This window comes from Protopterus annectens, chromosome 8.part1 (assembly GCF_019279795.1).
Source record: "Protopterus annectens isolate FY-2018-M chromosome 8.part1, PAN1.0, whole genome shotgun sequence".
NCBI classification, from domain to species: domain Eukaryota; kingdom Metazoa; phylum Chordata; order Ceratodontiformes; family Protopteridae; genus Protopterus; species Protopterus annectens.
Genome location: NC_056742.1, coordinates 110,370,135 through 110,514,313, shown reverse-complemented (window position 1 = coordinate 110,514,313; position 144,179 = coordinate 110,370,135).

The following is a 144,179-nucleotide window of genomic DNA, read 5'->3' as shown; positions in this document are numbered from 1 at the left end:
TCATCAATGGTGCAGAGAAAGCCAACACACTGTAGCTATGCTTCTAAATGCCCTTGGGCAGATAGCCTACTACCTATCTGTGAACCTCTAAAGTGCAGGCCATCACAGAAATAATATGTGAATAAACAGAGCTTTCATATCACAATATACAGTGAGAAATCACCATGTAGTCAGAAAACAGTTAAGTACAGCAAGAAAATGCAGAACACTGACAATCACTCCAAAAGCCTATCTTGGAAGCTAGAAGACTTATATCAGTTTAAGGCTTTCTATTGCTTACCAGTAGGTTACCTACAGGAAAGAAGAAACAAGCACAGATGGGAAACATGCATGCAGCAATACCATATTGGCTTGCATGTGTCAGCCTTAGGCTTTCGAATACTGGCCAAGGGTCTTGGCGCCCCCATGGTGCCTTTTTTAGGCAAGGCTCCAAGGTGCTACTCAACGGCAAGAGTTGTAATCACAAAATGCACGCATTCACAGCACTCCTCAGTATGGACAACGTCAACATCTGTGCAGTATCTGAAACCTGTTTTAAGGCTCCTGAGAGCACACCAGCACTACAGGACTGCAACCCATACCACACATTTCAGCCACAGAATATAGACTGACACAGACATGGAGGGGGTGTATCCATATTCATCAGGGATACCTAGACCTCCAGGTTAGTGGGGCAGCATAATACCTCTGAGATCATCCATGTGCAGCTAACATCAGCCACAACTGCAGTGCAAACTGTGGCCTGCTACAGATCACCCTCCATGACCCAGGACCACCACTCCACCTACCTAGAGACAGTGGAAAACATGACAGTCCTACCGAACACCCTGGTATTGGTCGATTTCAAATACCCTACCATTAACTGGGAAACTTACTGGAGTACTCACTTCCAGGCCCAGCGCTTCCTGGAATTTATCACCTCAAATGCCGTATGTCAGATGGTAAACTCCCTAAACAGAAGTGGAAACATACTAGAAGTGGTAATCACCAACATGGGCGGCAGGTGCACCACAGCAGAGGTAAACCAGTCACTGGTTAGGTCTGACCATGAACTATTCACTGATAATTTCCACACCCAACCATCTCCCACACCCAAGGAAACCACAGTGAAAACCTTTCCTACAGCTAACTTCACACTACTAAAGACAGAGGTGGGAGGTTTCACAGCCCCCACGCTAAGGGAAAACACTACTCAAGATACAGAAAGATTTACAAATGCACTCTATAAGCACCTACAAGGATGTATGGATTGTGCTATTACTGGTAAACCAAGACTCGCTCCTCCAAGACAAGGACAGCAGTCTGGTGGACCCCTGCAATAAACAGGCTATACAACAGAAGTAGGACAGTAGTCCAGAAAAACAGTAAATCCCAAGAAGGACAGACATCCGTAACCAGTATTAGTAAGAAACTTAGGTCCCTCATGAAATCATCCGAGGCTAACGTCAACAGGAAAATAGGCAAGGATTCGAAAGATAACCACAAAGCCTTATTTGGCTATGTCAAGGATCTAAGTGGTAACACACAGATTTGCACTATGCTGGTGCAATATAGCACAAAATACACTGAACCTACAAATATCGCCAACATCCTTGCAGATACATTCAGTGTAAACTTCACCCCCTAAAGAGCCCACTACAATACCCGAAAAGTACAGTATCCCAGACATCAGAGACACACAGGTGGAAATAGCTCTCTCAAATGGCAAAACATATCATCAATGGAGGCAGATGGTATCCCAGACTACGTCTTGCAAACACTACAAGATGAACTAACCCCCAACCTAATTAAGCTTTTCAACCTCAGCCTCTACACAGGCTACATGCCCATACAATGGCACATAGCAACAGTTATTCCACTCCACCAAGGTGGAAACACAACTGACCATGGTAACTACCACCCCATAAGCCTGACTAGCCTGTTCTGCAAAGCTATGGTGTGCATCCACATGGCACTCATTAACAAAGACATTCGTAGCCTCCAAACACTTGACCCAACCCAGGTCAGCTTGGCTGAGTGCAGATCATGCCTACTGAACCTGTTTGATGTCTTGCAGACAGTCACCAAGGCATTAGATGAGGGGAGAGGTGGTTCACACTTACTACCTGGACCTCGCCAAGGCTTTTGACACCATTCCCCACTCAGGTATTATTGATAAACTCACCAGCCTGTACATAAACCCATACATCACAGGATGGGTTGCCAACAGGCTTACACACAGAACCCACATGGTAAGACTAACAGCCTCCAGGTCCAACTCTTAACCAGTCACAAATAGGATACCACAGGACTCAGTCCTGGGACCCTTACTGTTGGGCATATACTTCTCAGAGGTACAGGCAAACAAAGGTGGACTACGGCAGACCATGTTTGGCAATGACTGCAAACTGGGAGTCATAATTGACAGTCCAGCTGACACAGATATCCTTCAAAGGGCCTCACAGAGACCGACGCAGGGTGTCAAAGTCATGGCCTCAAGCTAAGTGCCACAAACTGCATGGTCATTCCATTTGGGAAAAACTAAACACCCACATATTAACACATAAGTGGCAGCCACCTTAATACAGACGAGGTAATAGTGGATCTGGGGATTAAGGTAGATAGTGTTCTCTCCTTTGACAATCATATCTCCAAAGTAGTTAGGACATCCTTCTATGTAGGCCATCTGATTACTAAAGGGTTCGCATCTAGACATACTGAGGTTATAGTGCCCCTTTACTCGTCACTCATCGGTCCCATCACAGAGAATAATAACCCATTTGGGATGTACCCCAGAAGACACTTCCGACAGCTGGAAGGACCACAAACGTACCTCGCCAAGAGGATTACTGGCCTCAAACATATGTCCTATGCAACCAGACTGAATAAACTCCTGCTTTACTCAGTGGCATCTTATTTACTCAGAGATTATCTCTGCTGGCCTACAAAGCCATGTCCAACTCAGGCTTAATGGATATGCTCCACCTATGGGAATCCATGTCACAGTGAGCCACACGCTGTAGTGAGTTAAACCTTGCCACAACAATAACTATAACATGCTGGAGGGACAGTTTCCTGTCACAGAAACTACTCATGCTTTGGAACAACATTCCTAATTACATTATACAGTGCCCCTCACTAACACTCTTCAAGAGAAACCTTGAAGAGTGGATGGGGAACAGTAGATACACCCCAGGGAACCCGCCACTGGCTCTGCTCCACAGAGGAGCAGTTAATTAATCAATGGGGTGGCAAAGCTGACACATTTTGGCTAGGCTTATGAATGCCCTCGGGCAGTTAGTCAAATACCTACCTATGAACCTGTGAACCTATACATACAGTATCAGCACATGCTAATAGCTTAATTTACTGTTCAGGTGTTGACTTACCTTGTGCCAATAGCAGTTATGTGTGCAATAGTTGAGGGCTGCCTATATTGGATGCACACAGTAGACTGCCTATACATGACAATTTACAGGTAGTCTTGTGTGTGCCATCCATTTTTACTGTGTGTGCAGGTGGAAAAAGGTGTCAGTCCCTAGGTGCCCACACTGTCAGTATGTATGCTATATGTTCCCTCCTTGCCAAGGCATAGGCATACTGGGCACACTCTGTCTGCCTACTGGGGCTGGCTCAGGGTGTTCATGGTCTGAGTACCTCTGTGCCTGTGGGGCCCTTGGCAATGGTGGTGGGCTGTGAGGGCCTTCACCATTCTGTCCCTGCTGCAGCTGATTCCGCAGGATCATATTGTGTAGCATGGCACATACTATGAAGATGTGGGCACATGTGCCTGGAGAGTACTGCAAAGCTCCACCAGATATGTCCAAGCAACAGAACCGTGATTTAAGCACCCCAAAAACACACTCTATGATGATTCTGGTTTGTGCGTGTGCCTCATTATGGCGTTCTTGCATGGGTGTGTGTGCATTTCTGATGGGAGTCATCATCCATGGTTCCAGTGCATAGCCAGCATCCACCACCAGGTGGTCATATGGGATGTTCCCCCTGGAAAATACCTGATACAGCTGTTAGGCATGCCAGATATGGGAGTCATGATAGCTTCCAGGGCTGCCAGCACACACATCCATGATAATGCCCTGGGCATTGCACACGACCTGGCAGTTGATGGAGAGGTATCCCTTGCAGTTTATGTAGTGCCTACCCTGCTCACTGGGTGGCAACTTGATGTGTATGTGCGTGCAGTCTATTGCACCCAGTACCTCCGGGTATTCTGCTACATGGTGGAAGAGACGTATATTGCTGGCCAACTCCTCCTGTGTTTGGGGGAAGTATATGTGCTCATTGGCATGTGGTAACATGGCATCCAGGAACTGGTGAAGTACCCTGGATGCTGATGCTTGTGAGATCCCCATGATATCCCCAGTTGGCCTTTGAAAGGTACCTGTGGCTAGTATTCTCAGGCTTACACATACCTTTGTATCCACTGGGATGGGTTCCCCTCTGTTTGTTCTGGCTCTGAGGTGTGGCCGGCACAGCTCCACCAGTTGCTGTAGGGTGTCCCTGTCCACCCTGTAAAGCTCTGCTATCTCCAGATCATGTAGCCCCTGGTAGGTTACCCTGGGTCTGAACACTCTTCTCCTCCTCTGGTGCCTGAGGTGGTTGTCAGCATCATCCTCCACACTACCTTCAGTCTCCAACTCATGCTGGTGGATCAAAGCTATGGCAGCCCCTAACATGTACATATTAAAAGTTCCCCATATGTATACACCAATGGTGCAGAGTGTATGGGAATACACAAGTGTGTGTGAGATGCTTTCACACTTTATACTATTGTGCTATGGATGCTGCTGATATCATTGGCTGTGTATAAGCAATTCCAGCTGCAGGGTATCTTAATTATGGGTTTTACAGTGAGTACTGCAAGTGTGGGGCCTGTAGTGCGGAGTTATGCTTGCCTACCTTGATTAATCTGTTGCCCTTTAGTTCACTTTTAAACCTGGATCCCCTCCCATTGTCAGGCATGCATCCACCTGCCAGCTTTCCTGTTTTGTACTTTCCCTACCCAGTCATGTGTTGTAAAATGTGTTTTGAAGTTGATATAATGCAATTCTGCTTTGTTCTGCTGTGACACTTTACTGTTTTCTTTGCAGTACAGCCCCTCCCCTTTCCTGTTCTGCAGGTAGCTGCTTGCAGCCTTGTTAGTTGTTGTCAATGGTTCACTGTAGGTTCCTAGGTGTTAATTAGTCATTTGTACTCCAATTTCTCTGCTGCAGCATTTCTTTATTTTTTCCTTTATCCTTCCTGTTTCAGCTCCAGTGCTCGCCGCACAAACCCATTTACCAAGTTTAATAATGTTTTAGTCTCTGTTCACATACAAACTCAGTTACCTTGTGTGCTCTCAGCTAAGCAAAGCTAAACCCAGTTCAACACACCCCTTTCCTGCAGCTTTGCTTAGCTACGGGCAAACCGGGTTAGCGATGCTCCAATGTGGTTACAGCAAAGGTGACACACCCCTCTCTTGATGTCATCTTTATCTCATGGGCACACCTCGGCGTTATAATGCTATGCTATGAGGTGCATCCTTACACCAGCAGGGAATCTGTGATTCACTATAACTCCTCTCATTTGCATGGAATTGCCTACTAATTCCTAGATACCGCGCATAACACTGACACAGCCCCTTAGCAACCCTTGCAACATGGTGTGGTGTAACATGCCTGCCATTGACTATTATGGGGAAATCATGATATGTGTTGCATTGCAGTTTTATTCTATGTTTTTCTGTTTTCCTTGCGATCCTGTGTGTGCACTGCTGCCCTATGCTTAAACTTTGCGATAGTACAAAAATAAAATTAAATGTTATTTTTATATTTTGTTCATTTTTTTTATGCCAATGGCTATATATTTAGCCATTGGCATATATTAACAATATAATAAGTGTGTTTGGCCAGCTGTCGTGGCTCAGATTTTATGTTTGCAATAATGTAAACTGTTTTTTTTACAGTTTACATTTCTGCATGCTTACACTATGCCTGTACCGCTTCCTGGATCGCTAAATACCTTCATTTGCATGCTGCATTGCTGCAAATGGGGTAATTAGCATATAGAGGCCGGGAGCTGTGCTGGCGTAGCATACACAGGTAGTGCACATGGAAACAGCTCGTACCTAGATCACTCGCTAGCCATATTTGGTGTTGGAATGCCAATGCTACACCTGCACCTGGCGCAAGCTTCATGAATCCCGGGGGTAGATATCTTTCAGGAGTGTCTGACACAGATAAATAACTGGTGCCAGAACCATGGCTTAAAATTCAATGCAAGAAATGCATAATTATGCTCTTTGGGAAGATGACCACCCCTGCAAATTACAGCCTTGATAACACTCTCCAAAAAGTAGACCCAGTGGTAAGGGATTTGAGAACTCAGGTTGTTGACAATAACCTGAACATTGATCACCATGTGTCCATGGTAGTTAGAAAATCCTTCTATGTGACACAACTTATAAGTAAGAGCATGGCTCCAGATATAAAGAGATCATAGTCCACTATACTCAGCCCTTATTAGAATAATAAATGAGTACAATGCACCCATTAGCATGTACCTGACTAGGCGTTTGCAACAACTGGAGTGACCACAGAGGTTCCTCGCTAAAAGAATACAGGTCGTAAATAATATGTCCTATGTGGACCATCTTAAAGCTTTGTCCCTGTACTTGGTCTCCTATAGACTACTGAGGGGCAGTCTATGCCTTACCTACAAGGTATTGTCCAATCCAGCCATGATGGACCTGATACAAATTCACAAAACAAACAGCACTAGAATTACCCGATCTAAGGATCTAAACCTCGTCTGTGACATAAACAAAACACGTTGAAGGGAAAGGTATGTGTCTCAGAAATTATCCATTCTCTGGAACAGACTCTACATTCATGTGAAACAGAGCTCTTTGTGAAGACTATTGAAATGCAGTTTTGGCCAATTGATGGGAAATGCTATCCTACAGGCCAGGTGCAGGCGTAGCATTCTCCCTTTCTTACCCCACTGACTCAAAACTCTTCCCTTAGGCTTGCAGGTTTTATATATTTGTAGAACTGCTGCCCCTACATCTTTTTCTTTCCTTCCACCTGTACTCCAATTCACTTACATTTCTCTGTCTACTATCCCTACTGCTTAGGCCTTTACCTTCTACCCATCCCCAAACTTTCCTTACCAAGTCAGCTCTCCACTGATAGTTTTTCTTTGGGCTCTCTCCTTCAGAGGCTCTACCTGCTCCGTTCACCCTACGGGCTCACTCTGCTCCCCTACCCTACCCCCAAATCCCACCCACCCCAGTACATCTACCTTTATAGTCACCTGAATCTCCTCCCCATTTCCCCTCAGCCTATCCCATCTCTTTGCTCCTCCCCCTCCTAGCTGCAGTTCAATTAAGCACCCCTCCCCCTCTCTATTCCCTTACCTGACTGCGCTCTCACATATACTTCTCTACCTTAAATCTCCAAACTCTCCCCACTTACTCTACCTCCTCTTCTAAAGTCTATCCTACTCTATTCATCCATGTCTCTTCCACATCATCTCACCTCTTTTACATGTATTCTCCTTCTAATAACTCTCTATAATGTAACCTCCTATTCCTCTACCAAACTACCCTCCTCTTTCCCCCTCCCCTCCTCCTCCACTCTCTCCCTTCCCCACCCTTTGACATTCCACTTTTATTTAATATCCCCTTCCCTACTTCAACCTAATCCATTTCACTATTTTAAACTAAAACTCCATACAGTTTATTTAAAACCTCCAGCTATCAAATCTAAATTACATCTCCCTCTAACTTTATGTCTCAATCCAAAGTCTCTCCTCCTCTCTCCCTTTTCTTGGCTTGCTCTAGCAGGAGACATCCACCCCAACCCTGGGCCAACACCTAGTAACAATCTCTCTCCCACTACCTCCTCTGTTAGAAACAGCCATAAATACCTTAAGTTCATTACCATTAATACCCAGAGTATAAATAACAAAATAACAAACTTCCATGCTTGGCTAAATCACACTGCACCTGACATAGTAGTAGTAACAGAAACCTGGCTAAAGCCACAAACTACTAACTCTGAGATTATACCACCTGGCTTCCAAGCTCTTTGATTTGATCACCAAAACAAAAAAGGAGGTGGTGTAGCCTTAATCTACAACTGCCTGCCGAATCTCTGCCCTTACCAGAATCCCATTCCTCAGTTTAATAATGCCGAACTAATCATAGGAATCCTCAAAATTAACAACTTTAAAAGTATCTGTATTATAGCCATCTATATTCGCCCTAGTGACAACACTTCCAATCTAGAGAATATTCTCTTATGGGCCTCAAACAACATCAAACTTGAGACTTACATTCTAGGTGATGTCAACATCGACTGGAATAAAATTAATAACAATATTCCCACCCTGTCTATCAATCTTTATAATTTTACTCAACTAATAAACAACATTACCAGACCTAACAAAAATAACCCCCCAGGGTCCATCCTGGACTGGATCTTAGTCAGCCACCCTAATAACATCTCTGACTCTGGTATACTACCTGATTCAATAAGTGATCATCTTCCAGCCTTTATTAACCGAGCTACCCAACAGCTCCCTCACCAACACCAATATGCCCACACTCGTAACCTGACTAATTTTAACCCTTCTATATTCTCTGAAACCCTTAAACTAACAAATTGGGATACACTAAAAACTCTTCCTCTAGATGAAGCGTTAGAAGTCTTCAATACTACCTTCCTTAAAATCCTAAACTCCCAAGCCCCACCTCAAACAAAATGAATAAAATACAACTCTGCCCCTTGGCTAACTGAGAACACTAAAACGCTCTTGCTACAAAGAGACAAAACATGGAAACTCTACAATAAAAATAAACACCCAGCTTCATTCCTTCAATTTAAGTAACTCCGCAATCTCACCAAAAACCTTATCACAAAAGATAAAAAATCGTACTACACCAAACTACAGTCTACCCTCTCAAATAATCCCAAAATATTCTGGAATTCCATCAACTCCCTCTTACACCTAGGTACTAAATCCAATCCCTGTCCAGACAACAATAAGACTGACACAGAAATTGCAACCCTTTTTAACTCCTTCTTTACCAGCTCCATAGCCAAACTGACCAAATCCTTCTCCAATTCCACCCCCTGCCCTACCCCTAAGCCTTCTTCCCCTTCCTCTCCCCACTCCTGCTCCCCTAACCCCCCTCCCACTTTTTATCTAAAACCTGTGTCAACCACCTGTATCAAAAAACTTCTTTCCAAACTCAAGCCATGCTCCAATGCCCCCGACAATATCCCATCACTCTTTCTCAAGCTTGCAGCAGATGGCATCGCCATACCCATCAGCATTCTCATCAATAGATCCATCCAGGAATCTTATGTTCCCAAACTATGGTGAGCTGCCTACATTCTGCCCCTTCATAAAGGAGGCAAAAATAATAGCATTTCTAATTTCCGCCCAATAGCCATTCTTTCCCCAATTTCAAAAGTCCTTGAAAAATGTATCCACCTGCAACTCATGCCCCACCTCCTAAATAACCATCTCCTCACCCCTACTCAACACGGTTTCCATCCTGGCCACAGTACCATTACTGCTCTCCTCTCTTTCTTAGACATTGTCAACCATGCCCGTGATTCTGGAGATATTGTCTCCACTGTCCTTCTTGACCTTTCCAAGGCATTCGACATGGTATCCCACACACTCCTTCTTAACCATCTTTCTAACCTCAATCTCTCCCTCAATTCTCTTTCTTGGTTCAAAAGTTATCTCTCAGATAGATCCCAAGCTGTGAAATGGCAAACGGGTACCTCTACCTTCCTACCTACCCCTACCGGAGTTCCTCAGGGTTCTATTCTCGGACCTATGCTCTTTAATGTCTTCATCAATGATTTTCACTCTGCAATTCCTCATTCTCAAATTGTGCAATATGCAGATGACTCCACTTTAATCTGCTCAGCCTCTAGCCTTCCCGAGCTCCAGGCCAAAACCCAATTGGCCTTCACAACTACAGAGAATTGGATGCTTCAAAACCATCTCTCCCTTAATGCCAATAAATCTGTCAAAGGAAAAATATACTTTCAAAATGATCAAAACACGGTAGGTTCAGGTTAAAGCACTTTAATCTTGCAGCAAGGAGACAAAAATGTGCTAATACAGAGTTTGTCTAACTAGAATCAGGAAATGCTAACATTTTTATACATTTTCTAATAAGACATTGCCTACCAAGCTGACGTAGTGAATCACAAGTTTTGTCATCATCATTTAGTAATAATTGTTTTTACAATATTCTGCTGGTACTATCAATTTTTATGAGAAACTTCCTAAGAAAAACAACGTGGCCTTGGTTACCACCGGTTAGACATATGCAATGTTACCATTCAAGGTACTATGGCTAATTCGAGCACAAAGCAAGTGTAGATTGCAATTCATTTCTCTAACAGTCCTTTGTCTATGTTATCTCTAAACTTCTGCAGCTGCACATGTTCTCATGCTTCGAACAGAGCTGATTGTTTAAAATCATTACATTTACAGAATATAGCATTGTTCATTCATTTTTCCTGACCTAGCAGATAATCACCTGCTTCTCAAGTACATTTCCAAAAGGCATAAACATGAATATTGCTGTGCTAGCAATTACTAGGTCAGAGGGCATCTTGCAAGTTTCAGAAAGCACACTGCAGTTTCAAAAAGCATCTTTTCAGCCTCATATAAACTCAACTGTATATAAAACAGTGCATATAAAATAGAATGAAAAACGTGTTAACTTATTTAGTTTCTAATTAGCATTAAGCATACACACATTAATACACATTTTTCTGACATTTCCCCCCCTGTTAATACTTTTTAATTCTATTTTCAAAATAATAAACAGTTTGCTTCTTTTCCTAACCTCTTCCATTCAGGATTTGCAGTTAAGAAAGTCATTCAGTTTAAACTTATGAAAGTGTTTCACATTCTAACAATTCTTCAATTTCAGTACTTTGATACAAAGTCTCAGAAACTGATATATCTATAAATTCTTTGATTAACTTTTTCATGCAGGGGATACCACAACAAATACATGCTCCTAATAGGAGTAATCCCACACAAATGGCAATCAGGATGTTCATTAGGATGGAACCCCACCCCCCAAACAAATTCTGGAAAAAGTCTGTCAGAGGGTTTGGGCCTGGTTTGGTCATGGCCGACACTTGCTGTATCACCTCAAGGTGGTCGTTTATCTCATGTTGATGATCTGGTATATACGCACAGCACTCTTCTTTGATTAAAGTGCACGTACCACCTCTCACCGCTAGAGTGAAGTCAAGAGCCATTCGGTTTTGGAGCACTACAGATCTCATAGCATTCAGTTCATCAGTTATCAATTCAAGAGCAGAAAAAGTTGCATTACTCATTACTTCGAGAAGTTTAGACAGTTTTTGCAGCTCCCAAATTGATTTCACTGAGCCATATGCAGGTAATATGCCTGCCCACGATATAACAGCATCACTCAAGTCCATGTGCGTCAGTTTGGTACCCACAGTATGATGGTCTTTCCAGCCTGCCTCGATCTGTCCCACTGGATTTTCAGGCTTTCTGACAGCTTTCTTGGCCACATCTCGGGTATTTTGAATATTTCCCTGAGGCAAAACTCCAGTGTGTCATATGGCCAGGACCAGGTACCCCAAAAAACAACTGCCGGACCAATTTTCAGGTAACCATTTATATGCTTTCTTACCACACACAAAATAACAATCCTCTACCTTCGTAGTTACTTTGTTACGAAATGGCTGCCCTGCATGAAACATTTTCCTGTCTATTACAGATAGTTGTTTAAAAAGTACAGGATTACATTGCACTTGATCAATAGTCTTATGCATGGACTCAAGAAATGAGTCATAATTTGAACTACAAGTTCCACCCATTTTGTTTGCTTTGGTATAACATTTGTAATGTACAGTCACATTGCACTTGCTCCAACCCACTTGAATTGTGTCATTCTTATTAAAACATACAATTCCCTTTTGTGTCACAGACAAATACAGTGCTACCTTATCATATGCTTTAATAGCTACGGTGTCATAAACCAAATTTTCCCAGGTCTCATTGACCCCTAGGGGGACTGCAGTCATTAATAACCCCCCGTATGCTGTTGGTATGGCTGTGCAAATCCAGCAGTTCGAAACATTAAAAGTCTCAGCATACACACATGTAATTGCCTGATAAGTGTTAAAGTTTGGGTGCCAGTCTATGTTCGGCTCATCATGTTTAATCAGTTCAACTTTTGTGGCAGGAAAAAGGAAAGGCCACAACAAAAAGAACAATGTTATCAGTATAGCTACCAGAATAATCATGCAAGTTTTCTGAGGTTGTTCTGTATCTCTGTTTGCTCCATACCTGGTCATTAAGGTTTTTGTCCAGTTCAAAGTTCTTAACCAGTTTACAGTGTGTCAAATGAATCCAGGATGCTCGCTCCGCGATCTTGACTGCAGTGGGTGTTGACAGTAGTAACTGGTACAGCCCTTCCCACTTCAGAGAACGCCAGTTTTTTCTCTTCACCACCTTCACCCAGACCCATGCGCCTGGGGCTACTGCTGCTTCCGATGATCTTGTTTGCTCTTTATCTGAAGCAGAATTTAACTGCAAAAGTTTGTTATTCAAAAATCACCTCATATACCCTGCAAGTGAACTGTCAGCCTCCTGCTCTGCAGGCATGAGAGGTTTCCATTGAGGTGTATAATATGCCCTCCCAAACAGAACTTCAAAAGGAGTTAACCCTTTTGCATTTGGAACAGTTCTCATGCTCAACAGTGCCAGAGGTAAACAGTGCACCCAGTTCTTTTGTGTCTCACTAATTAATTTTCTAAGCTTGTTTTTCAAAACCCCATTATGCCTCTCTACTAATCCTGCAGATTGGGGGTGATATGCACAATGATTTTTCAGAGATATCCCGAAATAACGGCTAAGTTGTTGTATAGTTTGATTTACAAAGTGTGTGCCATTGTCACTATAAATCTTTTCCGGTATGCCAAATCTAGGAATAATTTCTTTAACAAGGACTTTTGTAACAGTAGCTGCATCTGGATTGTTAGTTGGAAAAGCTTCCACCCATTTGGAAAACATATATATAATGACAAGGCAGTACTTCTTATTTTCGCATTTGTTCAGTTCTATAAAATCCATACAAATGGTATGGAATGGATACGGCGGTATAGGGAAACTTCCTTGCTTAGGTTTCAATGCCCCTTGTGCATGATGCTTGTTACAAACATGGCATGCTGCACAAAAATTTTTTGTGTAGTTTGTAAATCCATACGTCGTAAACACTCGATTCACTAACTGTACCATCCCCCTGTTGAGACATGGCAATGCCCATGGCTCAACAAAGCTGCATATCTAAACAAGTTAGATGGTAAAATCGGTTTGTTTTCTTTGGAGATGTACAGTCCCTTCTCAAGGATTGCTCCTCGTTTTATCCACTTCTGTTTTTCTACATTTGTAGTAAGTGTCTGCATTGTTTTTAACATTTCTAAGTCTAAAATCTCAGATGGTTGTAATTCCTCACTTGAAAGAAAAACTTTTGAAGCTGAAGCTGCTTGTTTTGCAGCTGTATCAGCCTTCGCATTATCTTTTGAAATTTTATCCTGTTGCTTGGTATGAGCTACGCATTTGCAAATAGCTACTTTCTGAGGTAACTGAATAGAGTCTAACAAGTCTAAAATAAATTGCGCATGGTTAATTGGTTTACCAGTAGATGTTATCATTCCTCTATTTTTCCACTGCTGCGCAAACACATGTGCAGTAGAAAAAGCCCTTGTCAAGGCAATCAATTCTGCTGCTTGTGCAGATAAGTTGTGTGGTAAAGACTTTGCTTCTAAAATCTCGGTATCAGAAACTACTGCATACCCCACTAGGTTCTGTCCTGTAGGACCCCTCCTGCACGAGCCGTCTACATAGTATGTCACCTCAGCATCATCCAAGGGAACATCTGTAAGGTCTTTTCTAGGTCGTGTCTTTTGCTCAATCTCCTGCAGGCAGCAGTGTGGTTTGCCATCTGCAGGGGTTGGAAGCAAGGTTGATGGATTCAAAGTTGTGCATCGTTCAATTGTCATATGAGGTTGGCTCAACAATATAGTCATACAGGAAAGATGTCTAGCAGGAGAAAGATATGCCACTTTTTCTTGCAGTAAAATAATCGCGACTGCATGAGGCACTCTCAATATGAGAGGGTGGAACAATACTACTGAGGCTGAAGCCTGCACTGCCATTGCAGCTGCGACTACTGCTTGTACACAGTGGGGCAAGGATCATGCCACTGGGTCTAGCTGTGATAAATAGTAAGCTATGGGGCGTTATTTGTCCCCATGCTGTTGTGTTAACACTGATGTCATATAACCTTGCTTACAGTCTACAGTTTGGAAAAATCGCTTATGATAGTTTGGTAATCCTAAAACTAAGGAAGAAGCTATCAGTTGTTTCAGTTTGCAGAAAGCTGATTCTGCTTCTGGTGTCCACTGTAATAAATCTTGTGCTGCCATCGGCTTTTTGAATATCAAGTTAGTCAGCGGAGCAGATTCCAAAGCATAGTTTGGAATCCAACTCCGACAAAAATTAGTAATACCCAGGAAGGACATAATTTCCTTCTTGCTGGTTGGTTTAGGTGCTTGTAATATTGCTGTTTTTCTGTCTTCATCTAATATTCTGCCTTCTTTGGATATTACATATCCCAGGTATTTGACCTGTTTTTTCCAAAGTTGCAGTTTGTTTTTGTTTACCTTGTGCCCTTGAGTGGCTAAAAATTGTAATAATGCTATGGTATCCTCTCTGCATTCTTGCTTGGTGGGGGCTGCCAGCAGAATGTCATCTACATAAAGTAAAATCTGACTACCTTTCGGTGGGATAAATCCCTCCAGGTTACTTGCCATTTCTTGTATGAATATTGTTGGACTTTCACAATATCCCTGTGGTAGTCTCGTATATGTATACCGTTTCCCCTGAAATATAAATGCAAACCAATGTTGGCTGTCTGGGTGTATCGGTATTGAGAAAAATGCATTGCTAATATCTACCACAGAAAAATACTTCTGTTGAGGTTTCAAATCATTCAATAAAGTGTGTGGATCTGGCACCGTAGGTGCCCTGGGTATAACTGTGTCATTTACAGCTTGTAAATCTTGGACCATATGCCATTCTCCATTTGCTTTCCTAACAGGAAATAAGGGTGTATTACACGGTGAATCAGGAGATTCTATTAAGACTCCTTCCTTAAGTAAGGCTGCTACTATAGGTTTGATTCCTATTTCTGCATCCTTTCTTAAGGGATACTGTCTCTTTTGAGGTCTAAATGCTGATTTTGGTGTGATAGTAACTGGTCCTGCCGTACGAATAAGTCCTACATCTGATTTCCCTGTTGACCAGAAAGTCTCTGGTATGTCTTGTAAGGCTTTTTCCTCTTCCTCTAGTAAGAGTGCTACTCAGATATCCTCACTTGCCTGTGAGTGCACAGCTGGGTGTGTCTGTGTTATCCAATTTAATTTCTGCTTTTGTACTCCTTGTTCAGAGAGTTCTAACTCTGTCTGTTTTTCCCACCTTGTGACTTTTTCTCCTAGGTCTGCCCACTTCAAATTTCTATCTTTAGTTAAACTTACATGTGGTAATCAATTATATTTGTAAAGTGCTAGGAATTCCTGGGGCAATGAATAGCTTACTACACTGTTTCCTTCTGTGTCCCAGTACAAATTTCGTAATACTAACCTATTAGCATGGTTTCTAAATAGTTCTTGCTCATATTCTTTATCAGGTCCTGGTCTGTTACAGTAATATAGAGTGCAATGCAACAAATGCTGTTTATCAGTGTCAAGGGAGGGGGATTTACTGATGGCTACGTTCATCAGTTCTTCGGTTACTGCCCCTGGACCAGTCGTAACTAAGTCCTGGCTGTGCCAATAAAATGTTTCACCCTCGGTCGCACTACAAAAGTATCCATTTGTCGCTGTGTTTCCATACCCTGCATAGTTGGAACTACGGCTATGCCAAATATCTGCATTAGGTCGCTGCCCAAGAGATTCACTGGGCATTTTGCAGAAACAACAATTTTGCTTTTCTGGGTCATCCCTGAAACTGGGTCAGTTATCGCTATGTTGTGGGAGAGTGGCTCCCGATACAGCTGTCCATTAGCTGCTTTCACTAATTTGTAGTCTAGTAATTCTGAATTTTCTGGTAGTTTGGAGGGATGTATTAGGGTCCGTGAAGCCCATGAGTAACACAGGAATTTGACTTCCCTCCTCTCTACCAGAAGTGTAACTTCCGGTTTTGTGTCTGCTAAGTAGAGCTCTAAGCTCAATAATGCTAAGTCCAAAATTTCATTTTCTTCATTATCTATGAATTCATGTACATCCTCTATTTCTTCTGTCACATCCTCTACCCTTGCTACCACATTTGCATTTGTCTTTTCTTGTTTATTCCTATCTAGTGATTCTTGACTATCATATAGTCATTCCTCACCCTCCTTATCTTCTGTGGTTACCTTTTTATTTTGCCTGCAATCCCTTGCCAAATGTCCCTTTTTCCCGCATTTGAAACATTCACCACTTTTCTTTCTTTCTTCAAAGTCTTTTGATCGCTTATCAGATTGTTTGTTTCCCTGGGCATTTTTCTTACCCTTCTTCCCAGTTTGTACTACAAAGACTTTTGATCTGTCTTCTACTGTAAATACTTGAGTTTTCTTTTTCTTTTTGCTATTAAAATGCCTTTCAGCATGTCTTGCATATTCAAGTAATGACTGTAATCTACTTGTACGGTGATCTACCATGTGCTTTGTAATAAAGCTGCTAATGGGCGCAATACTGCCTTTTAAAAATGCATTCTTTAGCTGTTGCTCATATGGGGAATCATGTGTTTGATCTTCAGGTACCTGCATTCCACAATGGTTATTGAAACATTCTAATAATCCGGCATACTATCTATCAACAGTTTCACCTTCTTGTTGTATGCATTGATTAATGCACATCCAATCAGCCCTAGGCTTCCATTTCTCAGAGATTCGGTCTGTCAGACCTTTCACTCTGTTATCCAGTTCTGCGTTACTATGTGGGAGTGGTCTAAACTCTGCGTCACGAGGATTCCAGTTGCCACTGATCATGTGCCAATCTGAACCTACGATTTGTCTAACTACTTTCTCTACTTCTTCTCCATTCAAATGGTAACTTAACCTCATGCCTTGTAAGTCTTCTAAGAATTTTCTAAAATTAATGTTTGGATGGGGAATTCCCTCTGTGGCTTTCCGGATGTCTTCCGGTGTCCACGGTCTATATACTAGAAGAGTTGGATCCTGTCCTGCCTGTCCTGCCTGCGGATTTGGTATTTCTATGAGTCGACATATCTCTTCCTCACTCATAGCTCGTGAATTTCTATTTATTTCATATAATTCAATATCCCCTCTCAAGTTGCGTGTTCAAGACCTGGTCTCGATAGGATCCCTGACAGACTGTTTTGATTTTGCAGGAACAGCTGGGTATAGCGGAGGTGGATCAGCTTGTCCACTCGCTTCATATTCTGGTAAGGGAAGCAGAGGGGGTGGAGGAGGGGCTGTTGCTATTACCAAGTTATTATCTTCTTTATCTAAGAACATTGCTTTTGAATTTTTAATCTTTTGTTCCCTGCGGTTTGCTTCCTCAAGCCACCTGTGTGCCTGAGGGACTCCTAATTGTCGTTGCTTTTTTAGCTGACCTTTCGCGTCTATTTTAAGTTGTCTAACGAGTTTAATAAGTGAAGATTTATCTAAATTACCATCACATTTGTATTTATCAACCCATTTTGTATAATACTTAACATTATCGGCACGCTGTAATTGCATGTATTTCGCGTCTTCGGTTAGGGGCGGGTCTCGGGAACTTTTCATGCACTGATTTCCCATGTTGCCTTAGCTAAGTTAGAAATTGTTACGTAACCCTTCTTATCACATGGTACCACGATTTTACACCTTTTCGCAGTTTATCTAGAATAACTGCCTACCTATTCTGTTTCCCTGATCTATGACAAGACAGCAATCTTTTTGTCCCAGATCTGCACATGCAAATCTCCCTGACAAAACAATACTGTAACAAGTCCCTGATCTAAAACAGAAAAAAGGTAAATTCCTCCTTACCTGACCCTCCGTGAGTTGATCCACCGGAACGTTGACTCGTCCTCCAATCCCAGATCAGAAACAGTGGCTGGCCTCTTTCGAACGACAATTCAGTCGGAGGTCTTTCAGGACAGAAGAGCCGATGTGGCCATTTCTCCATACGGGTACATGCCACCGGGCCCAATTCTGACCTGGGCCTAGAGTGAGAGGTACTTTCTGGTCCGAAGGACCAAAACTGTCAAAGGAAAAATATACTTGAAAAATGATCAAAACATGGTAGGTTCAGGTTAAGGCACTTTAATCTTGCAGCAAGGAGACAAAAACATACTAATACAGAGTTTGTCTAACTAGAATCAGGAAATGCTAACATTTTTATACACTTTCTAATAAGACATTGCCTACCAAGCTGACGTAGTGAATCACAAGTTTTGTCATCATCATTTAGTAATAATTGTTTTTACAATATTCTGCTGGTACTATCAATTTTTGTGAGAAACTTCCTAAGAAAAACAATGTGGCCTTGGTTACCACCGATTAGATATATGCAATGTTACCATTCAAGGTACTATGGCTAATTCGAGCACAAAGCAAGTATAGATTGCAGTTCATTTCTCTAACAGTCCTTTGTCTATGTTATCTCTAAACTTCTGCAGCTGCACATGTTCTCATACTTCGAACAGAGCTGATTGTTTAAAATCATTACATTTACAGAATATAGCATTGTTCATTCATTTTTCCTGACCTAGAAGATAATCACCTGCTTCTCAAGTACATTTCCAAAAGGCATAAACATGAATATTGCTGTGCTAGCAATTACTAGGTCAGAGGGCATCTTGCAAGTTTCAGAAAGCACACTGCAGTTTCAAAAAGCATCTTTTCAGTCTCATATAAACTCAACTGTATATAAAACAGTGCATATAAAATAGAATGAAAAACGTGTTAACTTATTTAGTTTCTAATTAGCATTAAGCATACACACATTAATACATATTTTTCTGACAAAATCCCATATCATTCTCTTCTCCCCCCTCAAAAGTACTCCCTCTTGATAAGCCATCCTTCAAGATCACCAGCCTCTCCCACTCCTCAATAGAAGCTGTTAGTTGTGCCAAATTACTTGGTGTTACCATTGATGAACACCTGAAATTTAATACTCATATTCAACTAAACATAAAAAAAAAAAAACATCAGAAGCTTGGAATGCTTTACAGAAATGCTAACTTTCTATCATTAGCTACAAGACAAACACTCGCCTCTACCTTCCTTCTCCCTTCTCTATTGTATGGTGCTCCTCTTCTAACCAACCTCACAGCTTCTATCTCCTCAAAACTTGAAAGTTGCTACTACAAAATTGCCAAATTTGCTACTAACTCTACTCATTCCACACACCATTGCATCTCCCTCCATAGTCTTCAATGGCTAGAACTCCCTAATCATCTTGAATACCTCCAACTTACTACTGCACACAAACTAATTTTTAAACCCACTGCTTGCCCTGCACTATCTAATATCTTGCCCTTCTACACTGCTCTCAGGCCCCTAAGATCAGGCCACCAAAATCTTCTTTCAGAACATAAACCTAAATGACCCCCTGGCTACCTTCTACTTTCTTATACTATAGCAAAAAAATGGAACTTGCTTCCTCCCCTACTAAGAGTCACTACAAGCCATGAACAATTCAAATCTCTTCTCCATTCTCACCTCTCCCAAAACTGGAAATGTAATTGTATACTTCCTACCTAGATCCTATTACATCCCATTTTCAATATTCCCCCTCCTGTCCCTCTTCTTCCAACACTTTCCTCAGCTCCCCACCCTCTAATTCTTTGTCTCCTTTTCCCCCTGTTTAAACTCTATGTAAATTCCTTTTATATCCTCACCTCCCCACTGCCTATATGCCTATTCTTGCAACTGTATCTTTTACCATTTCCATAAGATGTATCTTTCAACTCAAACATAAAATGAATCTTTGTCTAACTGTTCTTTTTTATCCTCCTCCTGGCATCTCTTCTCCTTTAAATTCTTTGCACCTCCTTTTCCCTACACTTCTCCTCTGATTTACTTCATGTACATTTCATATCTATGTATATTTTTTTCTTCTATGCTAACAATACAATTGTATAAAAAATGTATTTTTACTTGTTTGTAAATTGTTAAGTGTGCAATGTTTTAGGAATATGGAGCTTTAAGTGTGCAATGTGTTTGTAATATGAAGCTTTTCTCCCAGGGCCTCCACTGAAAACGGGCTTTCGGGCCCAGTGGACTTCCCCGGTTATCAAACTGAAAATAAATAAATAATAAATAACAAATTCACATCTGGCTTGTCGCCTGTGGACTTATGGATGCTGCAATTTGTAGATGTCCTAAACCCCAGGCATACACCAATGGTATTCTAGCCCATGGACATTGATAACTGGGAAAACTGGGGCATGAGTGGCTAAGCTTAAAAAGGCTCTAGGGCCATTAGTTTAGTAACTTGTATGATTCTATGATCCATTTACCATTACATTTATTGTTGAGTGAATTTTAGATAAAATGCCTTTCCTTGTGTTCTGCTTCTTCCTACCACTGTCCATCTCATCCAAGTGCTCACAACCTCTTCACCATAAAAATGCATTACAACACCATTTACCCTAAAGTCAGAGCCTGAGCTAGCATTAGGAGACCTTTACAGCTGCCTAGGGCACATTGCTGACTGAGGGATGTGCTTGGCCAAACCAAAATGCTCTCCTACAATGCTACCTACTCAGAAGTATGAGATTTTATACAGGGAGATGCACAGGAGATTGCTCCAGTAGCATCAGCCCAGAAGATGTCAACATATCCAGAAAAATCAGCACTAGATTCTGCATGTCACATCTGCACAGGAAATTTGATTTGTTTGCAGAACAGAGGGGTCAAGAGTCTGGGACCACAGAGCTTTTTTTTTTTTTTCACAGATTTGCTTCAGTGAACAGGATATTAATTTTTTGACAAACAGATTACCAATGAACGTTTTTTTAGATCAGTATGTAGGCATGCATGTGCATGTTTGTATGTATGCATATGTGTGTGTGTGTGTGTACATATATATATATATATATATATATATATATATATATATATATATATATATATATATATATATATATATATATATATATATATATATGTGTGTGTGTGTGTATGTGTGTGTGTGTGTGTGTGTGTGTGTACGAGTGTGTGTGTGTATTTGTTCCCCTTCGTGTCTCCAGTTTATTTGTTCAACTTGTTTTCTGTCTTATAGCACCTGACCTTGGGTTATAGTATGTGGGGAGACAGCATAGCTTCTTGGTGACTGTGTATGGTATCTTCAAGTACTGTGGTTCTTTCCAACTCCCCAAAACAGGCTGGCATACTGGCTATTTGAAACTGTACATATAAACAGCATTTACTCTTGACCTTGTGGATCATTTTGTGCTATAAAAAATGTTTAAAAAGAAGCAGATTACTCAACTGGTTAAAATAAATTAATCAGAAATTAAAATCATGGTTGAACTATTTGCTATCATATCTGCTGACATTCACTTTTACTTTGTTTTCTGAACTTGCAGTAATTCATTTTATTTTGACTTATGTTTGGAGATTTATTTTCCTATATCCTCACTGTAGCTATTTACATTTATTTATGCTCTGTGACATTATTATTTTAAGGATTATGACTGAGTCATTTATTATGACCACTTTTACATTTCTTCACTTTAATGAAATCCTTTTAGACACATCTGTTGAAGCTATGATTGGTAGCATGGTTAAATTTTTTGTTGAAGATTGATCTTTTAATGAAACAGCATTAGAGTTTCCTCACAGTTTAAATTTCAAGAGCTGTTTTGTATTATTTATTTATTTACTGATGTATATACTGCTTAGTAATATGGTACTTAAGCAACTCAACTGACTGTTGACACAGTGTGTTTATTTTTTCCTAGACATGCGGTTTACATATTATCAACTTTACACTTTCTTATGACTTCATTTTTAGCTTCTTTACCTAATAAACATACACTAAAACTGGGTTATCAGACTCTGTGTGCACATGTGCCCGTGTGTGTGTGTGCCCGTGTATGTGTGCGCACGTGTGTGTGTGCGTGCGCGCGTGTGTGTGTGTGTGTGTGTGTGTGTGTGTGTGTGTGTGTGTGTGTGTGTGTGTGTGTGCGCATGTTTATTCCCCCCTTTCAGTCCCTAGGATGGTGTATGGAGACGGAACTGCAGACACTGTTCCCCCTTCTAGTCCCCTGACAGAGTGTAGCAAACTGCAGTTCAGGGATTTATCTGCAGAAACAAAAACATTTCAGATAAATCACTGGGGATTACTATTTAGTCAGTAGAGTGCCATAGTTATTTTGATTGAGAAAATACATATTTTTTTATTCACTTTTGGTTAACTGACTTGCTCAAAGTCACACAGTGGGTAAATATTAACTGGAAACGCTCAGACCCTATCCCCTTCACTACAGGAAGCAGCTCATGACACATTTAGAGCTAACCCACTGTCCTACCTGCCAGACCTTCCTCCATATCTTCATTTTCTGATAACTGGTGAGGATAACATTCAGTTAATAATGCTAGTCCCTTGAGTTTCATAGTTGTTGCTCACAAAATTAATTTCAAGTTGATTAGTGTTATATAGCACTTCAGGATCTGGCTATTAAAAGATTGCTTCCTGTAGAAATACAGGGTTTAAATCCTTCCACCTCAGTTTGATTACTACATGCCTTTTAGCAAATCACTCAGAGAGTGGTCCTAGGTCATTCCTGAAAAGGGACACTTTATAAAGTGAGTTTACATGTTTAGCTAATAGATAAAATTAAATGGTTTTTAAATTTTGGCTTTGTCCAGAATTTATGAGCAAAAAAAATTTTTTTTTGATTCCTTGTAAAAAAAAAAATCTGCTTTCTTGCAAATTGTTCTGGATTGCAGCCATTAAATCATGGCAGGAATTAGTTTCATTACTTTGCATCTTTTAAAAATGTTTTTGAATACAAAGTTTTTATTCTTGCTGCTTTCTAAGCATATAAGAGAATCATTTACAATCTGTTCATAATTTTGTAGGTCCTTGTGTCTTAAGTAGCTGAGAGGGCAGAGGGGGACTGCAGTGAGTTCCACTGTATGGTTTTGATAGCGAGCTGATACATTTCTGGCCCACTGTTTATGAATACATTCATTCACTTGTTCTTAAGCAGATATCATGGTGTCCAGTCATTCAAGTTGCTGTAATTGATGGTTTTGTGTGTGTGGGTGTGAGCGTGTATAAATACTTGATTCCTGCTTCCCTCGGTAGTTATGGTGTAAAGGAAGGAACTGATTGGAGTAAATCATCTCAGCCATTGTCTTTGTCTTTGCTTGTCAATCATTAATTTCTTTGTTTTGTTGACTGTTGTCAGTGTATTTATTATTTGTGAATAAACTAGACAGCATGAAGTCTATGAGATTATTGTTAATATTTTAACTGTAAATATATTTTTAATTAACCTTGATTTTTTGCAGGCACATGGGTATGAATTGCACTGTGTTAGGCTCCAACACTGGTGCTTAGAGCTAACGAGTACAGCTATGAATTTTTTATGTAGTGCAGAGTTAGACTCCCGCAGCCTTCATTTCTGTACTGTGTGACTCGATCAAGTCACTTCACCAGGCAGTGCTCTTGGGCTGCTCCTGAAAAGGGACACTTGCATCCAGTGGGCTGTCCCAAGCTGTTAGCCAATGTGTTGCACATTTTTTAACTGAATTCCTGCATCCTTTACACAGACACTAATTATTGCTTCACTAATGGGTTGTCAGACACATTTTCAATAATTGTGAATTTCAAGTGAAAACAATGTTTACTTTTACTCATGCAAAGTCTGTTTTCAGTGAGAAACTGTTTTGTTCAGCAATGGTTGTTAGCACTTTCTGTAAATCCAAATCTCTGTAAAATACTGTTTATGTAAAAATAGAAATAATATGTGCACTGACAGTTTTGAACAGCGTTTATTGTAAATGAGGGAGACAGCCAAGTAATAGGATACTGGATTGGCTGGGGGAGGGGGTTAGCCCATTACCCTGCCTAGGCCCCATTTGGTTATGATCCAGTTCTGCCTAAAGTCATTATACTCTCTACAAATTCCTCTTCACTCTCCCCTTCAGTACTACTACAAGCCCCTGTACACTCCTCCCCTCCACTATCCTAGACACTCTTCATCTCATTCTATACATACACAATTCTGCCACTACAACTGGCATCCATCTACCATTAAATAGCCCCCAAACCTTGCCACATTCCTCATAAAGTTCACCCATACTAATTCTGTTACTCTTACATGACAACACTGAGTCAAATCGAGGCCCAAACACCTTGTCCTACTTACTATTAATGCAGAAAAAAAAGTATTCAAAATAAAACAGGTAACTAAGCTGTATTATCTCTATTCACAGTCCCCAAAGCATTGCTATCACAGAATCCTGACTTAAGCTGGAAGATCCCTCCTTACAATACTTCTTCCCAGGTTATGATTACATTTCTTGATGCCATGCTACAATTAAGACAAGTAGGAAGTACTATATTTCTTTTCAAGTTAGACATCAACATACGACTCCTTGCTCAAAGTAATGCCTCCTCAGATTCTTTTCCAAATTGTGTGCTAACACAAATGCATTCTCCATTTAGAGCTCCAATTCTTCTACCTGTTCTCTATCTCTCTCCTCCTGCTTCAATACAAAATCTTAATAATGTACTCAAGGAATTAACCTCCTCTGTACAGAGAATCAAAAATCATATTTTTCTTGGCGCTTCACACAACTGTATACCTCTAAATTTCTCAAAGTACTTAATCTGACACAGCTTGTCTCTGAATCCACCAGAATGAGTCCTTCATCATCACGTCACTCACTACTTGATCTAATAATCACAGACAATTCCTCACTTATTTCTCATATCTATCCACTCTCCGAGACTAAGTGATCAGTGTTCTACAAGCTTCAACATCTACACTGATTTCTAAATGTCTCCTCCAAAACTTATTACATTTCTCCATAAATCTTAAGTAAGCATTACCTAACTAAAATATATCTATCCCCTCTCTCAAATTGGACCCTATACTTCTCTTTAGATCTTAACAATGCTGCTCATCTCTTTATCCAACTAGTCTGTAATCTACAAGACTTATTCTTCCCTGTGATCACAAGACCGTACAAGCCCAAGAAAAACATCTGGCTCACTAACAAACTCAAAAGCCTCCTATCTCTCAGAGACAAAGTATGATACTCCTGGAAGTCTGACCCACCTCCTTCTACCAACACTACAGCCTCCACAGAAACCTGTCCAAACAAGCAATTAGATGTTATAAGAGCCATCATATGAGAACACATCAATCAAACCTTTTTCAGTCTCCTAAACAATCCTGGGCAGCAGTCAACCAGTCAACAGGTCGTAAAACTCCTCCCATTTCTTAATCTTCCTGCACTTCACTCTCATCTTCAGACTTTAGAACTCACCCCCCCCCTTCCATCAGTCAACATACTACACTCCCTCACTCAACATCTCCCTCACCCCCCATACTCCCTTCTTCTACTTTAAAACTATCATAACCAAATATATTGTACATCTCCTTGAAAACCTAAAACTTGACTCACCTGCAGAGACAGACACCCTCCCTGCAGTATTTTTCCACTGCAACCATACAACACAGTCAATTCAACATGATCTGCGAAAATATTTCCTCTCCCTCATTAACTTTCTCAGTAGCAAAAAACTATTACTTAACTCCTCAAAAACTAAAAGCATGCTCTTCAGAACCTCCACTAAAAAGCAAAAGAACCTCAACTCACTTCTCATTCTTGAGCACCTTAACAATGCCACTGAGCACTTAACACCTACAGATTCCTAAGAGTCTGGATTGCTGCCTCACTTAATATTCACTATCACCTGAGGTCTGGATCAAGACTGTTTTTCCTCTTCCTGACCTCTAATATACTGTCTTATACTAGCCAAAGCCAACTGGCTGCCAGTTCAGCAATGAGCCAATCTACTCCTTAGCTCCTAACTTTTTCGGCTCCTTAAAGAAAACTGCTGACCTTCTCTTACCTCTGTCTTATTTATCTCTTGTAAGCACCTAAAGTCAGATTTTAGTGCTCTAACCACTTCCTTTCTATCCTTGTACCCAGTCTCTAGAAGGATCTTCCCTCAAATCGTAAAGACCTCTGTAGCTACTTCTCCTGTCAGGCAAAACTTGAAGAGCATTTCACAGCACAAACTGCTTGTAAATGCTCTGCTTCATGTCACATAACCTAGTCTCTCTAATCTCCAACATATACTGCCTAGCAGTTTCACTACAGCATCTCTTCTCTAACTTCAAACGTGTCTCTACTCTAACTGATATCAATATTGCATATAGTGGTTTCTTTTGACTACTTTCTTAAATCATTTTTTCTATTATATATTAACTATTCCTTTGTTTTTAGTGTGTTCATTTATTGAATAAATTATTTTTATTTTTTCCACTTGATGTGTGTTCACATTCTGGGCTGACACTGAAACCGGTCCAATGGGATCAGTGTTCTACCCCAAATGATATAAATATTAAGAACTTGTATAGAGAAAGAATAGCTTGGAGAAATGAGGGAATATCAAGACCACTACTGAGCATAGACTTAACTTAAGCCTCCAGTGTCAATCTCTCTCATTCCAGTAGTTTTCCATTAGTAAGGTTTGTAAGGGTACAGTCTATAGAAGCAAACTGGAAAATAAACAATAAATAATGACCCACAAATCCTTAAAAGGTCATTACTTGTCACTTTGTTTGGAGAACTAGATGTACTAACAGCTTCTACTTTGCACATTTGGGGTTTAATCATGCCCTTCCAATTACAAAACCAAGGTACTGTAGCTTGGCTATCCCTAACTTACATTTGAGAGCAGTAACAGTTAGCCCAGTCTACCTTAGGGAATCTTACATGTATTGGACATTGGGGAGTTGTGGATCCCATTTCTCCAAGTAGATGTGTACATTGTCCAAACAGGCCATAGCAAAGGAATTCTGATGTCTCAGCACATGGTCCCTTAATAGTTGACCTGTGGCTAGAGGGGAAGATGGTATACTGAAATAACCCATTCTCTATTTCAAAGACAGGTTTCAACTTAACATTTTTGGTTAAGAGCTTCACCGGTATTCCTTCATGACATCCAGGGTGGTTAAAAGCTAGCCTTTGATAGCTGCCTATCAACTTTTCTATCCAAGCCATAGGGTAGCTTCATATTTGGAGATACTATTAAGTCTACTGAGGTCATTACAAAATTGGATAGTGGCATCTGGTTTTAGGACCAGCAGAATAGGACTGTTCTAAATACTGCTCAGTACTCAATACTTCAATTACACCCCATTTCTTTTGTATCTCCACTAAGAGTTTTTTATTTTTGGATTTTGAAACCTTACATTAAAATTTTCACTAGTAATTGTCTCTATTTGGTGTTTAGTAAGAGTTCTTCTTCAAGGCAGATTTGGAAAGATATCTCTGTTCTTTATGAAGAAATTTGGAATTTCTTGCCTCTGCAGTTTAGAAAGGATATCATTAACTATCACCTGAGGTCTGGACCAAGACTGTTTTTCCACTTCATGACCTCTAGTATTGGATACTACACCTGCCATATTCACTTGTGCCTTCCCCATGGACTTCAAAACATTCATGTCATAAATTATACTCTATACCCCTCTTCACAATCTGTCTTACTTCATATTCCACTTTGTTTATCCTCTAGATTACCTCATGGTGATTCTGCCATTTGGTCAGGAACATAGTTTCTATAATAACAACCAGAACAAAGACTTGGATTCCTATTTGAAATTCCCTATTTTGGACATCCCTAGTGTAGATTCCTGACTGGCTAGCTTGTGCTCCCTCAATATGTTCTTGTACAACTGGCATTATGTCATTCATCCATTTCTTCCTGAAAATTGATGTTAGGATCTAAAATGCTTTAAAAGACTGATTCCTCATCTTCCCATGTCTCTTTGACTATATGTAATAGTTCTTTGGGGTGTCTAGCATACAATAGTTTAACAGGGCTAAATCCAGTAGAGGCCCATGGAGCATTCCAGACTGAAAACATAAGATATTACAAAAGCTGGTCTTATTTTTTCCTATCATTTTCTATAACATTTCTCAGAACTAATTTCTACATACTGCAAAATTATTCCACAAGACCATGAGTTTGAGGTAAATAAATGATAAACAGATATCCTTAATTGTTTTACCTGAAAGCTCTGGCAAAGATGTTGCATGATTTTAGGCATAAAATGCATGCCTTGATCTGTCAGTGTTTCCTTTGGAATGCCTACCCAGGAAAATAGTAACACAAGTTCCTTTTCTATGGTCTTGGAGTAAGGGGTTCCCCAGAAACTCTGGTAGTGCAGTCTAACACCATCAGGATTTATTGGTGTCCAGTCTGTACCTGATTAGTGGTCTCTTAATATCCACACAACTCTTTCAAAAGGAACTCCAGATGTGGACATTGGTATTAATTGGTTCCTAAAACCCAGGAAAGGGCTGTGTTTTGCCACTCTGGACAACTGGCACAATAGTTCTCAATTTCCTTAATGCTATACAACCAACAGACTGTTGTCAGAATCCTTGTTTTCATGTTTTAATTTTATCCATGCCTAAATGGATACCTAACACATGGATGTGGGCCATTTACATGACCATACTTCTAAATAGCTTAGGCACCAGCAACTTCCATGTAATTTCTTCTCTCCCTCTCTTTTGCTATCCTATGTACCAGTTCATTTTACAGCTCAAAACAGAGGCAGACTAAGGGAGCCATTACAGTGAAATCTTCCTTCACCACACTGGATGGATATGTTCTCTCTCTAGCACAGCTACACCATCTTGGTCTTCTTAAGGCTCACTCAACCCGCCTGGAGGCCAGACAGCATGAAACTCTCCTCTTTATACTTTATATAACCATCCATTCCATCATGAGATCTTTACAAATAGGACAGTCTGAGTCTAACCATAATTTTACAATCTTACAATATGTTTTAGTTCAACCAATTGTACACTTACTGTTTTGTTCCTAGAAAAAAGTCTAGTCGTGAAATTTAAGGTATTGAGTCTCAGGGGGACTCCCACTTTTAATTAAAAAAAAAAACAACAACTTTTTTATGGTTTACCTTTACAAAGGCAAAACACACTCATGCGATTGCTCATATGAGCGAATCATAACTCTGAAAAACAAAACCGCGACAGTTTCCAATGTTTGAAAATCAGCAAATTGAAATGCAGATTCGCTGATGTAATGAAGCGCCCCCCCCACTTTAATATTCTAACTCCGAGATCACACTACAGTGGGGAAAGGGATCATTTTCCAATCCCCACTATAGTGCAATCTGCCCCAAAATGCCTAATCTGTCACTGTGCATTCGCTCATTGCACATTTGAACCTTTTTGTGTTCTTTCAAACATTTGCTGTTCACCCATGTGCAAAACACACACTTGAAGGTAAATCTTTTTTTATACCTTTTCAAAGTCTTTAGAGTTTAAAGTAGTCACGTCCATAACAGTAAGGAGGGGTTCCCTCATGACCTGAGCTTCCAAATTATGAACCCTGGTAGTCCCATCCATCTTCACTGGGTATCCTCTTGAATGTGACCAGAAAGGCTTTAACATCTTCTTCATTATTTAGAGGCTTAAGGAGAAAAACGGTTCAGAAATAAGCCATTGCTTTAGCTACTGTTACCATATCCTCAGTAGCAGTAGCTATTGTCCGCAGCAGCTGTACATCTTGTGGCCATCTTGCTAAAAATATCCCACTATGGACCTCTGATACACCTCATAGAGTGATGAATGGCCTAAGAAACCAGAGTATAATGGCATTAGTGATTAATATAGCAAACAATTTCCTTTACTCACTGTGGGAATTATACTTGTTGTGCTTGGTACTGAATAATTCATTTTATAATTTAGTTATGTTTTAGTTAACTCTGTTTAAAATGTGAGATTCAGCTTCATTTTGCTAACAGTGATATGTCCCGATTGCTTAATTGTGGCAAATCTTTTATTTTGTTTTAGGTTTTGCTGTTTTATTTTAAGATTTTTTTCATTCATGTATAAATGAATCTCATTTCTGTGGAATGGACTTAGGTCAACAGTGTTTTACAAGGACAATATGCTTATATTTTGTATGCGTACAATATTTCTTGCTCTGGCATGAGTGAGAAAAACATTGTTTGTGGCTTATTTCATTTTTTATTTTGTTTTACATTTTATTTTAAAATTAAATGTAGATTTGGGGCTGGGGATTGTTTTATGAAAGCTATGATACTATGACGTTGTGTATTTGTGTTTTAGATTTGCAATAGGATAACTTTAACTTTAGCTTTGTGTGAGTAGCATAAATATAATTCTACTATGAAAAATTAACAGTACATTTCATGGAACACACCAACACGAATATAACTTAATAAAAACTACATTGCATTTAAAGCAATGGAGAAGTTCATAGAAAATGTTTTTTGCACATAACACTGTGGCTTTTCTATATATCACCTCTGCAGCACACAACGTATAGGGAAGTGAGAAGAATAAACATATGAGTAAGCTTCAGTCTCAGGCACACAGCTCTATCACTCTAAAAGGAGCAAGGAAGTGAATTCTGAACTGTCATCTGTCAAGAAAAGGCAATATCCATAGAAATATAATGGCTTTAGGAGTACATTAATTATACACAAAGGATGTAGTTAAAATGTTGATGATGTGCCAAAAGCATAGATAAAAAATATCCACTCAGTGTGTACTACATATGTGTTTTAATCACGTGCTTTATCTTGGGTCTAGTATTATGATAACTAATACAACATCCAGACAAAGGGTGATGAAAAAAATTACATATTTGGTGTACTATGCATATACCTTTTATTTGCACCACTGGTGCATCATCTAAACTTTATCTAGAGTCTTGGCATGGCATCAACCATTCCCTCACATCTTTGTGTTTCATCAAAGTTACCACAATTGAATTAATTCCACTATGCTTAATGTTAGCTAAGAAGTAAAATCAAAGTTCAAACAATGCATACGCTAAACAGAGTTACACACTCAAAACATGCTGGCCCACAAAAATAGCCCTATAAACCCAAATCTGCACCTAATTTAAGAAGCAAAATAAAAATAATTAAATAAAACATGGAACACATTTCATATTCACTTCAACGTAAAAAAATATAATTTGACACACTGTAAACACTACACACACATGCCCACACACAAAACTTCTGAATAACAACAATGCCACATAACTCAATCCTTAGAAATAAAAATCATTCATTTGTGAGGAAAAGCATTCACATAAAAGAATAAAAATAAAGACGGAGAGCAACTAGCAATGTGGAAAACTACATTACTGACAAAGTACCTAAAATTAACTAATAAACTAGTTAAAACAAAACTATGTTATAAAACTAACAGTACTTAACACAAACCCCAGTGGTATGTATATGTATATATGGGTCTACTACTAATGCCCGAAACGACGATTCCCCGACGGAAAACTCACCGACGCCAGATGACCGACAGGTAAGTGTACCGACAGGGTGATTTGCCGACAGCGGAAAGACCGACAAGGGAATGTGCGATCGCGACGCGGTAAGTGTGCGATGGTGACGGAGTTAGGAGCGGTCAGGTAAGTGCTCGAGATTGTGGGATGTCGGGTTAGGCTGTGGGAAAGGTGAGTATGTGTTCGTGTCGGAGGTATGGTTCGGGTAAGGTAAGTGTGTGCTAGTGAGGGACTGTAGTTTAGGGACGGGTTAAGTGAGTTAGGGTTAGGGTGCAGGTAGGTGATGTGTGCGTTAGTGTCGGAGCTTGGGCTAGGGGTGGGTTAAGTGAGTTAGGGTTAGGGTGCAGGTAGGTGAAGTGTGCGTTAGTGTCGGAGCTTGGGCTAGGGGTGAGTTAAGTGAGTTAGGGTTAGGGTGCAGGTAGGTGATGTGTGCGTTAGTGTCGGACCTTAGGGTTAGGGTTTGGGTCAGGGCTAGTGTGTATGCTATGTAGTGTCGCGTGTTGTTTACGTTCCGTGTGTCGGTGTAATGGTGTTCGGTGTAATGGTGTTCGGTGTTTTGCGTTGTCGGGTTTGTGTGATGTCGGTCATCTGGCGTCGGGGAGTTTTCCGTCGGGGAATCGTCGTGTCGGTAATTAGTAGTAGACCCGTATATATATATATATATATATATATATATATATATATATATGTGTGTGTGTATGTGTGTGTGCAAAATAGACTGGTACTCTAAAAAACGGTAAAACAAAAATTACCTTAGAACTATATTACAAAGCTATTCTCCATGCACTCTTTTAATAAGACACTGTACATACAGTTAGTCTTTTATCTGTGTGTGACCACTTTTGACACAATCATGCCATAAGAAACCATTAATTGTACTCCTTCTTATTGCCTTCTATGAGGTAAACAAAAAGCATAAGCCCATAAAGAATGTATTGTCAATTGCTTTCGGGATTATACAGGCCATCTTACAACTTTTGAGTAAAAGAAAAACAAGGGATCAATGCAAAAGGAATTGTTTAAGCAGAAAATGGAGAAGTACAAAATTGCCAAATGTATGAAGATAGGTAAATAAACCTGCAAACTTCACTGTCAGACTTTATGGGGGAGTGCTGATAATCTATACCTTCATATTAATCGTTGTTCTCATGAGAGATACCACCAAAATGTCAACAGGTACTCCAGTCAGGGGGGAGGTCATTATTGTTCCACAGCAATGGGCAAAGGTTTACATTTATGTTACTCTTCTAGATTTGTAATCATTAATTTACTCTTCTGCCTACTTTCCCGCAAATAGTGTTTAGTCTTTATTTACTCATTTAAATTTGTTTACTAGGGTAAAACACTGATCAAACAATGACCAATTACAGACTCTGTCCGGATTATAGCATAATGTAACAAAACAATGTACAACATATAAATAACAATGGTTTACATTTATGAGTAAGTATATACAATCTAACAAAAATATACATAGAAGAGCTAACAAACTAAATATATTTACAGCTAAATAATTAGAATAGAAAACAGAATTGAGTTAAAGTAGGTAAAGTAAAAGTGGTGGAAATAGGAAGAGTAGTTGCTAGATCAGGAAAGCTAATAGAGACCAGTGAGATGGAAGAGGGGATTAAATTATATGTGTAGTGGGTTTAGAGTAGTAATGGTATGGTAGACTAAATCACAGTTTAGGACGAGTGACGTAATCAGGTGAGTCAGATGTATGGGAGGTAGAGGCACTACTAGATGGAGATATTGGTTTATGTGGCACATCCTCTGGATGGACAGCTGCATTCAAGCTATTTTCATTAAGTATTGTTTGAACTGTGGCCTGAACAGGGAGTACTTTGTGTGATCATTCAATAAAACCAAAGAAAATCCCTAGGTTCCTAGATTCCAGTTAGAGTGTAAATGAAAGACTGCAGTTAACACACAGCGCTAAATGGGTTAATTCTTTAGTATTCCCTAACAAGGCCTGACTGTTCCCTGTGGGTATTCTTCTGCAGCTGCTGCTGCTTTCAATTCACTGATAATACAGCTGGCAGGCCACTCATTTATTATGAACCACAGACTCACTTCCTGCTTGATCCCTACCCTCTTATGATAAAGTGTAGTGCTCACAGGTCACATCTAATGGGTTATATAGCCTTGTCCCGATTAGCCAAATTTCCTCTGAGTTCTGTAAAAGGTGCTCCTAGAATTATCTTTTCCTAGCAAAAGACTCACTTTTTCTCCATCTTTTTCTATTTCTCTGTCTTCCTCTCTTCCTTCTCTTTAACTCTCTTCACTTGTCATTCATTCTTGAAGCCATAATTATTATTACTGCTTTCCAGATTTTTGTTTTGTCTTTGTTCAGGGAAATTAGTTTACAGCCAGCTGCCAGCAATTGATCTGGTTTAAAAAACAAAAGAACCTCTTCTTACTATGCAAGACATCAAAACGGACTTCTCTGGGCTGCAAGCGAATACATTTTTTTTTCATTTGGCTCAGACCTGTAGGTCCTAGGATTAGCTTTTTTTTTTTTTAATTTAGGTTCTGAGCCATCAATATTTCCTGAAAATCTTGCATTGTTTGTTAAAGATGATATGGGTTTGTAGCCATTGATCAGGCGAAGTACAAACATAAATCTAGTTATTAACTGCACAAAAATAACAGTATACAGAACCATGTGACAAATGACGTGCAAATCATGAAATGGAGTTTTGAACTTACCCTCTTGCAAGCTTAATACCCTCTTGCAACCTTAATTAGTAAGTCAATGATTAACTGAGAACTGACAAATAGCAGTTCTAATAACCGCAAAATGGATGATGAGAGGGAACTGTGTGCTAAATAGTGCTATAAAGTAAAATCTTTGGTACAGGTTTAGGAAGCTCTTTTTAATACATTTAAAATAGAAAGGTACTAGACATTTTTCTTACTTTAAATATGATTTTTTCAGGCAAACTGAAAGGCAAGCAAAATCTCCTCAGGGTGTCAGTAAGTGCATAAGGCAACATAAATACAGTTGCTCTTTTGTAGTGAATTCTCCCATTATGCCAAACTTTTATCCTAATTACAGAATCTTACAATAAAGTATAAACGTATGCATTTGCTCTTAAAAAACAGATTTATTTCTTAAATCTTTAAAACAGCAGTGGCTTTGAAAGTTAGCCAACATAAAAGCTCTTCCAAGAGAAAAAATATACAAGGAGTGATGTGTTAGGTGAGGTGAAAAGGCTATGCAAATGGATGCAAAGAACACTAGACAGAAATATGCCAAGAGAACTATGCATCTGCTGCTAATGGACAAAAACATGAGGAACATTTTAGCAGTTTTAAGGGCAAAAAAAAAAAAAAGATTTGTATATATGTAAATTTGTATAAGTGTGCACATATGTCAATGATCTAGGCTGTAGAATTTATGGTTCTGCTGGTCTTTATTAATTACCATTGTTGTACAAAGCTGGCTGGGTTTCATAAAGTTTTGGCATTTATGGCATGCGATGGACATTGCCTTTGATAAGATGCTATGAATTCTCTTGAATTCTCATGTTTGCCAGACTTTTAAATATGAACTCTTAGAAATGAATTTTATGTGTACTAATCTGAGTCGCTATCATAGGTTCATAAGATTACTGGTGTATATTAGGCTAATGACCACACAGGTCTTTTTAAGACTAGCCATACATGCTCAAAAGTCCTATCTGCAGAACTGAACCTGTGATCTTAGTTACTGCAGACAATATTCAGGATCACATGCCAGCAGCTGCAGGCAAAAAAGATAAACTCTCTTGAACTAAATGCTTGTTTTGTTTGTACATAGTTTTGGAATTTTACTTTGGCTGAGATATTTCATAACTCATGTAGTATGGAAACAGATGTGCTAAGACTCAAACATTGACATACAGATTGAAAATTCAGTGCATTAACAAGTAAACTTTATTGTTAGTTAATGCACAGATTCTGGAATCTCGATCTAATGATACAATGTTTGATTTTGTTTTGTAACTTGGATAATGGCACATGGCTCAGCGCAGAGTTTAGTTTGCAATACATTTTCTAGTGCATAAAATCCAATCCTACATGAGTCATTCAGCCATTACAGTGACCTTGGATCACCTGCAGGAAAACTAAAGTGTATTTTGTGAGTCTAAAGGGTTACTGTAAATAAAATGAAAACTAACCAAAGACAAGTATCTAGACTACTTGAAATTAAAAGAAGGTAAGCCAACCAGTCATTTAGCTTCATGAATATATGTGGCTGAAATCCACATTCTAAAATAGTAGCACTGCTCGTACCACTCAACTGCCAGAATGTCACAGAATGTCCAATTATTATCTTATAATTTTGGGATGTCCCTCATTAGAAGTTATGTGCAAGGAGTTTGCAGAATAGTGGCACACATTGTGAGTTGCACTCTGCCTTTGAAATGTTGAGGTGTACCTGATCTACAAGTGAGAGTGTGAAGAAATAATGCATACGATTCATGATTGTCTAATACTAATCTGTAGCCCTTTGTGCATAGTATATGACCAGTTAAGTGGCTTCCATTTTAAGAAAACAATGTATAAAAAGATGAAATATAAGTGTATGGTAAACATGCCCGGTGCCTTACAAAGTCATACTGACTGGCTACTGACCATTCATAACCAATGTGAAAAAGATGAAATATAAGTGTATGCTAAACATGCCCAGTGCCTTACAAGGTCATACTGACTGACTACTGACCATTCATAACCAATGTGAAAAGCATAGACAACAATACACAACAGAGAACCGTGAACACAGTGTATAAAGAAATACTGGGGTACCATCATAGGTTCATAGGTGTGTACTAGGCTAATGGCCCCTGAAGCCTTTACAAACCTAGCCCATAGGATTAGCCTGGCATCGTACCACCCAACCTTAGTTCCCAGTGGCTCTGTTGAGTAGAGCCACTGGAGTGATCCCCGGGGTGAATTTTCTCTTTCCCATCCACTCATCGAGATTTCTCCTGAAGAGGGCCAGTGAGGTGCTCTGTTTGACATGTATGGAAAGTCTATTCCAGAGCATGGGCAGTCTCTCGGTTATGAACCTGTCCCTCCAGCACGTTCTGTTGATTGTGGTAATGAGGTTGAGGTCTCTGGAGCATATGGTGCGGAGGGATTTGGATTTCATTAGATGTAGCATTTCTAACAGAGTTGGGTCAGACTTGGCTTTGTAAGTCAAGCAGAGATTGCCTCTAAGCAGGTGATATGAGACAGAGAATAGTTGGAGTTTTTTGAGTCTGTCCATATAGGACAAGTGTTTAGGGCCTACGATCCTCTTTGTGAGGTACTTTTGTGGCCTCTCCAGTTGTTGCAGGTTTCTAGTGAGGCACATGCCAAATGGGGCATTGAACTTGATGATTGGCTTAATGAGGGAAGAATAGAGGGAGATAATGACCTCTTTCCTCCTGGATGCAAAACCCTTAGTAATGAGATGTGCCACATAGAAGGACTTTCTGAACACAGCCTATTGTGTTCAGTGGACTACAAGCAATGTGGTAATTCATGGGAACCAGGTTTTTCCCAGTGGGGATGACAACACATCGCATCTGCGAACTTTGTCAGCCAGAGTCCCTTCTTGTTGGCCTGGATTTCAGAGAAGTTGATATCAAACAGGAGAGGACCCAGGACTGATCCCTGTGGGACTCCACTCATGAGTGGTTGGCAGTCTGACTTGGAGTCAGCTACTTTTTTCACACTGTAGGTTCTATCTGTGGGGTCTATATTATAATATCGAAGTCTTAAAACTTTGAATGTCATAATATCGAACCCTATGCATCAAACACTGAAAATAGTGAAGCTGCAGAATATCGAATACTTTCCTAGGGAAAGTATTAGGTCGGCTGTTTCTGCAGCTTCGCTATTTCCTCAACTGTGGAGCGAAGGTTACAGACCGGATTAAGGTAAGTGTGTGAATGAAGGTGAGTGTGCGATAGGGACCTTAGGGTTAGGGAGCGGGTAAGGTGAGTGTGCGATAGGGACCTTAGGGTTAGGGAGTGGGTAAGGTGAGTGTGCGATAGGGACTTTAGGGTTAGGGAGCAGGTAAGGTGAGTGTGCGATAGGGGCTTTAGGGTTAGGGAGCAGTTAAGGTGAGTGTGCGATAGTTAGGGACCTTAGGGTTAGGGTTGGGTTAAGGTAAGTGGATAGCTAGTAGTGTATGTATGGTTTAGTGTAGGATTTTGTGAAGTGTATGTGTGTGGATTATTCATTTTGGTGAGCTTGTGTTGTGAGTATGTCGGAACAGCGAATTCTTTCCCTGGGAAAAAATTTGCTATTCTGACTGTTTGATTTTTTTGGTCTTTCGACCGAATGGGTTCGATATTATAACATTCGAAGTTTTAAGACTTCGATGTTATAATGTAGACCCCTATCTGTGAGCCAGTTTACAACCCACCTAGTGATATAGGGGTTGATGCCTAGCCTAGTGAGTTTCACTATGATTCCTGAGTGGGGAATGGTATCAAAGGCCTTGACCAGATCAAGGTAGGCTGTATGAACCACCTTGCCTTCATCCATAGCTCTGGTGATTGACTCAAAGAATTCAACCAAGTTGAGCAGGCATGATCTACTCTTCACAAAACCAAACTGTGTGGGATCCAGAGTTTGGAGATTCCCTATATCCTTGTTTATTAGGTTCATGATGATGCGTTCCATAACTTTGCATATCAGACTTGTCAGGCTAATGGGGCGATAGTTCCCAGGGTCTGTAGTCACTCCTCCTTTGTGGAGTGGGATGACTATAGTAGTCCACCATTCAGTAGGGACAAAGCCTGAGGTGAGGCTGTGATTGAACAGGGCACACAGGTTAGGTACCAGTTCACTCTGTAGTTCAGGTAGAACACAGCCAGAGATATTGTCAGGTCCCATAAAAGTTGTATTCTTGGCCTTGGACAGTGCTGTTTTAACCTGTGCAGCAGTAATATTGGGTGCCTGGCAATCTACAGGTATTTTGATTGGTCCTTTAGGGGGGAAAGGGGGAAAGTTGTCACTGAATCTGTCAGCCAGTATATTGGCAATATCTGCTGGATCGGAATAGGAGGTACCATTGTGCACTAGCTCAAAGCAAATCTGGGTATTGCCGTGGAGATTCTTTACATAACTATAGAAGGCCTTGTGGTTGTTTTTACTATCTGTTGCAATTCTATTTTCATAGCTAGCTTTAGAAGATTTGATGAGAGATCTCAGCTTTTTGTTGAGGCTGATAAGGGAGTTTTTGTAGTCCTGGGATTTCTCCTTATTTCACATCAGTTTCATCCTTCTGTTGTAGAGTTTGTTTATGGCAGGGGACCACCAGATTGGCTTCCTTTTACTGGAGTAGAGCATCTTGGTTCTATTGGGTATGGTGAGATCCATGCATTTGTGTCCATCTTCATACAGTGCATTGGTGTATGATTCGGCGGTCATGCAACTATTCTCCATTTTCATGGGTGCTGTGAAGTTAGCCACCTCTGTTTTTAGGAGCCCAAAGTTAGCTTTGGAGAAGTTTTTCCTGGTTGTTACCTTTGTGGGGGGATGGGAGGGATCTGGACTTCCAAGATGACTAGTTTGTGGTCGGATCTAACCAGGGAGGAGTTGACTATTGGTGTAGAGCAATGGTCGCCCATGTTAGTACTGACCAGGTCAAGGATGTTGCCACCTCTAAAGGGGGGTAAGAACGAGCTGGTCCAGGGCATTGGAATTAATGAATTCCAGGAAATGTTGGGCAAGTGTATTGGTACATGAGTAGTTTTCCCAGTTAATGGAGGGGTAGTTGAAGTTGCCCAGTATGAGAGTGTTAGGCTGGACCCTAATATTCTCCAGGGTGCTTAGGAACATGGAGTGTGAGTCTTGTGACATGGTTAGGGACCTATAACAGGCTACAACCTGAATCACTGTCTTACCCAATGTTAGCTGCACCTGAAGTATCTATGATGCATTATGTTGGGTTACCAGTCTGAGGTGTGCGCATCTTTTATGAACACGGAAACACCACCACCTTTGGAGCTTCGGTCTAAGTTCTGGGGCCGAAAGGTATAAAAAGAGTTATAGCCTGGTAGTGCAGGGGTGCTTTCTTCTGCCTTGAACTAGGTCTCTGTTACAGCACAAATGTCGATGTTCTCCATTTTAAGGAGTGCTTCGAATGAGTGCATTTTGAGATTTAGACTTCTAGCGTTGAGCAGCATGACCCTCAGATTGCATTTGTTTGTAGCTGTTATGGTAGTAATTTGTTCTTTGGACCACCACCTAAAAAAGGCACTAGAGGGATGCAAGAGCCTTGGCCAGTATCCGGAAGCCCAGGGGTGACAGATGCAGGTCATCTCTGGCAAAGCATCGAGGTCTGTCACTCATGTCATCCCAGGTAGACAGATACTGGATCCCCTTAGAATGACACCAGAAACTTAACCATTTGTTGAAATCAATCATTTGTACTGTGGTATCATTCTGGGTGATGGTAGAATGCTGCTCAGGGCTAGGGTCATACCCATCTGGGCTACATAATCCGAGAACTCCTCCATGTCTCTTTTCATGTAGTCCAGGGAGGTACATCTCAGGTCATTCACACCCACATGTACAATGACAGAGTCATGTTTGTACCTGTTGTCGAGGGACCTAAGTGCGTGCATTATGTGGTGGATCCTGGCACCCAACAGGCAGCTGACTGTTACTTTATCCTTATTCAACCTAGTGAGTGGGACATCAGTGTGCATCACTATCGGATCACCTACAACTAGTGTGCCGGCCATGCTGTTTTGCCTTAGGGGCTTTGGTTGAGTGGCCCACTGTTTAGGAGAGTTATGTGTCCCATGATTAGTGTTGTGTCGTGGTGGTCGAGTGCGTTTCTGCCTTGGAGGAATCTGCTGTTTGAGTAGGTTTTTGTTGAGAGCCTCCACAAAGGTGGATGTGTGGTTTGCATTTTTATGTGAAGGCAGTGCTGGTGTGTGTTCTGGAGGGCTATGTGTTCCATGTGGTGTGGTGCAAGTGCTGACCTTCCCTCTTGACCAGCTATTCCGGTCTTGGCTGGAGAGTGCATAGCTTCCAGTTTGGATATATGTGCATCTCTCACAAATCTGAGTGTAGGGAGGTAAGAGGAGAGGGTTGTCAGTGTACATGAGGCAGTTGCTACATTGCCTCAGGATGCCCAAGTTCACTAGGTTGATGGGAGAAAGCACAGGGAACTGACCTTTAGACATGCCTGGAGGGGTGGGCATTAATAATAAGTACTGGAACTGTTTCTTTGTAGAATGTTCAGTGCTGGTAGCACTTTTGTGTGCTACAATAATTGCTACAAGAAGTCTTCTGGTATGGTAAAGTGCTAAACTAATAGGCTAGTAAAAGTGCAGGAGAGGAGAGAACTAACAGATCTAAGGGAAAAATTGAAGAGCAGACTTTGGCACCTCTCAGAAGCTTACACACAGTCCTGGATACAACAATCTGTATCTGGACTAGACTAGTTACAGGAAAGGCAGGAAAAGCACAAATGGGGCTTTTAGACCAGAAAGTAGAAAGAGACAGAACAAACTGCCCAAACAGCCAATAAACTACAATTTCTGGGCTAGAAACCACTCCTCTTGTGGTAGATGGGCTACCTAGTGCTTACCACTCCCACTGACAAGCTAGAAGGCTTCCCTCCCACACAGAAAGGCTTGGGGAGCTCAGAAGCTTACAAACAGTCCTTGATACAGCAAATTTGTATCTGGACTAGACTAGAAAGGCAGGAAACAAGCACAAAAGTGGGCTTTTAAACCAAAAAGTTGAAAGAGATGGAAAAACTCCCCAAACGGCCAATAAACTACAAATTCTGGGCCAGAAACCACGCCTCTTGTTGTAGATGGGCTACCTAGTGCTTACCACTCCTACTGATAAGCTAGAAGGCTTCCCTCCAACACAGAATGACTTGGGGGGCTGAGATTCTTACATACAGTCCTGGATGCAGCAAATCTGTATCTGGACTAGACTAGTTACAGGAAAGGCGGGAAAAGCACAAATGGGGCTTTCAGACCAGAAAGTAGAAAGAGACAGAAAAAACTGCCCAAACAGCCAATAAACTACAATTTCTGGGCCAGAAACCACTCCTCTTGTGGCAGATGGGCTATCTAGTGCTTACCACTCCCACTGACAAGCTAGAAGGCTTCCCTCCGACACAGAAAGGCTTGGGGAGCTCAGAAGCTTACAAACAGTCCTTGATACAGCAAATATGTATCTGGACTAGACTAGTTATAGGAAAGGTGGGAAAGAAGCGCAAATGTGGGCTTTTAATTCAGAAAGTTGAAAGAGATGGAAAAAACTGCCCAGACAGCCAGAAACTGCTCCTCTTGTGAAAGATAGGCTACCTAGTGCTTACCACTCCCACTGATAAGCTAGAAGGCTTCCCTCAACACAGAAAGGCTTGGGTGGCTCCGAAGCTTACAAACAGTGCTAGATGCAGCAAAACTGTATCTGGACTAGACTAGCGACAGGAAAGACAAGAGACAAGCGCAAACATGGGCTTTTAGACCAGAAAGTTGAAAGAGATGGAAAAACTGCCCAAATGGCCAATAAACTACAATGTCCTGGCCAGAAACCACTCTTGTGGTAGATAGGCTACCCTCCAACACAGAAAGGCTTGGGGGGGGGGCTCAGAAGCAGTCCTGGATACAGCAGATCTAGACTAGAATAGTTACAGGAAAGGCAGGAAACAAGCTTAGAATTTTTTTTATCCTTAAGCTATACAATTGTTTAGGTCTTATCTGGAAAATAGACAGCAGGCAGTACTTTGGCATAACAATCTGTCTTCACTACTCCCAGTAAATATTGGAGTACCCCAAGGCTCTATCTTAGGTCCCCTGCTCTTTTCCTTATTTATTAACAATCTACACATGAACATACCTCAAGCCACCTGCATTCAATATGCAGACGACTCCACCTTAATCTGTACAGCCAAGAGCATAGCCTTTCTCCACTCCCTCACCCAAACTGTTTTTCATAATGCTGAAAACTGGTTTATGCAACACTGCCTCCTCCTAAATCCCCAAAAAACAAAACTACTGCTTTTTACTCCAACTCATAAATCACCTAATCCATTCTTCTCTGTAACCTCTAACAATGGTACCAACATAACCCCAGATACTACAACCCGCCTACTAGGTGTAACAATTGATAATCATCTCAGCTATGATGACCACATCAACTCCACCATAAAGTCTGTTAACAAAAAACTTGGTACCCTCTATAGAATTAAACCCTTCCTTACCCCTTCTGCAAGGAAAACTATTGCCCAGACCCACCTCATATCCACCCTTTTCTATGCCTCTGTTATATATACTAAGCTATCCAAAAACAACCTCTCTAAACTCTCCACCTGTTATAATAGCATAGCTGGATTCATCACATGCTCCCCCTTTAAAACTCACCACTGCCTCAACCTCAAACAACTTGAATGGCTAGAATTGCAAAACCATATACTCTGTGAACAATTACTTATTACTCAAAAGATCCTACACCACCCCAACAACACCCCTATCCTCACTAATCTAATTACACCATATAAAAATCTAGCAACACTACTCTCTGCTAATAAGTTCCTAGTTTCCTCAATTAAATCTAACAACAAAGCTGATGATTCACTTTTCTCAAACACTGCAGGGAAAAACTGGAATCAGCTTCCTTCTGAATTATCAACCCTTGCTTCTACTTCTCTATTGAAAAAACATCTTAAAGAACATCTGAAAACCCATTGGCTTTGTCCTTGTGCTAACCCAGACTGATATCTTTTTCCCCTTCCTGCTCTTACCCCTATCCCTACTCCTCTAACCTATGCCTCCAAATCTAGTTACTACTCTTTTCTTTGTAATATGAGGATAAAATATAAGTTCTTCCTCTCTTAACTGAGTCTTGCTCATACCTTCTAGTGTGTTTTGTATAATTGTTTAGTATATTTTTTACTACAATTGTAATAGTTTATAATTTTATTATTATAATTTTTCTTTTGACCAATGCTACCTCTGTATTGTGATTTTTCATGTCTTTTTACATTGTTAACTTTGTCACTGTTCATGCTTGGAGCCTTTCTCCCCGGGCCTTTACTGAAAATGGACATATATCCAGTTAGACTAGCCCGGTCAACAAATGTAAAAATAAATAAATAATAAACATTTTTTTTTACAGAAAAGCAGCTAAAACATCACTAAAAACAATTCAAGTGAAGTGCAAGCTAGCATACTTAAGTGGGTGGTAATATTAAAGCAAATACAGTTTAAACAAATGTAATTTATTCAAATTGTATTCTGAACTGAATTCAATTATTGTTTTTTTTTTTTTAGGAACATGGAAAGGAAGAAAGGAGAAACAGAAGATAATTCAAGGTTAAGGACCTACGAGTAAGAAAAGGAAACAGACACGTCTGCTGTACAGATTGCAGTTAGTAGCATGGATAGTTCAAACTAGGGTCACAGATACCTAAGTATTACATCATGAATTGCAGTTTCTCATGTAATGTTACTTGTTTCCAATGGATGAGACTGTAGTGCATACATGGCAGTGATGAGTGGGTGGTCCACTATTGCCATCTTCCTGGAGAAAGAGCAAGGCAGGTGTTCGAATACATATCAGTGGTCACTCATTCTCTGAGGTTTTCCAGCCTCAAAGTAACAGTAGACAAAGCATATGTATAGCTTGCCTTTCTCAACAAAAAATGCTTATTTTATGTATCTCATTTGCTTGTAATAAGGCAAGCTCAAGTACACATGTAGTCAGGCTATCATTTACAAGATGTTCTTGCAGAATGTGATGCATGCTTAGAATCAGGTGTCACAAGGCATGCATGTGTTAAAAATACTTATTGATTTGTGTAATATATGCTGTAGTTAGAAAATATTACTTCTATCATTATTTTTTTTTCTTTTCTATCTATCTATCTATCTATCTATCTATCTATCTATCTATCTATCTATCTATCTATCTATCTACCTCTCTATCTATCTATCTATCTATCTATCTATCTATCTATCTATCTATCTATCTATCTATCTATCCATATTATTTTAGCTCAGGATGAGTAGATGCTAAACCTACCATTTCAGGAGGTTTTTCTTTTGTATAAGTGAAAAGCTGTACTGTCCAGAAACATTCAATAGATGGAAACAGGGGAGGAGATTAAGCTACGGCTATGGAGGCAGTGCTACACATTCTGGAAGTTGACATAGTCACTGTTTCAGATGCATTGATGTTATATACTGAACACTTGTTGCACAGAGCAATGTCACAATATAATGACAGAAATCCACAGAAAGAACTTCAGGGAGCAGGACTGGGACCACACTGAGTTAGTAGCAGCATATATGGTGGCAGATTAGGACAAGGATGTCTGATCACTAAAGGATCAAGAATTACTGGAACCATACAGGGTAACAGGAACACTGTGGCAAACTTATGTAAGGTGTACAACCAGCACAAGACCATACAAGGGCCAAAGAAAAGACGAGATGCATTAGAAATGAAGGTATGCACAGCTAACTGTATACTAGTAACTGGTATGTTCCAAAACACGTACTTGCTGTGTTACCATAATTCAGAATACTGAACATATTTCTGGACATCATGCTAGGATATATCAAAGGGAACACTATATTCCCCAGTATGGTCCTGGGATATTAAAAAAAATGCAGACTGTCAATGCTACATTAGGCACGCCATTTTGATTGGATGACATAGACTGTCCATCAGTATACATAAAGGCATGTGTCAGACTTTTTGAAGGACATCTCTCCAGATGTAATGCACCATGCAAGACATATAATATATTTCTGGGAGTTCAAATGCATATGGTAGGAGATTTTTATAGTCAGATAATGGATGGTTTGTCTACTGTATGGATAAATAAAGACATATGTCACAAAGGAAACATACGTTTCAGAAAAACAAACTGACTCCAGACCGAAACAAATGTTCTTTTGATGTTTTTTGTGAGTTGCTTAATTTTTCAGTCAGATGTGCTGATTTTTTTCCTGAAATATAACTATGCTAAACATGTTTTAATTTTCCCTTTCAATTATAATATTTCAGTTGCCACTTTTTACTTCTTAGTTCAGATTGGATTCTACCTGTTTCTTAATTTCCTTGTATGTAATTTATGTTTTTCAATAAAATTACCATCCCTATGTGAAACAGGTGTATAATAAAGTGATGTACAGAGCAGCGCCATAACTACATGCACGATATAGCAGAATAAGATAAATGCAACAGAAAAAGGAATATTTTAGAAAGGAAAGAGACAATCAATGTAGCTAAATTGCATTGACTTAACAAAGCAAAAATAACCCGACAAATGTAACAAAAATATGGTCTAAATCCAAAAGACTTCAACAAAATATGTTGTCCTGTCATAGTTACCATAATGGAAATGTAGCACTATGCACCCAATATATTAAAGAAGATTAAATAATGGACTCTGACAAAATAGTGCAACAGTGCAAATTATGCTCCAGGAATATACCGAGCTGCATTAATCCATGTAATGAGATTCACAGCCATACATGATCTGCGTGGTACCATATCTGATTAATAGCTACTGTGCATGACAATGAACCTCTCATCTGGACAGTTTGAACACCTGCTCAGATGAGCACCCTATTTTTCTACCCAAAGTAGTAGTGCAGGTTCTAAGAAGAAAATACACAGGCACACACTCCCTCTTCCCACAGAGACATACATGCATACACACTCGTATGCATACATGCACAGACACACACACACACACACACACACGCACACACGCACACACGCACACACGCACACACACACACACACACGTAGACACCCCAGATAGTCAGCACTCACACATACAAAGTAATGCACACATGCATGCACACATCCAGTGCCACCATATCCTTCATTTATGATCTCCTCATCCATACCAGCCCCAGGTAGTGGTCATCCAGCAGATGCACCCACACACACACACACACACACACACACACACACACACACACACACACACACACACACACACACACACACATGCAATCTGCACAATTTACTTACCCCAGCAACTATCACCCCCCCCACACACACACACACACACACACCATGAATGCACACATCCAGTGCCACCACATCTTTCATGTATGATCTCCTCATCCATACCAACATCAGGCAGAAGTCATCCAGTGTGCGAGTGTGCGCGTGCACACACACACACACACACACACACACACACACACACACACACACACACACACACACACACACACACACACATGCACAACTCACAATAAGCATTCATGAGCATAAAATCACAATATTCACTCACACAGGTACTGTCCCTGTACACACACACACACACACACACACACACACACACACACACACACACACACACACACACACACACACATCCACACACAAAATTACTGCATGCACACATTACTTTCTTGGATTGGCAATGTGGGCATAGCAAAGCCTCTCTGCATGATTGTGTATAAATTCATCCACAGGACTGCACATGTACAATGTAGCTAAAAACTGCATACATACTGCAACGTCCTAAATTAAATAGACCACGTCCATGGAATATTGCATTTATATATGGCATTGAAAATCCTCACTGTCCAGTAGCACAGGTCTCTGCTACAGAGCAGGAAGGTGTCCACAGCAAGGTGCCTATGTATTGGGCAACCCTTGCACAGTGCTTGAAGATACTTGTGTGGCTCTGGGTACTACGCATGTCAGTAAATGACTGAGTTTTTTACCTTTATGTCAAAGTGCAATTGGCAAGTGCAGTCACAGAACACTATGAGTAGACCTATGTACATTTGAAGATGGTAGGATGCAAGGATTCATCACATGGGTTATGCTTGTGTTTAACAGCATGAATCATATTATTCTCACATGCAAACAGACTTAATCTTTTTTACATTCAGACTGCATTCCAGAGTGCTAAACACAATCTCCAAGTGCATACAGTTAAGACATAGAAGATTATGGTAGCCTTTCATAACCAGTTTGTTACACATTTGAGAAATGTAGTTGTAGAGATCAATCTTGGAATCCATTTCAAGAATGCATAGCAAACTGGAGTTACAAACAGTGACCTGATCATAATCTTTGTTATAAATGGTGAGTTTTTGTTTTCTTGATGTATTACTGGCTATAGGAAAAAATGTAAGAGTATAAAGTGCTTTTCACTTTGAAAGCTGTAAAACACATAGCACCGTCATAAAGAAAGGAGACAGAAATGAACTGCACCTCTAATCAGCAATGGCTGGTGTGTGTGTGTGTGTGTGTGTGTGTGTGTGTGTGTGTGTGTGTGTGTGTGTGTGTGTGTGTGTGTGTGTGTCTGCATGCATGCATGATGTCTGATATAGTGTTCAAAGCTGTCAAAAGAGCTCTAAGATGTAGTTCTTTAGCCACAGCTGCCTGTGTATCAGTACAAGCCTGAACAATAATGGCATTCTGATGAATGAACCTTGCTATAACAACCTGACCATAGCTAGGTTCATACATCAGAATAGCACATAACAAGCATGTAACGCATGGAGAATGGTAATTATTGCTAATAAATTAGCAAAAAGATAACTTTGTTTTACACTTTTCTGGCATTAGAAAAGTGCATAACAACATTGTTATGTACTTTTCAGATTTGTTACTATTGAGTCACTGACTGCCTCTAGTACAGAACTGCATTGGAGAAACCAGACAGTTCTAAAAGCTGTAACACATTTTTTGGACACACTCACACACACACACACACACACACACACACACACACACACACACACACACACACACACACACACACAAAGAGAGAAGAAAAAAAGTGTGGCAGAGTGAAGTATCTATTAGCTTTTAAAAGTGTTAGATGGTGAGAAGGGCACTTCACTTCTGGGCACTGCCTATGTGACGGTAATAAATTTGTTATATCTTTAAAATCTGTAAAATCCTTTGTTCTCCTATACTTTTTTATTTGTTTGTTACTTTGTAACTGGTAAGTGGTGGTGCTCCGGTAGCATTGTCGCCTCACAGTAAGATGCTTTCCGGTTCAATTTTCAGCTAGAGCGTCTTCTGCGTGGAGACATGCGTGAATGGGCGTACCTTCGTTGAAGGTTGTGCATCAGGCCTGGCAAGCCGGTACATAAAAATCAACTGCCAATCATTAAAGGACCGGAGTTCTGCTGTGGCGACCCCTAACTGGGAAAAGCCGAAAGACACAAACTTTGTAACTGGTAAGACATCACTTCAGCTAAAGTTCCATGTATTTCAAAAATTTATTATTAGGTTTCTATAATCATAACCAATATGTTATATCTTCTCAACGCAGATGACCAAGATTCACTCTGAAGATGAATTTCATGGTCTTTATTTCTTGGATACATAATAAGGTGTTATGACTGAAGACCCAGTCATAATCCTCTATAGATTTTGCTGATATCAGAGTGCAGCAGACATGCTCTGTTACATCATTTTCTTGCCACTTTAAGGTTAGATGTTATGGTCAGGTGGGAAGTTTGCATCATTAGATGGAATAAGTTACAGGAAGTATGGTACACTTACTTCATGTCATAGAACACTGTATATAAATTTAATTTAGTCAGAAGAGGTTTATTTACTGCTAGGATGTCTAGTGGAAGATTACATTTCTGTTCACTCGGTTGGCTGGCACTCTGCTGAATGGGAAACATGACGTCTTTGGTTGTTGGGTGCCACTTGAGGAGACTGGCAGCAAGTCAAAAAATGCCCCCCCCCCCATTAGATCAGCACATTGCTGATGTACATGTTTAATTAAGCAAATCATCTATATGTATCCCTAAGGAGATGTCTAGTCCTTATCTATCCTAATAAGCCCATGCATACTTACTGATATGTATTGACTGTAGTATAGAATGAAAAGTACAGATGTAATGTGGCATCTGCTGAAAGGTGTGTGAAGGGTAATGTTCTTGTACTTAAATGACATAACAATGCTGTATGATACTAAGTATTTGCATATAGTGGTTTAAGTCATTCATCTCACAAATTATTATGGGATCAAACACAAAATATTAACAAATAGGCGAAACAGCCATACTGTACCAGTTAAATGGATACATTTATTTGTTTATTTATTCATTTATTAATTAACATTTGTTTACCAGGGAAAATCTGACTGAGTTCTGAGAACCCATTTTCAGTAGAAGACCAGGGAGAAAAGCTCAGAGTGCATGAAATTTATAGTAATATACAATGATTCAATATTTTACAATAAACATTTACTGTTAAAAATAAGAGTAGTACAACAGATGAAATATTGAACAAGTATAGTCATAAATGTAAAATATTGAGAATGAAATGAACATTGTAGGTAGAGGGAAACTGGTGCAGGTAATACTATTTATGGACTGAAATACTGCCAGTATGTTGGCATTTGCAAAATGAGAATGAGATGAACATACGTCCTGTGGACATACATACTAAACAGGATACGCACAAATCAGAATCTGCACAGATCATGGCATATGTCCTGTAAGCATGTCACCATCAGCACAGAGAGCAGACAAGTGCAAATACTGTTTATTTATTATACCTGAGTACAGTGTTAGACTGACAGCACAGTCCTTTTACAGCAGAGAACCAGGGAGAGTCTAAAGTTTCATTAATGCATAATGCATAAGACAAGATAATAACAATGATATGATATACAAATGGCAGTCAATCCAAAAAAAATGGCTCACATGGCAACTTCACTGAAGAACACCACTGACCACAACTTTGTTTTACTTTTTATTAAAACAAAAAACAACACACATTTACTACTTTTATCAATATGAGACTTCCTCAGAGTCTAATTGTATCCATAATTTTTCCCTTTAAAAAAAATTCAACCAATCCCATTTTCAAAAATACATCACATGCCCCCCGACAAGTTCACTTGGCCAATAACATTTGCAAAATACCTGACCTACTCTCACAAATCAAATGCTGAAAAAATAAGCACCACAAAAATATGCAGTTCTAAACATTCATATTCAACATTTAAAATAATTTTTATAATTAGAAATATGCTTATATGGTTCCACTTCATAATCACGAATTGCTGAAATATCGAATTTCAGCAATTCGTGCCCATGAAGCCGAAACTTCAAAATAACCAAACCGCATAAGCGCGAATAGGGCTATGTCGAATTCATGCTTATGCATTTACATTATATTACAGAAGTGTTTGGCTGGGATGGTGTCTGCAGTTTAAGGTGAGTGAGTGTGCATGAGTGTTGTAACTTGTACGAGTGGTTTAGGGTAGGGAGGTGGAGGTATGAGTGTGTGTGTTGGCTGCGTATGATTTTTTTTTTTTTTTTTACTGTTTGTGGGATCTTGGAGTTAGTATATATAAGTAGGGGGGGTGCAGGGGGGCTTGCCCCCCTGCATTTGTGTAGTATAGGTGTGTGTCTGTGTGGTGTTTTGTTGTGTTTGTTTTGTGTTGTGGGTGTTATGGTTTGTGTATTGTGTGCTGTATGCTGTGTGTTCGATGTTGTGGTTTCATGATTGTGAAGTGTCGGTGTTGTGATGGTTTCAGCTTTTTACTGTCGAAATGGTGAAATTCGATATTTCAGCATTTTGGCAATATGAGATGAAACCGTATATATATATATATATATATATATTCTTATAAATCAATTTTATGAATCAATTTTGTTTTATTTTATAAATCAATTTTAAACAAGTTTATTTTACAGCTTCTAGAAATGGTCATCCCCTCACTTGTCCATTTACAATCTATTAGATTTTACTGCTGGTATACTTGATATGGATACGCCTGATACCCCGTTGGTTATCTGCCTGTAATTTCAACTGTCACTGTAATTCTTTTATTTCCACATATTCTCCCATGGTCCTCCTTCTGGATTCTTATTTACCTTCTCTAAACCCAGAATAAAAATTCTCTAAAATTCTTGTATTCCCTCCCACTACTTGCCAGTGCATTCTTCTGTTCCCCTCTTTTTACAGGTTCATACTAAGCTAATTGCCCTTACGAGCCATTTTAAGCCTAGCCAATAATCCCTTGTGAGACTCAAACCCTGCACCTTGTGTTTGTAAGGCAAACACCTTCACCATTAGGCCACCCTCCCAACCTATGTCATAACAGCGTTCATAAATGCATTTACGAAGGGGTCATTCTGTTTTACCCGTATAAAATGCTGCACATGTGCAACACTTTGCCAAGAACAGTATCCCACTTGTCCCTCAGTTGTAATTGGGAGATGCAGCCACTCTCCCATGTTTTTTTTTTGTTAGAAAATGGCAGTACATAGTAAACAATGTAAAGAGCAGTGCATCTGAGGTCACTGTTAATGTACAACAGATTGTAGTAACATGCCAAGGTATATTCTCTTTGGATGGTCATTATCTGTCACAGAATTTATAACATACACACCCAAGGTACTATATGACAGTCACACTGTAGTGCAGCTGTCAGTGAATAAGCAATGGACTGAAGGCAGCAAGAAATGTCACTGTTGGCATTTTAATGAGTATATCATTGCATGGATCCCTATCATATGATTGAAGTTTCAAAACATTCTTATGATCAAGATCATATGATCAAAATTTCGAAGCATCGAACATTTTGAATGGATTGTGGTACAGCTCAGATCTTGAAATTTATCCTTTTCCTCATTGTAGTGCGATCTTGGAGTTGATATATTTAATTTGCAGGGGTAGATGTGCAGGGGGGGGGGGCTTGCCCTTCTGTAAAAAATGTAAAAAAAGGTTTTGTTTTTATTTAATTTTCTTTAATGTTTGATATTTCAAAACTTCGCTCATACTGTCTCAATCATATGAATTTCGAAATTTGATAACTTCGGTCACATGTCAGGGATCCCATTGCATATAAGCAGAAATACTCATATCGACACACGTTAATAAAAGTGTCCGGTATTGTATGACATTCACAGTTATTTCAATCACATATCCTTTGCTGTACCATGTAACAGCTTTGCACTGGAAATTGAATGTAAATACAATGGAAATAAATTAATGAGGATGCATGATAGTGAAGGAGAACAAAGCATGTCTATGTGCACTACAAAGGCATCTGTGCATTTCTGTGCATTTTTTGTGAGGTTTCTGTGTTCTAGTCAAGTAGCATAGTCTGGCTAGAGGCCTGCTGTTATCCAGGCCTGGTTGTTTTGTTTGTTGAGTTTCCTGTATTTCCTGGGAGCCATCTTCTGCTGATAGAGAACACAGAGCACTGTGTGTAAGGCATTAACTGGAATTTTCTTCATTTGTTAAACATCTGTTTGTTTGGTCTGATTTCCTGCCAAGGAGTGTATCATATAACTGATTTGTTTACAGTTAAAAGCATTCTCTAGAGTCTCCTTGCTCTTTTATCTGTTTAAAGCTTTCATTTAGTGGCTCACTGCTGTTTTTTTGCTGTGATAAACATTTCTGTAGTTTCTGCCTAAAATAGTGTAGCTAGTAGCTGTAATAGTTTCCCAGCCCTCCCTATTGGTGTCTTGTTCTTATGCTTGGTGGTTTTGCAGTTGCCCGCCCCTACTGTAAATTTGATTTGGGACACTCCTCCCAGTCTAGTGTCATTATCTCATTCTATCTAATACAGAGAGAACATGTGAGAAAGCCAACCTACTTAGGTTCTTAAGCTTGAATTATCTTATGTTCCTCCTTTCTCCCTTTCCACTTTACAAAAAAAAAAAAAAAAAAAAACACTTTGGTAGAATCTCCTTGTGTTCCGACTGAGTGTGCTTCTCAGTTGAGAAGTATATTTTTTGGCACTTTTAACTGTTCAGAGTTGAATAAAACAATTCAGTTCAGAATACAGTTTGAATAAATTGCATTTATTTAAACTGTATTTGCTTTAATATTGCTACACACTCAAGTGTGCTAGCTTGCACTGCACCTGAGTTGTTTTTAGTGCTGTTTTAGTTGCTTTTCTGTAAAAAAAATCTAAGCTTGTTTCCTGCCTTTCCTGTAACTAGTCTAGTCCAGAGACAGATTTTCTGTATCCAGGACTGTTTCTAAGCTTCTGAGCACCCCAAGCCTTTCTGTGTTGAAGAGAAGCCTTCTAGCTTATCAGTGGGCGTGGTACCACTAGGTAACCTATCTACCACAAGAGGAGTGGTTTCTGGCCCAGAAATTGTAGTTAATTGGCCGTTTGGGCAGTTTTTCCATCTCTTCCAACTTTCTTGTTTAAAAGCCCACATTTGCGCTTGTTTCCCACCTTTCCTGTAACTAGTCTAGTCCAGATATAGATTTGTTGTATCCAGGGCTGTATGTATGCTTCTGAGCCCCCCAAGCCTTTCTGTGTTGGAGGGAAGCCTTCTAGCTTATCAGTGGGAGTGGTAAGCACTAGGTAGTCTATCTACCACAAGAGGAGTGGTTTATGGCCCAGAAATTGTAGTTTATTGGCTGCCTGGGCAGTTTTTCCATCTCTTTCAACTTTCTGGTTTAAAAGCCCACATTTGCGCTTGTTTCCCCACCTTTCCTGTAACCAGTCTAATCCAAATACAGATTTGCTGTATCTAGGACTGTTTGTAAGCTTCTGAGTAGTGCCCAAGTCTGCTCTTCAATTTTCCCTTAGATCTGATAGTTCTCTCCTCTCCTGCACTTTTACTAACTTATTAGTCTATCACTTTACCAGACTTCTTACAGCAATTATTTTGGCTCACAAAAGTGCTACCAGCACTAAACATTCTACAAGGAAACAGCTCCAATACTTATTATTAATGCCCACTCCTCCAGGCATGTCTAAAGGTCAGTTCCCTGTTCTTTCTATCATTAACCTGGTGAACTTGGGCATCCTGAGGCAATGTAACAACTGCCTCATGTACAGTGACAACCCTCTCCTCTTACCTACTAACACTCAGACTTGTGAGAGATCCACTTATATATCCAAACTGGAAGCCACGCACCCTCCAGCCAAGACCGGAATAGCTGGTCAAGAGGAGAAGGTCAACACTTTCACCACACCACATGGAACACATAGCCCTCAAAAACACACACCATCATTGCCTTCACATAAAAACACAAACCACACACACACATTCATGGAGGCTCTTAATAAAAATCTAGCCCAACAGCAGAGACATCAAAGGCAGAAACGCACATGACCACCACAACACAACACTAATCACGAGACACATAACTCTCCTAAACAGTTTGGCATGCAACCAAAGCCCCTAAGGCAAAACAGCATGCCCAGCACACTAGTCATAGGTGACTCAATAGTGAGGCACACTGATGTCCCACTCACTAGGTTGAATAAGGAGAAAGTAACATTCAGCTGCCTGTCAGGTGCAAGGATCCACCACATAATGCACGCACTCAAGTCCCTCAACAACAGGTACAAATATGACTCTATCATTGTAAATGTGGGTGTGAATGACCTGAGATGTACATCCATGGACTACATGAAAAGAGACATGGAGGAGCTCTCAGATTATGTAGCCCAGGCGGGTATAACCCCAGACCTGAGCAGCCTACTGCCATCACCCAGGATGATACCACAGTACAAGCAGAAAATGATTGATTTCAACAATTGGTTAAGTTTCTGGTGTCATTCTAAGGGGATCCAGTATCTGTCTGCCTTGGATGACATGATTGACAGACCTCAATGCTTTGCCAGCGATGGCCTGCATCTGTCACCCCTGGGCTTCCAGATACTGGCCAAGGCTCTTACCACCCCTATAGTGCCTTTTTTAGGCAGTGTTCCAAAGACCAATTTACCATTGTAACAGCTACAAACAAATGTAATCCGAGGTTCATGCTGCTCAACGCTAGAAGTCTAAATCTCAAAATGCACTCGATCAAAGCACTCTTTAAAATGGAGAACACTGACATTTGTGCTGTAACAGAGACCTGGTTCAAAGCAGCAGAAAGCACCCCTGCGCTACAAGGCTATAACTTATTACACACCTTTCAGCCCCTGAACTTGGACCGAAGCTCCAAATGCGGTGGTATTTCTATATTCATAAAGGATGTGCACACCTCCAGACTGGTAGCCCAACATAATGCATCAGAGATACTTCAGATGCAGCTAACATTGGGTAAGACAGAGATTCAGGTCATAGCCTGCTATAGGTCCCCAACCATGTCCCGAGACTCACACTCCACATTCCTAAGCACCCTGGAGAATATTAGGGCCCAACCTAACACTCATACTGGGTGACTTCAACTACCCCTCCATTAACTGGGAAAACTACTTATGTACCAATACACTTGACTAACGTTTCCTGGAATTCATTAATTCCAATACCCTGGACCAGCTCATTCTTACCCCCACTAGAGGTAGCAACATCCTTGACCTGGTTGTTACTAACATGGGTGACCATTCCTCCCTGGTTAGATCCGACCACAAACTAATCACCTAACCACCATGAAAAACTTCTCCAAAGCTAACTTTGGGCTCCTAAAAACAGAGGTGGCTAACTTCATGGCACCCATAAAAATGGAGAATAGTTGCATGACCACCGAATCATACACCAATGCACTGTACGAACACATACAAAAATGCATGGATCCCCTCCATACTAAATAGAACTAAGACGCTCTCCCCCAAAAACAGGAAGACAATCTGGTGGTCCTCTGCCATAAACAAACTCTACAACAGAAGGAGGAAACTGATGTGGAATAAGGTGAAGTCCCAAGACTGGATAAACTCCCTTATCATCCTCAACAAACAGTTGAGATCCTTTATCAAATCCTCTAAAACTAGCTATGAAAACAGAATTGCAGCAGATAGTAAAGACAACCACAAGGCCTTCTATAGTTATGTAAAGAATCTCCACGGTAATACCCAGATTTACTCTGAGCTACTGCACAATGATACTTCCTATACCGAGCCAACAGATATTGCCAATATACTGGCCGACAGATTCAGTGCCAACTTTCCCCCTCCCCCCCCAAAGGATCAATCACAATACCAGTAGATTGCCAGGCACCCAGTATTACTGATGTGCAGGTTAAAAAGCACTGTCCAAGGCCAAGAATACAGCTTTTATGGGACCTGACAATATCCAAGGCTGTGTTCTACATGAACTACATAGTGAACTGGCACCTCACCTGTGTGACCTGTTCAATCACAGCCTCACCTCAGGCTTTGTCCCTACTGAATGATGCACTGCTACAGTCATCCCTTTCGACAAAGAAGGAGTGATTACAGACCCTGGGAACTATTGCCCCATTAGCCTGATGAGTCTGATATGCAAAGATATGGAGCTCATCATCATGGACCTAATAAACAAGGATATAGGGAATCTTGAAACTCTGGATCCCACACAGCTTGGTTTTGTGAAGGATAGATCATGCCTGCTAAAACTGGTCGACTTCTTTGAGTCAGTCACCAGAGCTGTGGATGAAGGCAAGGTGGTTCATACAGCCTACCTTGATCTAGCCAAGGCCTTTGATACCATTCCCCACTCAGGAATCATAGAAAAACTCACTAAGTTAGGCATCAACCCCTATATCACTAGGTGGGTTGCAAACTGGCTCACAGATAGAACCCACAATGTGAAAGTAGCTGGCTCCAAGTCAGACTGTTAACCAGTTACAACTGGAGTCCCACATGGTTCGGTCCTGAGTTCTCTCCTGTTTGGTGTCTACTTCTCTGAAGTCCAGGCCAACATGGAAGGCCTCTGGCTGACAAAGTTCGCAGATGATTGCAGGTTGGGAGCTATTATTAACTCAAGTGACAAAATGAGATGCCAGCAGACTATGACAAATTAATGCTTTATTATAACATAAAGGAAAGCAGCAATAACAGTCCAGTTTCAGCTACAAAAATCAAATAGCCTTCATCAGTGTCAATACAAATACTATAACTCCATCGCTCTGTTTTATACTCAATCTGTCACCAAAATTGAAGCCCATTGGTTGTTCACAAATTCCCATTGAGACCTGGTGGGAATAAACCACCCAACTTAATAGTCCACTTCTTTTCTTTTGTGTTTAATATTGAATGCCATCCAGCTTTATTAATCCTGTTGTTGACGTGAGTGACAATGTGAGTTAATCTGCAGTTCAAAAAACTTATATTTGTGCAGTTTCAGCTCTTAATAAAGTACTTGAAGAGACCCTCCAGTCTTTTGGTGCTTTAACTTTAGCATAGATACCAAACCTTACCCTTCAGTTTTGTGGTCTTACCGTCTTAATCTGTAGTTTTAGTCATTTTGAATTAAATGTTCTGTCAAAATCTATGATATTTTCTGTAATGGTTATTTATACAGAACCAATTTCTGTGCTACTTGTGCCATCAATTTCCTTGTATGATATTCTGTCTCTTCCACTAGCACAATCCTTGAGGTGCACAATATGTCTTCTGATAAACTATATCATGGGTTTGACTTTCTTCTGATAAACTATATCATGGGTTTGACTTTGACTTTCTTATATTCAGCTCTAGCTGCCTGGTTGTGGATGCTATATAGCCATGATATTTTGTCTCATCTTGTGACATGTGTCCAACCCTGTATATGGTACTCATCCACTGCCTTTGTAGATATGTGCATTAGCTTGAGATTCTTTCAACTGCCCTCCGCATGCATTCAATTTTGGCTACTTGGCACTGTGATCATACTGTGAATGGTTATTGTTAATGCTCCACTGGTGAGTGTGACACCCTCTGAGACTTTCTGCTTTTTCTGGGTGTTTAGTATTCAGCGAATGTGTTTCTCCTTTGCAGTAACTTGACAATTACTTTTGCTTACTGTATCATGCACATATTACACTGTTTATGATACCTCAAGTGTGGTAGTGTTTGACTGTCTGATATTTCTGCACAAAGCAGTTCACTGGAAATCATTTGCTCACTGTTGCTAGAGTAAAAATGTACTGCATTATTCCATCTTACACTGAGAAACATTGAGCATAGTAGTGAGTATGCACACCTTGTGTTTCTGCACACTGTTCAGTGGTGGTTGATGTCTTCAATGCAAAGCATGGCTGCAAGAAGCAACTGTATGGGTGGAGCTAATTGGAATGGGGTGGGGCTTTACAGAAGACATACGCTCACAAGAATGTATAAATGCAATCCTGGACCAATGCCAGCCTACCTCTCAACACCCCAAAACATAACTACCTTTTGTATATCTCCAGAGACTTATGCAAGTTAAAGCACAAATAGTTTCATGCATCTATTATATAGCTGAGAGTCAGACAGAGGAAACCAGACCATCCTAATAAAACCTAAAAAGAGACAGGATGTATATGCAGATGCTAAAACGAAGGAATCTCAGCAAAAAAAAAAACAAAAAAAAAACTCAACCACAGAACTATGTGACAATTAAAGCCGTATGTATGAATGTGCACACTTCAAAGCTCTGTGATCAAATAAATGAATAAGTACATAAGTAATGGCACATGCATTTATTTAATCTTCCTGATATCATACAGTGCAACTGTTTGTAACCCAGTCCTCACACACAAACACACACAGAAACACTTGACCACAATTACTGACATGTGTTTGACAGAAAACAACTTGGTTCTTCGTTTGCAATCAAATGAATAAATAAAAGTTTAAACAATGACTCAAGAATGTATTTCAGTATGCTGCTCTCAGAATTATACACTGCAACAAACTGCATCTCCTCACAAACAAATACGCAGACAGGAAACTACAATTACAGTCACTGGTATGAATGTGTGCACTTTAGCTCTCTGCTTGTGATCAAATGGATAAATAAATACATAACTAATGACCCAAGAATTTATTTCGGCTTACTGCATTCAGAACCATGCAGTATAATCTATTATAACTCCCCTATGTACATGAATGCATGCACACACACATACACATACACATACAGATGTTATCACTGTTACAGCCATTTGTAAGCCTGTGCGTACCTCACATCTCTGCTTGCAATCAAATAAATTAATAATTACACACAAATAATGATCTAGGAATTTATTTCAGCTTACTGCTGACAGAACCATTGTACAACTCATTGCATACCTCCTGCACATAGACACGTGCACACAGATGTAACCACAGTCACAGCCACCTATAGATCTGTCTATACCTCATATCACTGCTTGTGATTAAATGAATAAACAAAGGACACAAATAATGGCCTAAGAATTTATTTCAACTTTCTACTGTCAGAGCCAGTGATTTTGAGAGAAAAGGTGGTGGATTACACTTAAGTAATGGCAATAATTAGAGTGATATACATCCTTTATTTCATAAAATGGGTTTTAATTCACATTCTCTTATCCTGTCAACTTTTCACATTAATAGTACTAATAATTTAAAAACTGTCCAAATATGTCACTGATTATTTCTGGATTTGTACCTGATTCTGAGCACACCACACACGCACACACACACACACACACACACACACACACACACACACACACACACACACACACACACACACACACACACACACACACACACACACACACACACACACACACACACACACACACACACACTCACACACACACACACATACACACACACACACACACACACACACACACACACACACACACACACACACACACACACACACACACAAACACACATTTAAAAAAGAGCACTTACAGTCCTGGCTGGCATTCATAGTCCTGTTAAAAAAGTAAATAAAATTTCATGATTACTCCCTCACTTATAACTCATCACTTTCCACGTCTCTTTTGTTCAGGCTGCCTCAGCATATGCCAGTTGGAAAGAACCCTCCCCACGTCATGCAGCAGTCCAGTCATTTGCTTCTGAAGTGGTATTTGTGCCATTTCCAAAATGTAAGAAGACCTATAATAACACCGGAGCCTTGCCAAGTAACCTCATTTTTTTTAAAGAGAAAACAGAACTCTGCATACAGTATGTGCACTTGCAAGCGTGGGTTTTGATTTCCCAAAATGGGAACACTGATTATTTCTTAATGTATAGAAACACCTATTTACAGCTATTAAAAATGAAATTCCATTTATATGTGCTGAAGTTACCATGGTTTGATGCAGTCTTACTGGTCCATAATGGTTTGTAGTCTGCACCCTTGAGACTCTTAGAGGTATACGTCTTAGGTGTGGATATGAAGGGCAAAAGTGGGCTTGTTGTTGTGTATACTAATGCCTGAGGTTTCTTGGTCTTTAGCCTGGGAGGCTTAAGCAGGGTTCTCTTAACATTAAGCAAGTTTAATGGAAGTGCTCTGTGCTGTTTGTTTATATGTGCTGTGCTTACTTAATGTGTTCTGAGGTGATAAGGTAGCCTCCAAGTTAAGTAAAGATTTACACCTCTCACATACTGAATCATTGTGAGATGGCAATAAAGAGTTTTTGGTAAGCATGCATGAGGCAGTTACTACACTGCCTCAAAGTACCTAATACTATCAGTCTGGCTACAGAAGGGGAAACAGATGGCTGAGTCCATACTGTCCAGTCAGGTGAAGGGGTATAGGATAGGTTAATAGGAAGATAAATGACTTGGATAGAAAAATATGATAAACTAGGGTGTGGCTAAAGGATAAAGAATGAGTTGTGACTACTGTAGTAGTCACAATGTGCAAAAATGAAATGTAAAATTGACAGATGATGTAGGGTCAATAAGGAAATCAGACAGTAAGAGTGGCAAATTCAACTAAATAGCTTTACCCAATAGGCTAATGTGGTTTATACCCAGCCAGTTAAAACAATGAACAATGGGTAGTCTAACTCAATGGATCTGGGTGCAGTACCTGTATTGGGATCACTATGGAATACAGAAATTCCACAATTCCGAAATTCTGAATCCTGAGTACCAGAATCTCGAAAATGCAGAATCTCGAACGTAGTGAATGGGGATTCCCATACAGTGTGGAATGGGAGTGTAGGGGGGCTTGCCCTCCTGCATACACGTTAGAATATTCTGTTGTATGTTTTACTTTTTTTTTTTTTTTTTTTTTTTTAAGTTTCGAGATTCCGCAATTTCTTGATTCTGGTCCTCAGGATTCAGAGTCTTTGGATTGTGGAATTTCAGTATTCCGTAGTGATCCCACTGTATTAGATAGAGATAATCTAAATGGGATTTTAAGTGTCATTTTCAGTTGTTACCATGATTCCATTCTAATGTTAGTACACCTACATATATTCAAACCTAAAACAGATTTTGAATATAAAACAGATTCTGAATCTAGGATGCTAAATAATGTAAACTGGCAGTTTTACAAGTAAGACATTTAAAAAGTACAAATTATGGTGGACAGTTTCTGTCATGAGATCACAAGATCACCTACATGAATGGTCAGCATGCATGTCAGGCAGACTTCCTCCTAGTGAGGAGAGACACTGGGGTGAAATCAGAGATTGCAAAGTCATTCCCAATGAAACAGTCCTCAGCATAAACCGCTGGTGTCCACAATCCACTATATGCAGTGGTCAGAGAAAACTCTAAGGTCAACAGAGACTAGGTTGAAGACCTAGAAGTTGACCAGAGCAAAAAAAAAAACATGAGTTCAGGGAAATTATCAAGGCACTAGTACCTCAGGAAAAAGAAGAAATAGATGGAGTGAAAGAAAAATGGCAACACTTCAAAACAGCATGTGCAGAGACGTAGTACAAATGTGTGGTCGAGCCAGGTATGGAAATAAGGTGCATAGGGAAAGGTGGTGGTCGAATGCAGAAGTCCAGAAAGTTATCCAAAGAAAGAAGGAAAGCAAAACGAAGAGAGGGACGGGAACAACAAATAACTGAAAGAGGAAACACTGGCTGGCTAACAAAGAGGCAAAATTAGCAGTGACAGTAACAAAGAAGTTATCAAAAAAAACTCTACTAGCTGATAAGGTGACTCAGCAGATGACAATAAACAAGCTCTATCAAACTGCAAAATAATTACAGAAAGGTAATGATTGTAGTGAGCAGACACCATTCATAATTGATACCAGTAACAATCTGCTCACCAGTCCAGAGGACACAAAGGATAGATGGAAGGAGGGCTTCAAGAAGCTTCTGAATGAAGAAAATGCTAGAGAACTCATATTGCTGCGAGCATAGCTTACACTGAAAGGGGAAGGAGAGCCCAATCTAGAAGAAGTGCAAAGTGTACTAAGGGAGTTAAAGACAGGGAAAGCAGCAGGCTCACAAGAAGTCACTGCAGATATAATGAAGATGCCTGGAGCTTTAGGGGAGAAATAGCTCTTGAGGGTCATTGCAGTAGGAAGAGAGAGAAGCATATCTCAAATTACTGGGAAATAAACTTTTAGCATCAGTGTACTAGAAAAAGGGGGTATTCACAACTGTGATGGGTGTAAAGGTATCAAACTCTTATCACACTACATGAAAATGCTGCAGAGGGAGACTGATAAAAGAATACACAGAGTAGTATAAAATAAAAATGGTAGATGAACAGTTTGGGTTCAGCAAGGGATGCAGTACAACTGACCAAATGTTTGAGTGACATAGATAATGTAGAGAAAGTGGGAGATGAGGAAAGAGTCTGACCAGGCATTCTTTAGACATGAAGAAAGCATATGACATGGTCCCAAGAAAGCTGATTTAGTATTGAGATAGTGTGAAGTCCTGGAAACATTTGTAAAAATAGTGTAGACTATGTATAGGGACCCAATGACAAAAGTATGAACTGTGTTTAAGCTCAGAGAAGGGGTCCTGGTGAGAGTGTGTGTGCATCAGGCCTCAGCTCTGAGCTCTGTGCTTTTCATACTGTTGATGGACTACATCAGCAAACACATTGGTGGGGACAGATTAACAAAGCTGTTGTACGCAGATAATGTGGCACTAAGGGAAGATTGATAATAGAAACTGCAGCAAATGAAGTGAAATGTAGCACAAACCCGAAGGCACTTGGTATGAAAGTGATTATAGACAAGACAATAGTCATGGCAGCAAATGGAGGAAATCACAAAAAGCTTAAAACTGAGAGACAGAGTAACAGTGAAACAGGTTATCAGTTTCAAGTGTGTGGGAAATGTGGTTGAGGAGAAGGGAAGTCTGAATAAAAGTAGAATCATGGGTGCATGGGTATTGTGTTGTAGAAGAATGCCAAAGAAGTTGAAAAGTGAGGTACACAAACCATAGTGCAACCAGTGTTTCCCTGTGGCTCAGAGAACTGGGTAGTGAAGGCAGAGCAGCTGAGGAAGCTTCAGCTGATGGAGATGAAGTATCTGAGGGGTAATAGGTTGCATGCTGTGGAAAAGACAAAGAAACAAGGACATCAGAGCAGTAGCCAAAGTAGCCTGAAGTACAGAGAAGGTCAAGGAGAATAAGTTATGATAGTTTGGTCATGTGCAGGAAAGCAGAAGAAAATTTGTCAAAGCAAATTTGGGAGATAGGAATAAGGCAAAAGGAGATGAGGATAATTGATCAAGAGATGGATGGTCATGACTGTCAAAGCTAGTAGGAGAATGGTCAGAAACAGAGAGAAGTGGCGACAGTTGACACAACACACTGACCACCCATGTAAAAATGTGAAAAAGGGAGTTGATCATAATACATTCTAGCATAAAGTCCCAAATTCCATGAAATCATTTGCCAGTACTAAAGAAATTCTAGAATTTTATGACATTGTTGCTTGAAAAATCAAAACTCAGTGTTTCTGGCCATGTTGTATGCCTCTAACTGCCTTGGTTTGTTGGACTGGTTGCTTCATGACTGTGTGCATTTTGTTATCTGACTTATATTACTGACCTCTACATTCCTGTCTTATGTGTGTAATGTATGGATTTAGTTATACTGTTCAGCTTTCTAGCCAGTGTTGCCAGACGTCCCTATTTGGGCGGGACTGTCCCGAGATCAGCAGCCTGATCCCGAGTCCCGCCCTGCCGGTTTAAATCCCGGCCAGCCTCCGCTTTGTTTTTTTTATTATTTTTTTGATTGTATACCTGGCATACGGGCCAATCAAAAATTGCTAAACACGGAGCTTCTTGTGTTCCGCATTAAACACGAAGCTCCGTGATTTTGATTGGCCCATATGCCGGTATACGGGCCAATCAAAAATCGCTAAACACGGAGCTACTTGTGTTGAATGCGAAACTGCAATGCATTAAACACGAGAAGCTCCATGTTTAGTGCAGAGCTACTGAGTGAGCTCAACTGTTTAATGTGCATTAAAGACCTTTTTTTTTTTTTTTTTTGGTCTTCACTTGTCGTGAGAGACCTTCTTTTTTTTTGTCCCTACCTGGGGGGTCTGGAAATCTGGCAACCCTGTTTCTAGCTGTATGCTGTTTTGACTAAAATAGTGTATTGTTGTACGTGATGGAGTATTTTTTCACATCTTCACTGCTGCATCTAATGTTACTGTATAACTTGGTCCAGATGTTATTCCCAAAGATGTCGGTGCCTCTTCTTCAGTGGTTGTGGATGTACAGCATTTGTATTTCCTTCCTTAGCAGTTTTTTTTCCCCTGTCGAGGACCTGAACACTGGTGACATGCTGTAAAGCTGCACTTGATATTGCTGCATTTTACAGTTTCATATCTGTCAACACATTGTGTTTTACATTCCACATATGTTCCACACACATTCCACAGACTTGCCTTTCCACTGTTATGATGCTGATCTGGCTTCTTGACCTTGGGGATCTTTTAAGCTTAAACTTTGCATTTAGCCCTGCTCATACCCATTTGTCTTCAGTACAACATGAAATTCAAGGTACTATGCCAATCTGCCCTCCCCTGAATTTTCTTAAATTTCACACTTCATTTCTTAATTACATACAGTATTATCTGAATAACATATAGTACAATTAAATACATGATATAAACAACCGTCACTACATGCTCAAGTAATGCAGTAGGACATATTTACATTAAGTAATGAATTCAGTAATCAGATACCTAAACTGCTTTATAAGGACCAGAACTGTTCCAATAAAACAGCAACAGAAAGCTGTAGAAAGTCCATCTTTCATTAGAAAATGAACACAGAATGTTTAGAATCTCAAACATAATTTCCCAAACTCTGAATGTTTCAAGGCTACTTGTTCAGCTAGGAAAATGACTCATCTATAATAATGCTGTTTTCCTTTCAGTTTAGAATGTGCACATTTCCTTTCTGTCATAAGGTGAAATCACATACACAATGAACCTATGACCTTCAGCATATTTGATGACACAAAGCTATTTTCCTTTAGAAAGTTATGACATTTCTTCTTTTTTTTTGTCAGAAGCATCACATTTTACACACAGACACAAACACACACATTCACTCGCAACCGTTTTAACACACACACACACGCACACACACACACACACACACACACACACACACACACACACACACACACACACACACACACACACACACACACATGCACATGTACACACAAGCACCCAGAGAAACATACACATACACACAGAGACACACACCTATGTGTATAAATGGTAAAAGTAGAAGGTCCCAGAGACAACATCATCTTTGCATGAAGTTTCAGATGTGTTTTTCTGTCATACCTTGCTGAAATCTTACTTAACCAGGCTGCTGTCACAGGTATCCATTCTCAGATAAGTTGATAAATTTTATATCCCTTTTACTTTTGTCTCACCCTACCCACAACAAATAAATCTATGAGAACTAAGGCAACCTTAAATAATGGAAAGGATGATAAAAACGCAGGCTTTCACTGGGCCTGAAACTAACCTGGATCTTCCGAGTATTACAGTGATAAGTTATTGCTATTAATGTGTACTGAAGGACATTTCAGCAAACCTTACTGATTAAGTTTGACACATTTCAGTAATGTGCAATTGCATGTTGGCCTTCTTGAGCCTAGCAGGCAGAAGTTGTTGCAAACTGTATACTACCTTATTGCTGAGCAGATTTCCCAAAGTATATCCAAACCCAGTGACACACCAAAGAAAAGGAAAGCAAAGACCTCTCAACAATCCAGATTTTTGCCTCATATTTTGGTCTGTTTTTTATAACACTGGTGATTTTCTGCCATATCATTGTGGATTGAAGCCACCAAATAATGAAAGACATTTGAATTTCAGACCTCACATCCTTCAGAAAACGCATGCTACTCAAAACCTGTTATTCTATCAGCTTTCTAAGGTTATAAGAGCAATATTTAAAATTTGTTCCTGATTTTGGGCCTTTGTCCCCCCATTATTTTTGGCTTTGTCTAGATTTCTTGCACTTCACTGTATACTATGTATTACTATAGTAGTACACTAGGTTTTACAGACTGTCACATCTTGTCTGTTACTATTCTTTTTTGTAGCAGTAATTCATTTAATACCATGTTCAAGTATTGCCCAGTAATGCACTGTAGTCCATTCCATTAAAGTCTAGTGATGTCTCCAGACATTTCTCTAGTTACATCCTACTGAAGCCACTAGGCATTTAATATAGCCTATTTATATTTACATCATACCTCCCAACCGTACCAGATTACTCAGTTTTTACCGTGTTTTGGGGTCCAAACAATGGGGTGCCACGATTCCCGAGTGGCACCCCTCATAATCATCTTCTTTCGGCTGTTCCCGTTAGGGGTCACCACAGCAGATCACCTGTTTCCATTTCTTCCTGTCCTCTGCATCTTGCTCTGTCACACCAACCACCTGCATGTCCTTACTCACTATATCCATAAATCTTATCTTAGGTCTTCCTCTTTTCCTGTTACCTGGTAGCTTCATCCTTAGCATCCTTTTCCCAATATACTCAGCATCCCTCCTGAGCACATGTCCAAACCAACGTAATCTTGCTTCTCTGGCTTTGCCTCCAAACCTTTCAACCTGGGCTGACCCTCTAATATACTTATTACTAATCCTGTCCACCCTTGTCACACCCAGTGCAAATCTTAACATCTTTAATTCTGTCACATCCAGCTCAAACTCCTGCCTTTTTGTCAATGCCACTGTCTCCAACCCATATAACATAGCTGGTCTCACTACCCTCTTGTAGACCTTCCCTTTCACTCTTACAGGTACTCATCTGTCACAAATCACTCCTGACACTCTTCTCCACCCACTCCATCCTGCCTGTACTCTCTTCTTCACCTCTCTTCCACACTCACCGTTACTCTGAACTATGGACCCCAAGTATTTAAACTCATCCACCTTCGCCACCTCTACTCCTTGCATCCTCACCATTCCTCTATCCTCCCTCTCATTCACACACATATATTCTGTCTTAGTCCAGCTGACCTTCATTCCTCTTCTCTCTAGAGCATATCTCCATCTCTCCAGGGTCTCCTCCACCTGTTCCCTACTCTCACTACAGATCACAATGTCATCTGCAAACAACATAGTCCACGGGGACTCCTGTCTGATCTCGTCTGTCAACCTGTCCATCACCATTGCAAATAAGAAAGGGCTCAGAGCTGATACTTGATGTAATCCCACCTCCACGTTAAATGCATCAGTCACTCCCACCGCAGACCTCACTGCTGTCACACTACCCTTGTACATATCCTGTACCACTCTTACATACTTCTTTGCCACTCCCGACTTCCTCATACAATACCACAACTCCTCTCTAGGTACCCTGTCATATGCCTTCTCTAAGTCTACAAAAACACAATGCAACTCCTTCTGACCATCTCTGTACTTCTCTATCAACTCTCTCAGAGCAAACATCGCATCTGTAGTGCTCATTCCCGGCATGAAACCATACTGCTGATCACTAATCATCACGTCCCTTCTTAACCTAGCTTCCACTACTCTTTCCCATAACTTCATGCTGTGACTGATCAATTTAATCCCTCTGTAGTTACTACAGCTCTGCACATCACCCTTATTCTTAGAAATCGGTACCAAAACACTTTTTCTCCATTCCTCAGGCATCCTCTCACAATCTGGTCAAAAACTCCACTGCCATTTCACCTAAACACCTCCATGCTTCCAAAGGTATGTCATCTGGGCCAACAGCCTTTCCATTCTTCATTTTCTTCATAGCTATCCTTACTTCCTCCTTGCTAATCCATTGTACTTCATGATTCACTATCCCTACATCATCCAACCTTCTCTCCCTCTCATTCTCTTCATTCATCAACCCCTCAAAGTACTCTTTCCATCTCCTCAACACACTCTCCTCACTTGTGAGTATGTTTCCCTCATTATCCTTTATCACCTTTACCTGCTGCACATCTTTCCTAGCTTGTTCCCTCTGTCTAGCCAATCGGTAGAGTTCCTTTTCTCCCTCCTTAGTGTCCAGCCTTTCATACAACTCTTCATATGCCTTACCAAATTTTTCCACCTTTTTTATTTTAATTTTTTCCACTTTTTGAGCTGACATCATCACGTGTGCAATGACGTCAGCTTCATCAGCCTGTCGGAATTGAGCTCAAGGGCTCACACGCACACATTTCTGGCTGTTACTAGCTGGCTGCTTTGTTTTTATGTTGCGAGTGGAAACCGGGAAGGAATTCAAATTATACTGGCTGCTTTCAGCTGCTGGAAGAGAAGTCTGCTGAGCTGTATTGCGAACGGGAATACTAGCTGCTGGAGCCTGGAAGTGACCATGTTTTGGTGACCAGATACTACTGACTGCAAGTCTGCAGAGCTGTTTTGGTGGATAGCAACCAGGGGAATACTAGCTGCTGGAAGAGACCATGTTTTGGTGACCAGATACTACTGACTGCAAGTCTGCAGAGCTGTTTCGGTGGATAGCGACCGGAAATTCTTTCAGGTATCTCCTTTGGTTTTGTGTTTGTGTGTGTGTGTGTGTGTGTGTGTGTGTGTGTGTGTGTGTGTGTGTGTGTGTGTCTGTGTGTGTGTGTGTCTGTGAAGCATTTATTTTATGCTGGCTGCGTTGCGAACAGGAATACTAGCGGCTGGAAGAGACTGGAGATTAGCAGGAATACTAGCTGCTGGAAGAGACTGGAGATTGTTTCAGGTATCTTATTTGGTTGTGTGTGTATGTAGGAAACATTTATTTTATGATGGCTGCGTTGTGAGCAGGAATACTAGCTGCTGGAAGAGACCATGTTTTGGTGATCAGATATTACCAACTGCAAAGCTGTGGAGAATGGAGACGTTGTGTGTGTAAATGCCCCAGGTGAATACACCTGGTGGCTAGAGATGTATTCAGTCAGGCTCAAACCCTGTATCTTGGGTACAGGTAAAAAGAGCCTAAAGTCCTGGTCACCACCACTTGTGAATTTATGCCTCATATTTTTGTTCTGTTCCTCATAAAAACTGTGGTTTTCAGGATTATTGTAGCAAATCACTGAAGGAGTGAATTCACTAAATAATGACAGGCATTAAATGACAGGCAAAAAAATAAATGATAACACAAAACCTTTTATTCTAGCAATTTTCTAAGTTTATAAGATCAGTATTTGAAACTTGTCCCTATTTTGGGGCTGTATTCTCCCACTATTGGCTTTGTCCAGGTTTTTTGTACTAAGACATTGAGAGCTATGGTGGGAAGTGAGAAGTGAATTCTGTATTCCCACATTATTGTCTTTGTCTAGTTTGTTTTGTGTGCTAAGAGGTTGAGAGCTATGGATGAGAAGTGAGATCTGAATTCACTAAATGATAGCCATTTAAGTTTCAGTCTTTCTATCTTTCAGGAAACTGCCAATTTGGCATGGTGGTATGTTGCTCTAATTGGAGTCCACAAGGTCCTGGGTTCAAGACTTGGCACTGGCAGTGAAATGCATGGTGGTAACATAACATGTTATTCTAGCAACTTTCCAAAATTATACAAGCAATGTTTAAAATGTGTCCCTGGTTTTTGGCCTTTTACCCCCCCCCCCCAAAAAAAAACTGAAATTAAAAATAAGTGTGAGAAGCTGTGCAAGATGCCTATGGTGTACACTACTGTCATTCTTCTTCTTCTTCTTTCGGCTTTTCCTGGTTAGGGGTCACCACAGTGGATCATCTTTCCACTCATGATTGGCAGTGGAGTTTTACAGTGTTGAGTTGCCAGCCCGGTGCCCAACCTTCCACAGAAGACACACACACACACACACACACACACTCACACCTAGGGCCAATTTAGAGTGTCCAATCCACCTACTGCATGTCTTTGGGATGTGGGAGGAAACTGGAGCACCCGGAGGAAACCCACGTGACCACAGGGAGGACATGCAGACTCCGTACAGAAGGCACCCCAACCGAGAATTGAACTGGAGAACCTCTTGCTGTGAGGCGATACTACTGTCATTCTATATATATATATATATATATATATATATATATATATATATATATATGTATATATATATATATATATATATATGTATATATATATACATATATACACACACACACACACACACACACACACACACACACACACACACACACACACACACACACACACACACACACACACATACATATTGTGTGTGGATTTTATGATGGAAATGTTCTGAATTGGGCAGTTTTGTCATTATTGGTTCATGCATTTTGTTTCATTGCCTACTGGAAAAATGTTCAAACAATAAATTTAAAATGTGCTTTAACTAAGTCTAACAAGTGTGCTGTTTTATACAAGGAATGTGATTTAATAAAGTCAGGAAGGTATATCAAAGAACACATGTATGTTTCTTATTTTGTGTGCAAGGGGTCTATGATTTGAAAACAGCCCAAAGGTAATCTTTATCCACCACTGGTCAGACGCATTTTCTTTGGATGTGGTGTGGGTTTCAAGGCTGTTTCAATAACTGTGAGTTTCAAGGGAGGAGAAGTTTTAATGCTAAGTCTATTTTCATTGTGAGACAGTATTGCTTTGTTTATCACATGTCTATCAGTGTTTGTACATTGTGCTATAAAATGTAAAAATCCAAATAATCATTGTAGAAGTAAAGCAGTATGCACACATTAGTGTTTATGGTAAATGAGGCGAAATAGCCAGGTAATGGGACATTGGAATGGCTGCAAGGGGAGTCTGGTGCCATATTTTGGTTGTCTGTTCTTCAGTTTGCATTTGAAAGTTGATATCCCACAATTCCATTGGCGTGGGTGGGGTTACACAATTATGTATGCAAATTTGATGTTAAACAGTGTACAGATTTGTACCTATTTTTCATGGGCCTTGTCCAGATTTTTGATGTTTCCAGGTTGAGAGGTATGATTTACAGTAAGAATTCCAAAACCATGCTGCTTACAAGTTATTGAAAGATTTCATCTTAAAGGTTACATGGTGGACAACGCAACTGTAATAATACTTGTCCGCTGTCAAGTGCAGATAAAACGATATTAATTGCTGTTCATATAACATTTATTTATAGTGTTATAATTTTCATATTTATTTCAATATCTCAGTAATTAAGTGGCATAGACAAAACTGCTTAGCCACGTATGAAAGCTTTCAGCTGGATGAACAAAATTTGCTGACAGTATCTGTGTAACTTGACTGGTTGATGAGACAATGCAAATTGCTTGCAAAGTAATATAAGGTTAATAGGTATTGTGTTTACTGCGACCATACCTTCAACCTAGAAACATCAAAAATCTGGACAAAGGCCCATGAAAAGTATGTAGAACTGGCCAAAAATCTGGATGCTGATTAACATGAAATTTGCATACATAGTTATGTAACTCCACCCCACTCCAATGGAATTGTGGGATGCCATCATTCAAATGCAAATTGAAGAAGTTGAGAGATATGGTGTGTGTGTGTGTGTGTGTGTGTGTGTGTGTGTGTGTGTGTGTGTGTGTGTGTGTGTGTGTGTGTGTGTGTGTGTGTGTGTGTGCGCGCACGCGCATGTGTTATTATGACTGCCATACTACATGTTATATATTATGTTGTATGTGAGGATTGCCCATAATTTTTGCATGGATAAAACAGTTAGGAATGTGAAGGAATGGATAGACCAGCACTGTCACAAATAATAAGTGGATACAAATACATTGTATAAGTATACAAACTGGAATGTTAAACATGTTTTAAAGTTGTACGCCCTAAAATTACACTATACAATAATAGACAAGGGGCATTAACACACTAGGGAAAAGAAGACTTATGCTGGCTGACCTAATGCCACTACAGCACCAGTTATATGATCATTTTAAAACACTTTTTATAGAAATATTAAGAACAATTCAACACCAATCAGATATATGATGATAACTGAATTGCCTTTTAGCATTGATCTGATTTAGACATCTCTGTGCTAGACTCACTTTTATTATTTTAATTTGAATAAGGTGCCTTATTCAGACTATGTGAGTTACTGATCTGGATCCCTTAAGTAAATCTGCATGGAGTTGCACCAGAAAATGCATTATCTTCAGGTCACTTAGTGGAAGCATTCTTGGTTCAAGTGTTCAGCACTTTACAAACAGTTATTGTCAAGCTTAAGACTACTTTAATGACGTAATTTATAACACAGCTGAATGACATCTCAGAGTTGGAAATACTACACAATACATATTAAACATCAGCATATAAAACAGCTGATATACCCATGTCAAAAGCAAACTAAATAATGATTTCAAAAGAAAAGGTGTTACATTACTGCTTCTTTGAAAGATGGCATACACTGCACTGCTAAGAAGGAATACAGTATTCCCAAACTGCAAACTTTTTTTCTTTTCTTCTTATTATCCAGTAACACTAAAACTGTCAGCTTGTAATAGTGTCTAATAAATAATACTCAATACCTTAAACAATTACTTTAGCAGACGTTGAAAATCCAGCCCAGGAACATCAGTAAACATTACAAGGCATGTTAATGCCCTAATTATGCAACACGCTAATGATTACTACAACACAGACCAGAAGCTAGGATAAATAATGTCTGTATACTTGCCTAGATGTGATTAGAAGGACTGACCAGAAATACTTTATTGTGCGTCAAAAGATATATATATTATACAACACCAAGAAACAATAGATTATGAGATAAAATCATAGTAGTAAGAGGGAGTGAAGCATACAACTGAAACTAAACTTTTCAGTAATATCACAAGTGTGAGAGTTTTGAGACTGAGCAGTACGTGTAGTTCCCCTCTCTGGGTGAGAAGGTACCTGCCTAGATAAAAGGACTGGGCAAATTGAAAAGGCAGAAAATCTAAGAAAAAGAATGGCAAGTGTTCAGTTTCAGTGGCTAAGCTTTCAAAAAGATGTAACTCTTTATAGTTCACACTCGTTATCTGCACTCATTGGACTTATTTTCTGCAGAATATAGCATTACTACAACAAACTGGTGATGGCTAACGTAAAGGGGATGAAGGCAACAGAACCGGAAAAGTAAGTGAGACAGAAAAAGAAATTAGTGCTTGGGACCTTTTCCATGTCAGCTGCAGCAAAAGTTGCTGATGTGACTGAAGTGTAATGCGAATATGCAGTGATTCTTTTCAAAGATGCGGGCTCATGCAGAGAAAAGCAAAAGAGACCGACCACCCTCTACACAGAGTGGGTTCTCTTAACATGGCACTAATGTTTGGGCTGCATGGGATGTATACACACCTGGGACAAATACTAGGTTATGTGACTTATAAATTAATGATTCTTCAAGAAGATGATAATCATATTACATGAGGAAGTTATTCCTCTGGTATTGCAAGTGGAAGCTTTGATAAGGCAAAGTTTCAGGAGGCTGGGCAAAAAAAATGACGCTTGTTACTTTCAACACATACAGATATTCTGCCTTGCTAAAATAAAATTCATTAATAAGCACCATAAATAAGCAATTTGAGACTACCATCATATAATTGTGCCAAAAAAGAAACACCTTTAACTGACATTTCCTCTATCATGTTAATAAAAATTAAACGTTTACGGCCAACCAGTTATCAAAACTTTTCTATTACTTTTCCTTAAGTGATAACCCCACCCCTACCCATATACCAGAAAAGTGAGTGTTTATTCCTAGAACTACAATCATATTTTTCAACAGCTTTAAATTAGTAAAGTAGCTGCACCTGTTATTCTTCTGTGGTAAGTTCAAGAGACATTTCTTGCTTTCAACTTCTGTTGAGCAACTATCAGGGAAAATTAACAGTTTTATGTTTACAATTAAAGTCGAAATTATACAACAAAAACATAAGCTGTGCATTAATTCAGATGCACAATGATTCTTTTGTTAACTTTATAAAAACATATGCAATGGGATATGTGCACACACCATTTTATTAAAATGTACTAAGATGTCAAAATAAGTTAATCCTTTTCAGGAAATAAATCCTGTAAATCCATACATCATAATACTTTTCCAGGAAATATGTAGTCATTTCTGTCATCAGAGTAAGTGCGTCCAGTGTTTATTTAAAAAAATAAAATCGTGTCTTTCAGTAAAAGAAAATCCAGCACTTGAAAGCAGTTACTGGTTCAAATGCAAAGACCTCATTTTGCATAATTGTTGATTCTTTTTGTAAAGAAAAAAATGTGTAGGTTAAAAAAAGTCTCCAACATCCTCTCTTCGTCTCCTTCAATTAATTTTCTCTCTCTCTCTCTCTGTCTCATTCATTTGCAATTTCTCTCTTTTACCACTGTGCAGTTCTTGAAAAGCAGACGACTGAACATCATCTGACTCGATTCCCCCTGAAAATTTAGAACATGCTCCAAAACCTTGTGGGAAGGTTGATTAAATTAAAGATGCACAGGCATAACGACACTGACTTCACCACGCATGCCCCTGCATGTTGATGATGTTCCAGATACGCTGGTGATGCATGAGGATGTCAATGGTAACTAAAAATTGTAAATAAAGAAAAAAAAAATTGGAATTTGAAAGGGCTACTCAGGGATTTGTGGCACCCCATTATTTTGCACTCACAATAGGTAAATTCTGAGGAATTCTGTATGGTTGAGAGGTATGACTGCAGCTTATAAAATCTACTTTGAGACCAAAGACCTAAAGAACACTATCACTATAAGGTTTGTGCTGAAAAGTTTAGCATTCATACTTCTTTCTCCACTATGGTTCCAAAGATATGAATATTTGTTTGAAAGGGCATAATTTGATTTTATCAAAAGTTTGGACCCCGCCCACTGGAAGTTGCAGTGCAAATTTTCTTATAGGTTCATGGTCCAAGGGCCTATGTAAGCCTAGCCAACAAGATTCCCTAACTTTTGTCACCCAAGAAAGTTATTTTCCTGTGCCCCTGTCGAGCAGTGCCACAGAAGTGATCCCCGGGGTGAATTTCCTATTTCCCATCCACTCATCAAGATTTTTCTTGAAGAGTGCTAATGATGAACTCTGCTTGACATAGATGGGTAGCTTGTTCCAGAGTATGGGAAGTCTCTGGGACAGGAATCTATCCCTCCAGCATGTTCTGTTTATTGTGGTGACAAGGTTTAGGTCCCTAGATCGTGTAGCTCGGAGGGATTGGGATTTCTTTGGGGAGTAGCATGTCCAACAGCTCAGAGTTTGACATAGCTTTGTATGTTAGGCAGAGATCACCTCGGAGTAGGCGATATGCTACGGAGTAAAGCTGGAGTTTTTTGAGATGGTCAGCGTAGAGCATCTGTTTGAGTCCAGTAAACCTCTTTGTGAGGTACTTCTGCGGCCTTTCCAGCTGTTGCAGATGTCTTGTAAGGTACATACCAAAAGGGGTGTTGTACTCTATAATGGGTCTAATGAGAGCTGAGTAGAGGGGAACAATGACCTCTTTTTTTCTGGAGGAGAACCCTTTCATAATGAGGTGTGCCATGTAGAAGGATTTCCTGACTACTGTGGTGATGTGATTATCAAAGGCGAGACTACTGTCCACCTGAGTCCCAAGGTCTCTTATCACGCATTCGGCATTAAATAGACTGATGCCTATGTGGTAGTTCATGGGTACAGAATTTTTACCAAAGGGGATGACAATGCACTTTTTGGCATTGAGCCTGAGACTATGGCTCTGACACCAGGTATCTGTCTCAGTGAGGCCCTTCTGTAAGATGTCCACGTCATTTGGGGACTTGACTATGGCACCTAATTTGCAGTCATCTGTGAATTTTGTTAGCCAGAGACCTTCTGTGTTAGCCTGTACTTCAGAGAAGTAGATACCAAACAGGAGAGGACCCAGGACTGAACCCTGTGGTACTCCACTTGTCACTGGTTTGAAGTCCAGTTTGGAGTTTGCAGCTTTTACAGTGTGGGTTCTGTCAGTGAGCCAGTTAGCAACCCATCTTGTGACATAGGGATTTATACCCAGTTTAGTGAGTTTATCTATAATTCCAGAATGGGGGATAGTGTTGAAAGCCTTGGCGAGATCAAGATAGGCTGTGTGAACCACCTTACCCTCGTCTACGGCTTTGGTGACTGTTTCAAAGAAGTTGATCAGGTTCAGAAGGCATGATCTGCCTTTCACAAACCTGAACTGGGTGGGATCCAGAGTTTAGAGGTTACCAATATCTTTGTTTATGAGTTCTATGATGGTACGTTCCATGGTCTTGCAGACCAGGCTCATCAGGCGAATAGGGAAATAGTTCCTGGGGTCCGTGGTGGCTCCCTCTTTGTGGAGTGGAATAACTGTTGCTGTGCGCCAGTCAGTGGGCACAAAGACTGATGTGAGCTTATGACTGAACATGGTGCTTAAATGGGGAGCCAGTTCATTCTGAAGTTCATGTAAAATGCAGCCTGGGATGTTGTCCGGTCCCATAGATGCTGTGTTCTTGGCTTTAGAGAGTGCACTTTTTACCTGCGTAATTGTGATTACAGGGACTCTGCATTCTTCCGGTATAGATATGGGCCCTTTAGGGGGTGGGGGTGGGGGGGTAAAGTTAGCACTGAACCTATCAGCCGGGATATTGGCAATATCAGTTGGTTCTGTAATTTTCGTGCCATTGTGCTGTAACTCAGAGCAGAGCTGGGTGTTGCCATTGAGATTCTTGACATAGTTATAGAATGCTTTCAGGTTGTCCTTAGAATCAGTGGCAATCTTGTTTTCATAGCTAGCTTTAGAGGATTTTATGAGTGATCTCAGCTTCTTAATGAGGCTGACCAGGGAGCTCCTCCACTCATGGGATTTTACTCTCTTTTGCAACAGTTTCTTCCTTCTGTTGTAGAGTTTGTTTATTGCAGGGGACCACCAGATTGACTTCCTTTTTTTGGAGAATAGCATCTTGGTTCTGTTAGGGATAGCATGATCTGTGCACTCATGTAAGTGCTTATAGAGTGCATTTGTGTGGGATTCAGCAGTCATATGTGTTGTCCATCTGCATGGGTGTCGTGACTTTCGCCACTTCTGTCTTGAGAAGCATGAAGTTGGCTTTGGAGAAATTTTTTACAGTGGTTTCCTTAATGGGTGGTAGGGGCGAGATGTCGATAGCTATGGTGATTAGTTTATGGTCAGATCTGACCAACAAGGAGTTGTCTTCAGGTGTGGAACACCGGTCACTGATGTTGGTAATAACTAGGTCTAGGATATTGTTGCCCCTGGTAGGAGTGTGGATAAGTTGATCAAGGGCATTGGAGTTTATGAATTATAGAAAGCATTGAATGAAGGAGTTGGTACATGAGTAGTTTTCCCAGTTAATGTTGGGTTAGTTGAAATCGCCCATTATAAAGGTGTTTGGTCGAACCCTAATATTTTCCAGTATATCAAGAAAAGAGGAGTGGCAATCCTGGGGCATGGTGGGGGATCTGTAACAAGCTACAATTTGGATTGCAGTTTTGCCCAGAGTTAGTTCCACTTGGCTAATCTCGTATGCATTATGTTGGGCAACTAGCCTGGAGGTGTGGATATCCTTAATGAATATGGACACACCTCCGCCATTGGTGTTCCGGTCCAGGTTAGATGGCCAAAAGATGTGGTATGAGTTATAGCCTGGTAATGCAGAGGTGCTCTCTGGAGCCTTGAATCAGGTCTCAGTCACTGCACAGATATCAATGTTCTCCATTTTAAGGAGTGCCTTGAGTGAGTGAGTGCATTTTGAGGTTTAGACTTCTAGCATTGAGTAGCATTATGCTCAGTTTTTGCTTGCCTGTATCTGTTACGGTGGTGAATTTATCATTTGAACCTTGCCTAAAAAAGGCACTATAGCGGCAGCAAGAGCCTTGGCCAGTGTCAAGAATCCCAGGGGCGACAGGGGCAGGCCATCTCTGGCAAAACATCGTGGCCTGTTGGTCATATCGTCCCAGGCAGACAGATACTGGATCCCCTTAGAATGAAACCATAAGCTTAGCCAATTGCTGAAGTCAATCATTTTGTCATTGTACTGCGGTATCATTCTGGGTGATGGCAGGATGCTACTCAGGGCTAGGGTCATACTTACCTGGACTACAAGATCGGAGAGCTCTTCCATGTCTCTTTTCATGTAGTCCAGGGAGGTATATATCAGGTCATTCACACCAACATGGACAATGACAGAGTCATATTTGTACTTGTGGAGTGACCTGAGTGTGTGGGTTATGTGGCGGATCCTGGCACCCGACAAGCAGCTGACAGTAACCTTATCCTTTTAATATAACAAATACAAAAACCCAACAAAATCTCCGATGGAGGCAGGGCGTGCACTACCGAAGTAGTGGAATCTGGCAATCTCTCACACAGGCAATGCGTAGATATCACAATAAAAACGAACTGGAGCAATGCAAAGTCCTTACAGATGAAATAGCTTCAACAAAAATACTCCGTGCTGTTCACACCGTTTATTTCAAGTATAACCTAGGTTTCGTCCGCGACCCGGACTTCATCAGATAACATAAAATACAAAATACACACATCTTATATACCATACATTAATCAGCACATCAATTATTCAATCAATCAATTTAATCCTTAAAGGACCCTCCATTTAAAAACACATAAACTTTATATATAATGTGTATATAAAACTTATATATAATAAATAAATTCCATATATGAACTATAAATCCCATTAAAAGTGTCTTAACCACTCTAAACAATGTAAACAATCCTATGGCACGACCTAAATGCATGATATTGTACCACATGTAAATTCAAATAAATTCCTACATATATCTAACATTGAAAATACATAATATATTAACCAAAATATAATATATAGAATGGCATATACATAATATAATATAATATATCCATTACATATATATGTATATATATATATGAATACTATGTATGAAAAACCTGTAATGCAAATCTAAATAAACTACTTACATTAAATATACTGACCAACCCTAATATCAAATATATAAGCAATATAAATATGAATTCATAAATGTTATACACATTATATAAATATTTAAAACAACAATTTTAAAATCTGTTTAAAAACTGGTTAATAAAAAACATTGATATTATATGTTAAAACCACTGACAATATGTGCACATTCACAAAATATTAATGAATATATAAATGTTGTAACTTATGAACACCTACCCTAATGTTACATGTATCTATGTATACATTTATCTACCTTTGATATGTTTTAATCTAAGTATGGGTTTTATACTACAACACTCATTAATACCAGGCCAATTATATGCATTCAACTTAATCTGTATTTTTAATTCTTCTGCATCCAAATCATAGGTAGTGATCCTACCTTGTTGATCCTTAATAATTTGAGATGCACCAAAAAATCTAAAGTGATGATTGCTATTCTGTGTAACATGTCTTGCCAACGCGTTGGTGCACTTAGATTTTTTAATATCACTCAAGTGTTCCCTAATTCTGTCTCTCATATGTCTGCTGGTCTTACCGACATAAAACGCTTCACATAACTGACATAAAGCTATATACACCACATTAGTTGAGTAACAATTAAAATGACATCCTATTTTAATATTGCAATGATTAACCATAACATTCTTACCCGTAGTATAAATATATGGGCACATAGAGCACCTACCACATTTAAAATTACCCAATTTTCTATTGATAACTCCTTCATTATTATAAGTAGCCATCTCAAATAATTTTTTGAATGATACATGCATTTTTAAAATATATGTAATGTTACCCTGAAATATTTTTCCAAAACTATTATCCATGTCCATTATTTGCCAATTTTTATCAATTATTTTCTTAATAATATAAGTAATATCATTATATGTTGTTATGTAAAAAGGAATGGAACTTAAATCAAAATTTCTATTTGAATGTCGCCCACCTGTCACATTGTCTTCAGACATAAAACCACTAATTATAGCTTTATAAACACCTGTGTCCCTCTTAATCTTAACTTCATTTAACACATTTTTACACAACTCATCTGGATAACCACGATTAATAAACAGGGACATCATGAAATTTAATTCATCATAAAATTCATATATATTGCTCACCATTCTTGCTGCCCTGACCATCTGGCCTTTAACTATGGCCTTTTTCTATATAAAACTTATATATAATAAATAAATTCCATATATGAACTATAAATCCCATTAAAAGTGTCTTAACCACTCTAAACAATGTAAACAATCCTATGGCACGACCTAAATGCATGATATTGTACCACATGTAAATTCAAATAAATTCCTACATATATCTAACATTGAAAATACATAATATATTAACCAAAATATAATATATAGAATGGCATATACATAATATAATATAATAAATCCATTACATATATATGTGTATATATATATGAATACTATGTATGAAAAACCTGTAATGCAAATCTAAATAAACTACTTACATTAAATATACTGACCAACCCTAATATCAAATATATAAGCAATATAAATATGAATTCATAAATGTTATACACAATATATAAATATTTAAAACAACAATTTTAAAATCTGTTTAAAAACTGGTTAATAAAAAACATTGATATTATATGTTAAAACCACTGACAATATGTGCACATTCACAAAATATTAATGAATATATAAATGTTGTAACTTATGAACACCTACCCTAATGTTACATGTATCTATGTATACATTTATCTACCTTTTATATGTTTTAAACTAAGTATGGGTTTTATACTACAACACTCATTAATACCAGGCCAATTATATGCATTCAACTTAATCTGTATTTTTAATTCTTCTGCATCCAAATCATAGGTAGTGATCCTACCTTGTTGATCCTTAATAATTTGAGATGCACCAAAAAATCTAAAGTGATGATTGCTATTCTGTGTAACATGTCTTGCCAACGCGTTGGTGCACTTAGATTTTTTAATATCACTCAAGTGTTCCCTAATTCTGTCTCTCATATGTCTGCTGGTCTTACCGACATAAAACGCTTCACATAACTGACATAAAGCTATATACACCACATTAGTTGAGTAACAATTAAAATGACATCCTATTTTAATATTGCAATGATTAACCATAACATTCTTACCCGTAGTATAAATATATGGGCACATAGAGCACCTACCACATTTAAAATTACCCAATTTTCTATTGATAACTCCTTCATTATTATAAGTAGCCATCTCAAATAATTTTTTGAATGATACATCCTTTTTAAAAATATATGTAATGTTACCCTGAAATATTTTTCCAAAACTATTATCCATGTCCATTATTTGCCAATTTTATCAATTATTTTCTTAATAATATAAGTAATATCATTATATGTTGTTATGTAAAAAGGAATGGAACTTAAATCAAAATTTCTATTTGAATGTCACCCACCTGTCACATTGTCTTCAGACATAAAACCACTAATTATAGCTTTATAAACACCTGTGTCCCTCTTAATCTTAACTTCATTTAACACATTTTTACACAACTCATCTGGATAACCACGATTAATAAACAGGGACATCATGAAATTTAATTCATCATAAAATTCATATATATTGCTCACCATTCTTGCTGCCCTGACCATCTGGCCTTTAACTATGGCCTTTTTCTATATAAAACTTATATATAATAAATAAATTCCATATATGAACTATAAATCCCATTAAAAGTGTCTTAACCACTCTAAACAATGTAAACAATCCTATGGCACGACCTAAATGCATGATATTGTACCACATGTAAATTCAAATAAATTCCTACATATATCTAACATTGAAAATACATAATATATTAACCAAAATATAATATATAGAATGGCATATACATAATATAATATAATAAATCCATTACATATATATGTATATATATATATGAATACTATGTATGAAAAACCTGTAATGCAAATCTAAATAAACTACTTACATTAAATATACTGACCAACCCTAATATCAAATATATAAGCAATATAAATATGAATTCATAAATGTTATACACAATATATAAATATTTAAAACAACAATTTTAAAATCTGTTTAAAAACTGGTTAATAAAAAACCTTTGAATACTAATTTGACTATTCAAGAACAGGATACTTTAAATAAGATTTTGAGTAACAAAAATATAAGAATTATGAAGCCCGACAAGGGTAGTGGGGTCGTTGTGGTGGATAAGAATGACTACATTACATATATGACCTCGATGCTGGTTGGTGACTCCTATGAGGAGGTTAGTTTAAATGAAATTAATATCGCAAATAAGAGAATAGACATGGCACTTGATGACATGTTATACCAGGGTGAACTGACAGAAATGGAACGGGAATTTTTAAGTAATGAATGCCCTGTTGTGAGCGGTATATTCGGAATACCTAAAATACACAAAGGTCTAGAAAATTTACAGGTTAGACCCATAGTGGATGGAAAGAGAAATAAGACGCATTTCATTAGTCAGTATTTAGACCATCATTTTAAGATGGGAATGGCTAAGTTCACCCATGTATTGAAGGATTCGTGGGACTTCTTAGGAAAATTAAGTTCATTTACATTTAATCATAATCATATATTTGTCACAATGGATGTTAATAATCTGTTCACGGTGATACCGCATGAAACAGGGTTGGAATGGTTGGAAGAACAGTTATTTGAAACTAATTTGTATGACCAGGATCAAATTAATATGTTAATCAGACTTATGGATATAGTTTTAAGACATAATTATATATTTTACGAAGGGAATTATTATAGACAGGTGAACGGTGTGGCCATGGGGGCAGCATGTGCCCCCATGTTTGCTAATTTTATCATGACTTTCTGGGAACAAAATTATTTGTTTAAAACCGAATTCTTTACTCATGTAAAATTTTATTCAAGATTTTTAGATGATTTGTTCTTCATTTGGGAAGGGGAGCAAATTGAATTAGAGGTTTTTATTGAGTATATTAATAGTAGTATTTGGTTTTTGTCGTTTACACATGAGATGAACAGAGATACTATTACATGTTTAGATGTTAGACTTATAGTTGATAGGAATAGTGGGAAATTGGAGTCTAATATATTTAGAAAGTCAACCTTTTCAAATTCATACTTGCATTATGCAAGTTGGCACCCTGACCATCAGAAAAAGGCCATAGTTAAAGGCCAGATGGTCAGGGCAGCAAGAATGGTGAGCAATATATATGAATTTTATGATGAATTAAATTTCATGATGTCCCTGTTTATTAATCGTGGTTATCCAGATGAGTTGTGTAAAAATGTGTTAAATGAAGTTAAGATTAAGAGGGACACAGGTGTTTATAAAGCTATAATTAGTGGTTTTATGTCTGAAGACAATGTGACAGGTGGGCGACATTCAAATAGAAATTTTGATTTAAGTTCCATTCCTTTTTACATAACAACATATAATGATATTACTTATATTATTAAGAAAATAATTGATAAAAATTGGCAAATAATGGACATGGATAATAGTTTTGGAAAAATATTTCAGGGTAACATTACATATATTTTTAAAAAGGATGTATCATTCAAAAAATTATTTGAGATGGCTACTTATAATAATGAAGGAGTTATCAATAGAAAATTGGGTAATTTTAAGTGTGGTAGGTGCTCTATGTGCCCATATATTTATACTACGGGTAAGAATGTTATGGTTAATCATTGCAATATTAAAATAGGATGTCATTTTAATTGTTACTCAACTAATGTGGTGTATATAGCTTTATGTCAGTTACGTGAAGCGTTTTATGTCGGTAAGACCAGCAGACATATGAGAGACAGAATTAGGGAACACTTGAGTGATATTAAAAAAATCTAAGTGCACCAACGTGTTGGCAAGACATGTTACACAGAATAGCAATCATCACTTTAGATTTTTTGGTGCATCTCAAATTATTAAGGATCAACAAGGTAGGATCACTACCTATGATTTGGATGCAGAAGAATTAAAAATACAGATTAAGTTGAATGCATATAATTGGCCTGGTATTAATGAGTGTTGTAGTATAAAACCCATACTTAGATTAAAACATATCAAAGGTAGATAAATGTATATATAGATACATGTAACATTAGGGTAGGTGTTTATAAGTTACAACATTTATATATATAATATTTTGTGAATGTGCACATATTGTGAGGGGTTTTAACACATAACATTAATGTTTTTTAATAACTAGTTTTTAAACAGATTTTATAATTGTTGTTTTAACTATTTATATATTGTGTATAACATTTATGAATTTATATTTATATTGCTTATATATTTGATAGTAGGGTTAGTATATTTAATGTAAGTAGTTCATTTACATTTGCCATACAGGATTTTTATACATAGTATTCATATATATATATATATATATACATATATGTATTGGATATGTTATATTATATTATATTGAGTATATGTTATTCTATATATTATATTTTGGTTAATGTATTTTGTATTTTCAATGCTAGACATATGTAGGAATATATTTGAATTTACATGTGGCACAACATTATGCATTTAGATCGTGCCATAGGATTGTTTACATACATTTTTTAGAGTGGTTAAGACACTTTTAATGGTAAGCATAGTTCATATATGGAATTTATTTATTATATATAAGTTTTATACACATTATATATAAAGTTTATGTGTTTTTAAACGGAGGAATCTTTAAGGATTAAATTGATTGATTGAATAATTGATGTGCTGATTAATGTATGGTATATAAGATGTGAGCATTTTGCATTTTATGTTATCTGATGAAGTCCGGGTCGCGGACGAAACCTAGGTTATACTTGAAATAAATGGTGTGAACAGCACGGAGTATTTTTGTTGAAGCTATTTCATCTGTAAGGACTTTTGCATTGCTTCAGTTCGCCTTCATTGTGATATCTACGCATTGCCTGTGTGAGAGATTGCCAGAGTAACCTTATCCTTATTTAGCATGGTGAGTGGAACATCAGTGTGCCTGACTATAAAGTCACCTATGACTAATGTGTTGGGTACGTTATTTTGCCTTATGGGCTATGGCTGAGTGGCACACTGAATCTGTGTGTCATTTGGGTTGTGTTGGGGGGTGGAGGTTGCTTGCGTTTCTGCTTTGGAGGTCTCTGTTGCTTGAACACATTATTATTGAGAGTCTCTGTGAATGTTTTTGTGTTTCTATGTTTGGATTTTGGTGGTGCAGGTTTAGTGGGACTATGTGATGAGTGTGATGTGGTGCAAGTGTTTACCTTCTCCTCTTGACTGTCAAGTTCAGTCTTGGTTGGAGAGAGCTTTGCCTCCAGTTTGGCTAGATAAGTGCATCTCTCGCAGGTTGTTGTGTTGGGTGGTAGGAGAAGAGGGTTGTCTGTGTACATGAGGCAACTGCTACATTGCCCCAAGATGCCCAGATTCATCAGGTAGACAGGCGGGAACACCGGGAGCTGTCCCTTGGACATGCCTGGATAAACACTATTTATCTCTAGACAGATGAGGAAAGTAAGTACAAGAGTTGTTTTCTTCTAAGCAAATGAGGAAAATAAGTACAAAAACAGTTATCCTCTAGGTAATGAGGAAGGTTGAGTGCTGTACTAATTTGTAGCTTATTTGGTGCTTACAACAAGTTCTGAACCAGTGCTGAGTAGGAAGAAGAAAATTCAAGTGCTAAAACTAAGAATCTGCCTAGTTCTAAGGGAAAAACTGAAGAGCAGACTTTATGGTGCCGGGAATAGTTTAACCCTCGCTAAGTGGCACTGCACGATGCGCAAACTCGCATAAACCCATGCAAACACAGGTTTTTTTTTCTTAGCTCCATGGAAGGAAATAAGCACAGATTTAGGCCCAACCACAGCATAAATTCTGCCCCACTGAACTTTGTCAGCATAGTTAACCATAACAGAAACTCAAGCAAACTGGTTGCAACACTTTTTCTCAAAGTACCCAACTCTTTTGACATTGTTTGTCACAAAAACTTATACGTAAATTCTACTCCCTAGGTACTGCAAATTCACAACATCAGTGGCTTGATAGCTACCTGTCAGACAGATAGCAGGCAAAACATGGTAAAATGACTTTTCCTCATTTTTACATGTAGCAGCGGTGCCCCAGGGATCCATACTTAGTCCTTTACTTTCAAACTATTCATCAATGATCTCCATACAGCTACCAAACACACAACCATAGTCCTGTATGCAGATGATTAAATGCTTATCTACATTCAGAAAACATTTTCACACTTCAAAAACATACTCAAGAATCTTTTTCCTCCATTGAAAGCTAGCTAGACAACTCCCAGCTGCTCCTAAACCATAAAAAAATAAATGAATTATCTTTACTCTCAAAAAACATTCTTTACAAAAATAACCCTCTTCAGACTTTCTTTGTAAACAAATGCTAAGTAAATAAATAAGTTGAAAGGGATTTGGCTACTGTTGTTGATAATTCCTTATCATTTGGCCATCACATTTCCACAGCAGTGCGGACAGCCTTTTATCTGGCCCATCTAGTTTACAAAGGCATCTCCACTAGATCCAAAGAAGTCTTAATTCCCATTTACTCATATCTTATCAGACTCATTATTGAATATAATGCATCTTTTAGCATGTATTTATCTGAACATATCACATAGCGTGAGAGACATCACTGATTTATAACTAAAAAGCTCAATGGCCTCAAAGATCTTAGTTATCAGGACAGACTGGCACCCCTTTCTCCATACTCAGTCTCTTACAGAATCCTCCATGGAGATCTATGTCTAGCTTTTCATAGCATGAAATATCCTGCCCTGTTTCATCTCCCATTCCTTTGCAGAACTAATGGTTCATCAAATATGCAGTTAAAATAACTAAACTTTCATCAGAAGATAGATAAGGCACATTGGCATGATAGATTCATATCCCAGCATATCAGTCTCCTCTGGCACAAACTTCCACATGTCAGGCAGCGTAGCATCCTTGTCACCTTCAAGGTAAACCTAGATAACTGGATTGACAGCCTCAAATTCTCTTGTGTCCTCCTTGAGACTAGAGGGATATTTTGAATAGAGTTTTTTTGCTTTGCTTGAAATGGTCTGTAGATGGATTACCTAGTATTTACTTATAAACCTATAAATAAATAAATACATATGAATCAAGTGCTGCACTAAATAACTATATCTTGTTCAAGCCATTGTCATACATTTTGTCAAGAATAAAGTGAATGAAGCTCAAACTTGTCAAGTTCTGATCTGCATTGTTGAACTCCCTGATCAATTTTCTCCAAATCTGGAAGTTACCACAGACGAATAAAACTATCGGCTGTTGGGAGATCCAAGATGGTGGGCATCTGATAGGTACCCTCTCCTTGTGGCTCCAGTATCTATCTTCTGGTTTTACTGTTTAATTTGAGTAATCACTGGCTAACCTCGTACCTATCGCTAAATCTACTTATATCTGGCCTCTCTGAGTTTAATTGAGGTTGCTATTACCTTTTGTTCGTTAACAAGTGCTCCTTGTATTATTTGGTGTGCGCAACCATTCCAGAACGTGTCTATTAGAGGCCTGATCTCCAGCACTATACCTAGTGACAGCTCCTGGAATCAGCGTAACTTGAAGTGCAATGAACAGAATGTCGAAAGAATCGGAAGGTATGGATATTCAAATCACAAAATCTAAATTGTCAGCTATCACTACCTCCCCTGAAAAAGAAGCCAAAAGACTGAGGTCATCCAAACCGGTACCGGAGCACTCCAAAGAGCCGGCTAAACAAAGACCTGATAACGCTTTGGCAATGGACGAGCTAAAAAGTGCGCTTGCACCCTTACAAAGTGCCATTCAAGAACTGTCGGCCAAATTCAACACTTTTAACACATCATTACATAAAATTGTGGATAGGCTAGATCTGGTTGAAGAGAGATCCAAAGCAAATGAATTTGAAATCCACTCCCTTAAAGAATCTCTCCAACTTAAAGACAAGGCTATTAGTTCCATGCAATCCAAGATCGTAGACCTGGAAGCGCGAAGCAGAAGAAATAACTTGATCATTAGAGGCTTAAACGAAAAATATGAACCGGGTCAACTAATTGATGTTGCAGCACAAATATTTTCTAGTCTATGCAACGAAACAAATCCTGCGCACAAATACACTATAGAAAGAGCTCACCGAGCACTCCGGAGACAGCAACTGGCCTCATTGCCAAGACCAGTCTATATTAAAATGCTTAATTTTCAGGATGTACAGATTATTTTGACAGCCTTCAAAAAAGTCAAGACATTTACCTGGAACAATCAATCGCTAATAATCACTCAAGACCTCCCCCTAGAAATAAGAGAAATGCGTCGGAAACTGGCTCCCTATTGCGCTGATCTCATTCAAAAGAAATTCAAATTTCAGATGAAGTTCCCCTCAACGCTGACCTTCGTGCATCAGGAAACCAGGCTATCCATGACATCCCCGACTGAAGCTAAAGATGTATTCCTTAAATACTTTGGCTCAGATCCTTCCACTTAATTTTGCGTTGCCTCATTATTAATGCATGGTTGTAACTATCTTTTTGGTCTACTTTTCCCCACCAGCAGTTATACATTTACCTTTTTCTTGGCGTGGCATTTAAAAGTATATGTCTGTATTATTTTCCGATAATGTTGCTTTAGTAAGCCCCTGGAACCTTGTTCATGTTAGAGGTTATAGCAAGAGGACTCCTTTGAATGGGGCGCGCAGCCAGTTCTATCTGCTGCACACTTAAGAGGAAGAAAGTCTCGCGTATCCGGTTTCGGTGATGAATGATTGTTATAAGCTGTCGGAGGGGTTTTCAAGCCTGGAAACCAGACGAGCACATCTTGAGTTCATCGTGATGAATACTTTTCTTCTTTCATACATAGTATGACAAGGACATTTGTAGTGTTCGGGCTAGTCGGGTAATGTATGGGCTTGCTATACTCAACGCTGTCCGATTTATAAGTGGCGTGCTGATCTTTGATTGCTCTATAAAGAACTTATAATTACCCACTGGCAACATGTGGAACCTTTCAAGTTATGTAGTTATGGTCTGGACATAAAAAATATTTTCACGAAGAGTCATTTTATTTTCCTTGTAAGTGTACATTTTCTATTTGTCTTATTTGATGTATATAGTTGAGTTTCATTGGGTACAACCTATTTACAGGTAACATGTTACTGTACTATCTTGTATGTTATTATCTTATATCTAGCTTGGTTAGTCATCTACGTGATTATTTTATGGTTTTACTGGATGCTATTAGGATGTTAAGTAGGGTTGTGATGTCTGAGCTTGGACTGATATGAGTATGTATGAGTTTTGTAAATACTGTATTTGCTATATTACACTCATTAGGGTTAAAATGTTGACACGATTTTTTATTATAGAGTTAACTAAAATGTCTCACTTATGCATTCTCTCAATCGCTATTGCGATGTGGGTAAGCACGGGTGTAGGATTGAGGGGTTTAGGTGCCATAAACTTACAATTTGCTGCCTTGATTTTATGGTATACTAGTATTTATGTTAGTTCTTCACTTATCTTTATCCCTTTACCTTCATATAAATATTCACGAAGGTTTAGATCTCACCATGTTTGGCTAACATATCTAATACTAATATGTTTAATATAACCAGTGTATTGAATATTTCATCATGGAATGTTAGGGGACTCAATAACAGAGATAAAAAAAAAACTAGCAATGCATCTATTACTTAAAGCCAATCGTGACGTATGTTTTTTGCAAGAGACTCATTTATTAAACACTGATTGGGCTAATGACAATAAGAAAACTTGGGTTAGGGATATTATTTCCTCTGGTTCGGTTAATAATTCCAAGGGGGTGGCAATTATTGTTAAGCAATCCTTCCAGGCACAGATCATTTCGAAAGGGAATGATCAAGATGGCAGATGGTGTTACTTTACCTGTTGTATGCAGACATTAGATAATCCAATATTATTTCTCAATATATATGGGTCATGGTCTGGACATTCAGAATTTATTATGACTATCTATAATCTTCTACTTAAATTTCCAAGCCACAGACTAATAATTGGAGGTGATTGGAACGTGGTCATAAATCCCCAGGTGGATTGCTTAGGTAACTGTAGGTCTGGGAACTCGGTGATTTGCAAGGACTTGACAGACATGATTGAGGATTTTGATTTATTGGACCCAATTGCCTTTAGTACTATTGTTCCTGATTACAAGCATAACCACTTTACTTACTTTTCTAAGTGCCATCAGTCATAGTCTCATATTGACTATTTCTTGATTTCAAGTTAATTTAAGAACAGGAGAATTAAGTTTTCATTAGAGCCCTGTTTCCTATCAGACCACTCAAGAATAGATTTAGAAATAAGCTTAACTCAGATTATGACACATACAATTCCTACCTGGTCACTGAACTGTAACCTCCTGAAGGATAAATCTCTAGATAATGACATCAAAATGACTTTCAAGGACCTTTTTAGAGCTAAACAGGATGAGAATATCTCCTTTGACATCAGATGGGCAGCAACCAAAGCTGTACTCAGGGGTATTTTCATTAAAAAAGCGAGTTTTCTTAAAAAAGAGACGTGCTAAAAGACTAGCAGATTTACAAATGGATATTGAATGTCTAGACAGGAAATTGATAGATAGTTACTCTGAGGATATGGAGAAGGAATTAACAGCTAAACAAAAAGAGCTATTTGAATACCACCAATCTAATCTGTCTATTTGGGAATTTAGATATATAGCGAAATTCTCAGAATATATACAAACCCCCTCCAAGGCTTTGGTGAGAATAATTCTTAACACTCCTAGATCTCCTAGAATTTCCTGCCTTCAGTACAATAATCAATCTTATAGATCAGATGAAAGCATCATTCAGCTTTTTTACCTAATATACTCTGAAACTTACGCTAATAGTAAGTTTATGACCACTAAGGAAGAGATGGGGAAGTTCCTGGATGCGATCACCTTCCCGAAAGTTACCAAGCCACAAAAAGACTTACTTTCGGCTCAGATTACTATAAAAGAAATTCTAGAAGTTATTGACAAGTTGAAGTTAGGGAAAGCCCCTGGCCCAGACGGTTTTCCGTCTGAATTCTACAAATCATTCAAAGTAGCTTTAGCCCCTATTCTGTTAGATTTATTTAAATCCTTTGCCAGCAACGGTATCAGGGACCCATATATTAATTATTCGAAAACTATTTTGATTCCTAAAAATGCTTCAGATACTACTAATCCCAATAACTATAGACCGATATCACTCATGAATGTTGATATCAAAATTCTTTCCTCTATATTGGCGAATAGACTGAAAAGAGTAATGAATGATTTGGTCTCCCCAGAGCAAGCTGGTTTTATGAGAAATAGGCATACATGGGACAACACCCTAACATTAGAATCTATAATAAAAATAACCAAACAAGACCGGAATCCTATGTATGCCTTGATACTAGACGCGAGTAAGGCTTTTGATAGGGTGAATTGGGACTTCTTGTTTTTAACTCTCTTGAAATTTGACCTCCCTCCTGAATTTATTAACCTAATTAAGGTCCTGTATAACAGCTCTTATACTCGCCTATACATAAACAGAAAATTCTCGAATCCGATAAAAATCACCAATGGCACTAGACAGGGGTGTCCCCTGTCTCCTTTATTGTTTAACTTGTATTTAGAGGTATTGCTCCTGTTTGTGGTTCAGAAATCCTACCATGCTATCCCGAGGATTTGTAATTTGAATATTAGATTTACTGCCTTTGCAGATGATCTTAATCTGTATTTTATGTACCCCTCCAATGATGCCATGAAGCTAATAACTTCCTTAAATACCTTCGCTGCGATTTCTGACTATAAAATAAATGCCAACAAATCCCGTATTTTTCAGATTAATCCTGTAGCACATAAACCTCATCTCTTCCCAGTCTTGCCTATACGTACCTGTCTCTCCTTAGACTATCTGGGTGTTACATACGATCATTCATATTCTTCTGTTTTGCAAGCTAACTTAGTTAGGGTTTGGTCCTCCATCTCGCAAGATATGAAAAGATGGCAATTATTAAAGCTCTCTACACTCTCGAAAATTTCTATTGTTAAAATGAACATACTCCCAAAAATTCTTTATCAATGTAATTCCTCTCTATCCTCAGTTACAATTACTTTTATCAAGAAAATACAGAAAGAGATTGCAAAATTTGTTTGGCACCCAAAATCGGTCAGAATGTCTTATTATAGACTTACAGTTCCTAAACTAAGAGGGGGCATGGCGATGCCCAATCTCATCCTATACTATAGAATTATTCACGCTAATAGGATTCTAGCAATTGCTAATTATACCCCTGATTCCCTAACATGGACCCCTCTGTGGATTAAACTATGGTACAACCATACTATTAGTAAAAACATTAATCCTAAAACTTTACCCTTCCTGATGAAAACTTCCATCAGAAAAATTAAATTACACAATATACTAAAAGATCTAATTGATAATTTTCAGGAATTATTTAAATCCATGGGACTAGCTAATGCTCTCTTGTTATTTCAGCCCTTTCATCTTAATCCCAATATTAAAATGGGGGGACAGATGATAAATTTAAATAACTTTCCCCTGATTAAGGACTATACGATGTGGGATCTCTATAAATTCAAGCATCTCTCGTTGACGGAGCTTAGAGAGGCTCTTTCTCTGTCTAAAGCCTATACTATTATCCTGAGGCAATTAAGGGTCCTCACCTCATTTTCTCCCTTAAATCAACATAGTTTAGATTCTGAGATGGATGCAGTTACACAGCTACTTCTAAGTCTAAACTCCAATAAGCATATGCTTTCTATAGCATACAAAGCATTTTCCTCATATTTATACAGAGGTGAAATTATATTCGCCGATTATTGGAGCAGACAAGGAATGAACATATCCTCGCAACAAAAGGTAGAGTCGATAAAACTCACGCTTAAACATTCCCCTTTTAAGAAATTTACTTTTACCCAATTCATGATTACAAATAATTTATATTTTACCCCAATTCATCTAAATAAATTTAATGCCTCTATATCCATTGCATGCCCTTGCTGTTCACACCCCCAAGCAGATATTATCCATATATTATGGTTTTGTAAATATGCTCATAACCTATGGTGCTCTCTTAAGGTTAGACTAAGTAAAATGGGCTACCACAAATCAACATTAACTTGGGAAATGGCCTTGCTTCATATCACCAATATCAATATGACACCTCTCAGACTTAAGGTACTGATCACCATTTGCCTTCTAATTAAGTTTTACATCACCAAACATTGGATGGATCGTTCCAAACTAACATGGGGGGTTTTTAGGAACCTGGCAATTACATATATAACTTCTCAAAAAATGATAACTGTTAGTTCTCATAAAAGATTGGAGAACCAGAAACTCTGGGACTTTATTTTTTCACTTCTGGCGGAGATATAAATGGGGTATGTTAGCTCTATCTATGTGGGTATGGAATTTCTAGCAGGTACTGGATGTTTTATGTGAGTCACCCTCATTATATATTTTCTCTCTTATTTATTTCTCTCTTGTTTATTACCTGAAGAATATATAGAAAGGCGGCTTCACGTTTATGGTTGAACTAATGAAAGTATTGGCACTTTGTATATAGTTTTATTTGTTCTCTTTTAAGTAATAGTTTGACTTGTAAATTTTTCCTTTTTTGTATGTATTGTTTGAATTTTTACAGTGCTTATGCAACCGTTGACTTTGTTAACTTCTCGATGTTTGTGATTATTTGTTGAGACACATAAAATTGCAATAAAGATTATTTGGGGAAAAAAAACTATCGGCTGTTAATGATCTAGTTCATGTTGTCCAAGGTATAATCCCCTCATCGTCCGTTTGCTTTTCTGTGACTCTGAGCATATCACTTAACCTGACAGTGCACTAGGGCAACTGAGAAATTGGACTGGGCACCTTAATCATCTCCAGATCTGCATGACTGGTAACTATTATAATCATAAAAAACCTCACTGCCAATGTGGTTTCTATTTGTGCACCAGTAGTGATTCCTTTTCTGTGTGATCTCTTTTCTCCATGGTTGCGCAACCATGGAGTTACCATAGATAGGAAAGGGTGGTATGCAGAGGGGCTTGCTCCACTGAAAGCCTAATATGAAAGGATGGTATGCAGAGAGGCTTGCTCCACTGAAAGCCTATCTCGTGATGATCAATAAAAGTTAGGGGAAGCTTTTCAAGCTCCCTTTAAATTACTTGGGGGAAAATGTGAAAGAGGAGGTGACACAGATCATTGTGAGGGAACAAAGTGAAATGCAATGACGGGGGACACCTTAAAGAAAGATCATTATGCTGTAAGGTAGTAAGAGCCTCAACAAAAAGGAAAGTCTGTATTAGGCGGTGCTACTGAAGACACAAACATGATAGTCATAATAAAAACATGAAGCAAATGTATAGGGAATAATATCTGATAATATCAAAATAAAAGTAATAGAAGGAGACAGTAAGAAAGTTTGCAGCATATCTGAAGGCAGGATAAGAAGTATAAAAGAATTAAGTAGGAGATGTGAGGAAGATAAAAGCAAACCTGAGATGATGAGTATTAGATTGGAACATATGGCAGATGAAGTTAAAATGGAATTATCCATGTATAATCTGCTGTCGCGTGGGTTTTCTCTGGGTGCTCCGGTTTCCTCCCACATCCCAAAAACATGCTGTAGGTGGATTGGACACACTAAATTGGCCCTAGGCATGAGTGTGAGCATGCGTGTGCCTTCTGTGGAAGGTTGGGCGTCGGGCTGGCAACTCGACACTGTAAAACTCCACTGCCAATCCATGAGCGGACAGTGATCTGCTGTGGCGACCTCTAACCGGGAGAAGCCAAAAGAAGAAGAAGAAGAAGATCCATATATAATCTGCTGTGTTTAAGCTATGTTAAACTTAGAATTTTAACTACATGTTCTTTCTTCATGTATGAAATCTTGAGTCTGCAATGACTTATATTTCACATTGCTTATCCTCTATGAACATATCTTGGAATTCCTCTCCACAGTTCCACATGGCAGTACTGAAAATGGGACTTCCCATGTGGACATTCCCAGATAGCAAATATAATGATTATGGAAGACATGGATGATGAACTCTGAATGCTGAAGGCAGGTAAGGCACAGCAAACACAAAATACAACTCTGATTATTTCAATAAGGTGTCAGTAATTTGTGTATTTTTCAAGGATGAATTCTTAGACACCTCATCCTGGATTATTCACCTAATCTCAGAGTAAATTCCATGTCTTTACAGGTCTGGTGTCTAGTTAGTTATATTGCAGATGTGCAGATCATACAATTGTAGGCATGGGAATTATAGAAACTATCCTCAGGATTCAATAAAATCCATGTAGGCTGTACATGGAATGTATCTGTGTACACAGCTACTGTTCCCCACTGGCAGCATGCCATATATATTAATAATGGCTCGCTGCCAAGGGAAATCACAGTAAACATGGATGTTAAATCCTTGCAAGCAACAGTATAGAGGCTGTCCCATACTTGTGGACAGGTGGTAAGCACAGGACAGTATTTTATTTTATTTTTTTTAAATTTTATGTGTTATTTGCGCAGTGCTTAGTGATGCTGAGCTGTGCTTATACATATATGCTTGACATCTGCTATATAATCAATTGCATTATTATTATTTTTTTTTATTTACTTTTTTTGTCTCTCCCTGTTTGCATGGACCGGCACAGTGCTTAGTGATGTTGAGCTGCGCTTATACATATACACTTGACATCTGCTATATATCTAAAAATAAAAAACGGATGTAATCAATTCTATTATTTTTTTTTTTTAGTTTATTTTTTTTGTCTCTTCCTGTTTGCGCAGAGCAGCAACGCTGTCAGACATCTAAAAACAGAAACCGATTGTTTTTAATCATTGTACTGTGTTGTGCTTACCAACACACAAACCCGTGCAGCTTCACTGTGCAACGCTTACAGGCAACTTAGTAGTATATGTGAAGATATACAACTTCCCTGTGCTATCCAAGTAGCTAGATAGGGTGAGTCATGATCTACAGTGTAGTAGGACAGGGGTTTGAGTCCTGACCAGTCATATGTTTTACATTTATTGCTGAGAAAATGGGTCAGGTAACTGAAACATCACTTTAAAATTAAAAAAAATTGTTACATTTACAAAACACTTAAACATGGTCAACAATGTTTGTGCGTTGCTAAGCTGTACTTAAACATGGGTTGTGTGACTTTGTGCGATGCTCAGTTTCTCTGAAACAGTTTGTGAGTTTGCACGAAGCTAAGCAACATGGTGTTTTTTTGAAAGTAATGTGCAAGGGTGGGAATGCAGCCTATATAAAGGCCAATAGGTGGGAATTTCACACCATTCAATGGAGTCTTCTCTTGGATGTCAATATGCCTGGTGGTGCTGGAGAGGGAGCATGCTTTCAGAGCAGAGGTGGAGTATGCAGGCATTCAAAGTGTTCCTTGGACTCCTGGTGAAGAACTATGAACCCCAGCTGCTACATGGTGATTACTAGGGCTCAGAGTGTAAGTCTGAGGCCTGGGATTGGTTGGCTAGGGAACTTACCAGTGCTACTTGTATCCCCTGCACTGGTGAGCATGGTACTGGTATCCCCTGCACTGGTGAACACTGTTTTCACCACTATGATGACCTGAAGTGGAGGAAGGGGAGAACCTTGGACACCTGGGGTCCACGAAGGTCGGGCTGGGCAGACCCCACAGATATGTAAGTATGTTTGCCAGTACTTTAGAAATATACAGTTGAATCTGTGCAAAACTGGTATGCATAATGTTTTTTTTCTCTTTCAACAGCTGCAGATGAGAGGGCTTGCAATGTCCAGTCCCATGCAGGATGCCTGGCCAGGATGAGGCATAAGTGTGGTAAGTAGGGAAACATCAAAGTAATAACTTAATGCATACCATAATCTTATAATAAATTAGTTGCAAAATTTGCAGTCCTAACAGTCAGGTATGCTATACCTGGGATATGTAACATGTGTAGTAATGTGTCACTGCATACCTGAAATGGTAAAGCAAGTTAAATCAGGTAAACATGCAGTACTGTGTAATATAGCATGCAAACATCAGCTAATGTTGTGGTCTACCAATATTAAGAGTCACTGTTCTGGTCTGCTCATTGTCTGAAATATGATGTAGGTTGCACTCAATTAATGGGCAGGGTATATGGGCTACTTACTAGATGTCTTACACAGCTATCCACAGTCTACATGCCAGACTTGAAGCAGCATTAATCATAAAAATCTAAAGGGTGATGGTGCTTTGATATGTAATGTTTTCAAATAAAAAGTGTTCACTGTTCCTGTATTCTCTGCATGTCTGTTCTAATCTGACATCAGTAAACTGTGAAATGTAAATGAATAAAGAATGCTGTAAAAACTGTCTGAAATAAATGTAGTGCATTACCCGGAGTAAGATCCAAGCCTGTGTTTTGCTCATTTTGTCTGACATAATGCTATATATTCTACCAAGGCAATGAACATGGTATATGGATAAGGTTACTGAAGTCATGGACTGCTATCCATGTGTCTAAATGCTGGATTTAAAGGAATATCATCAATAAAGTTTAAAACAGGATTGTGCTTTGATAATTAATCTTTTCAAAGAAGTTTTCATTATTCATGTATTCACTGTATGTGTGTTCCATTCAGACACCAGTCAACTGTTACATATTAACTAAGAAATAATGCATCATCAAATTTCAGATATGCATGTACTACAGTATCCAGAGTAAGTGTCAAGCCCCAGTTCAGATAATTTCCCTGCATTTGTTGTACATAGCACTCAGTAAATGAACTGCCAGATTTCATGCGACATTAATCATTAGAGTATAAAAGGAGATGGTGCTTTGAAAACTACTGTATTCAACTAAACTGCTCATTATAGCAATAACCCACGCCTGGGTGTGGGTAATGCTAAATTTACCCATGGTTGGCGTGGTTTGGTCCCGAGGGCGAAGCCCGAGGGACCAAACAAAGCCAACCGTGGGTAAATTTAGCATTACCCACCAGAAGTGGGTTATTGCTATTATACCATGACATTATTTAAGAAAAGAAACTATTACTTTTCTTAAATAATGGCATAGTATAATGCCTGTTTACTGCCCTTCCGCAGATGTCTGGCATCATGCAGTTCTGATGTACTGCGCCTGCAGTACATCAGAGCTGTGGGCAAAAGCAACGGAGAAAGCAAGATCTCCGTTGCTTTTTTTTAGTGTTTCGCTATGTTAAATGAGTTTAACATAGCGAGACAGTTTTAAAATAAGAAGGAACTAGCTGATCCTTCAGTGCCTGTCCATCCACCTAACAAGGAATCTAGGTCCATGGACAGGTACGGGAAGCGGATGTTCTCGTCAGCGACATTTGCAATGCGTTCGCTGAACTATTTATGCCATTTCACTCGTCTTCAAAGGGACTTGATCAAAGAAGCGAGTGACATGTTGAAGGATCCTACGGCTGCGGGTTTTCAAGACAAGATGAACTCTCAGCTGGCTACCCTGAACTCCATAGCCAACTCCTCCATGCGCCTCCTCTCTTATGCGGCTGATGGAGCGAGCAGGGCCGCAGGGACAGGTGTGGCCTTACGTAGGCATGCCTGGATGCGGCTATGCAACTTTGCGGACCCCTTTAAAATGTCTTTCACTAATTCCCCTTTCGATGGATCATCTCTCTTTGGTCCTCAAGTGAAAGAAACCTTGACTAGGTGCGAGACTGATGGCAAGACTCTTTCTGCTGTCGGAGTCCGTTTTTCTACTCCTTCTAGGCCTTACCCCAAAGGTCAGAAAAGTGGGAAGATGTGGTTCCGCAAACAATCTCAAGGGTCTTCGCCTGGCAGAAGAGTGTTCCCGCCAGAGGCAGAGGCGGGAATAGCAATGGTAGACGTCGCCCTAGGGGCAGGGGGGGTCCGCAGAACCAGGGCAATTGGGAAGCCTTCTCTGATAAGCCCTTTCAGCATCCCTGAGGTGTTGCCCGACTGCCCACCTTGAGGCAGTCGGGGAAGATTGTCACTGTACCCAGAAGCCTGGCTATCCCTGACTCAAGACAAATGGGTACAGTCCATCATTTCAAGGCTATTCCATTCCTTCCTTCCGCATTCCAAACCAATCAAAAATCCCTTCCAGAAGTTCCACCCGCCCAAAGGGATCTAGCGGCTTTGGAAATTCCAAAGCTGCTTGCAAAAAGAGCAATTCAACCAGTTCCAGCAGACCAGCAAGGATCCGGAATCTACTCAAGGTTCTTTTTAGTTCCAAAGAAAACAGGGACTGGAGACCAATTTTGGATCTCAGTATCTTGAACAAGTCAGTCAAGAAAACAAGATTTCAGATGGTCACGCTGCAGTCCATCCTTCCCCTATTGGGAAAAGGAAACTGGATGTGCTCTATAGACCTTCAGGATGCGTACTATCACATAAAAATGAACAGACGCTCCAGAAGATTCCTCCGCTTCAGGCTGGGAGCCAGTCATTTTCAATTCAGGGCCCTGCCCTTTGGTCTCACCACTGCCCCCCGGGTGTTTACCAAATGCATGGCAGTGGTAGCTTCTCACCTGAGACGACAAGGATTCCAGGTGTTTCCATATTTGGACGACTGGCTCCTCACAGCTCCCACCAAGCATCTTCTTCTAATGGCCAGGGATTACACCTTTCGCATTTGTCAAAAGTTAGGCATTTCAATAAATTGCGAAAAGTCTGTTTTGTCGCCTTGTCGTACTATTACCTTCATAGACGCAAATCTAGACACAGTCAACATGTCTGCAAGACTAACAGATCAGAGAATAACAGACATACACAAACTGGTCTCACTCCTCTTCAGCAACAACAGAATCAAAGCCAGGTTAGTTCTGAAAGTGTTGGGAATTATGGCGGCTGCCATACCTCTGCTTCCATTAGCCAGATTTCACATGAGAATCCTTCAGTGGATGCTCTTTGCACAATGGTCTTACCAGCAACTTCCGATGTCCCACACCATTATGATTACGCAGGCATGCAGAAATCATCTTCTGTGGTGGAGGTCTTCCCCTCAGCTCTTGTTGGGAAGACCCTTTGTTCCTTCCCCTCCGGTTGCTACTCTGACAACGGACGCCTCCCTGATCGGGTGGGGGGGGCATTGTCAGGGCAGGACTGTCCAGGGCACATGGCAACCAGACGAATGCCACTTGCACATAAATGTTCTAGAGATGAGAGCAGTGCTTTTAGCGTTGCAAGCCCTTCAAGACTCTCTTCCCTTGGGAATGATTGCAATCCAGACAGACAACATGTCTGTAGTGTGGTATATCAACAAACAAGGCGGAACCAGGTCCTACCCCCTGTGTCGAGAAGCACTCAGACTGTGGCAATGGGCGATTTCTTCTCAGCGGTTTCTGATAGCAACGCACATCCCCGGGAAGTTCCCATTTAGTTGTCTTTCATGAAATATGTATCCCCGATGCTGAGGCCCTTTTACAGACACTGAAAATGACATCATCCTGGAGGCCTTGCATGAACACCATCAACTCTTGCTGTCTAAGAGGAGGCCAAACAGGGAAGAGCAGGCAGCATTGCGATGTGAATGTTATTGGTCACTACAGCAGGACATATGGACAGGTGCAACACAATGCCAGTGATATGATAAATGCCACACACAGAAGAGCACCAGACATGGCCAGGGATTGTGGTGTCACTGGTGGAGGGTCTGTGGCAGAACAACCACTGTCAGCCACTGAGGAATTCCTGGTGAACCTAGGAACACAGGACAGCTCCCAGGCATCCATCACACAGTATGCCGTGAATGTGCGTGCCACCATTTCCATGAAAGAGGAGCATCCAGGTATGCTAAGTTGGATCAGTATTGGAATACTGAAGCATTCAGTGTGTCACAGTGTACATAGTTTTATGTGGGTGCCAGATATTTTTGTTTTTGAGGAAGGAGGTTAGTTGCAGTTTGAATCTCATGCTCAGACTGACCAACATACCAATTAACATAGTATCTACTGTAAATGTGAGATATTTAAACATATTAGTCTGTTATAGTGCAACAAGTGGTGCTGTGTACATTACCTCTCCCTCAAATTTTCACAGGACCATCAGGAATCATACGTGGCCATGCCCCTGCTCCTGGTAAGCACAATACTGTTTTGTTAGAGATGTAGATTTACTGCAATGTATTCACTAAAGTGTCATCTCAGGCCTGCTGGCTGGATTGATGTACTGTCTGCATGACTGCCAACTGCACAGATATTTCCCAACTGAGCACAGTTTAGAGTCATACCTATGCCTTGTAGGTGTGACCACACTGATAGATTTGACAGTATATTCAGAACATTACAGATTGCCATATGTGTCAGCTGTGCAGAGTTTTGCCAAATGTCAACAGTGTAATCATTGTTGCTCATGAGATTCTTGATTAAAGACCTTTTTTTTACAAGTAGCTACAGATATTTGTTAGAAAATGATGCCATAATGTCCTACTATATGAGGTTGGGGGTTAAAAAAGTCTGTAATAGTGGCAGCATTGTATACAGCTTAGCATATATTGCAGGATAGTACTGCAGAGCATAGTAGTGCAGGTATAAATGTACTTCTTTTCACTTTTTATCACAGGTAACCGGGGGGGAGGGTGTTCATATCTGTCCCCTTCACAACCTGATGGCAGTGTCTCTTCAGACTCTGATGATGATGGTGACCAAATTGAGGCACAAGTGGGGGTTGCAGGGGCTGAATCTATCACAGAGATTTACATCCCTCTTCTGCCCTCATTATCAGTGTATACAGTCAGTATGCCTAGGCATACCCAGCCTCCTAAGGCCACAGATATTAGACAGTCAGAGGGTGGGGACATTGAACAGGAAAGGGTGGCTACTATGGCTGCAGTGAGTATTGATACTGGCCATAGCCAAAGAGATGGCAAGGATGCACACAGGTGGATTGATAGGGGTACTCGTAGGAGGCCTGCTGTCCTTCCACCACTTTTTACAGGTGTCTCATCATGTGTCACTCGGTGTATGTTTAGGGCTGTCATGGAGGCACAGCCACATTCTGAAAGGAACTCCAGACGAATGCTCAGAGTTATGGATGCAGCACAGTCTGACATCCGTCACTGTCTCCACAGCATTGCTGATATCCTGGATCGGTTGACTGATGCAATGGAAAGATGTTGGTCTGAGACAGATCTCAGAATATCTGTCTTGGAATGCACATTGTTTGTGATGAAATGTCTGGTTGGAGTTGAGTATTAGACTCGTGGACATAGGTCAGCAACTACATCTGCTGAGAGTCCATGTGGCCATGCACAATCATACTCCCATAGTGGCAGTACATTCAGCGCTCCAGAGGGGAATGTGACGTCCACACAGAGATGTGGCAGGCCATGGGCTCATGGTCCTGGGCATTTCTGTAGTGGATACGGTCCCAGCAGACAGCAGTCACCCTCAGGTAGTAGTCACCCTGCTTCTGACCTTGGGCATGGAGGTGCAAGTGCAACTCCTGGCAGAGCCAGTTCCCATGTTTGGGGGCAGAGACGGTGAACTACCAGCTCTACTATGCATGGTTCAAAGCTGTCCAACATACAGAAATATAGGGCTAGCACTGATCTTGACTGTAAAATAAAAAATAAAAATCAACCTCAAAGCACAGAATAATGCTGGTGCAATAGTGCAGTAAAATAAGTCCAATTTATTGCCAAATAGACAGTACTAAATAGACAGTTGACCGCTTTCATTCAAATAATTATGAACTTCATCAGAACAACTACACTCTTACCCAGCAACCACATATAAACCCATAAAACAAGTCACATGACCAATTATGTTAATTAAACTGTAAAACTCCTTTGACATTTACACCACAGGAAAAAATATATGTATAAAAATTAGCACAAAAACACTGTTTAAAAAAATGCAATAATAAAAAGCACCTAATAAACCAAACTACCAGATATTTGTAAAAATGACACTTATTTAAATCTACTTAAAGTTCATGGTGCTTGAGTTTTAAACGTGGGGCCAAAGAACAAGCATCATTTAAAGCAGGGTAAGCGGTTGCATTCAGCTTAACCTGCTAAATCAACTCTTTAAAATTCAAATGTTCCTCCATCACTCTACCTTGAATATCAAGTTTGATAGAATCCACCACATAAAATAAAAAATCATGACCAATATTTTTATTGACATCTCTGTATAATGCATTAGTTTGTTTAGCCTTCTTGATGTCTAGAAAATGTTCATACATATGATCTCTCAGTCTTCTAGAGGTTTTACTCACATAAAAACAAGGACATTGGGTGCAATGGGAAATATATACTGCATAGGAAGAATTGCAATTGTAGTAATCTCTAGCTTTAAATTTCTGGTTACATATAACCAAAAAATCTTTGTTAGACACGTTTGCATTATCTGCATGCTTCACATTTATAAGTCCCCATTTTTACTGGCCATCTGGAATTAGTTCTATTCCCACCTTCTAGTAGCTGTCTGAAGGTAGTATCCTTCCTATAGCTAATATTTGGTTTTCCACATAATTTTGCTGAAACTTCTAAATCAGACGAGACTATCCACTAGTATTTGAATATAATGGTGACAATCTCAGGAGTGTCTAAACAATAAGTGGAAATAAAAGTCCTAGTGTCCCAAATGGGCTTACTACTAGTACTGGAATGTAATACATATTGACCACTCAAAGTGGGGGCATAAATACCATTTTGCCTTTTAACTACCTCTGAGTAGATTCTAACCAATAATTCACTTGGGTAGGCCCTTGCTAGAAAAATCTTACTAACTTTTTCACACTCTATAAGAAATTGCGATGTATCTGAAACCATTCTTGCAAGTCTAACATATTGGCCTTTTACCACAGCCTTCTTTTGATGTTCTGGATGGCCACTAGTGAAGTGAAGATAAGAATTTGAGAAGGTGGGTTTTCGGAAAATATTGGATGTATATGTGTTCATGCAGACACTCACACACCACTGTCACAATCAGGTCACCTACAGACACACATGGCACATTTCCATGGTCCATCTTGCCTGCTTCCTTTTCTGACTCGCACACACCCTTGCCAACCTATTGAGCCAGCCTAGGCCTCCTGCACCCTCACACAACACTCTATGCAAGTGATGATACCTATGCCACATCCCTGTCATCCTTGTCATCGATGCAGGGAAATGAAGCTATGTGTCTGATGCACAGGGTGACTATCTAAATTACTATGTATTTGTTTCATCCAATCATAGCCTTTGACATGCCACTTGTACTGGTCACTGACAGATATTGTATGCTGCCATTTGTAATGAATAGACCACATTATTTTGCATATATTATATTGTATGATGTTGTAATGGCTGTATACTTAATACAATGAAAGGTGTCTCATGGAACTGTTTATGTTTCATTTTCAGGACTGTGTAGGACACACCTATGGGTACACAGCTACAATAAACCCATAAGCATTAGCACACAGGATGGAATGTCAGCACAGAAGAAAAATGTCTTTAGAAAGGTAAAGTAGTATAGGTGAATGGCCCCATAGGTTCATATGTATATAACAGGCTAACAAGAACAATGGCTTCTTTCAGCCTAGTTATGCACCCCTAATGTCTGACAAGATCTGTGTAGGCAGGGTTTTGGGAATCGACACATCTGCAAGCTGTGGCATACGAGATGAATTCTCTACAATTTCCCTGTGTCCATTACAGAAATTTGTCCTAAACCACTTATAATTGTCTTGTTCCACATCCCATTGTGTAACTTGCACATGATGTGTGTTACAGCGGAAGTGTTTCTCAAATGCATGGGGAGCCTGTTACATATAGGGTGTAGTGTCTGGGTTACATACCTGTCTCTCCAGCATGTCCTATTTATACCACAGTCAAGGTGTAGCTGTGTACACCAGGTAATTCTCATGCTAGTCCTTTCTTGGATATGCAGGAGGTACACAGTGAGATCTGACACATCCCTGTATGGCAGCCATACACCTCCACTCCAAAGCATGTAGGAGACAGAATACACAGTTACAGCCTTGACATGGTCTGCATAGGACATGTTATGTACATTGCGTATTGGTTTACTGTGGAACCTCTGTGGCTGTTACAGTTGTCGGATATGCCTGTGTATTTACATACCAAAGGTGGCATTGCACTCAATGACAGATGTGATGAGTGCCACATACAGGGTAACAATGACATTCTGGGATTTACATGCCATACCTTTCTCCTTAGATTGTGCAACACTGAATGAATCCCCACATCATACCGACCAGTGAAAGTCAAAGGCTAGATCACGCTTTGTGTCCATAAGGCTCTGACTAATGGGTCAGCTGTTGGAGTTGTGAGGATAATACAATATTTTCCAGGGTTGGATGACTTCCAAAAGTATAGTATTGTGCATTCCTTGCCATTTAGAATTTGTTAATGGCTCTGACAACTGAATGTGTGTGTCAGCCCATCCTGGATAACTGTTGATTCTGTGTGGAAGTCAGTGGCAGCTCCTAATTTGTAATTACCTGCAAATGTACTGAATGTGAGGTCACTGACAGTGGCCATGACTGCAGAGAAGGGAATGGCTAGGAGGGGTACTCCCAGGAATGATTTGTGAGGGAAGTCCACTGGTGACTGGGCTCATTGTAGTGGGGGACTATCCACTGTTTCTTCACAGATAATGACTGTCAGACACTTGGCTATCCACCAGCTGACATAGTAGTTTGCAAATAACCTGTACAGTGTTTCAACAGTGCCTGATGGCCTAATCTTGTGAAATGCCTTCTCAGGCCATGGTAAGTGAAGTGAGTCATTTACCCCTCATCTATTGCATAGTTTAACACTCAGTGAGGTCCACTGGTTAGGGTAGGCATGATCTGACCTTGAGCAAAACAAACTGGGTTTGGGCCACTGTCTGCAGGTGTACTACATTATTACTGATCATTTCCATGATAAGTCTTTTCATGGCTTTAAATATAAGACTACTGAGACATCTGGGGATTGTCACTGAATGCTACTTGTCATGTGTGCAACTAAGCATTGCAGTTAATTCCATCATGGTTTCCAAGAAGATAGTCATCCTAGATGTCTGTGCCTATGTAGAGCACAGGCAAACAATGAATGGGAAAGTCATACATACACCCTGTGAAGGTAAGGAGGGAGTGTTTACACAGTTAATCTGCAGTTGGACACTGTAGATTAACTGACAAGAGGGGAGTCCCCTGAATTACTGGTGCCCGGCTACTACTACTATTGGTCTCACCACAACCACTCTCTCCTGGGATGCCATGCTCCTATACTTTGTCTCTCATCAGTAGCAAAATGTTAGTAGCAAGTTCAACAAGAGGAGCAGGCCACTGCCTGTTTGTTCATCCACATATTTGCCCAACATCATGCAAGGCTCTGCAGGCTTGACATACCCTTTTCCAGGTAGATGCCTTCATTAGCAACTAGAGCAATCATTTGAGTTTGGCATGTATTTTGCCTTGTATTCCAGGATTATTAGGATTTCACTAAGGTACTGATCAGATGGTGAGTCAGAGTACAGCTGCAGCATCAAAATATAATGTGCAATGTCCGGTGACATACATGATTAAGGTTGCTCAAACAAGCACCACAGCAGCAGTGGTCCCTGTTAGGTGACAATTTCACAGCAGTTCATGCAGCCTGACGTTCAACAGCTTCATGGTGCACATCTGCATGACATGGATCTGAGGCCTACTGCAGAGGAGGGGCCACCTTTGGTCAAAGTGTGTGTACCTCACACATGCCCTAAGTATGTCATACTGTACATTTATGTAACCAGAACACATGTCTGTGCTCCAACATCATGTCACACAACATTCAGTTTGCTGTCTGTTTGCTTAACAGTCAGTGTAGACTAGGAAGGCCAGAGTAATGACTACAAAGTTGAACAAGTTCTCTGAGCATGCACGGATATCCTCACCTTCACTGCACGGTGTGCCTACAGACAGTGTGTTTGAGACTATCAACCCAAATGGTGTAGCAGCATGACCCTAACTTTGCTGGAGTTGTACATTGCCACATTTATAGGTATGCTATTGCAACCATGCCTAATAACAGGGTTATGGTTATTCCAAGGGCCACATGCCTGGCAAAGCATTGTACTTACTCAACCATGTTATGGCACACTGTCAGGTGCTGTGTTACCTTACAAGAACTACATGAAGGTGATAACATGTTACATTTCAGCATCTGTCAGGCCATTGCCTAACTATGGCCTGCTGTGACATACACACAAGCAAGACTATATTGCTAATGGCATTATCAATGACCGCTGTCAAGATGTGGAAAGTGTCCCCACCCCTATACTCCTATGCCACACAAACACATGTGAGAAATGTGACCACATTACAGACCTTGATTCCACGCTGTCTCACGCACTGGTCAGTTTGCCAACATGCACACCTCACCACTTACTGCACTCACACCCACATCACACGCACTTGCATGTGTGGAGCTCCTCATCAGACACATATGCAAACAAAAGACACCTGAGAAACCCAAATTCAAGCTCAGTACACATAATCATACCTCTGCAGAACACAGTACACATAATATCACATGCACCACTGTCTCAACGGTTAAACACCTGAGGCAAAACACAAAGTCAAACCTATTATTCATAGGTGATTACATTATGAGACACATTGAGTTCCTCTCACCAGGCTACATATGGGAAAACACAGTTAGCTGCCCGTGAGGTGCCAGGATATGCCATACCACACATGCACGCAGGTCTGTCAACATCAGATATCATTATGACAACTTCATAGTTCCTGCTGGTGTGCACAACTTGAGACATACCTCAATGGACTGTATGCAGACACATGACTGAGCTTACAGACTCTGTTTCTCCACTGGGTATTCTCATAGCCTTCAGCTGCATTTCACCTGCAGCTAGGATGATGGCTCAGTACACATGGAAAATGATTGACATCAATAACTGGCTTAACGTCTGGTGTCATTTTAAGGGGATCCAGTACATGTCAGCCAGGGATGACTTGTTCAACAGACCCTGATGCTTTGCCAGTGATGGTGTTCCTCTGTCACCCCTGGGAGTATGTGTACTGGCCAAGGCTGCTGACATCTCCATAGTGCATGTTATATGTGATGTCTCAAAGGAAAACATTCCAGTGAGGAAAATCCATTGTCAAACAACATAATGGGTATGCTGCTACATGCTAGGAATGCCAACACTAAACTCCACTAATTGCAAGGTGTCCTCACCTTGGAAGATGCAGACATTTGCACAATCACACACACACCTGGTTCAAGGCTGTGACAGCACTACAGCCATACCAGGCTACACTACCTTTCACATGTTTGGACTGCAAACTGAAAGTGTGCCAGGTAATGCAGGTGGTGTATCCATATTTAGTAAAGATAGATGCACATCCAGATTGGTTAGACAGTGTGATTCCCTGGAGACAAAGCAGGTGGCATTCACTGCTGGTACAGCAACTAATCAAGCCATTGCCAGCTACAGGAGCAACTCCATGAATCAGAACACCTGTTGCACTTATTTGAATCTACTTGTGTCTCTCAAGATACATCACAGCACCATGGTATGGGGTGACTTTCACTAACCATCAACTGTGTTGGTTACACATGCTCAAACTCACTTGCCCAAAGGTTAGTCCATGCCCTTAACTATAATATCCTGAAGCAGTGGGGTGACATTCTCACAAAGGGAGACAATGTACTGCATTATGGGTGACCACTGTAGCACCTCCAAGGTGAGGTCCTCCCTAGTGAGATCTGACCACAGATCAGTCTCCTTGAAAGTAAGACTCATACCTGGACCCCACCCCCCCTTGCAGCACAGTAATAAACTTCAACAAAACAAATTATAACCTCCTATGGGATGGTATAAAAAGCTTGACTGCACCTCCTCCCTCAGGTGGGACAGGCAACTATGCCGAATTGTACACCGGTGCTTTATGCAGGCATCTGTACAACTGCATAGACTCAGCTGTACCTGACAGGAGGAAAACAAGCTCCTCATGGCACAGCAAACTGGGAGCAGTCATACAATCCCCCAGTTATGTCAATCTCCTACAAGAGGGTCATCATGAACAAGTGCTTGTTGACATACTTATGGCTGTAAATCACATGCAAATGTGCATGTAGTGTCATTTCCATTGGTAACACCAACGTTCCTGGTAAGTAGCAAATTAGTAGCAACACCTGATGTAGATATTCAGAGGTGATAGGCCTAGGCATACAGGTTCACACTTACTTTACTATAGATCATCATGTCTCCCCAGTGGTAAGAAGGGAAGTATAGCATGCTCATGTCATTACTGAGGGCACTGTCACCTGATAATCATGTAGTTATAACCTCCTTGTACTCTACCCTCAGCATGCCAATATTTGAGTGCAATGGCCATTTTGTCATGTACCTTTCCAAGCACCAGTGGCAACTGCACACAACACAAAGGGTCCACACAAGGAAACTTCAAGTCCCCAGTATCTGTCCTATGGGGATCATCTGAAATAACTGTCATTGTAGTTTGTGTCATATAAACTACTCAGAAATTATCTCTTCCCTGCATACAGGGCAATTTCTGACCCCACTGTACTGGAAATGTTGCATATCTGTAGGTGGAATGGTACATGGATAACCTGCTATAAGAACATTAACCTGGTATGTGACATTACTAATACATGCTGGTGGGGCAGATATGTTTACCAGATTTTAACAAACATTTGAAACACACTCCCACCTAATGGCAGACAGTGGACCTTATTGGCCCTCTTCAGATGCAATCTATGTGATTGCCTGGATGACAGTCATTGCACCACAGGGTTTCTGCCTGTGTCCCCTGTGAACAGGGAAATATGTGCTGAGTGTCTAAGTAAGGGTAGGCACATGACTAGGATTTTAAGCGACCTAGGGACATTTGGCTACTAAAGTCCAATGACCCCATGATCACATATGCTGATGTAAAATGCTCTAGCATCCACACACACAAAACTGGCTACAGTGAAAATAGTACCACTACCCATTAATGTTTACCGAACACTGTACAGCACACACACACACTCCAAGTTGGCTGCAATTAGATTAGAACCCCTACTTATGTAATGGTTCACACTACACATCACAGTACTTAACTCACCCGCCAATAGCTCAAGTCTGCTATTAATGTCTCTTTAGGTAATGTTACGCTAGATGACATTAGCAGGCCTTGTTGTGGTCAGGAATTTGGAGGCCCACATCACCTGCTACAACCAAAATACTGCAAAACATATCTTTTTCTAAGTCAGTGTGGTGATCATATTTATTTTGTAGGGAGATGGACACACACAAACACACCAAGTGGCCTGAAGTGAAATCAGAACCCCTACCTATCTAGTCTTACACACTACAGATCACAGTACTTAATACACACACCATGGCTGAAGTCTGACATTGCAATGGAAGTTAGTAGCTTAAGGCACATGACATCATCAGGCCTTGTGGAAGACTAAAGTTTGGAGGCCGACATCACCTGCAACGGCCAAAAAGTGCAAAACCATTGCAGTTTGGTAGTAAATGTGGTATTCCCATTTGTTTTGCAGGAAATCTAATCTTACAGACTACAGATCACAGTACTTATCTCATGCACTACAGCCGACTATGGCTGAAGTCTGTTTTATATATGACTGCAGGTGACTACTTCTGAAGTACATAAACTAGGCTGGTGTTGAACAGCATGTGTGGCCTGCAGAGTAACATTGCTTCTTACTGTTCTCTGCATCTAGTAGTATAACAATCAGATAACTGTTTTTTATCCTAGCTATGTGGCTACAGTAATCATCTTGACCTTATGTGGCTGTTTGCATTTGGATGGGCAAGCCTGTGGGCAAAAACAATCTACCCTGTCAATGCGTGTGTTCACAACATGATACATAACACCACCTGTTCAAATGCTGGTGTATGTGTGGTGACATCCAGCAGGCAGAGGGGGCTGTAAGTAAGTGCATTATCTACTGTTGAGCCCTTACTTTTGGTCCATAGAGCAACATTATATATGTGTCATAGTGCAGCTTTAATCACCATTATCAGGGTATGTAGGATATTCACACACATATAAACATATATATGTATGTCTATAACAGTGACATATATATATAAATGGAGATGTGTGTGTGTGTGTGTGTGTGTGTGTGTGTGTGTGTGTGTGTGTGTGTGTGTGTTCTGTAGATATATGGAAAGAGGCAGGACTGTATGTGCTTTCATATATATATATATATATATATATATATATATATATATATATATATACATATATATATATATATATATATATATATATATATATATATATATATATATATATATATATATATATATATATATATATATATGTATGTGTGTATATATATATATATATATATATATATATATATATATATATATATATATATATATATATATGGGTCTGCTTCGACCTGTCAAAATTACACTTTACTGAAAACTAAATAAACGATGCCACTTCAATGAAAGTGCATTTAAATGAAAATGCACTTTTGCAAAACTCAGTACACCAAATAAAAACAGAAAACACACACACAAAAATAAATAAATAAACAAATAAATAAATAAAACACAGTCTATAAAACACAAAGCAATGATACTTCACATCCAAAATAAGTTGCTACTTCTAGAATAGAACCATTTTCCCCATCACACAAGCTAACTGCCCTATTCATTTGAGCCACATAAGCAGCTTGACACAAAGAAATCATTCATCACACAAGCAACTGCATAAATATTTACATAGCTATTCCTGCACTAAGTAAGATATACAATATAAAGTCAATTTCTATGTTACTCTTCTGACACTGCCTGGAATGCTGATATACCATTGATGAGTTTCTGTTACAGCAGGTAAAAGGGGACACTGCTGTGTTAGGGTTGGTGGCACACCACCACATATTCTGCTGGGATACACAATAGTATGACTATCATATGTCACCCCACTATTTAACATCTCCCTTGACTTATGTACCAGTAATCTGTTGCAGTAGGACTGCATGAATATTCCATGCATGAGGCCTAGTGAATAGTAATGGAAACATGATAGTGGAATGGGTATCTGTAGTCCCATGTGAATGTTATTTATGTCCAAGTAGCCCACTACATTTACTTGCATAATGTAGCAGATCCATACATACAATGCCATATCATAATAATCCTTATGAGTATTGTGTATGTTACAAATTTACCTTGCAAATGCACCAGGTGACAACAATTCTGCAGTTGCAAGCAGTACACAGCAAATACATGGGTAGGTACAGGATGTGTGGGTTGCCTGCCATCATTTTTAATTTCTGTATGTGAGTAGGAGTAAGGTGTCAGTCCCTAGGTCCCTAGGTTGTCAGTGATTATGCAATGTCTTACCTCTTAGCCAAAGCCAGGGTGTACTGAGCATGCCTACATCTGCCTACAGGGACATCAGCAAGGGGTTCCTCCTCCAAGTCCTCCTGTGACTGTGGCTGTGGTCACCTAGACACTGATGGGAGGGTGTGTATCCCTTCCCTTTGCTGATCCTTTTGAAGCTGTTTCCGCAGGATCATATTATGCAGCATAGCACATACTGTGAATATATGTGCACATGTGGCTGGAGAATACTGCAGGGCTACCACCAGATATATCTAGGCACCAGAACCGCAATGTCAGAAACCCAAACACATGCTCTATGATGTTCCTAGTTTGTGCATATGTCTCATTTTGGCATTCTTCTGTGCGTGTGTGTGCATTTCTAATGGGTGTCATCATCCACAGTCCCTGGGCATAGCCAGCATCCCCCGAAAATGGCCATGTGGGATTTCCCCTCTAGCAAACATTTGGTATAGCTGTGATGTGTGCCAGATATGGGAGTCATAATAACTGCCAGGGCTGCCAGCACACACATTCAGAATAATCCTCTGGGTACTGCACACAACTTAGCAGTTGATGGAGTGGTACCCCTTGCGGTTAACATAGATTCTACCCTGCTCACCAGATGGTGCCTTGATGTGTACATGAGTGCAATCTATGGCACTCAGTACTTCAGGGTAGTGTGCTAAGTGTTGCATATTGCTGGCCCTCGCCTTAGGGCAGAGGGGAAAAGATACATCCTCACTGGCATGTGGTGGCATAGCATCCAGGAACTGATGGAGTATCCTTTATGCAGATACCTGTGACACCCCCATCATGTCCCCAGTTGGTCTTTGAAAAGTACCTGTAGCTAGTATCCTAAGGGCTACACATACCTTTGTTTCCACTGGGATGGGTTCCCTCTGTTGGCTCTAGCTCTGAGTTGAAGGCGGCAGAGCTCAGTGAGTTCTAGTAATATGTCCCAGTCCACCCTGTAGCGCTGCACCTCATGTAGCTCCTGGTAGGTTACCCTGGGCCTAAACACTCTCTCCTTCTCAACCTAGGCCTATTGTCAGCAGCACCAGCAGCACTGACTTCAGCATCTAGCAAATACAGATGTAGCAGACCTGTAGCAGCTCCTAGCATTATCTCAGTTAAAAGTCCCAAGTCTGTACTCCAATAGTCCAGAGTATTGTGGCCAAATCAGACTGTAGGGTGTATGCATAATTTATAGAGGTCTACTGTAGGTCCTGCATGTGTGCTTGGCCAATTATTATGCATTTCACTTGCCTAGAATGTAATTAACATAATTTAATGGCCCTACTTTAGAGTGTGACATGGTGCTATCTGCCGCACCTCTCAGCATAGCTTATACAGGGTAATAAATATTCATTGGATATATCTGGTTTCCATTCATTAATGTCTACATCATTACTATCACGTGGGTAGTGTGCCATGCAAACACGTTGAGCTATGTGGCTCATTACACAGCACGGCTTAGACAAAAGTAAAAATCAATAACTCAATATATCCAGTTTTAATTACTGGCTGCCTATGTCATCACTGTGACCTGGGTGATCTTTCCGCATGAACACACTCACCTATATGGTGAGCAGAGCAAACACGCGCAACGCGAATTAAAAAAAATCTTAAAAGTAATGTGACATACCCCCCTGCTGGCATCCACATCCAGTGGAAATACCAGCATGGTGTGGATATGCGGACACATTTACTCATTTTTTCAGACATCCACCTCATTTGCATGCATTTCCATGCTGACAGCCTGGAAACTACATGGGTCATAGCCATATGAACTAGGCAACAGCACCAATGTACCATTGTACGAACCTGACACAACGTCCTATAATACATTTCTGACAAATATTATGCAATGCTTTTTTTTCCTCTTTTTTTTTTTTTTATTTTTCAATTAAGCATGCTTGCGCACTGCGGCGCATAGCCCAAACACGCTGAAATTATTTAAAAAATATTATTAATTTAACTTATTTCCTTCCTCTTTCTGACATCCACAATATTAGTTTTGCACATATCTGTATGTGGTATAACATTTTCAGGGGAGGTATGCCCATATTTGTGGAGTTTTACATCCCCTTCTGTCTGTGTAGACTCCTGTATGCGGAAAAAATCCACATGCACTACAGACACTGACATGGAGTCTACACAGATGCCTTTCTGCGTGTTGGTTACTCAACCTACCTAAGTTTCATAAGATTCACCTACTTATGTGGTAATTTGCATTCGTCTGAATTTTCCCTGTTTCTGCATGCGAGCTGCTAAGCTGTGCTTACTGAATCTAAAAATGTTTGTGCTTGTGTACGCATCACGCTGCAATGTGTACACAAAAAAAGTCATGTAGGCTTTACTGAAGTGTCCCCTCTGTCTTTACTATAAACTATGGAGACATATTTTGTCATATTCCAGTTTTGCTGTGATGGCTAGATGAAGCTGTCTCTGTGGAATTAACACTGAAACACCATTCCAGATCCAAAAGATATCTTAGAGGGATTCTGGTAAGACTGCATAACATTTTCTATGATATGGAGTGATAACAGAGACCTGGAGAGTAGAGGAAAAAAAAGAGTAAAGACTGGAAGCACTGTTCTTGTATTCAGTATCTTATACACTCCTGAAAAGAGATCTATGCTTTGGCTTCCAAGCCATTAGGGACCCAGTGGTCCCAGATCTTTTATATCTCTGCAAATCAAATAGACTCACAAATACTAGAACACGGGATCTAAATCTTCATAAGCAGTGAAAAAAACAAAGTAGAGAGAGAAGTTCTTAAGCAGATGCCACTGCAAATTATGCAATATAAAATATTATCTTATTTCAAACTGGAACCAGATAACAGGATGGATATTCATAAATTAATCTCTGGTTTGACTGGCCTGGTCATTCAAAAGAGAAATGGATCAACATGACAGTGGTTACTGACAAGGCAAAAATGGTTTCAAGACTCAGTTGTCTTGCATCTCCCATGATCCTCTGATGCTATAAAGAGGAGGCAGTATACCGCTCAACTGTCCAAGTTTTTGCAGAATGTCCAGATTTGTGGCTCATATTTTTCGTCTGTTCCGCATAAAATTTTTGGTTTTCTGGCAAATCATTGGGATGAGCTGAGGATTAAAGTCACTAAATAATGACATACATTTGAGTTTCAGACTTCAAATCCTTCAGAAAATGCGTGTTAAAGCAAATCCTGTTACTCTTGCAAGTTTCTAAGTTTTTAAGAACAACATTTAAAATATGTACCTATTTTGGGGCCTTTGTCCCCCCCATTTTGTTGGGCTTTGTCCAGATTTCTTGTACTAAGATGTTGAGAGGTATGGGAGGCAGGCAATTATAAGTCAGTTTGCTGCATCATCCCCAATCACTTACCTCATGTGTATCATTTGCAAATGAAGACATTTGCATATAGGCAGGCTACTGCTTGCAGAGATGCAAATTCCATAGTACAATGAACAAACAAATGACTAAAGTTATTTTATTGCATTATTTTGAGGCTTCTATAGTTTTCATTGTGCTAATTGGCACATTTAAAGCAAATATTTCTAAATCACACTTTTTTCTGCAATGCACACATGGCCAAGGCTATGCAATGAGTCTTGTTCAACACTGTGGACTTGCATAGGTTCATAGGTTCATAGATGTCTACTAGGCTAACGACGGTAAGGGCCTTTTTAAGCCTAGCTATACATCTCAAATCTATGACAAGTTCTGGTACCCTTGATAAGTGTAAGCAGCGATTTGGGCGATGAACCATTTACAGGTTACCTGCATCCATTAGAGACATGGGTGCCAAATCAGGGATGAATTTCCGGTTTTCCATCCAATTGTCCAAGTTGGACTTGAATTGGGTTAGGGAGTAACTCTGCTTTACATAGATGAGGAGCCTGTTCCATAGACGGGGTAGTCTCTGGAATACATACCTATCTCTCCAGCAGGTCCTATTTATATCACAGACAAGGTTTAAGTCTTTAGAACGGACAATTCTGATGCTCTTTGTTTTGTGCATATGCAGGAGGTCCATCAGAGTGGGGTCTGATAATGTCCTGTATGCCAGGCATAGATGTCACCTCAAAAGCCTGTAGGAGACAGAATACAGGGAAAAGGCCTTTAGGCAGTCTGCATAGGACATTTTACTTATGCTCTGTATTCTTTTAGTGAGAAACCTCTGTGGACATTCCAGTTGTTGGATATGCCTGGTTAGGTACATACCAAAGGGGGTATTATACTCGATAGGTCTGATGAATGCCAAATACAGTGAAACCATGACTTCCTTGGACTTAGATGCCATACCTTTGTTTATAAGTTGCGCAACATAGAATGATTTCCTCACCACTGTAGACATTTGGTGGTTAAAGGCTAGATTACTATCTATTTGTGACCCTAAGTCCCTGACTACTGGGTCAGCTCTAAGGGGTGTTTTGTCAGTGTGATAGTTACCAGGGATGGATGACTTCCCAAAGGATACTGTTATGCATTTCTTGGTATTTAGTTTTAGTCCATGGCTCTGATACCAGTTGTTTGTCTGTGACAGCCCCAAGAGCATTTGTATCAGTGTGAGATTTAATGACAGCTCTTAATTTGTAATCATCTCCACATTTATTTATTTATTTATTTCCAGTTTTATTACTGGGGAAGTCCACTTGACCTAGAGAGCCTGTTTTCAGTGGAGGCCCGGGGAGAAAAGCTCCATGAAACAGATTACAGTAAAGATAGCAGTCCAATAAAAATAAAAGTACAAGTACAAATACATATCAAATGATACAAAGTGTGAGCAATAGTGCCCATAATGGAAATATATTGTGCAGATATTTTTAACAAATTCACACAGTTAAAGTCAAAAGCTATTTACAATATTTACAGAGTGTGAGAGATCGTATGGGAATTAGCTATAGAAGGTTATAGCCAGCTATAAGGTGCTTAGGAACTCAGGAGGATACTCTCCCAGGGGCTTTTGTTAGAGAGTTCTAGGTAGGGAGAATGCAGTTACATTTCCATTTGGAGGAGAGGTAGGTGTAAAGCTGAGTTTTGAAGTTGTTTGTGTTTGACATTGTCCTTAGTGTGGAAGGGAGAGAGTTGCATTTTTTACCTAAGGAGAAGGAGAGTTGAATAGTGAGGCTAATTCAAGGTCAGATTTACTTGAGTCCAGACAGGGGTTATTTTCGGAGCCTGGGTTGAGGAGTGAGTTAATGGAATTCCAAAAAAGCCTAGGGTTTTGGGGATGGTTGGACTGGAGCTTAGTGTAGTAGGATTTTTTGTCTTTGAAAATTTGTTTTTTGCAAAGTTATGGAGCTGTGTATATTGGAGAAGGGTTTCGGGAAGTTTATTCTTTTGATAAAGATTACAGGATTTGTCTCTGATGCATAATTCGCCTTGTTTCTTTGGTTAGCCAAGGGACAGTTATAGGTTTTTATTCTTTTTTTCCTTGGTGGTGCTAGGGAATTTAGAGTGTCTAGGAAAGTAGAATTAAAGTGCTCTATGGCTTTATCGAGTGGAAGGGTAGAATGTTCCAATTCATTTGTTTGAGATAGTTACAAAAGTTTTTGGGATCAAATTTACTAAGGTTGTGGGTCTGAATATATTGATGTTGGTGTGGATGGGTGGTGGTTGCATGGTAAATGAAAGCTGGGAAGTGGTCACTAATCGAGTTAGGGATGGTGCCAGAGTTGATAATTTTATTAGGATAGGTGACTAAGATCCAGTCAAGAGTGGATCCTGGGGGATTTGTTTTATTGGGTCTGGTGATGGAGTGGGTTACTTGAGTAAAGTTAAAGAGGTTAATGGACAGGGAGGGTATGGGACTGCTGATTTTATTCCAGTCAATGTTTACATCACCTAGTATGTAAGTTTCAAGGTTAATTTCAGCTGAGGCTCATTGCAGTATGTCTTCAAGGGTTAAGACGTTGTTTCCGGGTGGGATATAAAGGGCAATGATACAGAGGCTTTTGTGATTATTCATTTTTAATAGACCGACTGTTAGTTCTGCATTGGCGAATTTAGGAATGCAGTTCAGTAGGGAAATTAAGGTAAGTAGATTGGAATAGATTAATGTAATGCTTCTGCCTTTTTTCTTTGTGCAATCACATCTAAGAGTGTGAAATCCAGTGGGTAGGATTTCAGAGTTAGATATGTGGGGTTTGAGCCAAGTTTCAGAGATGGCTACGATGTCAGGTTGGTTATGACTTAGCCATGCTTGAAACTGAAATTTAGTCAGCCAGAGACCACTGACATTGGCCCTGACTTCTGAGAAATAAATGCCAAAAAGGTGAGGTCCAAGAACTGAACCCTGAGGGACTCCACTTGTTACTGGCCTCATTGTAGAGGCGACTCCCCAATTCTAACATCCTATGTGTTGTCTGTGAGCCAGTTGGCTATCCGTTGGGTGACATACAGGTTTGTACCTAACCTCTTGAGTTTGTCAACAATGCCCGAGGGGGGTACTGTGTCATATGCCTTGGCATGTGAAGTATTGTGTCAAATTCCTTAGCATGAGAAGAGCAATGTATATGAATAGGTGGGTCAATGACCCCAGTGGAGATGTCGGTAAAATTATTGTAGTACTGTGGCCTGTATAGGTGCTAAAATGCAAAAATGGAAAAATATGTGAGTACTGTGCTGTTGTTACACTCTTAATATAGCATAGTTCTCACTTTAACACCATCCTGCTATGCCATGCATATCCACGTTGTAATAATGTGGCATTGACACATCATGAAAACTGAGGGCCTACTGTTGCATATCACGTCAGCAACAGTAATGTATATAGAGATGAGAGAGCTACCATATTCCTCTGGACTGTGACTTGAAAAGTGTTTTTTGGGTTCTTAAGTCGCTAAGTGTTGCAAGGCTCACAGATGGTGTTTTGAGGAAAGCAAAATACTTCTGTACCTTACGCATTGAGGCCACCAAGCATGCATACATGCTAGGGATTATTTATGAGGGCTGCCAGTATAAAGTAGATGTGTGGCACAGCCTTGCCAGGGCAGTGACTGCTGCTACTAACATCATCTGCTCTGATAAGCAGTGTGGGCACCACTAAAGTGACCTGAAAAAAATGCTACCTCAAACTTCTACATTAATGGGAATAAAAGATCAGAAAAAGTGTTCCTGAGATGTACAGTAAGTATGGAAGACATCTCACTGCACTGCATTTTACACATAGTTAATAGGGCCCTTGCAGGACATTTAGTTCATGACATTTGCAGTTTCTGTTAATAGTTTTTGCACCTATGTAGACAGAGGACAATAGCTTCCTATTTTAAGAGGAGGGTGGATTGTCTGTCCAGATAGGGGAATGAGTATGATTATTGTCATCATATAGATAAGGTCTGCATATCACAGCAGCATGATATTACCTAATGTTATAGCTGTGTAGAGGTAACTGTAAAACCTATATGTGACACCCATACATCATGCCCACTGCCACACATTGCTAGGAGTGTAGAGTTGTTGGACTACTACCATGTTTTCTGCACTGCCACAGGCCAGAAGGTCCTACAGTTTGCAAGGTACACAGCTCACCATATTAGCCATGCAACTCCCCACCGAATATCTAAGCATGTGCCCCTTTGAATTTGAATACCATAGCACTTGTACATTACTCTGTCGTACAATAAATTCAGCTTGCAGTATAGCATTTATCCTCCATATGCTGATAGCTGCCAATGTTATCACCACTGTCTTGTTTGCCTTTGGTACAACACACTGGTATGGTATGCCTGTTGGCCTACATAGTTTGTAACAGTGTCCATGTCCACATTGTAACAGTGTCCATGTCCACACAGATCTGTATTTTGTCTCTCCATTTAGGTTACTCTTTTATGCAATGTTAGCCACCATTTTGATTGTGGTATAACAGCTGTCCTTGCTATGCATCTTGCTAGCTTTCATCTGCCAGCTCACCAACTGCCTCCAGGCCTGCCTCTCCATTGAGTGATGGGGTGGACTCAGGCATTGCATCACTAGAGGGGGGATGTGGTTACACCCTTTGGTGGCACTGCCAGTAGTCACATTTTATTACCTGGCAGGAGTTGGAGGAGTTGATGGTGGAGTCTGTGGACTGAATGCTTGACTCTTGCATTACCCACCTGGAGACTGTCCTCATGTGACTGTCAGAGTTGCACCACAGCTTGGTTCTTCCTAGTGTACTCTGAGGCAGGACCAGTGGAGATGGCATTCATGGTGCTGAAGGAAGGAGCCAGGCCCTGACCTTATCATCAGACATAGTGTTATCATTCCTTATGCATCAACTCCCTTCCTTCCCTGTTTGTACTCCAGTTTTCCCCACTACCTCTTTATTTGTGTTTATTCATTGTCAACCCCCTAGTTGTATCAGTAACTCCCTTGTTGGTCTTTGTCTCTGCTTTATGCCTGTTAATTTTCTCCTGCTTCCATTCATATACCCTCTTTCCAACCCCGGACTTCCTCTTTTGTCTTTCCCCATCTACCCTTCTTAAAAAAAATGGGCACTTGTTCCAATAAAAAAAGTACTTTTCTTTCCTCTCTCCACTCATCACTGTGTCCTGTATGTTGTTCTTGCGCTTCCCCATTTTAATGATCATGTACACCCATTTCTTCCTTATTCAAAATAATAAGCTTAGTAGGGACCTTGTTCTGAGCCACAATATGTGGCTCAAAGTAATTCTGTTAACATTGTAAGATTGTGTGTATAGAAGCACATACTCGCGCATGCAAAATGCTCACTACTAGTGCTTGAGAATTCTGAAACCACACCCATGGTGTACTTCTTTATTCACTAGCACTGTCATTTACATTGGAGGGATTTCTAAATTAGTTAATAGTTTCATGCTATATGCCCCTTGTACAATTTGGCATCACTGCAGTATCCATTGTCTAGCTGTGATGGGCGTGTTTCCGATTTCTGTGGATCATCTAGTAACTAGCTGTGCTAAAGTATCACAAATCAAAAAAAAAAACTTCCTGTTGATAGTAGGTTTTTAAATGTCATGGGTAGTGAACTACCTTAAATGAAAAAAAATCTCTTTTTTCAAATGTCGTTACACTGATTTTCACACTAATAAAAGCTTTATGTTTAAACTTAAGCTTTATGTACTGAAGCAATTTATTATAAGCATATGTTGATTTAACACAGTCTTGTTTTAAAATGCATCAGAAAAAGCATGAAAAAAATCAGTGAATTAAGAAAATATAAAGTGTAGAAAACAGAACAAAAATAAAAACACATTTTTATAACTGTTACATATGGTCTTATTACAGTCATGAAACATACCTTCTACTGGGACCACTTAAACAAAATATGCCTCAATATTAAAAATCAGAAGACCACAATGGTTTAGTCAGAGAAGGGGAGGGGATGTTGTTGAACAGTGACATTTCAAGAATTGTGCAATGACTGATTATTTAATCTAGCTGACACAGCAGAAACTGTCCTAGGTATATTCAAATACAGTATACCATGCTAAACATCTCCTTTCTTCATGCTTTCCGTACAACTGTCTTACAATGTACATTTAATCAGTGCTGAAGTAGGATAATACATTGCCTGAAGATTCTCATCTAAACACAGCACAGCAGACTGTCTACAAAGGCTACTAAATTTCTCTAGCCAAGCTGAAACCATTACCATGGCAACTGCATTTGCAGGAGAGATGAATTTGAATTAGGTCTCCTTGTCACCTTGACCTCTGGTACAGCAGCTGTAATACCAAAATGAATGAGCTTGTATCGATCATATAAATTGTTAATATTTCATTTGTAGAAGACTTTGATTCTATCTCATTTATTTGCACCTTTGCATGCGTAATTCGATACTGAATACAGTAGAGAGCTTGACTGTATTAACCAAAAAATGCAGTAATGGATTTTTCCATATAAAGACTTACAGATGGCCATCTAAACAACATTTTCTCATTCATTTTAGCTGGCATGATATGCAATTTTGTAGGATGTATGCTGTATGTTAATAGCTTAATCCTTACCTTCTACACATTTCCACATTTCTTTACCTTAGTAGTTAGAGTTGTAGCATACATCCTTTGGGTCCCTACCTCCTAGATAGCCATGCACATAATTTAACATTTGTTCTAGTCTGTACATGAAGAAGTAGAGGTATAAATCTGTTGCTGCGTGCATGAAAGCAGATCTTCCAGCCTACAGCCAGGTGCTCATATGCTGTCATAGGTAAATCTGTACAGAAATAACACCCCTGAGCCAGTACACAGATTTTGTCGTCATAAGCTTCATCTTAAAACAAGCTTTGATATAAGGAACCATTCTGCGTTTTGAATGGGTGAGAAGTATGACATACAGGTGCACATTCTGCAAAGAAACGTGGCATATTACTAAACTATGCATATTCCAAATAGATATACAGAGGTATAAAGTTTGGTGGGCAAATATACTCTAGTCAGTAACGTGCCGATACATGGACTGGCAGTTATGTACAATCATTAAAAATAAGTGATGATAGTTGTATGCTACTGACCAAGGTATGATTCTCTCCACTTCTGCTTATACACTGTGTGTTACTACACTATCCACTACTCCTAAAACAGTTTACTAAAGTGGCGCTTACGATAAACATAGAACTGTAGATGTAGATGGCCTACCTGATCTGACAATTTCCCTACCGATTGAATAAACTACAGAACTTACTTCACAAACAGATTATTTTTCTCTCCTCCTCATAAAGAAATGCTTCATGCTTGTCCCATGCATTCTTGAAATTCCACATGATTTTAACTCTGCTATCTACTCAGTAAGGACTTTTCAATCAGCAAGCACCCGCTGTATGAAAACAGTACTTGTCCACATTTGTACTGCTTTGTTTACTCTGTATCCTGCAATGTATTATTTTCATTGCTCTCTCTTTATAGACAATGGTTGCTTTCAGACACTTAGAAATATGCATATTCCATTGCTATACATATTAATTTATTCCAGCAAGTCTTTATCTTGCTTCTTGTACATGTAAAGCACCATTTTTTGCCCTTCTCAAGCCTGCCTTCTCCTATATCCTTGTAAAGTCAGGATTTCTGGAAGTATTTATAATGCTCCAAATAAGAGTGTTACAAAATGTTTATATTGAGTGTAACACACCATGCATGGGATGGGGAAAGAATGTAGTAACCCACAAATAATGTAATATATAGTACATCAAGAGATACATAAAGACATGTGGCACTCACCCTTAAGCAAAAAGTTGTTCTGGGAAAAAACAAAAAAATGTCCTCAGTTCTTAAGTTATATGTCTATCTAGATTAAGGGTCATAACAAACCACAGGGGCTAGAAAGAATGATGAAGACAGTCAAAATGGTGGTAAAACAGATGGTAAAACAGATAGCACTCTATCAATTTTAGCAGCAGATGATATAAACCTCATTCTCAAGCTTTGTCAGACAATAGTAAAGGAGACGAGTGCCTTTGTATTACAGAGGCCAGAGACAAGGTAAGGACTCTGTCTGGAACTGCCCTACAGCCACTTCAGCCATGTACTGTCCACTATTTTGATGCAGGTGGATCTGTAGTAAAGATATACTTGACACGCAGTAGAGAAGATCACAACAACAGCTATAATGGATATAAAAAACTGGATGAAATAAATAATAATAATAAATAATTTAGCAACAGGAAACCTGTGCATGTTCCGCAACCTGATAAAGTCTGACGGTGCTTAGTGGTTTCTCCAAACTCAGGCTCTTCTCCAGGAATGCAGGCTCATCATAAAGTGCACAGAGCTGAAACTCTGTCACTGCATTAAAAGAAGGAAAGACAGAACAAGTGTTTGAGAAAAGAAATGTTTTATGTTTTATTAGCCCCTTAAAGGAACCTAGTTTGGATAGACAAGGTGTAGTTACAGAAATGGCAAGGCAGTCATGCTGAGACCTTGTAGGAGCCCTGTTCCATTCAGGAGAGTACTGAATAAAATGTTTTAGTTCCACACATAATATAATTTACATTACATTGCTCAGAGTACAAATAGTGTTAGACTCCATTTGAGTAGCAGGCTTGACGGTTAACTATCTCGATGTTGATGGTTGCACATCCCCAAGGGTCACAGCTGGGGGGATGCATAAAAGACATTCAGGTTTCTCTGTTAGCTGGTGCTGTGAAATGGGCTTGTCCATTTAAGAGATTTAGCAAATGTGGGAGTCAAAGCATTGGAAGCAAATTAGGTATTTCATTTCAAAACACAAACTAGTGAAGAGTAGATCTAGTAAAACAATTGTAAGAAATGGATAAATGTGTTTGGAAGAAGGGGCTGTGTATAAACCAAAGTTAAAAGTAAAGCCAACTATTAATCTGGTGGGGGGTGGAGAGTATGCAAAGAGATGCTGTTTTGTGGATTCTGAGTTCCAGAAGGACTACTAGCCATTGTGGAGGAAAGGAGCTACTATGTAGATTTCTTTTAAGTTCCTGAAAAGGCTGTTTGCTATTGCAAAGCAGGGAAGCTACTGACTTGTAGAACTGTGCATTAGAAAAACCGCTTTGCTGAGAAGTTTTGTTCATCTTTTTTCTTGGAAGGAAGTAAACCTCGCTCAAAGGTTACCAACATGGGCAACCAGTGTTCCACACCAAAGGTCAATTCCTCGTTGGTCAGATCCGACCACAAGCTAATCACCCTAGACATCCACATCCCACCCCAACCCTCATTAGGGAAACCACCGTAAAAAATTTCTCCAAAGCCAACTTCACGCTTCTTAAGACAGAAGTGGCAAACTTCATGACACCCATGCTGACGGACAATAGAGGTACGACTGCTGAATCCTATACAAATGCATTTTATAAGCACTTACATGAGTGCATGGATCATGCAGTCCCTAACAGAACCAAGATACTATCCTCCAAAAAAAGGAATCCAATCTGATGGTCCGATGCCATAAACAAACTCTACAAAAGAAGAAAGAAACTGTTGCAAAAAAGAGTAAAATCCCATGATTGGAGGAACTCCATGGTCAGCCTCAGTAAGAAGCTGAGATCCCTCATAAAATCCTCCAAAGCTAGTTAGAAAAACAAAATCACCACTTATTTTAAAGACAACCACAAAGCATTCTATAGCTATGTCAAAAATTTCAATGGCAACACTCAGATCTGCTCTGAGTTACAGCACAATGGCACTAAATATACAGAACCAACTGATATTGCCAACTGGCAGATCGGTTCAGTGCTAACTTTACCCCTCTCTCACCCCCTGAAAGGGCCCATCTCTATACTGGAATAATGCAAAGTTCCTGTAATCACAGCTGCACAGGTAAAAAATACACTCTCCAAAGCCAAGAACACAGCATCCATGGAACTTGACAACATCCCAGGCTACATTCTACATGAACTACAGAACAAACTGACACCCCACCTAAGTACCATGTTCAATCATAGCCTCACCTCAGACTTTGTACCCACTGAATGGTGCACAGCAATGGTTATCCCACTCCACAAAGGGGGAGCCACGACAGACCGTGGGAACTGCCGCCCCATTAGCCTGACAAGCCTGGTCTGCAAGGCTATGGAACGTATCATCATGGAACTTATAAACAATGACATTGGTAATCTCCAAACTCTCGACCCTTCCCAGTTCGGGTTTGTAAAATGCAGATCATGTCTCCTAAACCTGACAGATGTCTTTGAAGCGGTCACCAAAGCCGTAGATGACGGTAAGGTGGTTCACACAGCCTATCTAGAGCTCACCAAGGCTTTCAACACCATCCCCCACTCTGGAATTATAGATAAACTCACTAAACTAGGTATAAATCCCTATGTCACAAGATGGGTTGCCAACTGACTCACTGACAGAACCCACACTGTGAAATTAGCAGACTCTAAATCCAACTTCAGACCAGTGACAAGTGGAGTACTACAGGGTTCAGTCTGGGGTCCTCTCCTGTTTGGTATCTACTTCTTTGAAGTACAGGCTAACGCAGAAGGTCTTTGGCTAACAAAGTTTGTAGATGACTGCAAACTAGGAGCCCTAATCAAAACTCCTAACAATGTGGACAGCCTACAAAAGGGCCTCACTGAGACAGATGCCTGGTGTCAAAGCCATGGCCTCAAGCTCAATGCCAAAAAGTGCATTGTTATCCCTTTTGGTAAAAACTCTGTACCCATGAACTACCACATAGGCGGTAGTCTACTTACACTGAAAGTGTGATAAGGGACCTTGGGACACAGGTGGACAGTAGTCTCTCCTTTTGTTTTTACTACATTCACTGCACCTGATTGGCCATCGACTACTGGGGTAGACTGACTAGCTAGCAAACTGCGTAGACATTTGGGAGTTAATGTTACCATTTCAAACTTAGCTGCAGGGGTAATTTGGCTATAGGTTGAAGAACAGTGGATTTGCTGAGAACTGGGAACAGGTTTACTCAATGCTCTGTTATAGGGTTTTTTTTTTGTCTTTATTGCATTTGTTGCAGCTTGCATTAATTATTGGTGTGGATTGTAGCTGCGTGTGGGAATATTCAGTATTCTTCATCATCATCATCATCATCGTCATCATCAATATCAACCACCTTTCCCCATTTTTACATGAGGGTGTGGTGTGACATCAACTGCTGGCACTCCTCTCTACTCAAAGCCGCTCTCTTACATTCTTCAGCAGTCATGAACACCTATCTCCTGTCTTCTTTTAAGTAATACATCCATCTCTTAACTGGATATCCTTTCCTCATATTATCTTCTTTCTGTCTCTACCAAATCTCCTTTACAAAAGTCATTTTCTGGTTTCCTGCACATGTGATCAAACTACAATAAACTGTTCTTCTTAACCCTTTCTATAACTGGGGCTACTTTGGCTTCTATGCTGATGCCCTCATTTCTTCATTTTTCCTGCATTATGCATCCCTCTACCCATCTCAGGCACTTCATGTCCATCACCTCAAGCTTCTTCAGTTGGTCTGCCTTCACTGCCTAGGTTTCTCTGCCATACAAAAACATTGGACAGACCACTGTTTTAAATACCTTACTTTTCAACTTCTTTCATTTTCTTTTATCACACATTAACCTTGATACTTTCAGCCAGTTGTGTTAATCTCTGATTCTGTCTTTGACTTTCTCATTCATACTTTCCTTCCTTTCTCCCCAACCACAATTCCCAGATATTTGAAGCTGTTAACTTTTTCCATTGTTTTCCCTTCTATCTCAGTTTAAGCTTCTGATTTCCCTTATTTGCTGCCACGAATGCTGCTTTTACTGTACTCATTTTCATCCCAAATGCATTCAGTTTTGATTTCTATTCTCCTATCAGTTGTTAAAATTCCTGTTCAGAGTTTGCTTTTAGTGTCATGTCATCTGTATACAGCAACGTTCCTCTTTTTCAGAAGAAATATAAAGATCTGAGAACACTGTAGCTAATAACTTTGTGGCTATAGCTGGCTGTATAGCTATGAAGCACATGGTAAATTTCAGTATTAATATATTAAATGTGCATTGTTACAAGGTGCCTGTTTTGCCCTTCAACATCTAATTGGAACTTACTGAATATTCAGGAATCACAAAATATTTGCATTGTTTCTTTATGTAAAATATGCTTTTGAATATATAAAGGTGCAGAAGTACTGGGAACCCTATGTCACTAGATGGGTTGCAAACTGGCTCAAGGACAGAACCCACATGGTTAGAATTGCTGGAGCCATGTCAGACTCCAAACCAGTTACAAGTGGCGTCCCACAGGGCTCAGTCCTGGGACCTCTCTTGTTCGGTATATATTTCTCGGAGGTACAGGCAAACACAGAAGGACTGTGGCTGACCAAGTTCGCAGATGACTGCAAACTGGGTGCCATAACTGACTCTCCAGCCGACACAAGCATCCTCCAAAAGGGCCTCATAGAAACAGCTCTACTCAGTGGCATACCGCCTGCTGTACCTCACCAAGAGGATCAAAAGGCTCAAACAGATGCCATATGCTGCCCGGTTAAAGAAACTCCAGCTCTACTCAGTGGCATACCGCCTGCTCAGAGGCGATCTGTGCCTGACGTATAAAGCCATGCCCAACCTGGAATTAATGGACATGCTGCACCTCAGAAAATCCAAATCCGATCGAGCTACGCGCTCGAGAGACTTGAACCTCAGCACTGAAATAAATAGGACATGCTGGAGGGACAGATTCATAATGCCGAGGCTCCCTTCACTCTGGAATAAAATCCCAGTCCAGGTTAGGCAGAGTCCCTCATTGACTCTTTTCAAGAGGAATCTTGATGAGTGGATGGGAGATCGTAGGTTTACCCCGGGTATCACTTCTGTGTCACTGTTAGACAGAGGCACAGTATACTAACCTCAAAAAAGGGCATAGCAAAATTAATTTAAAATGGGTGGAGAAAGCCAAACACACTCTGGCTAGGCTTATAAATGCCCCAGGGCAGATAGCCTAGTATGAACCTATGAACCTATGAACCTATTATGGGAAGAAAAGCTATTAATTGATCTGATGACAATAATAATGGAACTGTATACTAATAACCAGGCCAAACACAGCCATAACTAACATTGGCAGAAGAGAAACAGTGCAGTACAAGCATTAATTTATTATTCCAAGAGGATATTGCAGCATCATAAATGAATGTTTACAGAAGTAAAGAAGAGCATATTTTATTCCTCAAGTGCATCCTGAGGGGTTGCCAGATAGGGAACAACCCAAGGCTCCAGAACACCAGTTTATGGCTCTGGGCCAGAGTTAAATAAGCATCTAAAATGCCTATGCCACATGGTTTCCTGTGAATAAACAACTTAATTAAGGGTACAGTTTAACATCTTAACTATTCACATTTTAAACTATTGAAATGCAAGAGAAGCTGTCACAAGGAAAGATAAATGCACCAAAAAAGTGAGCAAGAAAATTGTCATGTTCTTTCCTATGGAGATCGTTTATTGCTACTTAAATTACATCTTCCATCATTAAGAAAACACTTTCAAATTTTGGAACAAAATATAAAGGAATATGAGATCAAAATTTATACAGAAAAATCCTAGAAGTTAGTAAAAAAAAGAAAAAGAAAGAAATCTAACTTGCACAACAAGCTAGCAAGCTGAACATGTCCAGCCATATAAATATCTGGGTTTGATATTTTCATATAATAACACACACTGAGAAAAAGCAAATATTTAAAAACAGAAATTGAAAGAAAGTGGCAACATGGGCTACCAAGATGGAAATAAAAAAAAAACCTTTTACTAAAAGCAATTAAGGCAATCATAAACAGTCTAATTACTCATGGGTCGGAAATTTGAGCATCTGAAGAGAGGAATCTTTTTTATGTAAAATGTATAAACTGCTTGGCCTTAAAAAGGTTTTTCAAACCCTTTCTCTGAAGTTTATCTAAGGGAAGGATTTGGAATTCAAATGAAGAAACCATACTTAATATTAGAATTTTTACAAACTGGTTTAAACATATGCAACTGGGGGGGGGGGGTGAGCAATCATAACAGAAATTGTAGGGGGAAAGTAAAATTGAAAATAATGCATGTTTCATTTATAGCACAGAAAATGATCCAAAGGGTACTTCATACATTTTGGCTGAGCTGCATAGATAATTATATAAAGAAAAATATTGTTAACAGTTAACCCTCTGTAGCTCATATAAAATACCCATTAAGAATGATAATAAAAATGATGAAACATATAGTCATTCTAGATTTTTGTGCACATTAACTGATACAAAAAATGCAATTTATCAGTCATTAGAATAAAAAGGAAAATCGTATCCATATGGCACGCACTTTAAATATATAAAAGTTCTGTTCTGTAAAAGAAGCATAACAATTTAGATAATGATCCTACATAAAAAAATGTATGAAACATATTATCTGACTATGACAAAACATGTAGATTATTGTCACTCTGTTCAGAATGATATTTGGTCCAGCTGGTATGATTTACACAAGTGACTGTAAAAAGTTATGTATTATTTTATTCAATACCTCTGATCAATTTACAATAAAAGAATTGATGCAAGCACTGTGCAAAATTTATAAAATAAGATGCTTGCAATTACACTTTATAGGCACAGAGGTCTAATTAATAAATGATGCTGATATTTTGAAAAAGTGAATACTTGGGCTAGGATTCAGAAACATTAATGCCAGAGGTAAACCCTCTTCACCATTGGAGGTAACTATTTCTGATTCTTAGACAGTCATGCCACAGTGCTTAGCACAAAAAGGCATAACCCTGTGCTGGGCTTTTTAAATGGCCTACTGTACGTACTAAGGAGGTATTCCGGGGAGACCATATGATAATTAGCCATGTGCTCTCACCTGGAAATGCCTGGGCAGTTAAGTATTATAAGTTCTTCTGGGTGAAAGTTAGGGACTGTTGTGGGGAGTGGTGATAGATTGAGGCTGTTGGAATGGAGAATGGTGACTTCACCACCTTTTTTTGGGTATCTATCTGAGTGATATATGTTATAGCCTGATGGGAGAATTTCATTATTGGGGATGTGTGGTTTAAGCCAGGTATCAGATAGTGTGAGGATGTGAGGGGGTGTATGGGTTATCCAGGCATGGAAGTCAGTAACTTTATTGGATAGGTTTTGAATATTTAGGGAGTATATAGCAAGGTGTTTGGAGGGGGATGATCCAGTTGTAATGGGCAGGGGAGGTTGAAAATTATTTGGTGAAGGAGGGGGGTTGGAGGATGAGGGATGTGGGTGGCTGGAAGGGGGCAGGTTGGGCCATGGTTGGGGTGTATATCTCCTGATAAAAGTGTGCTAGTAGTTGGTAGTGAGAGTAGAAGGAAGTGTGAATGTAGTTTGTAGAGTCGGGTTTTAGATTTATAGTTAGGAAGGATTGTGCATAAGTGGGATAGTTTGTGTATACATGTGCTAGGGAGGTTTAATAAGGCAGTAGAAATGCAGCAGGAGGAGGATGTTGTGAAGTTTGCAGAGTTGTGGGTGGTTGTTGAATGTAGTCTTAGATAGGGGTGATGGAAGTGATAAGAGGTTTGGGTTGAGAGGAAAAATATGATTGGGATGGAAATAATAAGATGTTTCATTTTTATATTGGGGTGGGATAACATAATAGGGTTCTTGATTACAGAAGTAGTTTAGAGTAAGGAGTGATGTATTATAAGGGTTGTGTCAGGTTACAGGGGAAAGGAAGGGAGGGTGGGTACACAGTTTTCATAGCTTAGACAGGAAGTTAACATCTATTGGATGGTTAGGGGGGAAAGGGAGGGATAGGATGGTATAAAGGAAATTGTAATGGGGAGGGTGGGAATAGGGGTAGGGGAGTGAAGAGAGCCTGAGCATAGCAAGGGTGGATGGAGCCGGGCTAACACCCGCGTCCGGAAAGACCAAGAAAGCAATCAGTAAGAGAGATATTGCTACTGGCTGGGAAGAGGAGGATGGAGGGGATACTGGAAAGCAAACAGTAGAGTTAGCAGAGGGAGAACTCAAGGCAGGAAGGCTTTAGGGGAAACAGGAAAGAGTTCAAAGGTCTGTGGCTAACAGGTAGTGAAAAAGTGCAGTGAGAGAAAGTCTCTCACAGTGGAGTAGAAGAAACCAAAGAGTGAGGCTTTGGAGGGAGGCAGGAGTTATGCAGAGAGTAGAATGGCAGGAAGGCAAAGGCTATGTGAGGGAGTCTAGTTTGTATATAGTAATTAGTGGGAACTGAGTTTTTCTCAAAGGGGATGATGATGCATTTTTTGGCATTAAGCTTAAGGTCATGGTTTTAACACCAGTCATTGATCTCAGTGAGGCCTTTCTGAAGGATGTCTGCATCACTTGGGGAGTTAGTAATGGCTCCCAGGTTGCAGTCATATGTGAACTTGGGCATCTAGAGTCCCTCCATGTTGGCCTGGACTTCTGAGAAGTAGATGCCAAACAGGAGAGGACCCAGGACCGATCCCTGTGGGACTTCACTCATGGCTGGTCTTTAGTCTGACTTGGAGTCCACCACTTTCACATGGTGGGTTCTATCTGTGAGCCAATTTGCAACCCACCTAACAATATAGGGGTTGATTCCTAGTTTGGTGAGTTTATCAATAATTCCTGAGTGAGGAATGGTATCAAAGGTCTTGGCCAGATCGAGGTAGGCTGTATGAACTGCCTTACCGTCATCCACAGATCTGGTGATTGACTCAAAAAAGTCAACCAGGTTCAGCAGGCATGATCTACCTTTCACAAAACCGAATTGTGTGGGATCTAGAGTTTGGAGATTTCCTATATCCTTGTTAATTAGGTCCATGATGATGCGCTCCATAGCCTTACATATCAGACTTGTCAGGCTAATGGGGCGATAATTTCCAGGGTCTGTAGTCACTCGTCCTTTATAGAGAGGGATGAATGTAACAGTGCGCCATTTGGAAGGGACAAAGCCTGAGGTGAGGCTGTGAGTGAACAGGGCACACAGATGTGGTGCCAGTTCACTTTGTAATTTATGTAGAACACAGCCAGGGATATTGTTGAGTCCCATGGAAGCTGTATTCTTGGCCTTAGACAATGCAGCGTTAACCTGTGCTGCAGTAATGCTGGATGCCTGGCATTCTTCCGGTATTGAGACTGGTCCTTTAGGGGGGGAGAGAGGGGTAAAGTTGGCACTGAATCTGTCAGTCAGTATGTTGGCAATATCTGTTGGCTCAGTACAGGAGGTACCATTGTGCAGTAACTCAGAGCAAATCTGGGTATTGCCATGGAGATTCTTGATATAAATATAGAAGGCTTTGTTGTTATTTTTAGTGTCTGCCACAATTCTGCCTTCCTAGCTGGCTTTGGAGGTTTTGATGAGGGATCTCAACTTTTTGTTGAGGCTAATAAGGGAATTTTTCCAGTCTTGGGACTTCACCTTTTTCTGCAACAGTTTCTTCCTTCTGTTGTAGAGTTTATTAATGGCAGGGGGGAAGATCAGATTGGCTTTCTTTTTTGGAGGAGAGCATCTTGGTTCTGTTGGGTATGGCTAGTTCCATGCATTTATGTACATATTCATATAGTGCAAGTGCATTGGTGTATGATTTGGCAGTCATGCATCTATTTTCCATTGGCATGGGTGCCGTGAAGTTAGCCACCTCTGTTTTTAGGAGTCCAAAGTCAGCTTTGAAGAAGTTTTTCATAGCAGATACCTTTGTGGGGGTGTGGGTGACATATGGATTTCCATGAGGATTAATTTGTGGTTGGATCTAACCAGGGAGGAATTGACTACTGATGTAGAGCAACAGTTGCCCATGTTAGTAATAACCAGGTTAAGGATGTTGCTTCCTCTAGTGGGGGTAAGAATGAGCTGGTCCAGGGCATTGGAACTGATGAATTCCAGGAAACATTTGGCCAGTGCATTGGTGCATGAGTAGTCTTCCAGATAATGGAGGGGTAGTTGAAGTCACCTAGTATGAGAGTGCTGGGTTGGATCTTAGTAGTTTCCAGAGTGCTTAGGAATGTGGAGTGAAAGTCTTGGGACATGGTTGGGGACCAATAGCAGGCTATGATCTGAGTCGCCATCTTACCCAATGTCAATTGTACCTGGAGTATCTCAGATGCGTTATGCTGAGCTTCTAGTCTGGAGGTGTGCATATCCTTTATGAATATGGAGACACCACCACCTTTGGAGATTCGGTCCATGTTCTGGGGTTGAAAGATGTGGGATGAGTTATAGCCTAGTAATACAGGGGTATTTTCTGCTGCTTTAAACCAGGTCTCCATTACAGCACCAATGTCGATGTTCTCCATTTTGAGGAGTGCTTAGAGTGAGTGCATCATGAGATTTAGACTTCTAGCATTGAGCAGCATGAGCCTCAGATTGCATTTATTTATAGCTGTTATGGTGGTAATTTGGTCTTTGGAACACTACCTAAAAAAGGCGCAATAGGGGTGGCAAGAGCCTTAGCCAGTACCCGGAAACCCAGGGGCGACAGATGGAGGCCATCTCTAGCAAAGCATCGAGGTCTGTCAGTCATGTCATCCCAAGCAGATAGATACTGGATCCCCTCCAGAAGCTTAGCCAATTGTTGAAGTCAATCATTTTCTGTTTGTACTGTGGTATGATTCTGGGCAACAGTAGAATGCTTCTCAGGGCTAGGGTCATACCTGCCTGGGCCACAAAATCTGAGGGCTCCACCATGTCTCTTTTCATGTAGTCCAGGGAGGTCCATCTCAGGTCATTCACACCCACATGGACAATGACAGAGTCATATTTGTAGATCTTGTGGAGTGACCTGAGTACGTGTGTTATGTGTCGGATTCTGGCACCTGATAGACAGCTGACTGTTACCTTCTCCTTATTCAACCTAGTGCGTGGGACATCAGTGTGCTTCATTATTGAGTCACCTATGATTATTGCATTTGGCAAGCTGTTTTGCCTTATGGGCTTAGGTTGAGGGGCACACTGTGTAGGTGAGCTATGTGTCTTGTGGTTTGTGCTGTATTCTGGTGGCTGAGTGCGTTTCTTCACACTTAGTTGTTCAGTTCTTCTGTTACAAACACTACCCCAGCCTTTTTTTTCCTGATCTCTTTTTTGTAAGGTAACTCCTCCCAGATGGTATTCCTTTTTGGGATAACTATTGCCCAGCTGAGATACTTAGGATCATAGGACCATAGGATTTTACTAGGTTAATGGCCCTAGAGCCTTTTAAAGCCTAGCCATTCATGCCTCAGTTTCCCCAGTTTTCAATGCCCATGGACTAGAAAGGCTTTGGCATATGCCTGTATCTTAGGGCATGTACAAACTGTCCATGTCTGTAAGGGCCGCAGGCATCAAGACAGGGGTGAATTTGTGATTTCCCATCCATTGGTCCAAAGAAACAACTCCAGATCGCCAGACAAACAACTGGTGTAAGAGCCATGGACTAAAACTAACTGTCAAGAAATGGATAATAGTAGCCTTTGGGAAGCCATTCATCCCTGGTAACTATCATATTGACAACACACCCCTTAGAGTTGACCCAGTAGTCAGGGACTTAGGGACACACATAGTAATCTAGCCTTTGACCATCATGAGTCTACAGTGGTGAGGAAACCATTCTATATTGCACAACTTATAAACAAAGGTATACCATCTAAGTCCAAGTAAATCATTGTTCCACTGTATTTGTCATTCATCAGACCTATCATTGAGTGCAATGCCTCCTCTGGTATGTACCTAACAAGGCATATCCAACAACTGGAATATCCACAGAGGTTCCTTACTAAAAGAATACAAGGTGTAAGTAAAATGTCCTATGCAGACTGCCTCAAGGCCCTATCCCTGTCTTCTATCTCCTACAGGCTTTTGAGGGGAGATCTATGCCTGGCATATAGGGCATTGTCAGACCCCACTCTGATGGCCCTCCTACATATCCACAAAACAAACAGCACCAGAATTACCTATTCTAAAGACTTAAGCCTTGCCTGTGATATAAACAGATCCTGCTGGAGAGATAGGTATGTATCCCAGAGACTACCATGTCTATGGAGCAGGCTTCCCATCCATGTGAAGCAGAGTTCCTCTCTAACCCAATTCAAGTGCAACTTGGACAATTGGATGGTAAACTGAAAATTCATCCCTGGTTTGTTACCTGTGTCTCTAATGGACACAGGTAGCCTGTAAATGATTCATCTCCCAAACCCCTGCTTATACTTACCAAGGGTATCAGAACTTGTCAGAGATTTGGGATGCATGGCTAGGCTTAAAAAGGTCCTTGTGGTCATTAGCCTAGTAAACACCTATGAACCTATGAACCTGTAAACTGCTTTTGAAAAGGCTTAGGGAGTAGCTCTGTTTTACATAAATGAGGAGTGTGTTCCAGAGAAGGTGTTATCTCTGAGACACATACCTGTCCCTCCAACATTTTCTGTTTATGTCACAGACGACAGACATACTTCGATTGGATAATTCTAGTGTGTTTCGTTTTGTGAATGTGCTGCAGATCCATCAGGGCAGGACCAGAGAATGCCTTGAAGGTTAGGCATAGATTGCCCTTCAGTACTCTGTAGGAAACTGAGTATAGGGACAGGGCTTTTTAAGTGAGGAACCTCTGTGGCTGCTTCAACTGTTGCAAATGCCTGGTCAGGTACATATTGAAAGGCACATTGTACTTGATTATTGGTCTAATGAGGGCTGAGTATAGTGGGGACTATGATCTCCTTAGAAATGGATGCCATAAGTTGTGCACATAGAAAGATTTTCTCACTACCATAGACACATGGTGATCAAGGTTCAGGTTACTATCAACCTGAGTTCCCAAGTCCCTTACCACTGGTTTTGCTGTTAGGGGAGTGTTATCAATGTTGTAATTTGCAGAGGTGGTTGTCTTCCCAAATGGTATAATTGTGCATTTTGTTTGCACACTGAATTTTAAGTAATGGTTCTGGCACCAGTTGCTTGTCTGTGTTAGACCCTCCTTATGGATATTTACATCTTTGGTGGATTTATTGATTGCACCCAGCTTGCAGTCATCAGCAAATGTGGTCAGGGCTAAATGATGTATACTCCAAGCAAGATAGGTTTCAGTATCAAGCCCTTTGGTACACCACTAATAACAGGCCGATTGTTGCAGGTCCTGGCCATACCTCTCAATTGTACAGATTTTCACAGAATGTCCAGATTTTTGACTCATATTGTTGGTCCGTTTTTCAAAGAATTGAGGTTTTCTGTCAACTTAATGGCAAATCATTCAAGATTCAAATTAGAAAATAATGACAGACATTTAAGTTTCAGACCTCATACCCTTCAGAAAATTCATGCTAATGCAAAACCTATTATTCTATCAACTTTCTAAGTTTGTAAGAGCTATATTTAAAATCATCCCTATTTTGTCCCACTTTTATTTATGGCTTTGTCCAGATTTCTTGCTGTTAAGAGGTTGAAAGGTATGTTGGAGGTGGATTCATGTGTCCTATCCATGAGCCATCCCTTTGTTTCCAGAGTGTAACTTAATATGGCCCTCAACACAATGTACAATTCTACACTACTAAATTAAAATAAACGGGTATATGTACTATGCATCCTGTCTATAATGTAGTTTTTGTGTCTGAGTAAATGAGAATAGTGCTTGCAGTTATCAAGGTTTTTGTACTGTAGTTTGCTGCCATCTGCAGACCTAATGGAGTATAACCACAGATGTAAATGGTGTTCAATGCTATTTTATTAATCTACAACTGTATAATAATTATTATCAGTATCACCAATGGGGTATAGGCAAATCTGTCCGAGATAAGAGCTGCTCTGTTAACATCTGTGTAAATTCTCTGAGACTTTTATATAAACTAGTTTATATATCTTAAATACAATTTATTCTATTTAAGTCTTTCGGCTTTTCCCGGTTAGGGAATGCCACAGCGGAACTCCCGTCCGCTAATGATTGGCAGTGGATTTTTACAGTGCCGAGTTGCCAGCCCGACACCCAACCTTCAAAGAAGGCATGCCCATTCACGCACGCACCTACCTGCATGTCTTTAATGTCACTCGACCACGGGGAGGACATGCAGATTCCACACAGAAGGTGCTCTAGCCGAGAATCGAACAGGAGAACCTCTTGCTGTGAGGTGACAACGCTAACCGTTGCACCACCGCGGCCTATATAAATAAAATTTATTCTACTGATCGCCCAGTATTAAATTATTCAGACCTACTTTTCTCTACTTTAGTTACATTATGCTGCCCTTTCACTTACTATCTCTACTTTTTTTATATATTCTTGCCCATGTCACATCTTATCACAACATTGTTACCCTCACTGTCACCTGCAGAACACTACACCATAATTCTAAATCATCCCCCTCTCATCCTGCTATAGTACCCAGTCTATACTCTATCACATCCCATACTTTCTTTAATTATGAATATGCCAAAGATGAACCCACACTGCAGAAAATAATTTAAAAGTGAAAAGTAAATATTAAAAATGAATTCACTACACATGATGGGGCTGGACTCTGCCATCTCAGCTACCCCTAGTAATCCTATTCTACTCAACCAAGGTAACAGTCTACTTTTAATGAACATATCTTAGGAGCATCTACAATAAACTACCACAGTTATGTGCTGATATCACCTCATACACCCCAGACATAGTAATATGCCAAAAACCAAGTACTAAAGACTAGGAAATTCTCCCCTCATGCTACAACATCATTAGAAATAACAGCATAAAAAGCTGGTGGTGTGGCTTTGATATACAAAAAAAACTGAAATCACATCCTACCCCCACACCCACCCCAACTTTCCTACTGCTGAGATGATTATCTTTCTCCTGTAAATCAACAAACACAACAGCATATACATCACCGCCATCTATATCCCTCTTGGAAACAGCATCCTATTACTAGAAGAAATCCTGTATTTGATCTCTCATAATATCAACAAGGAAACCCATCACCACAGGTGATGTTAATTTAGACTACCGCTTAACAGCTCTGACAATCCCACATTCTCTGTTACTCTATTTGGTTTTACCCAAATAATCACTGCTGCTACAGATGCAGTAATAGGAATTGTACATTAGACTGGATGCTTACCACCACACCTTACAAAATTAACACTGCTGGCTGCCTACCTGACACCATAAGTGACCGTCTACTGACCTTACCAATAGTGACCACGTACTAACATAATCTATAATAATGTGTGTACACTCTCCTCCTTCAGTAATGACACCTTCATTAGCTATCTCAGTAAATACAAATGGGATATTCTAAAATACGCACCCTTAGGTGGTATCATAACTCACTTTGACAACACATTCCTTAATATTCTAAATTAACTCGCTCCCATTAGATCAAAATGAATCAAATCTAGCCCCACCATGAGACTAACAAGAGAAACCAGGCAACTCATGGGAAACAGAGATAAAGCTTGGAAAGCATGGTCTACTGACAAAATGGCAATATTTCAGACAGCTTAGGGACCTTTCTAAGCAAAAAAATCAGATCAGACAAAACTAAAGACTTTTCCAGTCTCTAAGATGACCACCAACAGAACCCTAAGCTTTTCTGAAATGCAGTCAAAAGACTGTTACATGCAAGTCAAACTACGACTCCTTTACCAACAGCTCAGTCCCTACAGTTACCCAATTTAATACACATTTCACATACTCTCTCCTCTCCCTACTTAACAACACACTACCCTCACTATCCCAAACAGTACCAATCACCACCAAAATCCTTTCCATACATCTCAACCTTTTAGAGCAAGAAATCCAGTCAAAGCCATACATAAAAGTGGGACAAAGGCCCAGAAATAGGGACATTTTTTTAAATATTAGTCTTACAAACTTAGAAAGTTGATAGACTAACAGGTTTTGCATTAGCATGAATTTTCTGAAGGGTATGGCGTCTGAAACTCAAATGTCTGTCATTATAATTTAAATATTTAATAATTTACCACTGATTTGCCAGAAAACCACAATTTTATGAAAAACAGACCAAAAATACTAGGCAAAAATCTGGACATTCTGCAAAAAATCTGTACAGTAGAGAGTTATCATTCCTTTCCCCCTCCAACCAGTATCTACTTCTTCCAACAAAAAACACCTCCTAATACTAAAAACTTCCACACCATCTGCTGAGAATTCTCTGCAGAGTAGTGGTAAACTGGACACAAGATGTCACTGAGAATTTCCACAAGTATGTATCTTTTAAATGAAGTGCTACCAACTCTGTGCTGGTCAAGTTAACAGAAATATTATTGCATATATTCATAACTTGGCGTAAAAATAAAATCCTATTTTTTCACTAACAACCCATATGGGTCAGAAGCCATTCCTAAACTGAGTACCAAGTAAGATGGTGAAATGCTATTCCAAAATACTACTAATTGGAAAATATATTTGCATAACTATAATATTTTCATATTTGTATCAATATGCAGATGTGAATGAATAATACAAAAGTGGTAGAAGTTAGACATAATTTCCAATATTATGTAAGCTTTTATTTAAGATCATGAAGTACCATGTAAACTCCCTCTTGACCAAGTTATTACTGAAAAAATTAATATGGCATGGATTCAGAATGTTGCCTAAAATAAGTCCCACTTTTTCAATAACTGACCGCCCCCATTTGGGTCTTCTATCCCTGATTATAAACACAGGTGCATGTATTATAAATAAATATATAAATGAAGGGACACATATGTAAATATATATACACACACAGAGACATGAAAAACATATAAACAGAAAAACATATATATATATATATATATATATATATATATATATATATATATATATATATATATATATATAAACAACCCGGTATGTGCAACACACACACACAGCTAGAATTGCTCTTATAAATCTAAAATGTTGCAGAATAACAGGGCTTACATTATATACTTTTTTCTGAAAAATATGGGAAGAGACTCCAATGTCTGCCAATATTTTGAGAGTGCACAGCACACACACACACACACACACACACACACACACACACACACACACACACACACACAAGTTTTCAATCTCTTACCATATAACTCAAGGACAAAGAACCAAAAATCAGTGGCACAGTCAATATTTTTCTTATGTATTTCAAATTTTTCTGGAATAAAAGGATTTGCATTATCATGTATTTTCTGAAAGAAATAAAATCTAACACTCCAGTGCTGCCTCTCACTATTTAGAGACTACACATATCCACACACACAGATTCACACAAACACACAGAGCAGGTCTCAGACACTTGACATAAGAATCAGTGAGAAAGCCAAATATAATGGTGTGTGGGGTCAGAAGAGCTAAATGCTCCAAATCTAATAGAGTCATCAAAGTGTACAACCTTCATATTGTTTTACAGCTGCAGCTCATTTTTGGGCTAACTGTATAACTGTCCTATGCACAGCAGCAATAGTGACCAATGCACACATTTTTAAAGTGTGTACAACTGCATGAGCAGGCTGGATCACCATAAGCCTTACAATGGTTAGGGGTTAGTATAATGGCTAAGGTGTTTATCTCACAGACACAAAGTACAGAGTATGATTCTCATCTTTGATAGACAAGAAAACCTAGTCCCAACTCTTTCCAAGGAAGGGAGCCAGGGATGTGGCCAGTTCCAATGAAAAGCAAGCTTGCAGCTCATCCAAATTACCAATAAAATAGTCCTGAAAAGGACGTCTTAATGACTTACGTGGTCCTTACTTAGGGCATCTGGTGATGGCTTAAAATGGCACAGCAGTTAGCCCATTATTTAGCTATGACTGTAAATGTTTTATATTACTGGAACACATTTAATACATTCAGTCTCCTGAACACATGCTGCAAAGTGCAAATGACCACACTGATGTTCCAATATGCCCTCGGGCCTATTTCCCAACTAATAGTTAATGTCCCAAAGTCCAAGTTACTCATAGTAACATTATAGCTTTACACATCAACATACCACATACCTGGGAATGTAATTCAAAAGTAGTTGACACTACCACAGCTCTGCCAAATGTTATACCAATTCCAGAGACTTCCTGCTGTTATTACACATGGATTTAGCTGCTCCTACACCTCTAAAACTCCACATCTCCTGAAAAATAAAGAAATAGGTGCAGAAAGCAGCCCTACATTTAATTAAAATAGTGTGGGAACTCCTAAACAGGCAAGTAGGAGAAGGGTCCCTTGCAACCACAGATAGAAATCTCACAATATGATTGCTGTCTGCTCTTTGACACCTCACTGTAAGTATCTATCCTAGCCTTCCAAAGAAAATTGTAAAAATTTAAGCACTTGCAGCACATTAATATGTCAGCAAATGTGTTGTGGGTGCTATAAGTACAAAAACATGACCAAGAACATGCATATGATATAGTCTGTGTTTGTGTATGTGCATGTGTGTGTGCATCTGTGTGTGTGTGTGGGGGGGAAGTTGTTGAGGGTATGTGTGTGTGTGTGTGTGTGTGTGTGTGTGTGTGTGTGTGTGTGTGTGTGTGTGTGTGTGTGTGTGTGTGGGGGGGGGGGTATGATGCAGTGATTAGCACTGTTACTTTATGGTGTCTTGACTTTCAGGACAATTCTTGACTAAAGATGCTTTCTATATACAATTTACATGGTATTTCAATATTTCTGTTACAATCCATGCACATGCTGGCAAATCAAGTGCCAATGCCAAAATTTCACTAGGTATATACATGAGTCAACAGAACTAGCATCCCATGCAGGACTGGTTCTTGCACTGTGCACACTGCTAGCCAGGGTAAACTCCAGGTCCTTATGACTCCGACACAATAAACCAAATAAAGAAAATGCACAGTCTCTTGTAGAATCAGTACATCATCCAATATTATGTAGCACACCCGCAGATGTAGCTGAAGAGATATGGGTTCCTTCCTACCTGACTCTGGTGACACCCCTATAGGCCCAACACACCAAGGTGGCAAGAGGGACAGATTTTATTCTAGGTGACACATCTAGTTTAAAAAGGCAAGAGCACACCCATAAACAAATATTTCAACAGTGCACCAGTTAGCAATAAAGCAAGGTGAGATATGCATGCAATAAAAACATATATTCACCCTCTTCCCCAGAACTGAATAGAAGAGAGTCTTGACATTCAAACATGTACAAAGAAGGCAATATCAATGAGCAGTAAGGCTTTATAATGCAGCAATACAAACATGGGAAAAATGCAACGTCATTAAGCAATAAAAGAGTCATAATACAACAATACAGATATGAGAAAATGCAATGTCACTGAGCAGCAAAATTCTTGAAGGCAGCAGTACTAACATGAGCAAAATGCAATGTCATTGAACAATGAGGATTTATATTGCAACAATACAAATATGAGAAAATGAAATGTCATTTAGTAGTACTAACACCCTCTACCCCCTTGATCAATTCTTAACAGACCAACTATGAAACACTCTATTATACCTTGTTCACTGGCCAGTGACTTTACAGTCTTGCTGCCCGCATGATGGGGCCCAAATTGGAGCTCATATGGATCCCAGTTATTTATAATCCACAAAGCATTTGGTGGGGACCACAATCTTATAAAGATATAAAATGATGGCCAGAGCCTCTCACCACTCCTTTGAGAATATCCTAGTGACCAGGTGCCATGGTTCCTCTGATGAGAAAAGTAGAAAACCACCTACCAGAACTCTGGTAATCATCTATGGCTTCTCAGTATTAGGCCCCAGGGCACTCCTTTTCTTGCTGAATCATAGCAGGCCTGGAGCTACTAGTTTCAGACTTCTCTCCTGATTTCACAAAATACCATCATCCAGGATTTCAGCCAGAGACAGACACAAACTGCTACTTCACTTCCCTGTCCCAAAGCACTAGAAAAGAAAATCTAGTCATGCTGCAAGGCCCTTTTCCCTTCAGCTACATGTTTTAGTCTTCCCTCCTTCAGCTAGTGTTCCAGTCTCTTCTTTCACTTTCAAAATTGTCTTTTATATTCCTGAAAATGCGCTCCACCTTGTGGTGTAATGGCAAACTACAGTCTATTCAGTCTATTACTTCTACAATGAAA